This window comes from Oryctolagus cuniculus, chromosome 1 (assembly GCF_964237555.1).
Source record: "Oryctolagus cuniculus chromosome 1, mOryCun1.1, whole genome shotgun sequence".
In the NCBI taxonomy this organism is placed as follows: Eukaryota; Metazoa; Chordata; class Mammalia; order Lagomorpha; family Leporidae; genus Oryctolagus; species Oryctolagus cuniculus.
Window position 1 is genome coordinate 206,188,174 of NC_091432.1, and position 144,179 is coordinate 206,332,352.

Consider the following 144,179-nt stretch of genomic DNA (forward strand, 5'->3'; position numbering starts at 1 on the left):
CAAAATAACTAACTCAGTAAGGAGCAACAATGAAGTCACTGGAGAGGGCTTCATTTTACTGGTGAAGGTGACCATGTCCCACATCAAAGTGGTGAGTCCTGATTCCCATCTTTAGTTCCTGGCTCCAACAATGCAGACTCTGAGAAGCAGTGGTAACAGTTGAAGTAATTGGGTTCCTGCCACTCACATGGGAAACTGTGGCTCCCGGCTCCTGATCTGGCGCAACCCTAGCTGTAGACATTTGAGGAATGATTCAATGGATGGGAACTCTATTTAACAAGCTCTCTTTTTATCAGTCTCTCTGCTCTCAAATAAAAAAAGAAAGAAAAATCCAAGTGTGTCATAGCAAAAGGATAATAAATATCAATAAAGAAATGGAAAATATAGAACATACACATTTCAGAAATGAAAAATTCAGTGTCTGAGTGTTCTTAGTATTACCTGCCTCAAGGACAGGTAGATTTCCACAAATGACAACTGTTGTGGTCCAGAAGCTACAAATAAGGGAAATATCTGAACAACTCTGGCATCCCATGAAAAGGCAGGTTCCTGGGCAAGGTTAGACCAGTGAGGCGATGCCCGTGGGAAAAGCTGGAGACTGCAATTCCTAGTGTGGGGCTTGTGGCCAGAGACCAAGCAGGAATCTAGCACCTGCTAGAACTGAATTGACTTGGGAAATGGGCACTGTCTGTCTCACAGAGCAGACCCCAGAGGTATTTATTTACCCAAACAATGTAAGCCAGGCTGGCTCAGTCAGGTGTGGCTGATGTCTGCATAATTAGAAATGCAATAAATTGTATTTTATTTATTTTTTGTTAGAAAAATTTTTTAACTTTTATTTAATGAATATAGATTTCCAAAGTACAGCTTATGGATTACATTGGCTTTCACCCCCTTCCAATGACTTCCCTCCCACCCACAACCCTCCCCTTTCCCGCTGTCTCTCCCCTTCCATTCTTATCAAGATTCATTTTCAATTTTCTTAAATACAGAAGATCAGTTTAGTATACATTAAGTAAAGATTTCAACAGTTTGCACCCACATAGAAACACAAAGTGAAAAATACTGTTTGAGTACTCGTTGTAGCATTAAATCACAATGTACAGTACATTAAGGACAGAGATCCTACATGAGGAGTAAGTGCACAGTGACTCCTGTTATTGACTTTACAAATTGACACTCCTGTTTATGGCATCAGTAATCTCCCTATGCTCCAGTCATGAGTTTCTAAGGCTATGGAAGCCTTATGAGTTCACTGACTCTTATCTTATTTAGACAAGGTCGTAGTCAAAGTGGAAGTTCTCTCCTCCTTTCAGAGAAAGGTACCTCCTTCATTGAAGACCTGTTCTTTCCACTGGGATCTCACTCACAGAGATCCTTCATTTAGGTCCTTTTTTTTTTTGCCAGAGTGTCTTGGCTTTCCATGCCTGAAATACTCTCATGGGCTTTTCAGCCAGATCCAAATGCCTTTAGGGCTGTTTCTGAGGCCAGAGTGCTATTTAGGACATCTGCCATTCTATGGGTCTGCTGTGTATCTTGCTTCCCATGTTGGATCGTTCTCTCCCCTTTTTTATTCTATCGGTTAGTATTAGCAGGCACTAGACTTGTTTATGTGATCCCTTTGACTCTTAGTCCTTTCATTATGATCAATTGTGAACAGAAATTGATCACTGGGACTAGTGAGATGGCATTGGTACATGCCACCTTGTTGGGATTGAATTGGAATCCCCTGGCACGTGTCTAACTCTACCATTTGGGGCAAGAATACACAGTTATTATTAAGTGTTGAAATTTAACTGAAATGTGATCCCTGTTAAATATAAGAGTGGGAATAAGAGAGGGAAGAAATGTACAATCTGGGACATGCTCAAATTGTATTTTATATCCCTGTCCTGAATTCAGTCTGGCCCCTCCAAGGCATTCTGTGTTTTTATTTTTTAAGGTAATTTAGGCTGAAGGTAAATGATGCCAGAGAAATTCAGTTCAAGAATACAGAAAGGGCACCAGAAATGGTAAACATAAGCATTAATAAAATGGTTTTTTATCTTAATTCAAAAAATGTGGATGATTCTTGTGTCTAGTGGGGTTTATAATTTATGTAGATGTCATTATGTAACAAACATAAATTTCAAATAAGATGGGATTAAATATACCTATATATGTGCCAGATTTCCCTATTTTATAGAAAGGTTTCAATGTCAATTCTTATTAAACCATAAAATGCTGAAGATTCTATTTTATACCAAAATCAATGAATAAAAAATAATGCAAAGAGATTTTATCTAAAAAGTCAGTAGAAAAGTTAAGATTGGAACCTAAATACATTAATAATATAAAAGAATATAGGAAGATAGGAATAAATAAACCAAAAAACCAAAGTGACAAAACATATTATGAAGTGATGGAACTAAAGCCAATGATATGAATAAAAAGATTGGTGAAGGCAATAAACCCATAGCATGACTATGGCCAAAGTAAACTGCTGTATGACCCTAAGCTGCTTTTTAGGGGAACGTCCTTTGCATTTTGATGAATCATTTCAACCTTGGAAGAATTCTAAGCATGTTGCACAGATCCCCTTTGTGTGTATTTTTTTTTCTAGCTTTAACAGTAATGGAAGGTTTTTATATGAGATAATGTAAACGTCAAATATTTTATAAGAAAGTCATTTAGCTTGTTTATTTTTTAAATTTTATTTGAAAATCAGGCAGAGAGAGAGAGAGACAGAGACAGAGAAATATATCACGTTGCTTGTTAATTCCATAACAACTGGGGCTAGGCCAGGTCGAAGAACTCAATTCAGATCTCTCACATGGTGGCAAGGACTCAACTACTGGAGCCATCACCTGCTACTTCCCTGGGTGTGCATTAGCAGGAAGCTACTGGAGCAGAGCAGGGAATCCAACCTTGACACTTCAGAATGGAATGCAAGCCTCCCAAATGGTGTCTTTCCTGCTGCATCAGATGCTTGCCTCTGGTTTGCAGGGCTACTTATTCTGAAGCAGGAGTTCTGGTGGTAGCTGAGAAGTATTTTTCTCCCAAGAGAAGGCAGAAGCAAAGATTATTAGGAGGAGCAATCACTTGATGATTTTCCTAAACCTATCAAGGTGAATGCCAAGATAAATGTGATACTTCAGTGAAGTCCCTCAATCTATTATTACTGGGAAATGCTAAGAGGAAACAGGATACTCAGGTTGCACTAGAACATCACACACATTCTGTTTAGGGAGCTAATAGCCTATTATAATCTAAATTCTTTAAGGTTTCAATTGATCAATATAACTCTTAAATATGATAGTATAATTATATGTTATAAAATTAATCATTAAAATTATAGATTTATAGGAGAATTTGTTAGAAATTATCCATTTTATTCCCCTTCTGTGTTTCCTCACTCCACTTCTCTATCTCGGAGGAGCTGATCTGTATGAGAATATCAACTTTTATTCTATCTTCTAGTCAGATTTCGCTAACACAATGTGGGTTGGATGTAAAAAGGGGAAAAAAAAATTTTTTTCAGGCTGGGTGTTTCCCTCTGCAGTTTTTCCGCCAAGACAATTCCAAGAAACATACTGTTTTTAGTGCTAGCAGAGGGTTCCATCAGTATATCCTGTGCTTTACCTGTATCCTCCTTATGTCTTTGCAATTAGTATCTTAAACTCTCCCTGAATTTTCATAATTTAAATTTGTACAATCTTTTTTTCTGAGGGGACCATAACTAAGTGTGAAAAACAAAGCAAACTGTGGAAGTTCTCTGATATGTATTCTACATGTAGTATATTATCTATATTGTATTTATGTGGTCCATATGAAAGTTTATGAACCAAATACTTGGCTATAATATTATTATTTCTATCTATGTATCTATCTTTACAACTATCTACTTATCTATCCTTCCATCTATCCATTTATCATCTATTTACAATCTATCAAGAATATCTTGTAAGTATTTTAAGCAAGTTGACCCTTATTATTTTTAAACTTTTTTTCTTAAATAGATCTCCCCTATGTTTGGATGTAAAAATTTTTAAAATAAGATTCTTCACCACCAGAAATTACATTCACAATAGCTATCAGTGTTTGGAAAATATTGGTAATACTAGTTATTGATTGAGTTTGTGAATAGCTAAATATGAACAAATGAGTATGCAAATAAATGAAGACTCTAAATTAGTTTTAAGTAGTTTTTTTGTTGCCTCCCATTTTTATATTTAGAATTTCTCTCTAGGTTTCTCATCCTTTATTGATAATAAGAAGCAAAAAACTTTAAATACAACAACCATAAGCATTATTGCCTTGTCTGTGGAAGTCACAGAGGGTAATTAATCTTGCATGTAGAAAACTGGGGCTCTTACACATAGTCAACTAGATCAGAGGTCACTGGTCACTAGGGAATTGGAAAAATTGAGTGGAAAGTAGTAGGCAAACACTGTGGAAGGAAATACTAATAAAGTATCTGGTACAGTTCACAGGAGAAAGAAAAGTAAAAAGTGATATGATTTATACTATCTTTGGCTCACATATGTGATTATTATTTTAGAGACTTCAAACATTTCAATCACTTACATTCTTGAGTTAGATATTATTTGATTATTGTACATTATTTTTTAAGTTTCTTCAAAATCCAATTTGCTAGTTTGAATTTATATTCTTTGAATAAAACCTTCTTAAATATATAGCCCACATTCCACCATTTTTGTATTTTATTCTTTCAGTTTATTTTATGGCATCTTTATATGATATTTATATTATTTCACCTTGGATCAGTGTATATCCCAGAGAGGTCATATATTCACTACTGAGATGAAAATGTGTAGTTGCATCTTCTCCTGGTAAATCTTTTCTGTGGTAGTTGATAAAGTATTTCATTCTGTTGTGAAATGGGAAGCAAATCATAATTTTTTTTGGATTTCATGTTTATGGAGTAAATAGTGACGGAGTTAGTGAAATAAAGAAAAATTTAGAGGCCATTTTGGCATCATTCCTTTCCTTAATTCTTCATATAGAATCCAAAAAATGATGTTGATTCTACCATCGAAACATATCTTCAGATACATTCGATTCTCTCAACTTTTAATTGCTTCATAAAAGTCAAGATCATACCCAGCATGGGTTTGTGAAATAATCTATTTTCATTCTTCCATTCTTCTGTCCATACAATACATTCTTTGATATAAATAAGATTATTCTATTTCCTTGCATAAAGTAATTCACTGTTGTTCTCAAATATTTTCTGCTATTTCTTGGTGAAGGTACATTAAAATGCTTATTAATATGGAAAGAATATATTTCATGCATTTAATAGGTACAATTCTAAGAAGCTAACATATTTCCCTCCCTCCCTTCCTCCTAACCCCCTCCTTCTTTCCTTTCTTTTCTTTTCTTTAATATTTGCAATAGCATACTTTCGATTTACTTTATAGTCATAGATTTAATACACCATTAACCATAATGTTCAAAAAGTAAAAAGTAGAAAGACCACTGTTCCTCTAGAATATAGACAAGAACTCTAACTAATAGTCGATTCATAACATTTCCGTTTCACTCTTATACATTTTTGTATTCTTTATTTGCTACCATATACATTAAAAATGATATTTGTCTTTTGGGGGACTGGCTTACAATGGTTTCCAGTTACATCCATCTTGTTGCAAAAGACAAGATTTTGTTCTTTTTATGACTGAGTAGTATTCCAATACATATATTTACCACATTTTCTTAATCTGGTCATCAGTAGATGGAAATCTGGGTTGATTTCATATCTTATCTATTGTAAATTGAATTTCTATAAACATAGGGGTATAGATAACCTTTTCAATATACTGATTTTATTCCCTTTGGTTAAATTCCCAGGAGTGGGATTCCTGGGTCATATGGAAGATCTATTTTCAGGTTTCTGAGGAGTCTCATTGCTGTCTTCAACAATGGCTGTACTATTTTATATTTCCACCAATAGTATACATTTTTCTTTACATCCTTGCCAATGTTTCCAGTTTTTTTGTTTGTTTTTGGATGATAGCCATCTAATTAGGGTGACGTGACTTCTACCTTACACCTTTTACAAAACTCACAATGCAACAAGGATCTACACTTATGACCTGATAACATCAAATTAGTAGAGTAAAATATTGGGGAAACTCTGCAAGACATGGCCTAGGCAAAGACTTCTTGGATAAGACCCCAGAAGCACATTAAATAAAAGCAAAAATAGAAAAATGGGATTATGTTAAGCTAAGAAGCTGGTGCACAGCAAAGAAAACAACAAGGTAAAGAGGTAACTGACATAGAATTTGACATAGAATTTGCAAACTATGTAGATGATAAAGGATTAATAGCCATAATATATAAGGAGAACCAGAAACTCAACAACAACAAAACAAACAATCCAGTTAAGAAATGGTTAAAGACATGAAGAGGCATTTTTCAAAGGATGAAGTACAGATGAACAACTGATGTAAAAAGTGCTGAGGATCACTAGCCATTAGGGAAATTCAATTTTCTTTTTTTTTACTTTGGAACGCTGGGATAAAGAGAGACAGATACAGACAGAAAGGCACTTAGCCAGTGTCTTAACCACAGTGCCAAATTCCTGTCCTGAAAGGATACTTATGCAATTAATTAAGGCAAGGACTGTGACTTGTGGTCAATAAAATGTGGATTAACAAAAAGTAAGTGGAAGGAATATGTGCCTTTTTGTGAAAAACATTTAACAATCAACTCTTCTGACAGCTGTGTGCTCACCTAACTATGCACAGCATCTCAGATGATCATTTCTCTGGTAGATGTCAGACCACATATTAAATGAAGCCAAGAGCTTCATTCAGGTCTCCCGTATGGGTGAGTGGGGGTACAATCACTTGGGCCATCTTCTGCTGCTTTTCCCAGACCATTAGCAGGATGCTGTATCAGAACAGGAGAAGCAAGAACACTAACTGGCATCCATCTGGAGTACAAGCGTCATAGATAGCAACTTCACTACACCAGCATGCCAGTCCCCTGGAGCCATTCTTGAGTACCTTCCACATTTAGAGTCTAGATAGAATAAAATGAGCTGTGGAGCTGCAAAATTTACTTTGAGGTGAAGTAAAATGAATAAAAAATATTTTTTTACTCCCTGAGTTCAACCTATTGCCAGAATTATTTGTTCTTTATATTCTGAAACCAATCAATTATATCTCAGTTTAATAAAGAGGTTAAAACTCTACTTAAAGACCTTGCATCCATTATCGTTTATTTCCAACTGACATGATTGAAATATTACCCTCTAGCTTTATTTTTCTTTAAGGGTCAAATAAACACTTGCAACTGAAAATTCATTTAAAAATTACTTGCCAGAGCATTATAACTGCTAAGGATAGATATAACGGTATAAATAAGACTCTCTGGATTGTTTTTGTGGTATGGACTGTTTTCTTTTTTTATTACTTTTGAGCTTGGAGGAATTTCAAGAAGGAATTAGTATTCTGAATAATTGAATGCAGAGGCATTTTATTTTGTTTTACTTTATGTTCAGTGCTGTGATGCAAATATATAACTGTTTTTGATAACACTTTTGTTTTTTCCATTGAAAGACGAACTCTACAAAGACAACTTATTTATAGTGGTTTTTACTTATGTGGAAACTATACTGGCAAGCTTTCTCTTTGTTTTAAAAATTTGCTTATTTGAACATCAGAGTGAATAGAGATGGGGAGAGAGAGAGAGACAGGGAGATATTTTCCATCTGCTGGCTCATTCACTAAGTGGCCCCAAATCCGGGACTGGGCCAGTCTGAAACCAGGAGCCAGGGGCTTCATCTAGGTTTCCCACGTGGGTGGCAGGGTCTCAAGCACTAGGGCCATCCTCTGCTGCTTTCCCCAAGACATTAATATTAACCTGGATTAGAAGTGGAGTATCTGGGAGACATATTGGTGACCATATGGGATGCTGGCTCCACAATCTTTCTTTAGATTCAGAAAAGAAAGAATTTATAGCCAGGCTTCTGTGACAAATAGGATCAGATGAAGAAAAAACAACACATAAGTTAAGGAATTCACAATATTTTCCATTTTAATAACAATCCACTGTGGAGTTCAGCTATAAGCCATTAATTCAAACCCTAAGTTAGCTTACATTAAGTACATTTGGAATTAAGACTTAATGATACATAAAATGGGCTTCTTAGCCAGATATGAATGCTTTAAGGGCTGATTCTGAGGCCAGAGTGCTGTTTAAGGCAACTGCTATGCTGCTAGTCTGCTGTGTATCCCGCTTCCCATGTTGGATCATTCTCTCCTTTTTAATTCTATCAGTTAGTATTAGCAGACACTAGTCTTGTTTATGTGATCCCTTTGACTCTTAATCCTATCATTATGATTAATTATGAACTGAAACTGATCACTTTGACTAGTGAGATGCCATTGGCATATGCCACCTTGATGGGATTGAATTGGAATCCCCTGGCACATTTCTAACTCTACTGTTTAGGGCATGTGCCAAACTGTACATCTCCTCCTTCTTTTATTCTCACTTTTATATTTAACAGGGATCACTTTTCATTTAAATTTAAACACCTAAGAGTAATTGTATATTTATTAAAGAGTTCAACCAATAGTATTAAGTAGCACACACACACAAAAATATTAAAAGGGATAAAGTATTAAGTTGTTCATCGACAATCAGGACAAGGGCTGATCAAGTCATTGTTTCTCATAGTGTCCATTTCACTTCAAAAGGTTTCCTTTTTGGTGCTTGGTTAGTTGTCACCTATCTGGGTAAAAGGTCCAAGAGAGTGTTTCAGGCATGGAAAGCCAAGACACTCTGGCAAAAATTAAAAAAATCAAAATGACCTAAATGAAAGATCTCTGTGAGTGAGATCCCAGTGGAAAGAACGGGCCATCAAAGAAGGAGGTACCTTTCTCTGAAGGGAGGGGAGAACTTCCACTTTGACTATGGCCTTGTCTAAATAAGATCGGAGTAGGCGAACTCAAAAGGCTTCCATAGTCTTGGCAACTCATGACAAGAGCCTCTTTAGGATGTAAAATTAAATATTGTAGTAAAGCCTTAGAAAATATTTGTGCCATTTAACTAAATTACTAACATTACAGATTACTTTATCAACAATATTTATAAGAACGAAGCAAAAATTCCACTTATGTTATTAACTGCTTACTTAGAAAACACATTTATATATAACAAATAATACTATGCAAACATGATAGGACATATTTTGATAACTAGAAGGACTCAACATGAAACCATAGCAAAAACATGGCAGAGGGAGTCTGTTTTTCAGATAATACATGTGGGCTCTAGGAAGAAAGTTTTGGCAAACATGTTTCCTGCTTGCATACTAATATACTCAGAAAGTTTAGAAACCTGGGCCCCAGTAAAAATTCCACACACGAAAAAAGCATAAGTGAAAAGTTCATGCTGAGAATATTTATAATACTGCTGTTCTCATCACTACAGTAAAGAAGTTAAATAACCTAACGGATAATTGCCTTTACATCAAAGGGCTATTAATCTGAAACTCAGGGCAAAAGATACTAGTAGTAACTGGAAAGGCATTAGAAAAGAAAAATAAAAAATAACACTAGATAATTATGAACTGTTTATATAAACAGAGATTCATAAACTTAAATTATGCAAGATTTAATCAAAAGAAAATAAACAGTTTGTATAAAGACTCTGTAGGTTAATGACAGTGGGTTGTTGGCTGCATTTTCACAGGGGGAAAATAAAAGTAAAATCATGAAAGAAGGCCTATTTGAATTTCTAAGTGGCTACCAAACAACAGAATGGAGGCTGAAACTGGAGAGGACTCTACTATTCAGAGATGAAAAACAAAAGTGAGTGCTTTGTTTAGGACTTCTTGGCAGAAGGCACTCACTAACCAAGTGTGGCTCTAAGATCAAAAGCTCTGATCTGACTGGCTTTTGAGAATACTACAGGGATGAAAATAGGAAGCAATAGGTTTCAAAATCTGCCTTCATAGTTCCTTCAACTATGCTGTTCTATGAATGCAGGAGGGAATACAGGAAGTTATGCAAAACGTAGGGAATAAAGTTGAAAAAAATGGAGTAAAAAGTTGAACTCTAGCCTCACATAGATGGATATTAGAATATGGGCTCAATCAAGTTACCTGCTTGTTAGAACAAAATTCACACTTCATAGATCATAATGGAATGCAGAATGTTTACAAATACCAGTCAATATTCTCAATACTTAATTAGAAGTCATCAGACATTAAATAAAGAAAAAAATATGATTTATATCCAAGAACAAAAAGTAGTTAATAGAAATCAAAACAGTGAATACCCAGATATTGTTATGAACAAAGAACTCTAAATCTGTTATTATTAATATATTCAAGAAATTAAAATTTCTATGCATAATTCATGAATTGAAATGTCAGCAGGGCAAAGAATTTAAAAACAAAATGATAATTCTAACAATAAAATTCTAATAAGTGAATTAAAAAGTTGACCGGATAGCCTTACCAGGAATACATTAGACACAGAGACAGCAATACAAATGTGCTGACTTCTCACCAGAAACAATGTAGGCAGAAAGAGAAGGGAATCTTGGATCATCATTTTAAAGTACTAAAATGTTTTGAAACAGTCAACCAGAATTCTATGGGCAATGAAGCTATAATTCAAAAATAAAGGTAAAATAAGGCCATCTTTAATTAAACAAAAACAGAAAATTTTTGGCACTGTAAGGAATACTAGAGACAATTATTTCCATTAAAGAGAAAAATCACCAGATCTACAGAAAAAGATCAAAAGGATTAGGAATAGTAAATATTTTGGCAAATAAAGTTTAAAGAAAGTAATATTAGTACAACATTGTATGATGTATAACATTGTCATACACATATGACAACAATAGCATAAAAGACAGCTAGCAATGTTTTTATATTTTGTGAATTATAAGACAGTATTAACTCTTATCAGATTGTGACACATCAAAAAAGTATATTGTGAATCCTAGGGCAAACTTTGAGATTAACACCAAACAGAGAAGAGCTAAAAGAAAGAAAGAAAGAAAATAATCTTAAAATTTTTGATTAATTCAAAGAGGGAAAATTAATAGTCAAGATATAAAGAATTGCAGGAATATTAAAATACAGCAGGTACAAATGAAAATTAAAATATTTAGGTCAATCATAACTCAAAAAATTAAATGGATTGAATTCCACTTTAGAAGCAGAGAGCATGTTAGACTAAATAAAAAACAAGATCCAAATAGATACTATATTAACCTTAAAGAAATAGAATTTCAATAAAGATAAATATTTTATAATAATCAATACATACATATATGTCATATAATGTTGCTAATTTAAAAAGTAGACTTCTTAAGATAATATATGGAAAAACTGAAAAATAAGTAGTCAAAGAATAGTAAAGAAAAATATTCAACAATTTGGTAACCAATAGACTACCTAGACAAAAATCCAGTAAGGATATAAACTATCAGAATGGCACCATCAAAGAACACTGTATCCATTAACTAAAGAACATATTTTCTTTTTCCTGTGCTTGGGACATTCACCAAGATGGACCATGGATTGACTTAAACCATAATCTTAAAGGAGTGAAAGATGACATAGCATGTTTTCTAAGCATAAAAAAAAATAAATTAGGAACTAGTTATAATTCAGTAACTAGAAAACTGTTTAAAAATAAACAGCATATTTCTTTGTTTTTTTTTGTTTTGTTTTGTTTTTTTGTTTTTTTTTGTTTTTACAGGTAGAGTTAGACAGTGAGAGAGAGAGATAGAGAAAGGTCTTCCTTCCATTGGTTCACCCCCAGAATGGCCGCTACGGCTTGCGCGCTGCGCCGATCCGAAGCCAGGAGCCAGGTGCTTCACCTGGTCTCCCAAAAACAGCGTATTTCTAATAATTCATAGTCAAAGAAGAAATCATGAAGGAAATATATAATATTTTAAGCTGAATGATAAAATTAAAGCATAGCAAATTTATTAGGAGAAAAGTTAAACCAGAGATAAGACTTATAAATATTTTATAAATTAAATTCTATGAGAAAGAGAGAAAAGTTCAAAAGAAATTATAGAGATTTTAACTATGAGAGGCAGCAAAAATAAATTATACTCAAATTGGGTAGAATAAAGAATAAATATATTGAAATCATACAAAAAGAGGTAACATTAACAAAGACCAAACTTGAATATTTGAAAAACCTTAATTAGGAATAACAACCTAGTGATTTTCACTATCAAACATGAATTCAAAGTTCAAAAATCATAAAGTTTAACTCAAAATTCTAAATCAGGGACAAGTATTTGGCTCCACAGTAAGTCTCCAGTTAAGTACCTGGATTTTATCTGGCAATTCAATTTCCATTCCAGATTCCTGCTAATGTGTACCCTGGGATGTAGTATATAAAGGACTTGGATCCTTCCTGCCAATGTGGCCGGATAGAGTTCTGGGCTCCTGGCTTCAGACTAACCCAGCCCTTGCTACTGTGGGTGAAATGAACCAATGGATGGAAGATCTCTGTCTCTGTATCTCTTTCACATAAAATGAACAAAGGAAGTGAAATATGAAAATTCACCTATAAAAATCATCCAATTTAAATCACAATGATGTCTTTTCATCAAATAGCAGTATCTAAATATAAATAATAGTAAATATCTAAATATAAATAATAGTAAATATTTTGAGTGAGAATTCAACGAGAAACAAATATCTTTATCTTCACATATTGGTTATTTATGTAGAATTTTGAATATCCTCTCTTTAGGATGTAAAATTAAATATTGTAGTAAAGCCTTAGAAAATATTTGTGCCATTTAACTAAATTACTAACATTACAGATTACTCTATCAACAATATTTATAAGAACGAAGCAAAAATTCCACTTATGCTATTAACTGCTTACTTAGAAAACACATTTATATATAACAAATAATACTATGCAAACATGATAGGACATATTTTGATAACTAGAAGGACTCAACATGAAAATTTTTAAGTTAAAAGATAAGCACTGGGGCCAGTGCTGTGGTCTAGCAGGTAAAGCCACCACATGCAGTGCTGGCATCCCATATGGGCACCTGTTCAAGTCCTGGCTGCTCCACTTCTGATCCAGCTCTCTACTATGGCCTGGAAAGGTAGTGGAAGAAACCTGCACCTGTGTGGGAGAGCTGGAGGAAGCTCCTGGCTCCTGGCTCCTGGCTTCAGATCAGCAAGGCTCCAGCCTTTGTGGCCATCTCAGAGTGAACCACCTGATGGAAGACCTCTCTTTCTCTCTTTCTGTCTCTGTCTCTGTCTCTCTCTCTCTGCCTCTGCCTCTCTGTAACTCTGCCTTTCAAATAAAAGAAATAAATCTTAAAAATAAAAACAAAACAGATAAGCAGCAAGGCAATAAATATGTAAATATTCATATTCACATATAAAGGAACGTTGTATTTAGAACAATTTATGAAACACACCCACCTTCCCCAATTTTTTTAATCCAAATTTCTTTTCTATGCTTCCTTCTCCTAAGAAGGAAAATTTACAGTATTTGTCTTTCTGTGTCTGGCTTATCTAATTTTTAAAAATAAATCGAACCTGCTTATGTGTTGATTGTGGACTTGTAAACTCCAGAATGTGAAAAAATAGCTTTTTATTATGCTAGCTATTTGTTGTGTCAGCCCCAGAAATCTCATATGCTGGGTATCTAGATTAAGAATGTAGTATGTTTCTATGTATTCCTATCTTTATCAATGAAATAGTTAGAAAAATTTGAAAATGAAAAGTTCCTGCATAATAGATATCTGTCAAGAAAATGAGAAAGTTAAAAATAAAGTATTAAGTAAGATTCTGGTGTTCCACAGCACAATGAGTGACTATAGACCATATAGAGTACTGTGCATCTTGAGGAGAGGAGGTGGTAGGCTTCAAATATGGAGGAAATGTGGGACAATGGGGATGCTGAGTGTCTGACATTATCAGTTTATCCTGTATGCATATGTTGAAATATTACATGGTGCTCTGTAATGGTGTACAAATGCTGCATGTTAAATTAAAAATTGAAAGTACAATTTAAAAACTGTAGCCTTTGTACAAAAAGAATTTGCATGATCTTTAATTCCATTTTCAAGCCAACATTTCGAAGCCTCTTCTTGTAGAATGAAAATTATAACCTGACATACAAACATTTACTTATTGATCAAATGAGGAATCAATTTAACCTGTATAACATATTTAGAAAACAGTATAACGTGTTACCCATGAATACTTAACTTTGTCAATTACTGTATATATAATTTTAGTCAACAGACTTGCTTTCCTTGGTTATGGTTTCCTATGGATATTGATGAAAACTTACCTTAATTACTTCTAGATAATTAAAAAGGCAATATATGCAGAGTAACAGGATGCATATTATACAGCTATTGCTTAAGTTAGATGTTTGTGTCATTTATTCTTTTCATAAAGAGAGTATACCAGCAGTTATCGGTTGTCTGTTCATCAATAAAATTGAACCAAATAAAAGATATATGTGAAAAGTCATCAACACTTTTCCAAAGTGTACCCTATTACCTTTTCATCAGCAGGAAAAACATATTTATATTATGTTCTTCTTCAAAGAAACTCATTAGTCTTTTGAACTTGTACTGTGGAGTTGATTAGATCAACCTCAGATCCAGTTCATGTATTAATAACTGTAATTTGACATATAATATCTCACTTTTATCTTCAAAGATAAATTTAATTTTTCAAGCAAATTTCGGTGAGATGGAGACTTTTGAAGAGGTTTTTATAAAAGAAGCCAGTAGATTAATATTACACCAGTAGAAAGTTGAAATGCAATTTGAAAACATGTTATTGACACAATGGACCCAAGTATTCTGTTTTTTTTTGAAGGCATTAAGTCAACATTTGAAGAATCTATTGACATATAACTTTGTGTTTTTTAAATTAATTATATTTAATATTTCATATTTAACACTCACTTCTTTGTTCTCTAAGTTCTATATTTTTTAAAAAGCTTTTTTTGGAAAACTTGAGGACTCAGTAGCTTATAGACTTTCTAGGCTTACAACTTATGTGATATTCTAATAGGAATTTATGACATTTTTGGTAGGTGTCAAATATGGACAATTATATTAAAAGAAAATACATACAAGCATGTCACAAAATGAAAGTTCATTTTAATGAAACTTGATGAAATTAATGTGTTACTAAATATTAGAGGGTTTTGTTTTAGTTTTTGTTAATAGTGAATAGAAGGATAACAGAGATACCACACAAAAAGTTTCAAGGAATGAGAGAAAGGCCGGTAATTGAGCTTCAAATTCTTTGGAATCAAGAGACTACTTCTTGAGTTTTGCCCTCAAAAGCAAATTTAGAAAATGTACACAGCATCAAGTTTAGGCTATAGACTCTCTCTGTCTCTCCTACAAAAAGAGAGACTATGCTGTGCAGCTTTGACAAGTAAAACAAAAGTTACTATAATATAAAGTTGGGTACTATAAACTTTGAAAATGATTCTTGTATACAAAAGTAGATAAAAATATCTATAAAAAAACACCAACCAATATTTCTTTAGGCAACAGTTGATGCTGAAATTTGCCATTAATTTTCCGTGAATAATTTAATTTCAGAAATTTTACTCCTCATATTATATTTATTGTTCAGTCATAGTAAGATTTCCTAAGAAGAAAATTACTAGGTGCTTTAATATCTGAGACTCAATTTTAGCCTATACTTGTCTTTCCAGATTCAATTCATGAATCATTTACCCAAAGAAATCCTACTTTATGCCTTATATGAGTCAAGGACATCTCTTAAGTGGTCTAAAACTATTTTGTTCATGCCATCATTTTAGTATTTATCTTAGATGTTGCTTATTTGTTCATATAAAATGCACATTTTCTTTATTTGTCTCGTCCTCTATCACTGCAAGGACAAGGTCTGTGTATTATTCTTCCTTATAAATGTTTAAAATATCAGTACTTAGAATAGTATTGACAAAAGAAGGTACTCAAAGAAGTTTCAAATCATAAATTAACAATTTTGCCTAGATTAGTCCTTCCTAGAAGGTAAATGTATGCATTCCAGACTCACAATTCTACCTGATGGAAATACAAGAATTCCAGAAATTCTCTTACTTAGCAAAAAGGTATTCTTATGTGATTTTACTATTACATTGTTTACTTTTCATATTAATAAATATCCATGAAATATCAGGACAATCCCTGGATTTTGCTACTTGGCATTTTCTTGTTGAGATCATTGTAAGATTACATTCCCAGCCAGTTTCCTATACATGTGCAGCTGGAAACCATGGGCTTTTATAATTCAGTGGTCCTGTGTGAACAACTCCTCTCCTGGAGATACCCTTTGGATGTCTACCCTGAAGTCAGAGAAAACAACTAAGGATAAGGATATTTTATTTTCTTTCCAAAGTAATAGTGTGAGAATTGTGTGAAATCTGAAGGCTTTACTACAGACAAAAATGACTTTCTCTGTGAGGGTCACAAAAACAGCCAACACAGCAAATGTGGCACTTGCAAACTGCACCGAAAGGGTATGTCGCAATGTCAGGGATTCTCCACAGGTGGAAATTCTATACTCTAGAATGTAAGACAGTCAGATTTGAAAACGAAAGCAAATTATGAAAAACACAAAGGCCGGCGCTGTGGCATAGCAGGTAAAGCCATTGCCTGCAGTGCTGGCATCCCATATGGGCACCAGTTCAGGTCCCGGCTGCTCCACTTCCAATCCAGCTCTTGCTATGGCCTGGGAAAGGAGTAAAAGGTGGCCGAAGTCCTTGGGCCCTTGCACCCGCATGGGAGACCTGGAAGAAACTCCTGGCTCCTGGCTCTGGATTGGCACAGCTCCAGCCATTGAGGCCATTTGGGGAGTGAATCAGCGAATAGAAGACCTTTCTCTCTCTCTCTCCTCTTGCTCCCTTTCCCTCTCTCTCTCTCTGTCTTTCTGCCTCTGCCTCTCTGTAACTCTGCTTTTCAAATAAAATAAATAAATCATTTTTTTAAAAAAAGAAAAACACAAGGGGCTGACAATACCTGTGCTATGCATAACAAAACAAGTGATAATAAGAAATACAGCCAAAATTTCAGTTAACTCTTGTGTAAATTCCATTTTTAAGTTCTGATCTAACTGCCTCAAAAAGTTGATATGAGGATAAAATAAAATGACAAATGTCTCATCAGTATTTTAAAGTTCAAATGACTGCACAAATGCAACTTGGTCATGGTGAGACTAATAAGACTCATTAGATAGTTTTCTTCCTAACTGAAGAATGTAAAGGAATTAAGGGGGTGTATTAGCCTAATAAGAGCCTGGGGAAAAAAGAAGATGGGGTGCTCTGGGGAAACAATTTTTAATATGTTGTCATATTATCTCTCTCTTTCCATATATCTATCTTTCTACCTATCTAATACATACACATATAATATTTTGAAAAAAGATATTAATATGACAAAATATGGCATTCATGACAATGATCATAAAGTGAAGAAAAAAGTTGTATTGTCTGGTACATGGTATAATTTAGTGAAGACAATATTTATAACTATTTATATACCAAGAAATATGACATCATCACAGTTTTTGTACTCTTTATATTTATCAACTTCAAAATTTAAGAGAAACATGTGATATTTGTCTTTCTATGTCTGTCCTATCTCATTTAGCATGATAACCTCCAGTCCCATCTATTTTGTTGCAAATGTCAGGTTTCCATTATTCTCTATGGCTGAGTAATGTTTTATCATGTATATATCATGTTTTCTTTATTCAGACGTCAGCTGATGAACATCCAGGTTGATCCCATATCGTTGTTTTTGTCAGTTGGCCTGCTACAAATATAGACATACAGACATCTCTTTCATATGTAATTTCACTTATTTTGGGTATATTCCCAGGAATTGAGACATAGTGTAGGTCCATTTTTAGATTTCAGCTCATGAAGGAAATCTTCTCTGATCAAAATGTAAGAAGATAACCTTCCTTCTTACATATTTTAACTTCTGAAATTCTTATCCATTAACTGTTCCCTAATCCATCCCAACAGTGATATTGATTACAAGTAAATTTGGAGAGAGATCCAAAGTGGCTGAATAGGGAAAATACATGCCGATTCTGAGAACAAGAAGAAAACATAAGGAACATCATTCCCAGAGGACAATTTGCAGTGGAAACTCTACAAAAAGAAGAGTGACGCTGTGGAGCAGTGGAGACATTACAATCACACAGTGGTGAACAAGAAACTGCCAGTGATTTATACAACTATTGGATGGAGGGGCATGCTCTCTTCTTGGAGCAAGGCACCCTGCAACCAGCAGGGGAACATGCCCTTTCATAGGGTGAATAGAAGATGCTGCAGCCACATGCAACTGGGGGATTTATCAGAGGCATAAATCTGCAGTCTCTACTGACTTTGAGTATCCTGGAATGTTTGTGAGGGGCAGGATGCCCATTTAGACCCATGAAATGATCCCCTCCCTTCAGTCTATCCTGGTGGGGCCCAGACTTAAATTGAAAAGGCAACATTGACCAACCCCTATTGATTAGGCAGCTGACTATGAAAATGCCAAGGCTGTGTCTGAGGATGGAGGAGGATTGTAGGTCTGAGAGTGGATCGCTTGCTCCCTGTAACTTTGGGAATTCTGTGATTGTGCAATAAGACATACAATATAACGTGCTGGGTCTATGGGAAATCACTATGTCTGGCTTCAGAGGCTCCAGGTTCTGCACTCAGAATGAGAAGCACAAAGATCCTTTGTGTGGTAGAGATACCCTGGATGGTTGGTGCACCTTGGCATAGAGGAGAAAACCAATTGTTTCCACAAATGCCTAAAAATAAATGTAGAGATACAAGAAATATGAGCAAAGAAGATGACATAGCTCCCCAAAAGTAACACAAAACTTCCATATTAGAATGTGAAAGTGAACAGATTGATGATATGACTCTAAAGGAATTCAAAAGAATGATTATAGATTACTCAAGAACACAGAGAAGCAAGTACCTGAGTTAAAGAAGTCCATATGTGATATGAATGAAAAACTCTCCTAGGAGATTGAGATACTGAATAGAAATTAAACTGAACTATTACTTTCAGAGGATCTCCAATTAGACTCATAGCTGACTTTTCATCAGAAACTCTATATATCTCCTACATATTCCAAGTCTTAAGAAAAAAAAAAAACTGTCAAACCAGAATACTGTATCCTGCAAAGCTCTCATTTATGAATGAAGGTGGCGGCTTTTCCCTCTATGCCACAGCACAAGCCCCAGTTAATTTCTTAAATTATTCCAAATCCATGTTTTCTACTCTCTTAATAGGTTATTAGAACAAATTCAGCAAAAATATTAACTTTGAATTGTAGATTTAGGTATATGTGTGTTTGAAAGTAGTACGAAAATTTGTAAGTGATAAACATTTATCTGTTAAAATATAGTTATGATGCACATGGTCTGCAGATATTTAACAAATTTAGAATACTGTTATAAAACTGCAACAAATACATAATATTAAAATAACTCATGACACAATAGAGAAAAGTATATCAATAAAAATCAAATTTTATGGCATACAGAATTAATATTTTAGAAGGATAGCGATTGTTTTATTTCCTCTTTCTGCCTTATTCTCTTCTGCTGGTTGGTTGCTAAGTCTAACCATGGAAACACATTTAATGAACTGATATGAAATGGATTTTATTAGTTCAGCCCTCTGTAAGCATTCTCATGCATCATTAACATTATACATTGCAAAGAATTGCTTTCCTTAAATTGTAGGTCTTTGAATATAAATTCAAGACTGTAGTAAATAATTGTCTGACTCTTGAATGAACACATGTAGTATCTGCTCTGATGAGTTAGGTGAAGTGTATAATTAGGACACACATTTTAGTATGGCTTGTTAAGTCACAAAACAGAAAAGGCTGTTGGGATTTGAATGGTTTTAAGAAGTGGGAAAATTTGAGAGCGGTTACAATGACAGATATTTATGTTAAATATTTCAAGTCTTATAAAACTATATCTACATTGATAAGTCTGAATGGTCTATACATAGTTCAGATAATATTGAAAATAAAGTAAATACAACAAAGTTCAGTGAAACGAGAGTTTCTAGGGGGCCTGGAGTTATGGTGCAACAGATTCAGTTGACTGTGTAATGCTGACATCACTTGGGGGACATGAGTTTGAGTCTCAGCGCACCACTTCCAATCCAACTCATTTCCAATGTGTCTGCAAAGGCAGCAGAAGATGGCTCAAGTACTTGAGCCCCTGCCACCCTGTAAGAGACCAGGATGGAGCTCCAGGCTCTTGGATTCAGGCTGTACCAGCCCATTGCAGCAGTTTGGGGAATAAACAAACCCTCCCTCCTTCCCTCCTTCCCTCTCTCTGCCTTTCAAATAAATAAAATGATATTGAATTTTATATTACATGTAATTTAAAAAAGAATTTCTAAATTTTGACACCTTTTAAAGTAGCAAACTATGTGAATGACCAAGCTGAATGAACATTTCCATATTTTTGTATATGTGTACAGGTAGTATAAGAGATAAAAATTAATTTTGCTCATAATTTAGAATTTTTAAGAAAATGCTCTCAAAAAAAGAATCAAAGGGCATTGACTGTTCCCTTTTTCAACCTACTAAATTTTATTTATCCCAAGATTAGACTTATGTTATGTTTAACAGGATGTAGCTGATTGGGGCCAGTGCTGTGGCACAGCGGGTTAAAGCCCTGGCATGAAGGGTCAGCATCCCATATGGGCGCCGGTTCTAGTTCAGGCTGCTCCTCTTCTGATCCAGCTCTCTGCTATGGCCTGGGAGAGCAGTAGAAGATGGTTCAAGTCCTTGGGCCCCTACACCCACATGGGAGACCAGAAGAAGCTCCTGGCTCCTGGCTTCAGATTGGCGCAGCTCCAGCTGTTGCGGCCATCTGGAGAGTGAACCAGCAGATGGAAGACCTCTCTCTCTGTCTCTACCTCTCTCTGTAACTCTGTCTTTCAAATAAATAAAATAATTTTTTTGACAGGAAGAGTTAGACAGTGAGAGAGAGAGAGAGAAAGGTCTTCCTTTTCTGTTGATTCACCTCCCAAATGGCTGCTCCAGCCAGTGCACTGCGCTGATCTGAAGCCAGGAGCCAGGTGCTTCCTCCTGGTCTCCCATGCGGATTCAGGGGCCCAAGAACCTGGGCCACCCTCCACTACCTTCCCAGGCCACAGCAGAGAGCTGGACTGGAAGAGGAGCAACCGGGACAGAATCCGGCGCCCTGACCAGGACTAGAACCCCGGGGTGCCAGTGCCGCAGGTGGAGGATTAGCCTAGTGAGCCAATAAAATAAATCTTTAAAAAAAATCTATCTGATCTTCCTCTAATGACATTGCCACTTCCCTATGTCAAGGATTACCAAGGATACTTGAGTTACTATCATAAGCCCTTCGCATTGGTCTCAATGGTTCTATTATTGCCTTCCTCCATTCCTTTATTTAAATAGCATTCAGAATGGTAATTGTAAATGGCCTTTCCAAGATTTTCTTGTGTTAAGAACTTACATTTAGAAAATTTTGCACTCTTGTTGCAATTTTGTGAACAAATTGTGGAGCATATGTATAACTCCCTTAGGTCTAAAGTAAGTGGTCCCTCAGAACCAGGCAGAAAAACAAATCTTTGACTATTCTCCATTACTTAATTTAATTTGTACAGAAACACTCTGAGTTATTAGATGCATTTTTATGCAAGAAAAGTGAGATTTGGAAGAGCTAAGGATATTTTCATCCAAGTAGTGACAAAAGCTGTGATCTATGTATAGACAGCTGTGACCCTCAAAACCTGTGAACTTTCCATTACATCACTACAAACATGAGGTTCCCAGTAAATTAGGTGAAACTCCTTCTTAATTTATATTTCTTTCCAACTGCCAATATTCATGCGGTTTCTGCCTATATCATCTCTTTGTCAGGTAAGATTTTGCTAGATAATTGGTAGAAATTCACAAATGAGTTATTAATCTCACAACATAGTCTTTCCCCTTTTTTTCTTTCTGCCTACTATGCTGTGATGACTACATTATTGTATGATAAAGCATAAAGCTTGTCATGCCATTAATTCATTTTATTACTGACAGGTGTTGCTCAAAGGATAGAATATTCATTTATCTTTGTCATACCATGGCATGTCTCTGACATGCCTAGGAGGATGTCTTGCTCCAATATCTTTAACAATCCTACTATACTATGGGACTTTGAGAGCTCATATCAGGTGTCCAATAGCTACCTTAGGAACTGAAAGAAAAAGTGTGTTGTTTCCCCAACAGATCTTCTCTGTGTGTGTCTAAGCTACAAATGCTGTAGTTTCTAAGCTACAAATGATATCGTTTCTAAGATAAAAATGCTGTAGGATTACTGATGCATTAGTAACAGAGTTCTTGGATCATTCAGGGATAGACATCCAAAATATATCCAGACTTTCCCAAGTACTCAATGGTGTACAGAAACAAACAAACAAAGTGACTGTGACAGTTTCATCTCAAATAGTAGCCAATTTGAGATTATTAAGAACATGACATTTGTAATTCTCGATTTGGCTTGTGTCCTGAGTCTCTCTTTGTGAGCGCTACAGGCAACAGTATTGGATTACACTGCTCACTATGAAGTCTTGTCTCCTCTAGACTAGGAAAACGGTCACTTCACACACGATGCTGTGTGTGTCCATGTCATCTTTGTCAGTTGGTTTTCTGGGTTTTTATGTATATCTTTGTCAGTCATATCAAAGGTCAAAGATTTCCTAATATGCCCTGTGGATTGAATTTAGGGGTATTTATTCACAGGATAGTTTATATAGTGAAGGCTGGAGAAAGACATGAAGGCTTGAGTTTTCAATGGCACTTCTGCTATTTCAGAGGAGTTACACTGAGCTTTGGAAAGGTTTTAATGTCAAGTGTATATCTACTACAAAGAATATAATGGTCTAAGTCTTCATAACCCACATCTGGATCATGAACGAACTTCTAAGGACCCATTTCATGGATATATCCTACAGATTTACAGTTACTTTCTCCAAGAAAGCAATGTGTGAGTTCCTGTTGATGCTACCCGCCAAGTTATCCCAACTTAAAAAATTCTCCATGCCCTTTCATTCAGACATCCTTTCAGCTTTGGTCCTATGCCCTGAATTAAGGCTTCTTAACTTTACATAGGAGTGCAGTTTGGAAGACGATGGTACCCTTGCGTGAGTCTTAATATAATGCCATATCTAGTAGAATTAGCTTCTTGAATTTCTGTAAATGTTTGAAGAATGTATCTCTTTTAACAGGAGTCACTGTGCACTTACTCCTCCTGTAGGATCTCTGTCCTTAATGTGCTGTGTATTGAGATTTAATGCTATAACGAGTACTCAAACAATATATTTCACTTTGTGTTTCTATGGGGGTGCAAACTGTTGAAATCTTTACTTAATGTATACTAAACTGATCCTCTGTAAAAAAAAAAAAAAAAAAAGAAAGAAAGAAAGAAATTATCAACTCCCAACTTGACTCTCACTGGGATTAAACATGACAATAGGTCTGATCTGATTTCATCATCATTTAAAAAAATCATCTATTATTTTTCACTTTATGTTTCTGTGTGGGAGCAAACTGTTGAAATCCTTACTTAATGTATACTAAGCTGATCTTCTGTATATTAAGATAATCGAAAATGAATCTTGATGTGAATGGAAGGGGAGAGGGAGTGGGAAAGGGGAGGGTAGTGGGTGGGAGGGACGGTATGTGGGGGAAGCCATTGTAATCCATAAATCGTACTTTGGAAATTTATATTCATTAAATAAAAGTTAAAAAAAAAGCAATAAGAGAAATTCTGATACAGCTTTGGTACTTTATTCTAGTTTATAATTGTTCACTTCCTTCATCCAGTGTAATTATGAATAATCTCTTATTTCAATTTGAAAACAAAGGAAATGATGAGGCCAGCACCATGGCTCACTTGGCTAATCCTCCACCTGCGGCACCAGCATCCCATATGGGCACTGGGTTCTAGTCCCAGCTACTCTTCTTCCAGTCCAGCTCTCTGCTGTAGCCCAGGAGGGCAGTGGAGGATGGCCCAAGTTCTTGGGCACCTGCGGCTGCATGGGAGACCAGGAGGAGGCACCTGGCTCCTGGCTTCGGATTGGCATAGCGTCAGATGTAGTGGCCATTTGGGGGGGTGAACCAACAGAAGGAAGACCTTTCTCTCTGTCTCTCTCTCTCTCACTGTTTAACTCTACCTGTCACATGCTCAAGCTGACTTACCTCAAACCGTAGAGTTAGAAACATACCAGGGGATTCCAATTCAATCCCATCAAGGTGGCATGTACCAATGCCATCTCACTAGTCCCAGTGATCAATTTCTGTTCACAATTGATCATAATGATAGGACTAAGAACCAAAGGGATCACAGAAACAAGAATAGTGTCTGCAAATACTAGCTGATAGAATAAAAAAGGGAGAGAACGATCCAACATGGAAAGTGAGATACACAGCAGACCCATAGAATGGCAGATGTCCTAAACAGCACTCTGGCCTCAGAATCAGCCCTTAAGGCATGTGGATCTGGCTGAAAAGCCCATGAGAGTATTTCAGGCATGGAAAGCCAAAACACTCTGGGGGTAAAAAACAAACAAACAAACAAAAAAACAACAAACAAACAAACAAACAAAACCCTAAATGAAAGATCTCAATGAGTGAGATCCCAGTGGAAAGAACGGGTCATTAAAGAAGGAGTACCTTTCTCTGAAGGGAGGAGAGAACTTCCACTTTGACCATGGCCTTGTCTAAATATGATCAGAGTCAGTGAACTCAGGGGGCTTCCATAGCCTTGGCAGCTCATGACAAGAGCCTAGGGTGATTACTGAGGCCATAAACAATAGTGTCAATTTGTTAAGTCAACAACAGGAGTCACTGTGCACTTACTCCTCCTGTAGGATCTCTGTCCTTAATGTGCTGTACATTGAGATCTAATGCTATAACTAGTACTCAAACAGTATTTTTCACTTTGTGTTTCTGTGTGGGAGCAAACTGTTGAAATCTTTACTTAATGTATGCTAAACTGATCTTCTGTATATAAAGAGAATCAAAAATGAATCTTGATGTGAATGGAAAGGGAGAGGGAGTGGGAAAGGGGAGGGCTGTGGGTGGGAGGGACATTATGGGGGGGAAGCCATTGTAATCCATAAGCTGTACTTTGGAAATTTATATTCATTAAATAAAAGTTAAAAATAAAAAAATAAAAAAATAAGTAAAAAAAAAGAAAAGAAAACAAAGGAAATGATAAATTATGGTCACATTTTTTCAAACCATGATCTCTGCTTCAAGATTCTAGGCTATTTCTTAAAATAATCCAGGCTTGATGGATTCTTCAACATATTCCTAACACCCCATTATTCTCTTTTTATAGAGCTTTCTTCAGTCCTCTAATTATATTGACATATCTCATTCTCCTCCACACAGAAATTCAGAATCATTTGTTCTTTTTATTAGCAAAAAAATTCCAAACATACATACTTGTATATATGTCAAATATATTTGATATATATGTACGTGTAGCTTCATAACAGCTGTGTGGGAGACCCAGAAGTAGCTCCTGGCTCCTGGCTTCAGATCAGAGGAGCTCTGTTCATTGTGGCCATCTGGGGAGAGGACCAACAGGTGGAAGACTGCTCTCTCTCTCTCGCTCTGCCCCTTCCTCTCTGTAACTCTACCTTTCAAATAAGTAACTAAACCTTTAAAAAATGAATAAATAAATAATTCTAAAATGACAATTCTGCAATTGTTTTTTCTTTAAGAATTAAATGTTACAATTTTTTTTTAAAAGCAGGTAGTGCTAATAAATTACAGCGTCATGTAAACAAATAATCAATTTTTTTATTCTCATCTTTAAAGCAGGTGGCTCTAATAATGTTGATTTTGAGTGGTTGTTACAGTGTTAGTTTAAGATTGGGATGAATTTGCTGTGGCTTTGGACTGGCCCCATTCTGGCCATTGAGGACATTTGGTGTGTGAAGCAAAGAGTGGAAGATCTCTCTCATATTCTCTCTCTCTCTTCTGCAGTCTGTTAATGTGGTGTATCATTGATTGTCTTGCGCACATTAAACCATCCCTGCATACCAGGGATAAATCCCACTTGGTCTGGGTGGATGATCTTTCTGATGTGTTGTTGCATTCTATTGGCGAGAATTTTATTGAGGATTTTTGCATCTATGTTCATCAGGGATATTGGTCTGTAATTCTCTTTCAGTGCTGCATCTTTCTCTGGCTTAGGAATTAAGGTGATGCTGGCTTCATAGAAAGAATTTGGGAGGATTCCCTCTTCTTCGATTGTTCTGAATAGTTTGAGAAGAATTGGAGCTAGTTCTTCTTTAAACGTCTGGTAGAATTCAGCAGTGAATCCATCTGGTCCTGGGCTTTTCTTTGTTGGGAGGGCCTTTATTACTGTTTCAATTTCTGTCTCAGTTATGGGTCTGTTTAGGTTTTCGATGTCTTCCTGGTTCAATTTAGGCAGGTTGCATGTGTCCAGGAATCTATCCATTTCTGATAGGTTTCCCTGTTTGCTGGCATACAAGTCCTTGTAGTAATTTCTGATGATTCTTTTTATTTCTGTGGTGTCTGTTGTTACGTTTCCTTTTTCATCTCTGATTTTATTGATTTGGGTCTTTTCTCTTCTTTTTTTAGTTAGTTGGGCCAATGGGGTGTCAATTTTGTTGATTTTTTCAAAAAACCAGCTCTTCGTTTGGCTGATTTTTTGTAATGTTTTTCTTGATTCAATCCTGTTGATTTCTTCTTTGATTTTAATTATTTCTCTTCTCCTACTAGATTTGGGTCTGGTTTGCTGTAGGTTTTCTAGATCCTTGAGGTGAATTGAAAGCTCATCTATTTGGTGTCTTTCCAATTTCTTGATGTAGGCACCTATTGATATAAACTTTCCTCTTAATGCTGCTTTTGCTGCGTCCCATAAGTTTTGGTATGTTGTGCTGTTATCCTCATTTACTTCCAGAAAGTTTTTGATTTCTCTTTTGATTTCTTCTATGACCCATTGTTCATTCAGGAGCATGTTGTTCAATCTCCATGTGTTTGCGTATGCTCTAGGGGTTCCTGAGTTGCTAATTTCCAACTTCATTCCTTTATGGTCTGAGAAGCTGCATGGTATGATTCTAATTCTTTTGAATTTGCTGAGACTTGCTTTATGGCCTAGTATGTGGTCAATCCTAGAGAAGGTTCCATGTACTGCTGAGAAGAATGTAAAATCTTTAGCTGTAGGATTGAAAGTTCTGTATATATCTGTTAGATCCATTTGGGCTATAGTGTCGTTTAAATCTACTGTATCCTTGTTGATCTTCTGACTGGATGATCTGTCTATTTCTGAGAGTGGGGTATTGAAGTCCCCCAGTACTACTGTATTGGGGTTTAAGTCTCCCTTTAAGTCCGTTAATAAATCTTTTAGATAAACTGGTGCCCTGTAGTTAGGTGCATATACATTGATAATTGTTATATCTTCCTGTTGAATTGATCCCTTAATCATGATATAGTGTCCCTCTTTCTCTCTCTCTCTCTCTCTCTCTCTCTCTCTTTCTATCTAACTTTGCCTTTGAAATAAATAAATAAATCTTAAAAATAAATCTGGGATTTGGGGGGCTGGCATTGTGGTATGCCAGGTAAAGCTGCTGGCTGCAATGCCAGCAACTTATATTCCCACCAATTTGTATGCAGGCGATTCCATTTCTGATCCAGCTCCCTGCTAATGGACATAGAAAAGCAGCAGAAGATGGCCCAAATGTTTGAGCACCTGCTACCCATGCAGGAGACCCAGAAAAATCTCTTGGATTAAGCCTGGCCAAGTCCTGGCCATTGTAGCCATCTGCAGAGTGAACCAGGGAATGGATATTCTCTCTCTGCCACTACTTCTCTGTAATGCTTAAAAATAAATAAATAAATCTTTAAAAAACACTAAAGTTTCAGATTTGTTTGGCTTAAGAAGTGAAATAAGTATTTTGATGTATTGAAGCTGCTGTCTGTGATACTGGCATTGTTTATGGGCACCTGTCCAAGTTCTTGCTGCTCGACTTCAGATCCATCTCCCTGCTCATGGCCTGGGAAAAGCAGTGGAAGATGGCCCAAGTGTTTGGGCCCTACCACATGTATGAGGGGGCTGGAAGAAGATACTGGCTCCTGGCTTTGGCTTGGCTCAGCCCTGTGGCCACTTGGGAAGTGAACCAGCAGATGAAAGATCTCTCTTTCTCTCTCTCCTTCTCTCTCTGTAAGTCTGTTTTTTAAATGAATAAACAAATCTTAAAAAAAGTGAAATAAGCCGACTCCTAAGAGACAAATATCTCATTTTCTCTGATTTGTGTGGTAATTAATACATAGAGTAAAAGAAAATAATGTATATTTGACATCTTGGAATTTGATTTTTTTCAATTTATTCATTTGAAAGGCACAGTTACAGACAGAGAGAAGAAGACAGAGTGCGATGGGGGAGGCGGGGAGAGAAAGAGAGAGAGAGAAAGAGAATCTTCCATCTGCTGCTTCACTCCCCAGGTGGCCGCAAGGGCTGGAACTGAGCCTATAAGCAGCCAGGAGCAGGGAGCTTATTCCAAGTGTCCCACGTAGGTACAGGGTCCCAAGCACTTGGACCATCTTCCACTGCTTTCCTGGGCCAATAGCAGGGAGCTGGATCAGAAGAGGGGAAGACTGGACAAGAACCAGTGCCCATATGGGAATCTGGCACAGCAGCTAAACCTACTATGCCACAACACTGGCCCCTTGATTATTGTTTATTGCCCTTTTCTATATGCCTGTTGAACAGTGGTCTTTCTACTTTTTACTTGTTGAATGCTGTATGTAATGGAGTTTTTAACCTGTGATTATAAACAAAAATGTCATTGCAAAATTATAAAACAAAACAAAACAAAAAAAAAAGGAAGGAGGAGGAAGGGAAGTGGGAAAGGAGGGAAATATCATTATATTCTTAGAAGTGTGTCTATGATAGCCCAAATGTTTGGGCCCTTGCCACACACTTGGGAGACCTGGATGAAGTGCCAGGCTCCTGGCTTTGGCCTGGTCCAGTGCTAGCCATTATAGCTATCTGGGGAGTGAGCCAGCAGATGGAATATCTTTCTCTCTCTGTGTCTCTCTGTCCCCCTCCTCTGTAACTCTGACTTAAAATAAGTCATAAAAAATGGAGAATTATATCTATGAACTACATGAAATCTATTGTCTTTATATTTATAAAAGGCAAATAAATTAAAAAGAAGCTATTCTAGAAATATCAAGGAAAATTTAATTTTTCATATTTCTTCTCTGCATCCATTAATATAGCCACTTCTACTATTAAACAATTGTTTAACTGTTTCATTCTGTTATTCCTGAAATAAACTATATTTGATAAAAGTGCATTTATTATTCCTTGATAACTAAGTGCTAACACCTTATTTTTAATTACTTTAATTTATATTAATAAAGAAATGAGTTCTATTTTTTCTAATGATACCTGGTTGGAGAACAGGGTTATATAGTTTTGTAAAATGATTAGTGGAATTGTTGATTTTGCCACCATTTACTTTAAGAATCTTTATATGGAAATAGAATTCTTCGTTCATTTTACTATTTCAATGATTGACATACAATAAATTCATATATTACAGCCCAGCATAAGAGTTTTGACATATAGATATATATATACATTTGTAAAATCATTGCCACAATTAAGATAAAAACCATATATCATCTTATTCACTTGTAATCACTCACTCCCTCTCCTCCAGGCAATCATTGATCTAATTTCTGATGCTATGAATTGGTTTGCATTTTGTAGAGATTTATATAAATGGAATCATACATTATTAATTCTTTCCTCTTTTTTTTAGCACATCCTAGTTATCTTGAGATTTATCAATGTTGTTCATATTTTATTGTTCTCTATTGCTTAATAGTAGTGCTTTGTATTATACATATATTATACTACAATTTGTGCTACTGAAGGAATTTACATGGGTTTACTGTTTTTGTCTATTACAAATAAAATAACTATGAATATTTATCTGTAAGTCTCTGTATGAATATATGTTTTATTTTTTCAGACAAGACTTAAGAATAGAATGCTGAGTCATATTATACGTGTAGGTGGCTTAAGTTTTAAATAAACTTCTAAGTTTTTTTCCAAATAGGTTGTACTGGTTTACTTTCCATCCAGTAATATGTAAGAGTACCAACTGCTCCAGCCCTTGCTAACACTTGAAAGGTGCATGTAGTATGTGTGCAACAGCATCACACTGTGGTGTTATTTGCTTTGAACAAATACTGATGAAACCAAACATTTTTTTCCACAGGTGTTTGGCTATTTCAATACATTTTCTGATAATATATTTGCTAAATTATTTTCCAGCTTTTATTGTTTTTAAAAGTTTATTTATTGGCCGGTGCCACGGCTCACTAGGCTAATCCTCTGCCTGTGGTGCTGGCACCCAGGGTTCTACTCCCAGTTGTGGTGCCAGATTCTGTCCCGGTTGCTCATCTTGCAGTCCAGCTCTCTGCTGTGCCCGGGAAGGCAGTGGAGTGTGGCCCAAGTGCTTGGGCCCTGCACCTGCATGGGAGACCAGGAGGAAGCACCTGGCTCCTGTCTTCAGATCAGCGCAGAGCACCGGTCGTAGCGGCCTTTTGGGGGGTGAACCAACGGAAAAGGAAGACCTTTCTCTCTGTCTCTCTCTCTCACTGTCTAACTCTGCCTGTCAAAAAAATGTTTATTTATTTATTTGAGAGGCAGAGGGACAGTAAGAGATAGAGCTCATATATATGTATATATATATATATATACATATATATGTATATGGTACATTTAAGTTTATATTTACATTTAAATTTGACACATTTAAGTTTATATTTAAATATGACACATTTAAGTTTACTTCTGTGTTTGTATGGTAAGAATTGAGGCAACTCCTACATTTTTTATAACATATACCTATCCAGTTGTTACAATGTCATCTGTTGAAATGATTGCCCTTGCCCAGTTAGATGATCCCTACAGTATTCATTTCATTCCTCACAATGACATAGTCATCAGTGTTTAGCTGAAGACTTGTCGATACGTCTCCTGAGTTCTCTCCTTCCACGGCCTCCCAGAAAAACAAAGAGAGAACCACATTCCCAGGGACTGACTGAGAGACTTTATCAGTACAGAAGTGACAGACAGTGCAGAGGCTCCATGGGGCTGCAAGAAAAGAGGATAGGCATTCTACCATGACTGGCCACACCACCGGCCACCCCTGCATCTATGCAGATGGCTCTCAGCTGAGAAATACCATCTTGCCAAGACAAGGTAGGAAGAAGTGGCCCCAGAGCCCTAGTACTGGTAGATTTCAGTGAGGGAAAATCCCACAGTTCTCCACCAACTTCAAGTGCAGCCTGCAGAGCTGACAAGTCTGATCATCTACTTTGCTCCAACAAGGGAAGACACATTGCCTCCCTCCCCTCTCCCAGCATGGAAAGCACCACTCACTTCAGCCACAGCTGAACTCTGTTCTGACTCGGAGGACAGCAAGAAGCCATGCTGCTACCACAAGTGGCCAGAGCCAGAGTCCAGGCAATTTACAGGGCTGAGAATAGACCTCCTGCAGCCTTCAACTTTGGGAGTTTTGAGCCTAAACCCCGGAGCTGTACTCACTCACTTTGTGTGATCCAAGGGGCTTTCCCTCACCTTCTTCGGACTGGAGCCAGCGACAACCCACAGAACTGGAGGATAGCTGAGGAACTTCCCTCTGCACCTCCAGGTTCATGATACTGAGAGCCTAGGCACGGATCCCAGCATTACTCTTCCTGCTGCATGAGAACTAGGGGAAGTTCTATGTGCCCTACAGAGCCAGGACTGTTGATGTTTCTATTACAATCTTTGCAATGACTTGCACTCACTCGTATCTAGAGTGTCCAATCTGTATTTCTGTGCTTTATGCAGAGACTACCAGTATTCCCTTCAACTGGCTCCCCTCAGGGAGACCTAGGTAATGACCCCACTGTACCCTGAAATACCAGGAGTCTAACAAACAGTAATAATTTCCTCAAGCCCACGGGAATATATATCTATTGGGACCTAAGGAACAAGCTTTCTTCATTCCATGTCTCTAGTCTTAAAACTTTCAATACAAAATCTCTTGTACACCATATAGTCACCCTAAAGGACTTGGATCAGGGTTCAGGTCACATCAGCCAATCCAGGGACTAGAAATTTTGGTTGTATAAGAACCAGACTAATTTAACTCTCCTAGCAGGACTGTGGCAAGGTCCAATCCGAGTCGTATAGTCCTAGAGCAAAAGCCATTGGTGCTACAAGCCCCAGAGCCATTCAGGCTTGCCCCTTTGTGTCCATTGACACCAAGAACAAGGCCCAGGTTGTCAGAATTCCTAGTGTGACTAATGCCAAACTCTCTGGAGATTGAAGACAGAAATGCGAGGAAGGTTAAATTCATCTCAAAATCGTACTTGTCCTCCTATGATCTGTAGACTAGACAATTTGTCCCTTATAGAACAAACAACTGACATTGATTAAAGCAGAATAAATTAATCAGAGGTTACACTGCTGGGCTCACCTAGAACCAAAGACAAGCAACAAACCAATATACCCTGTGTTCCATCTAAACAACAATTTTTTTCTCCAATAAAACGTACTCCATAAAGATGAAGCGACTATGATACCAGATGTGCAGATGCAAATATACAGGCACAGGAAGCATGAAGTAAGGTAGCATGACACCTTTAAAAGAACACAGCAGTTTTACAGAAATAGATTCTGATCTGAAGGAAATTCATGAGCCAGAAATAGAATTCCATATAATGATTTTTAAGAAAACTCATGTGATGCAAGAGGATTCAGATAGACAGATTAAAGAGATTGGGAAAATAGGAGGTGATGCAAATGAAAACTTCCCTAAGGAGATAGAAATTGTTAAAAAAAAAAAAAAAACGGAAATTTTGGAGATGAAAACATCAGTCAATGAAATAAATGTTTGATTTAGATCTTCAGCAGAATAGATTGTGTGAAGAGAAGAATTTCTGGAGGACAAGATTTGTAATAATCAAATCAGCCAAGAATGAAAAGAAGTAAAAGAATGAACACCTACACAAATACTAGGTACAATTAAGCAACCAAATTTTTTTTTTTTTTTTTGACAGGCAGAATGGGCAGTGAGAGAGAGAGAGAGAGAGAGAGAGAAAGGTCTTCCTTTTCCGTTGGCTCACCCCAAATGGCTGGCATGCTGCGGCGGGCGCACCACTCTGATCCGAAGCCGGGATCCAGGTGCTTCTCCTGGTCTCCCATGCGGGTGCAGGGCCCAAGCACTTGGGCCATCCTCCACTGCACTCCCGGGCCACAGCAGAGAGCTGGACAGGAAGAGGAGCGACCAGAACAGAATCCAGCGCCCCGACCAGGACTATAACTCGGTGTGCTGGCGCCGCAGGTGGAGGATTAGCCTATTGAGCCGCAGCACCGGCCGTCAACCAAATATTTATAATATAAGGATTACTGAACAGGAAGAGAAGGGAAAAGGTGTTGAGAATCTATTAAATGAAATAATAGTTTAAAATGCCCAAAGTATTGAAAGAGACATGCTCAAAGGACACCAAGCTGGCTGAAACAAAAATCTACAATGCTTATTATATTCTAATTGTTCAAAGGGACAAGAAGAGAATCCTAAAGATAGTAAGAGAAAAGTAACAAAACACATACATAGGAAAACCAATTACTGTAGCCGAGACTTCTCATCAGAAACCCTACAGGCCAGGAGAATGGGATTATTCAAAGTCTTAAAAAACAAAAAAGAAAACTTTTAACCAACAATATTCTCTCCAGTAAACTATACTTTAAAAGTGAGGGAGAAATAAGGTATTTATTAGATAAGCAAAAACAGAGAATTCATCACCACCAGACAAGCCTTACAAGAAATTCTGAAGGGAGTCTACATTAGATGAAAACAAATGTCACTACCAACTTCACTAGCAGAGCATGAAAATCAGTAACCAATCAATAAAACGAAATGTTAGTTCTTATCTATCAATACTAGCTTTTATTATAAGTGGATTAAATTTCCCAGTGAAAAGATTTAATTTGGCTGAATGGATTAAAAACAAAGACCAAATAATATTCTCCCTAAAAGAAACTCATTTCCCAAATAAACATGCACACAAACAGAACACTCAAGGCTGAAAAAAGATAGAGCAGGCAAATGGAAATCAACAATAAGCAATAGTAGCTATACTCACATCAGATAAAACAGACTGTAAATCAAAAACTGTAGAAAGAGACAAAGAAGGACATTATATATTGATAAAAAGATCAGTTCAACAAGAAGATATAATAATCCTAAATATATACACATTCAACAGAAACCCCCCCAGATGTATATAACAAAATAATATTAGACCCAAATATTAATAGATATTAGTAATATCTAAATAAGAGATAATTTATTAATTAATTATAAATGAATAAATTATAAATTTAATATAATTAATTATAGATAGTAGATAATTAATTAATTGATTAATCTCTAAATAATAGCGATTCCAGCATACACTGTGGTCATCAGTGGGGACTTCAATACACTGTGGTCATCAGTGGGCAGATCCTCCAGAGACCTTTAAGGCTCTCTTCTTTTTTTCATTCTCTCACTCTCCTCCCCACCCCACCCCCTTTTCTCTCAAGTGCCTCCAAAAAACAATTCCATTTCTTTTATATTCAACTTTGCTAATTCTTCTGTTTGTTCAAGTTTGCTATTTGGACTTTCTGGTACAGCTTGGACTCTAACTGGCACCCATATGAGATGTTGGCATTGCAGGCTGTGGCTTAACCCACTACACCACAGTGCTGGCCCTTGGTGTATACAGTTTTAAAAGTATACTGATACTTGCCACCACACTGTCACTCCTTTCCTTGTTTCCACAACCTTCCTCCTTCCTTTATTAATTTTCTTTTAATTTTTTTACAACTATATACTTTAATTTTATCTTATAACCACAAGCTTAACCCTCAGTAAATGCAATAGTATTCAACAAGTAGTAAGTAGAAAAACCATCATTTCTCAGGAGTATAGACAAGGGTTTTAAATAGTAATCAAATCTTAAAATGTCATTTTTCCCATATACATTACATTCATTTTGTACTTTGTATATTAGTTAATATGAATTAGGGAAAACACATGAGATTTGTCTTTTTGGGACTGACTTATTTTACTAGTGTGATGGTCTCTAGTTGCATTCATTTTGTTGTGAAAGGATTTCATTATTTTATGACTGAGTATTATTCCATTGTGTTTATGTACCACAATTTCTTTGCCAGTCATCAACTGATAGACATCTGAATTGATTCCATATCTTAGCTATTGTAAATTGATCTTCTGTAAACACAGGGATACAGATAATTCTTTCATATGCTGATTTCATTTAGTTTGGGTAAATTCCCAGGAATTGAATGGCTGAGTTATATAGTAGATCTGTTTTCGGATTTCTGAGAAATTTGCATTCTGTCTTCCACAATGGCTGTACTTGTTTACATTCCTAATAACAGGGTAGTAGTGTACCTTTTTCCTTTTTCCGTACATTCTCACCAGCATTTGTTATATTTTGACTTTTGGAGGTAAGCCATTCTACCTGGGGTGAGGTTAAATGATTTTACAGAAGTTTTCTAAAATAACCTAACCAATGAGCTTTATATCTTTTGATGAAGTCCTATGTGTGTTTATACTGGGAGATGTATTCAATGCTTCATCAGTTTGAAACTCTCTCTGTTCACCTACTCTTTGTGTTGAGATTCAGCATCAACCACAGAGGAGAGTTTAGGGCCTTCTTAGCTCTTTGCAAGCTCTGTGTATTCATGAGGCTTCCAGATGCCCAGGAATACCTCCGAGCTTTTCAAAGTCTCCTATAATCATTTCACTCCTAAGTTTTTGGTAGCTTCTTCTTTAGCCCAGGCAGTAGTGATGTGGACCAGTTGCTGTTGTCTGGTGTTTTTAATCACATCCCTAGAGACTGCGCTTTTCTCACTGAGTCAACTGAGAGCTGGATAAAATAAAGACAAGCTCTGTAAATGAGGCTTTTCTAGGGAGCTGACAAATAAGTCAAATAATAACAACTCCCTGGAGACAGGACTTTGGAGGAAACTCCAGAATCATTTGCCCCCTCCTGTCACTGCCATTCTGCTGTTTTTCACAGATACTTTTTTTTGCTGTTGTTGTTAGGCTGTAAGTGTCTGAGGCCACTATGCTGCTGAGGGGAGAGGATGGGAATAGGACAATAAAAATCCTACAGACTTGCTCTTACTCGTGATTTTAGGTGGTCTTCTGAATAAAGACTCTGTAGATTATGGCAAGCCTTTGGATAATCTCCAGAACTCTGAAAATATTGTTTTTGATATTGTATCCCTAGTATTACTGCTATTATAGAACGGTGACTTTTTGAAGGTCATTGCTTCACTATTCCTGGAGTGTTTAAAATAAGCAATTAAGTCAAATTTTGCAATTACATCGAATAACTCAGTCCTTCTAAACACATTTCCACATATATTTCGAATGTTGAATAATAGGATTGTAAACTCACCCATAACTACATATACCATTAATATAAATTATTATTTTTCAGAAAACTACTTAGATCCTTTACTATTTAGCTTGAATTTCTCTCCAATGTGCATTTTCCAAAGTAGTTGCAAAAGTAGGTATAAGTAATTATAACCACCAAATATTCCTGCTGAATATTTTTAAAATATCTTAAGAAATACACATGGTGATCAAGAATACTTACCAAGCCATCATTTAAAAAAAAGACATGGTTCTAAAGTTCTCAACATTTCATCTCTATTGGGGTGGTTCAGAATACCAAAGTGAAAGGGACCGGAAATAAGAGTGAAAGACTTCTTATCAATGCTGTGCTGTTTGCTTGTTTTTTCCTTTGGTGTGTTTCAAATTTCCACTCTTGGGTACATACAGATTATCTTCTTTGTAAAGTGCTAATGCTTCCATTAAGGGAAAGTAGCAGCGGAGCCATGTAATATTTTAGGTGGTATATATTTTCTCTGGAGTCACTACACCTCTGCAACAGCCCATGCACTGTAGTTAGGCAGCCTTGATTGACACAGACTTGCATGCTTGGCTTCTGACTGGTCTACAGTTGCTTTGTTTTATTTCATAAAGATTTGCTTTTTTGGAGATACTTGATCTATCTTACTGATTTTTTTTAAATATGTATTTATTTATTTATTTGAAAAGCACCATGAGAGAGAGCGAGAGTGAGAGCAAGAGTGAGGGCGAGAGAGAGGAAGAATCTTCTTTCACCCTCTGGTTTACTCCCCACATGACCACCAACAACCAGGTCTGGGCCAGGCTAAAGCCAAGAGAAAGGAATTTCATCGGGTTCTCCCATGTGGATACAGGAGACCAAGTACAAGTTGACCCATCTTCTGTTGCTTTCCAAGCATATTAGCAGGGAGATGGATTGGAAGTGAAGTGGCTGGGACTTGAATCAGAGCTCAAATGAGATGCCAGCACTGTAGGCAGCAGCTTAACCCACAGCATTACGGCAGTGACCCCTATCTTACTGATCTCGATGCTTCCGAGATCCAGTGTCATGTTAAGCAGACAGAACTGGTTCTTCTATACTTAGATGACAGATCTTTTGATTCAAGGTTAAATGTGTGTGTACATGTGTGTTCACATATATATGCATGCTTATCCTTATGTAATGTGTTTCCTAGTGTAGTAAGTATTCTTTTTAAAAAAATTTTGTCTATTTATTTGAAAAGCAGAGAGAGAGAGAGAGAGAGAGAGCACGTGAGTGAGCTAGTTTTTAATCACTGGTTCATTCTTCAAATACAACAGCCAGAGTTGGCCGGCCCAGGGTTGGGTCAGGAGTTGGAAACTTAATCAGGTGTCCTATGCAGGTGTCAGGGACCCAAGCACTTGAGTCATCATTGCTACCTGACATGGCATACATTATCAGAATGCTGGAATAGTAAGTGGAGCCTGTTCTCAATCCCAGGCACTCTGACCTGGAATGCAGACATCCCAAGCAGCATCTAAACTGCTGCGCCAAACACTTTCCCTGTAGCAGTTATTTCCACCCTTCCTTGTTGGCAGCAATCTTGGAACACTGGAACAGAGCCTCCTGCACTCAGGAGAGATTTTAAAAAGAACCTAAAGTGATGCAAACAAGCCAGCATAATTGTCAGGCGGTAACAACCCCAGTAAAAAAGTGTTTCACATTGTCTTTAAAACCATCTGCATTTTTTGTTGTTTATTACTCATTCCATGGATTTTTTGCTCCATATCACATTAGAGTGGAACTGTGAACTGTGCTTATATAGTTACAAGGAAATGTTTTTGCATGCTCTAAAACAAAACCTGATTTTTGCAGTAGGCTTGTTTCAGTACACCTACAGTTTTGGTTTTTTTTTTACTACCTGGTAATTATACTGTGCTCAACTCAGTGCCTAATGTTACCAAAGTACAGCCTCACACAATTCATTATGCTTATATTATCTCCAATATTTTGCCTATTGAGAAAAATCTAGTGGTTTAACCTTGAGAGGACTGTGCTACAATCAGGGAGAAGGTACATCAGTTAAAAATCTCTGCAGGAGGCTGGCGCTGCGGCTCACTAGGCTAATCCTCCGCCTTGCGGCGCCAGCACACCAGGTTCTAGTCCCGGTCGGGGCGCCGGATTCTGTCCGGGTTGCCCCTCTTCCAGGCCATCTCTCTGCTGTGGCCAGGGAGTGCAGTGGAGGATGGCCCAAGTGCTTGGGCCCTGCACCCCATGGGAGACCAGGATAAGTACCTGGCTCCTGCCATCGGATCAGCATGGTGTGCCGGCCGCAGCGCGCCAGCAGCGGCAGCCATTGGAGGGTGAACCAACGGCAAAAGGAAGACCTTTCTCTCTGTCTCTCTCTCTCACTGTCCACTCTGCCTGCCTGACAAAAAATAAAAATAAATAAAAAAATCTCTGCAGGGGCTGGTGCTGTGGCGTATGGTTGAAGCCGCCGCCTGCAGTGCCAGCATCCCATATGGGTGCCAATTAGGGTCCTGGCTTCTCTGCTTCCAATCCAACTCTCTGCTATGGCTTGGGAAAGCAGTAGAAGATGGCCCAAGTACTTGGGCCCTTACACCCACATAGGAGACTCAGAAAAAGCTCCTGGCTCCTGGCCAATTAGGGAGTGAACCATGAGATGGAAGACCTCTCTCTCTCTCTCTCTCCCTCTCTCTCTCTTTCTTTGCCTCTCCTCTCTCTGTGTAACTCTGACTTTCAAATAAATAAATCTTTAAAAATAAGCACTCAAGAATTAAGGTGGTTCATGTCATCCTGTAAGTGGATAAATTTTGTTAGTAGGACTCACATGCTATTTATATTGTTAGAATTTTCTGGAAGAAAGAAATTAATGGTTTACTGAATTATTTAGTAGTAAAATGCTATTTCTGGAATTCTTTAAGATTTATTTTATTTATTTGAAAGACAGAGTTACAGAGAGAGGTAGGGACAGAGAGAGAGGTCTTCCATCCACTGGTTCACTCCCCAGATGGCCACAATGGCAGGAGTTGCACCGATCCAAAGCCAGGAGCCAGGAGCTTCTTCCCAGTCTCCCATGTGGGTGCAGGGGCCCAAGGACTTGGGCCATCTCCTACTGCTATCCCAGGCTATAGCAGACAGCTGGATCAGAAGAGGAGCAGCCAGGACTAGAACCAGCACCCATATGGGATGTCAGCATATCAGGCCAGAGCTTTAACCTGCTGGGCTACAGCAGCGCCCCCTGGGATTCTTTTTAGCTAAATCCTTAAATATTTTTTTATTTTAGCATAGAAGACCATTTTTAATATTTCTTGCAAAACTACCTTCATGACCAATATTTTAGGATCCAGAAATTGTAGGAATTCTTTGGCAACACTTATTATGTTTTACAGTGTTAAAAAGAAAGGCACCAATGGAACATTACTTAAAATGCTGTGAAGTGAGAAAAGCAACATTTATTGTACATGTTATGTGCCAGACACTGTTTAAGTTATTTGTATACACTAACTCATTTATTTCTCATAACAACCTTGTGAAATTAGTATATTTATTATAATCTTCCAAATGAGGAAGATTCCTGCATTAAGATATTTAAGTTTTACAAGAAACATTTTTTTTAATTTTATTTAATGAATATAAATTTCCAAAGTACAGCTTATGGATTACAATGGCTTACCCTCCATAACGTCCCTCCCACCCGAAACCCTCGCCTTTCCCACTCCCTCCCCCCTTCCATTCACATCAAGATTCATTTTCGATTCTCTTTATATACAGATCAGTTTAGCATACATTAAGTAAAGATTTCAACAGTTTGCTCCCACACAGAAACATAAAGTGAAAAATACTGTTTGAGTACTAGTTATAGCATTAAATCTCAATGTACAGCACACTAAGGACAAAGATCCTACATGAGGAGTAAGTGCACAGTGACTCCTGTTGTTGACCTAACAATTTGACACTCTTGTTTATGGCATCAGTAATCTCCCTAGGTTCTAGTCATGAGCTGCCAAGGCTATGGAAGCCCCCTGAGTTCACTGACTCTGATCATATTTAGACAAGGCCATGGTCAAAGTGGAAGTTCTCTCCTCCCTTCAGAGAAAGGTACTCCTTCTTTAATGACCCATTCTTTCCACTGGGATCTCACTCATTGAGATCTTTCATTTAGTTTTTTTTTTTTTTTTTTTTTCCCCCAGAGTGTCTTGGCTTTCCATGCCTGAAATAGTCTCATGGGCTTTTCAGCTGGATCCACATGCCTTAAGGGCTGATTCTGAGGCCAGAGTTTTGTTTAGGACATCTGCCATTCTATGGGTCTGCTGTGTATCTCACTTCCCATGTTGGATCATTCTCTCCCTTTTTGATTCTATCAGCCAGTATTTGCAGACACTATTCTTGTTTCTGTGATCCCTTTGGTTCTTAGTCCTATCATTATGATCAATTGTGAACAGAAATTGATCACTGGGACTAGTGAGATGGCATTGGTACATGCCACCTTGATGGGATTGAATTGGAATCCCCTGGTATGTTTCTAACTCTACGGTTTGAGGTAAGTCAGCTTGAGCATGTCCCGAATTGCACATCTCTTCCCTCTCTTATTCCCACTCTTATATTTAACAGTGATCACTTTTCAGTTAAGTTTCAGCACTTAAGAAGAATTGTGTATTGATTACAGTATTCAACCAAAAGTATTAAGTAGAACCAACAAAAAAAATACTAAGAGGGATAACATATCAAGTTGCTCATCAACAGTCAGGGTGAAGGCTGATCAAGTCACAGTTTCTCGTAGTGTTCTTTTCACTTTAACAGGTTTCCTTTTTGGTGCTCAGTTAGTTGTCACCTATCAGGGAGAACAAGTGGTATTTGTCCCTTTGGGATTGGCTTATTTCACTCAGCATAATGTTTTCCAAATTCCTAACAGGGATCACTTTTCAGTTAACATTTAAACACCTAAGAATAATTGTGTGTTAATTACAGAGTTCAATCAATGATACTGGAAAAACCCTGCAAGATATAGGTACCAGCAATGACTTCTTGGAAAACACCCCAGAAGCACAGGCAGTCAAAGCCAAAATTAACATTTGGGATTGCATCAAATTGAGAAGTTTCTGTACTGCAAAAGAAATAGTCAGGAAAGTGAAGAGACAACCGTCAGAATGGGAAATTATATTTGCAAACTATGCAACTGATAAAGGGTTGATGACCAGAATCTACAAAGAAATCAAGAAACTCCACAACATCAAAACAAACAACCCACTTAAGAGATGGGCCAAGGACCTCAATAGACATTTTTCAAAAGAGGAAATCCAAATGGCCAACAGGCACATGAAAAAATGTTCAAGGTCACTAGCAATCAGGGAAATGCAAATCAAAACCACAATGAGGTTCCACCTCACCCCAGTTAGAATGGCTCACATTCAGAAATCTACCAACAATAGATGCTGGAGAGGATGTGGGGAAAAAGGGACACTAACCCACTGTTGGTGGGAATGCAAACTGGTCAAGCCACTATGGAAGTCAGTTTGGAGATTCCTCAGAAACCTGAAGATAACCCTACCATTCAACCCAGCCATCCCACTCCTTGGAATTTACCCAAAGGAAATTAAATTGGCAAACAAACAAGCTGTCTGCACATTAATGTTTATTGCAGCTCAATTCACAATAGCTAAGACCTGGAACCAACCCAAATGCCCATCAACAATAGACTGGATAAAGAAATTATGGGACATGTACTCTATAGAATACTATACAGCAGTCAAAAACAATGAAACCTGGTCATTTGCAACAAGATGGAGGAATCTGGAAAAAATTATGCTGAGTGAATTAAGCCAGTCCCACAGGGACAAATATCATATATTCTCCCTGATAGGCGACAACTAACTGACCACCAAAGGGGAAACTTGTTGAAATGAAATGGACACTATGAGAAACAGTGACTTGATCAGCTCTTGTCCTGACGGTTGATGTATAATGTAATACTTTATCCATTTTAGTAAGAAACAATTTAAAAAGAGAAGAGAAAGCAGATAAAAATTAATTTAAGAAACAAAAGTTTTATTTCCCAACTATAGGATATTGGTTTTATTTTATTGTTTTCTTTTTTATAAAGATTTGTTTATTTTAAAGGCAGAGTTACAGAGAGGCAGAGGCAGAGAGAGAGGTCTTTCATACCCTGGTTTACTTCCCAAATGGCCGCAATGGCCAGATTTGCACCTCTCTGAAGCCAGGAGCAAGGAGCTTCTTCCTGATCTCCCAAGTGGGGGCAGAGGCCCAAAGACTTGGGCCATCTTCTACTGCTTTCCTAGGACATATAAAAGAGCTGGAGCATAACAAAGAAGTGGAGCAGCCAGGACTCAAATCGGCGCTCATGTGGGATGCCGGCACTGAATGGGGCGGCTTTACTTGCTATGCTACAGCGCCGGCCCCCTGTTTTATTCTAATCATTACTAGACCTTCATTCCCCCTTTCTTTAAGAGATATTCAACCTAAACCAAAAAAAAAAAATCCATATTTTGAATGGATTTCATACAGCATGAGCGCACATTCAAGACATATAAAGGATTCCTTTAAGATTCAAAAAACCCAAGCATTGAGCACATTTTTTTCTCTATTATCCTCCCTAGCAGCATGATGAGGGCCTAAGGTTATTGGTTCATAGGTGAACCATGATGTCTTCCCACTCAGCATGATAACCTGCTTACTCAGCTTGCAGTAAGATGCTGGTTCCTGACTGGCAAAGTAAAAATCAAGGATCTACATTCCATTTTAAAGTCCAACAGGGCCTATACAATGACAACTGTGTACCACTAGAAATAGATAATTTATTTCAGAAAGCACTTAGATTTAAACCTGTTATTGACTTGTACCAGATCTTGAGGAGCTCTGCTTTAGATGAGCTTTTGCAGTAAAGTTTTAATTATACAATTAAGTAGCAAATAGCTTTCACACTCCTGCCGAGCTACCTATTCTTATATGAGTTGTTGAATCTCATCCAACAGTGTGGAAAGTAGCACTAACTATAACCTTAATAGCTGTGAAAAGTTCATGTTTAATAGCTTTAAAAATACAAATCAAATTAGAAAGTCTATATAGATGCTTGGAATGTGGATAGATATTTCAAACATAAAGTGAAGGAAAATATTGATAATTATTGAATGAATTTACAATGGTAGAAAGGCAAAATTATTTAATGGAGAAAGCATCACATTATGAGTGACAGTAAAAAGCTGTCTATATTGATTAAATAAGTAAAAATATTTCAGTAGTTGGAACCTTATCATTATAAATTCTTTTGACAGATTTATAATTCTTTTAGCCCCAAATATTCTTTAGCCCAATGGTCTAAAAAGGTCTTAGTTAATATTGCTGTAATTTATGACTCAGATCTATACTTTAAAGCAATTCCTACTTTTATTAGTAGGAGGAGAACTGAATTACATTTAGAAAGTATTTAATTTAGGTGACGATCATAACTTTTCCACTGGGACCTCTCTTTGTCTAGCCTATGTGTTGGGCTGCTTTTAAGATGTCACATTATCTTCATGAAAAGTAGTGGCTGCATTTTCACAGAAGTCATTTTTCAAAGTTAAATCTCTTAGTTATTTCAACATTGCTTCTTAAGAGCTAAAAGAAATTAAAACACGTCTTTATTTTAGGTTCCTTATTAAAAGCCTCATTTTCTCAGGCAAATCAGATTGTGTTTGAGTCCCTGGCTCAATAGAAATGGTCTCTGTAGATACAGAATACATAATCTGAAAGACTGGTTAATGTGAGCTCCTGCAAAGAGATAGAGCAGTTCTTTAAAGAATTGTTGAGAAGTCTGAATGAACAATATTTTCATTAAAAGACTAGCATTCCTAAAATTATTTAGATCCAGTTTATAAAATATGCGTTTAGAGCCATGTCCAAACTAAAAAAAAGAGTTAAAATTCTCCATTCTACCAAATAAATTTGACTTGTAAATTTAGTACCAAACAATTTGTTTCATAAAGGAATATTATTTTAAAATATCTTAGAGGGATAAAAATGTCTATTATGCATAAAGGTGTTTATTATAGGATATCTGACTGCTTTTTTTCTTTTTTTTTTCTTTTTAGAGTCAAGATAGTTTATTTCCTGATATTAAAATTGCTACCATCACAGACCTTCCGTCTTCTCTTTAACCTTTTGTTCCAAAGGCTCGCGGGAGTAGCTCCACAGAGCCTGTACCCTCCATGTCTCTGGCCCTTTCTGTGCCCACCCGTCAGCCTAAGTGTGACAGATTAATTAGCTTTGGGCCTCCAACCTGTGGGAGCAGGGCGGGGTGCTTCTGCTGAGCGCCTCAGCAGCCCAGGTTCCACCCTAGGCCACCGCTCATTAGTTCCGCTTGCTCTTGGCTGTTGCGGCTTTGGCGTCCCGCGTGCTCGGAGCATGAGCAAGATGCTTCGCAGCATCAAGCACAAGGACTCCGGGCAGCACCAGCCACAGGGCATTCATGAAGACAAAGCAAAACCAGAAGTAGAGGGGGTGGCCCAGCTCCGCATGCTGGAATCTGTCCCGTTGCTCCGTCAGGAAGTACAGCACATCCCCGTAGATCTGGCCCATGGACACCACGAGCTAGAGAACAAAGCGGAGGGGGTGCTGGCAGACAAAGGTGATCACCACCCACAGGCTGAGTGGTCCCCACAGGAAAGCTGTGATGGTCTCCATGCACACTGTGAAGTTGTCATCCAGGATATATCGGATGTCTCCTTTGGTCCTTTGGCATATTCTTTAAACAATTGTGATAAGAAGGCTTGATCTCCAAGAAGGACCTCATGGTAGAGACTGAACCAGCCCTCAATCACCAGGTGAACGAAAGCACACACTGCAAACCAGCACAGGGACAGTCGCCGCCAAGTACCCAGTGGGACGATGGCACGTGGTCACACCCAGGACCCCAGAGAGGGAGAAGAGGCCAGCCAGGATATGCCAGGTGGGGCGGTCATTAGGTACAAAGTTGTCCAGCCTCAGGTGTCGAGGCCATTACGGATGCAAGGGGCCGGCGTTGTGGTCATCATGCTTTGGGGGCTGATGGCTGTGTGCAGATAATCAGGGAGGAGAAAAGCGGAATAGAAAAACCTGCACCGTAAGCACCGAAGTTTCCTGACTGCTGTTCTTTCACCCTTGTGTTACACATGACATGACAGTACAAATTAAGTATACTGAGGAAACACATAAAAATTGTATTTTCAATAAAATATATAAATGTTGCGGCAATATTGGAACATAAAATATACTAATGGAAAAGTTAAAAATGGTTTTGAATTTGTTTTCACATTAAATTATGACTTAAGGGGACAGCGCTGTGGCACAGCAGGTTAACACCCTGGCCTGAAGCGCCAGCATCCCATATGGGTGCTGGTTTGAGACCCAGCTGCTCCACTTCCAATCCAGCTCTTGCTATGGCCTGGGAAAGCAGTGGAAGATGGCCCAAGTCCTTGAGCCCCTGCACCCACTTGGGAGACCTGGAAGAAGCTCCTGGCTCCTGGCTCTGGATTGGCACTGCTCTGGCCTTTGTGGCCACTTGGGGAGTGAACCATTTGATGGAAGACCTCTCTTTCTCTCTGCCTCTCTTCTCTCTGTGTAGCTCTGACATTCAAATGAAAATAAATAAATCAAAATAAAATATGACTAAAACTTATGTATTCAGGTAGATAATAAGAAAATACATAAAATGAAAACTGTGAATGGCCCTAAGTTTTTTTTCCTTATAAAAGTTTTGCTATTATGACTGAAGTTTTGTTACATTCTATGATATAAAGAAAATATTAACAAATAATGGGAACCTTCCAATAGTGCTCCCTTCCCTTTATTATTTGCTATCTAATAGGCATGTTTTAGTAATGACTAAACAGACGAAAAGGAAGATCTTATTGAATTTATTGGCTTGCATATTCATATACTGATAAATACCTATCTAGAGATAGATGATAGAAAGAGGATAGATCAAGCTGAGAAGTAAAATACAAAACATCCCAAATATTCAATAAGTGAGTTAAATGAGTTATATAATTTCTTTCTCTGTCAAACTTTATCAGGGAAATATTGTTATATTTATACAAGTAACAGAAAAGCATTATTTTAAAACCAACCATTTAGTGAGATTCTTCCTAAGAAATTTAGAACCCCAATTTGTAGGGTAAATTCATTTGTTAGAGCAAAAACATCACAGGTGGCCCTGGAGCTAAGGGACAGCTTGAGTTTTGGTAAAGTCTTGGCATCTGCAACTTGCTGATCAACATTGTGCTGCCTTGTAATCTTGTACTTATCTTTACTGGTGTGGAAAATCTCACCTCCCTGGTATCAGTGCTTCTTCAGCTTCTTCTTCTTGAAATAATCATTACTAAGGTGTTTTGAGATTTTCACACTGCTGGTTTATTGGAGGCGTTGATGTCAAATTTCTGGTGTACAGGGTACCTGAATGAAGGAAAGAGGTCCAGTCACAACTAGTAAGCCACTACTCCGCTTCTGCAGTAAAAGCTCACTCTTGTCTCTGTGGCACCCAGTGGGGATGATCAAAATGGTCAGTGGATGATCCTGGCTCTCATACTGACCAAAGGGCTTTTTGCCAGGATTCAAAATCGTTTAATGTGCATTTCAGTAGATGGCTTCTAGGCATTTTGGGAGAATTAACCCTTCTTAACCATTCCTATCCAGGGGTGCCATCCTTCTTGTCACCAGCCACTTGTCTTCTGACAGCATCAAGAACCTTCTTGTTTTAAATCCTGGGTTTAGGAGCTGCTATTTCTCCTGCACACGGTCTTCTGGAATACACTGCAGATCGAGTGTCTGCCAGTTCCTCTTAGGAGGACAGGGGTTTTCTACAGTGGGATTTCCCCTCCTTGGGAATTTTGTCCTTGAGGTTACTCTTTTTAACCTTACTGCTGGCATTATTGGGCTTCTTGGCTAGAGATTTCTTCTGAGTGCCCAGTTTCAGAGTGGGAGCATTTCTACTCACCAGCTTGCAAGATTGAGAAAACAACTTTTAAACCTTAGCTTTTTATATTATGTTTCAGAAGTTGTCCTCATGAACCTAGAGATCCGGAGGCAGTATAATTTACCTCCTCTAAAATCAAAGTCTTATTATTGGTTTGGTGAATTAAACAAGGGAATGATCAAGTTTAGAAAAAGTTAGAAATATTCCCCAAATGCTCACTCAAGAATAACTCTGCAATACACATTAGTGGAAGAGCGTTGAAAACTCTTTGAGTCAGGACACAATGGCATGGCTTTGATTTAAAGCTCTCGGCTCTGGCAAAAATTAAATTTAAGTTCATTAAACTAAGCATAGTGTGTTAAATGCAGATCAGCTCATTACTGAGCATCAACTCAATCATTGATGAGAGCTCTTTGAAAGACCCATCATAATAACATTAAATGTCATTTTATTACCAGGCAGTAACTGCCTGATTAAAATCTTAAATGGATGGGGGTCATTGAGAAGCCATATTGAAGGTATCTTCCAGCTGATTATTAAAGTAAAGTCTGCAGTAAAGGGAAATATTAATGAAAATGACTAATTTCCTTGCCTCAAATGTCTTTCACATGTGTCCTCGCCTTTCCATTTCCACATGTATACCCATAATTAAAGGCCTGATCTTCTCTGTTAATTATTCCAAGAGCTGTCTTAAAAATCTGGGCTTTGTGCTATCTGACCACAATTCCCTTCAAGTAAATGCCAAATAAACTAAAACTTCCCCAATACCCATTTCATTCAAAATCATTGGTAGATTTACAATGGTAACAAAATAAAGTTCACTTTATCCTAACATTCAAAGACCCCTTTAATATGAATACCATTTTCTTTTTTAAATCTGCAGTTTTTTCAAGGAAATTAACCATATATACTCATTATAGACTATTTACCTTTTTATATTTCTGTCCTTTCTGTGCATTGCTAACATATTTCTTGCTGCCTAAGAATATTTTTCCCATTACTAAATATTGAAATATTTACTATATTTTGAGTATTTGACTACTGATTCTCCTTTCCAGAGTTAATAACTTCCTCTATTTGCCCCGTATCATTTTGCTCTCATCTCTTCTATCACAACTGTTATACTATAATTTCTGATAGACTAGAAATAGGCTTACAAATTATAATATGTAATATTGTGTACTTATTTCTTTACTAGGTAATAAGTGTTGAAGAGTAGATTCCATGTGCTATCTGTTTTGTATGGCCCCAAACCCTTTGAAGTGGTAAGACTCCAATTTCAGCTTATTGAATAAGTTAGAGAAGTACTGTTTTATTATGGGCCCCCTCAGTGCCTGTCAAGACAGTTTGTCAACTGACTGCCTTTGTGGTGGTTACAAAAAAATGGGTACAGGAATAAGCCAGATTAGTCAGAGGTGAGGTGGCATTTGTCCTAGTGGTCCAGACACAAACTATGATACCTGTATCCCACATCACAGTACCCAAATTCACTTGTTGGTTCCAACTTCCTGCTAAGGTTGGACCTGGGATGCAGCAAGAATGGCTCGTGATTGGGTTCCTGCATCCATATGAAAAGCCTGCATTAGGTCTCTGGCTTCCACGTTTGGTACCCCTGGTCTTTGTAGCTTTTGAAGAGTGAATCAGAATAAGAATTCCCTCTTATTTCTGTCTTATCCTATGCCTGTCTTTTTCTATGTCTCTCAAATAAATAAGTAAAATTTTTAGAAAAAGTTATTTAAACTACACTTAAACTCGTCTTTCAGTTATATTTCTTCATTTATAAGATTTGGGATATATTATTAATATCTTCAGCAATATTTTCTTTATCTTAAATATGAATATAATTGGAGGTTCAAGAAGATGAAATACATAAGATGCTTGCAACATTGAAGCTAATTAAAAGCTTGTAATCTCTTTTTTCTTTTCCCTTTCACTTTCACACATAGTCTGGTCATATTTCATGTTAAGTTGCCAAAATTCCTCTAGGATTTTGAAGTTAATTATTTTCTAGTTCATTGACATCACTGTGAGTCACAATATGCTCATAGCATCTTTACAGAACCACCAACGTGTCTCATGAAACAAACATGATCCTCCACTATTTCCAGTGAATGCCTTTCTAAAATTATTCAAGACTGGGCCATGTCTGTTAACATTAAGTGTGAGATTGCTTTATGCACTTCTCAAGCTAAATGCTTTTATCTTTTATATAATCACATCTTTAGAAAGAAACAAATTGATAATAAAGCTATTAGGGGGATATTTAAATCAGAATTATATTATTTAGTTAAAAGATATATTTATTTGAAAAACAGATTAACAGAGACATTGAAAGAGGCAGAGAGAGAGAGAGAGATCTTCCATCTGCTGGTTCACTCCCCAAATGGCTGCAATAGCCTGGGCTGGGTCAGGCCAAAGCCAGGAGCCTGGAAGTCCATCCAGGTCTCCCACCTGGGTGGCAGGGGCCTAAGTACGTGGGAGGTCTTTTGCTGCTTTCCTAGGCACATTAGCAGTGAGCTGGGTCAGAAGTAGAGCAGTTGAGACTTGTAGCATGAATCCATTATGGAATGCATGTGTCCCAGGCTATGGCTTAACCTTCGGTGCCACCACACCAGTTCTCAGAATTAAATTCTTGATGATGATCCAGAACTATTTTGTGATTATTTAGTAATTCCAGCACTTCCCCACCAATCAACTCACTGCATAAGGATGAAAGTATGTTCTGACTGCACACTATTTTCCTTGTCTCACTTCCTTGCTTCTACCATCATCATAGAGAGGCCAAAATTTCTAATAGTTCTGAGAGTAAATGATTGTTCATAGGATTATTCAAGCAGTTCTTAGCAGCAAAAGAGCAGAATTTTCTGAATCTCAAAACAGTTCCCCCTTTTATAAAAAGAAAATAAATGTCCCCTTTTTGTGGGATTCAATGATGAGCTGTTATTTCACAGGGAAAGGAACTGATATCCAACAAAAGCATGATTACTGAGGCTTGGAGGGAGGGCTGGACATTTCTGTCAGTGGGGGATATATGGAAACTATTTCTATCCAGATGTTCATGACTCATGGTTATGTGAACCTCTTTGAGTATTTGAGGACTATGTTCCCTGCCTTTGGGAGATTAAGCAAATATTCTAGCTCCCTATTCATTTAGGCTCCTATCTTAAAGCTAACTACTCACTGGCAGCTCGCTTACAATGGCAAGACTTACTTCTAAGACATTATTGCAGCTCCTAAGGAAAGCTGACATGTTAACCAGAAAAAAAAAAAGCCCTCTGACTATTTGTGGGGTTTCAAAGACTGGTTAAGAATGCAAATTTATAAAAGCTGTATGAATTGTGAAATGAATATTAATTTGTTAAATATTGATGAGCTCACCCATGCTATCGACAACAAGAAATATTAGCATTAGAAAATTAATTAATTTGAATTCAATATGAATACTTACCAGGGTTTAATTAACATGAACTTCTGGGATATACATTTGTGAGTATCAAATGAGAATTTCCAGGGCCGGCTTGGTGGCTCAGTAGGTTAATCCTCTGCCCTGTGGCTCCAGCATCCCATATGGACTCTGGTTGTAGTCCTAGCTGATCTTCTTCCCATCCAGCTCTCTGTTGTGGCCTGGGAAAGCAGTGGAAGATGGCTCAAGTCCTTGGGCCCCTGCATTCCCGGCTCCTGGGCTTCGGATTGGTGCAGCTTCAGCCGTTGTGGCCACTTGGGAGTGACCCAACATAAAGAAGACCTTTCTCTCTGTCTCCCTCTGGCTGTCTGTAACTCTACCTCTCAAATAAATAAATAAAATCTTAAAAAAATTAGAATTTTCAAGACTTATATTACATTTTGAGTTAATTTTATAGTGCTTTTTTCCTAATAACTAATAATTGACAATTAGGTAGCACTAAATATATCAGAGAAGAGTGAGGTTACTTCTTTTTACTATGAAATATAAATGTCTAATGTATGTAAAATATTGAACTGCTAAGATATTTAAAATTATACTCCATTTTCTTTGCCTAATTTATCTTGGGTTATCCATCTTTTGATTTGAGAGTAGGTATCATAAGATAAACAATATGAGGCAAAAACTGTAGAAGGGCAAACTATGTAGCTTCAGATATTTCCCCTCCTCTCCCACGTAGATTAACTAGGTCTGTGGACCAGACTAGAGTTCTATTTAAAGGGGGTTAATAGATGTAGAAAGAGGAGAAAGAGAAGGTAGAAAACGAAGAGGAGGAACCAGAAGCAGTGACATCAATGGGGAAGCACATTATTTTACGTTTCAAAGGAAGAAGGAGAAAAATGAATAGATACATGTCTTGTCCTTTCAATAAGCTGGGGTAATACCTAAAATAGAAGTATTCAGTCATATCTACCCCATACTTAGAAATGTGGAACATTCTATTTCCTCCAGTAACCTGTTATGGTTAAACCCATGATTTTAGAGGAATAGAGACTGAAATTACAGTTTTCTGAGAGTCTAATTAGACTATCTGTGGAAGATGAGGGAAGGAGGTAACACAAGTGAGATATCACAATGACTTTGTAGGAATAACTACCTAGAATTCTTGAAACAATACAGTTGGAACTCAAGGGATTTTATGACACCCATAATCAACAATTTTCCTTATGCATATTAGTTTCATGAATGCTTGAGACTAGGATTTAATAAATATTTTTGAGTGAAATAATTGTAGACAGAAACAAATCATTTTTACAAGATCACAATATATTTATATGTAACCTAAATCTCGATTGATTCCTAGAAATCACTTAAAACTATATGAAAATATTTTATATATTTTAATATGTATCTGTAGTTTTGACCAGTTTCAAAAGTATTCATATTTTTCATTGTCACACATTTTATTAATCTGTGTTGAATGCATGGAAAAATACAGATTTAAACACAAATTTTAGAAGGAAATATGAAATGAAAGTGAAACAAAGCCGGGGCCGCGGATCAATAGGCTAATCCTCCGCCTTGCGGCACTCGCACACCGGGTTCTAGTCCCGGTCGGGGTGCCGGATTCTGTCCCGGCTGCCCCTCTTCCAGGCCAGCTCTCTGCTGTGGCCAGGGAGTGCAGTGGAGGATGGCCCAAGTCCTTGGGCCCTGCACCCCATGGGAGACCAGGATAAGCACCTGGCTCCTGCCTTCGGATCAGCACAGTGCGCCGGCCGCAGCGCGCCGGCTGCGGCAGCTATTAGAGGGTGAACCAAGGGCAAAAGGAAGACCTTTCTCTCTGTCTCTCTGTCTCTCTCTCTCACTGTCCACTCTGCCTGTCAAAAAAAAAAAAAAAAAGTGAAACAAATACAGTAAAATTATTACAATTCAAAGACAATGGCACAGAAAGCTATAATTTAAATAAATATATGCACACAAATATGATGTTAGTTTTTGAATGAAATATTTTGCTCTTAGATGTTGAAAGATGAGACTAATTGTTAACTAATAGTAACATTACTGAGTAATGATTGTTAAATATAATTTGCTTGTTTATTTTGATGATAGGAAACTGTTCAATTAATTTTGATTTCCCAATGGTAATAATATTACTCAGTTGATTTGGTCATCACTAGACTATTGCATACAATTGATGAAATTATCTTCTAAGCAGAGGATACCCTTTAGCGGTCCTTGGTGTCTCCTTTCAGAACATGCTTCCTCTGATCAATCATTTGGCTTCTCTGATGTCCATCTTACGGTTCAGTTTTATCTCAGAATATATCTCTTGTGTTCTTATTCTTAGGTCCGCACACTGCAGCTGACTGGGCAAAATATGTATGGCCCATGCCTTGGATGATGGGAAATATATACAATTATGCCATGTATTTCTTCCTTTTTTAAAAAAAGGATTTTATTTATTTGAGATGTAGAGTTAAAGACAGAGAGAGAGAGAGAGAGAGAGAGAGAGAGAGAGAGAGAGAGAAAGGTCTTCCATCAGCTGTTTTATGCCCCAGATGGCCACAGCAACTGGAGCAGAGCAGATCCAAAGCAAGGAGCTTCTTCCTGATCTCCCATGTGGGGCAGGGGCCCAAGTGGGCCATCTTCCACTGCCTTTCCAGGCCAAAGCAGAGAGCTGGATTGGAAGAGGGGCAGCCAGGACTTGAACCAGCATCCATATGGGATTTCAGCACCGCAGGTGCAGGCTTGCAGGGCACTATGCCACAGTGTCAGTCTCATCACCTATTTCTTTCTTTCTTTTTTTTGACAGGCAGAGTTTTGACAGTGAGAGAGAGAGAGAGAGAGAAAGGTCTTCTTTCCATTGGTTCACCCCTCAAATGGCCAATATGGCCAGCACGCTGCGCTGATCCAAAGCCAGGAGCCAGGTGCTTCCTCCTGGTCTCCCATGCAGGTGCAGGAGCCCAAGCACTTGGGCCATCCTCCACTGCCTTCCTGGGCCACAGCAGAGAGCTGGCCTGGAAGAGGAGCAACCGGGACAGAATCCAGTGCCCCAACCGGGACTAGAACCCAGGGTACCGGCGCTGCAGGCAGAGGATTAGCCTAGTGAGCCACGGCGCCGGCGCCACCACCTATTTCTTTAAAATAATTTATATCTGTTTCCATGAAGTCCCTGATCAGATATGACACATGGTGAGTCTTATGATTTTCTAAATGATACATTGTCTTAAAATATGATTTCTGAATGTATTGCTCTTGCCTTGTTGCACAACTTCCAAAGACAATATCCTAAACTATCTGATTCATGGATACATTATAATACAAACTGAGTGAACACTGCCCCTGGATTATATAATCTGTCAGTCAAGATCTTTTGCACGGGAAACATGGATAGAACTCTGAAAATATGGGATATTCTGAACAAAGAAAGAGCCAAGAAATACGTATATGTTCCAATATAGGGAGAAGTATTGTATAGCTACCATGTGTCATATAGGAATACACAGTGTTAAGATTTGTTTTGCTCATATGACCTACAAATTATATACTAAAAGGTTTCAAATTGTGAGTTATAAAAGTTCTTAAAGTAAACTTTTATGAGTATAATTACACAATTACACTGATTTAATTTTCTATAAAAGATAGAATAATGGATGAACAGTGAGAGAAGGAATAGACATAAGGAATCCATTTAGGAAAATGATTGCAAATTTTCAGGTGAAATATTGTGAAGATTTGAATTATAACAGAGGAAGTGGAAATAGAAAATGAATTATCTCAAGAATCACTGCAGTACGCTACAACCTTGGTCACCACTGGTGGCACTAGGCAGATCCTGTCCCGGGACAGATCTTTACCAAAAGGCGAGGTGGAGAACACAAAGTGGGAGCTAGAAGTGGACCACGAGGCTGCGCTAGAAAAGACCGTGTTAGAGACCTGTGGGGTCTGACGGGGAAGTTCTCAGAGAGGGTCCAGTCCCTAGCTGGAGCCACTTTTTTTTTTTTTTTGACAGGCAGAGTGGACAGTGAGAGAGAGAGACAGAGAGAAAGGTCTTCCGTTGCCGTTGGTTCACCCTCCAATGGCCGCCGCGGCCGGCGCACCGTGCTGATCCGAAGGCAGGAGCCAGGTGCTTTTCCTGGTCTCCCATGGGGTGCAGGGCCCAAGGACTTGGGCCATCCTCCACTGCACTCCCTGGCCACAACAGAGAGCTGGCCTGGAAGAGGGGCAACCGGGACAGAATCCGGCGCCCCGACCAGGACTAGAACCCCAGGTGCCAGCGCCGCAAGGCGGAGGATTAGCCTACTGAGCCATGGCTCCGGCTGTGGAGCCACTTTTGATCTCTCCCTCTTTGTGAATCAAAATATTTACGGGTTTTTCAGGGCAGCCTAGTGGACTGGGAACACTTCCTTTATGATCCCGTTGCTTTATGTTGTCTTTGAGAAGTTGCAAATGGAGAAACAACAGCCATTGCAGCAGAGAAAGATACTTCCAGGGCCTACCACAGGGCTGTCAGGTGCAATGCCAAAGACTCAACCTTCGCTTCCTAGAAGGACCTCAGTTAATTGCTGCGGTTGAATTGTCTTAATGGATGAAGTTTGAAATTCAGGTGTTTGAACTGCTGATTTTCTTTTTTAAGTTTGCATTATCTAAACCTAGTGGAGAGAATTCCCCTCCTTGGTGTTTCTGGGAAATTCCTGACTTGCAACTGTGCCCTCCCTGCTGGCCTCACTACTCTTTCTGTGCACCCAATGGCTCCCAACCAGAAGTTGTCCTATGCTATTGTGGGGTAGGAAATGATGCCAGTGGGGTGGAAGGACCCTTTGCCCACTGATAATAATTTTGATGTTTTTAAAAATGGAGATGTCCAGGGAGGGACATGCCCACCACATGCTACTGACAAAACACTTTATGGCTACAAAGTGGCCACTGGGAAGCCTGTATGTGTGGGAGAAGAGGGAGGACAACTACAGCTTCAGCCATAAGTTAGGATAATGAGGACTGAGGAGGCCAGAAAAGGAGCTCACTTCCTCTGCACATTTTGCTGTTGGATTTGTATGTGTTTAAAAATGTCAGTGCTCTCTTTTAAATAGTAAAAAGAATCCCAGCTTGGTGGAAAAGAACCATTTCATCTCTAAAAGACTTCTGTGGAAGTCTAGGTAAAGCATTAAAGAGCTTCGTGAATGTGTGTGCACGAATGTGTGTGTACTAAAGTATATCATGATGCTGTCACTGTAAAAAGGAACAAAAGAGAAAGCCCATTTTCATAGATGAACATAAGAAATTCTGTTTTGTGAATATTGAGCTTGAAAATCCCAAATGTAGTTATCAGAAAGAGTTGAAAGTAAGTGATTTAGAATATATATTTCAGAGTCTCCAGTATGAATCATTTATTAAGAATCATAATCCCATAAAACTAAATAAATGTTTCAAGTAAGAGTTTATATCTTGCACTTAGAAATTTTATATTTATGTGCTTTAATATAAATATAGATATCTTTTACCTTTCCACTAGTTTTCACTCACAATTATATGCTGGGTCAGGAAAATGAATACTCACATTGTTTATAACCTGAAGTAATAAAATAGCCAATAACTCATTGAGGAAACAGAAAACATGTGTAAACTAAGCCGTATCCAAGCCCCTAAATATGTGTAGATGTACAAAAAAGTGAAACACATTGTAAGGGCTACTTTTGCTTTCTCTTTGATGAAGTTTCTGTTAGCTGAACTGTCCTTCTCAACGGAAGGACTATTTCAGTCCTGTTTTGGCAACATAGTGTTAATTTTTAATTTCTTCATACATGTGGGCATCGCTTGCAGTAGGAGTAGGGTCCATGGGATTGGGTGATATTACTCATAAAAGGGAAAAGTTCCAAACTTTGGTCAGTTAGCATCTTTATTTTTAAATCATTTTCCTGCTGCCAAAATTTTTGACATTTGAAATGTGTTCTAGGCATACAGGGTTGAGTAATACATTTAAAATGTGATGTTAGCAGATAACACATTTTGTTTACACAAAAATAACAGCTTGACACATACAAAGGAGAGAAGGGAAGGACAGCATTAAAGAGAATCTTTTTGGCTGTGAGCTCTGTGTTATCCATTAAATTGTGACAGCAATTTGGAAAACATATAAGATTACCTCTAATTGCAACAAAGAAGGGAGGTCACACAAGTAAATGAAGGTTTTGCTGTTGGAGTTCTGCTTCTATTTTTTTTTCTGAGTTCATGCCCATGCTACCATACTGCTCATAAGCACTTGTGTAGATCGAAGATAGGCATTTAGCACACACCACCCTAAAAACAATACCACTTTGACATATTGATTATTTTGAGCTAAAGGTACTTGAAAAATAGTAGACACAAGAATGAAGCTCTGACCTCCCCTTTTCTTCCTGAAAGCAGGAGATGAAATTCTCATGTGAAAGATGCCCTCCATCCCAGGAAACTAGACACCGTCTTTGACCAGACAGGGGTAGTCAAGCAGAGGAAACCTGTACAACAGACATTGTTAAATAGGTATTATATTTTCTTCACATATTTATATTTTGATTTTATATTATTGCCAGTCATTTTAATTATCTAAATATAAGGATTTTATGTATTTCACATATACAATTTTAAGCACATAATGATACTTTCCACTCATTCTCCCTCCCTCCTCCTTCCTTACTTTATTTTTCTTTTATTTTTTGTGATAACATACTTCTGGTTTACTTTATAGTCACAGACTTAATCCTCCACTAAATAAAGATTTCAACAAGTAGAAAGTAAAAAAGGCCATGATTCCACAGGAGTATAGACAAGGGCTATAAACAATTATTAAATCTCAAGGTGTCAATTTCACTCATCTATATTAATTTTTTGTTTGTTTTTGAGGGTTTTTTGTTACTCTATATATTAGCTGCCACAAGACAAAGAAAACATATATTTGCTTTTTGGGGTCTGGCTTATTTCACTAAGCATAATGGTCTCCAGTTGCATCCATTTTGTTGCAAAAGACAGACTTCATGTAACCTAATTTTTTAAAATTAGGTTAAACAACTGGCACACAGGAATTGTGCATATATGTCATACCATGGAATGTTTCAATACATGTATATACTGTGTAATGTCCAATAAATCTATCTCATCAAAATGTTACCAGTTGTTTAAGATGAAAACAACCAAATTCTTTATTATTTCTCCTACAGAAATATACAGTACATTATCAGTATTATAATTAGTTTAGTGTGTAATTGAACATCAGAATTTCCTACTCCTATCTAACCATAACTCAGAATGCAGAAATCAATCTTTCTCCACTCTTACCTCTGCTCTTCCTAGCCTTTTGTAGCCACCATTATACTGTCAATTTCTTGTTAAGTGGAATAAGTCAAGAACAGAAAGATAAATGCTGCACAATTGTATTCATATGTGAAATCTAAAAAGTTAAACCTAATTTATAAGCACTTAAATCTAACTGCCTCATTGAGTCTTCATTTTCCTATTGAGAGCTTCCATGTACATGTAAAGAATGCTAAATAAATTTGTGTGCTTTGTCCTGTTAATCTGTTTTATTTAAGTTTCCATCAGAAACCCTGAGATAGTAGAGGAGGAACTTTTATCACCTCTTCAAGAAAATGATAGCATATGTGGAAAATTTGGAATGTTGAATCTGTAAGTTTGCCTTTCTATATCTTAGAATAGTGGTTTATAAAATTAACTTATTATTACTAAACATAATTAATTTGAGTTATAATTTTAAAATTAATCCATAATCTGTTTTAACCTATCTCAATGTATTTTATAAACACAATGAATCCTGGAATTCAAATTAACTTAATGGGATTGAGTTTACTTCATGTGTTAGAAGTTATAAATTGTGAGGCACAGCTGGTTAAACTGCCACCTCTAATGCATGCATCTTATGTGAGTACTGTTTTGAGATCTGATCCAGATCCCTACTGATGCACCTGAAAAAGCAGCAGAGGATGATGTGAGTACTTGGGCCCCTGCCACCCTATGGGAGACCCAGATGGAGTGCCTGACTCCTGCCTTAGGCTTCTCCCAGGTCTGGCCATTGGTGGTTATTTGGGAAGTGAAGCAGTGGATGAAAGTGTACCTGCAGATCTCCTTTACTCTTCTTCCCTCTCTTTCTTTAACTCTGCCTTTCAAGTAAGTAAATGAATCTTCATAAAAATAAGTTATGAATTAATAAAAACACTACTTTCTAAATGGGAACTGATATTAGAAATAGAATTGCGTGCTCAATGGGACTTGCACTAAAAGGGAGATTTAGAAACGTGCCTGGGGATTCCAATTCAATCCCATCAAGGTGGCATGTACCAATGGCATCTCACTAGTCAAAGTGATCAGTTTCAGTTCACAATTGATCATAATGATAGGATTAAGAGTCAAAGGGAACACATAAACAGGACTAGTGTCTGCTAATACTAACTGATAGAATCAAAAAGGAGAAAATGATCCAACATGGGAATCAGGATACGCAACCGACTCATAGAATGGCAAATGTCCCTAAACAGCACTCTGGCCTCAGAATCAGCCCTTAAGGCATTCAGATCCAGCTAAAAAGCCCATGAGATTGGATTTTGTGAACTCAAAAGGCTTCCATAGCTTTGGCAACTCATGACAAGAGCCTTGGGTGATTACTGACACTATAAATAAGAGTGTCAGTTGTTAAATCAACAACAGGAGTCACTGTGCACTTACTCCCCATGTAGGATCTCTGTTCTTAATGAGTTCTTCAGTGTGAATCAATGATATAATTAGTAATCAAACAGTACTTTACACTTTATGTTTCTGTATGGGTGCAAACTGTTGAAATCTTTACTTAGTATATACTAAATTGATCTTCTGTATATAAAGATAATTGAAAACGAATCTTGATGTGAATAGGATGGGGAGGGATTGGAAGATGGGATGGTTGCAGATGGGAGGGAAGTTATGGGGGGGAAAAGCCACTGTAATCCAAAATCTGTACTTTGGAAATATTATATTTATTAAATAAAAGTTAAAAAAAATAAATAGAATTGCATTTCTAATTTGAAAATCTAGAAAATATGTTTTGATTAATATAGTTGTCTAAGTTCTAATTTTCATAGTTTTTTCCCACCAATTACTAAGTCATTTAGTTTTAGTATAAGAATATGCAAAAGTGATTGTTTTCTGCATCTCCCATTAAGGAATAATTGGCCCAACAGTCTTGCCAATTTGATTTCTTAGCTTAGGCACTAGTCATTCCTTCAGCAATCAATAAACAATGGTCAGGTGAAAGATATGTAGTTGTGATATTGCCTACTTGTTCAACAGATACTAGAAAACACTAGATTGAAGTACATTCCTTATAATTAATATAAATATTAATAAGATAGTGTATTTAATATTTATTAGGCTCTGATGAAAATCTATTTGAAAAGCTATAAAATCTGATGAATAACTTTCAATTTGCAAAACTAAAAATGTTACTTTCTCATTGTAATTTTATACTAGGTACACTATTTTTGAAACTGCTCAAAGCTACAGATGCACATTAAAAATATGAAAAATATTTTCATATAGTTTTGTGTAATTACTAGGGCACATTAGAGATTTAGGTTACAGATTAACACTTTCTAGTCTTATAAAATAATTTGTTTCTTCCTGAAATTATCACTAAAAATATTTATTTAACCCTAGTTCAAGTGTTAATGGAACTAACATGCATAGGCAAATTGCATGTTCTTGAAAAGCACATAATCTGATAAAATAAACAAACATGGAAATAATTTTAATGTGATGTAAAAAGTTCTATAAAAGAGAAAGAAAAATTGTTCTTTAGGGTCACATACACATAAGGTATTGATTCTTGGCAAAGAGCAAAGAAGAAGTTGCGTTTGACCTGATTCATAACCATGGCTTACATAGTGAAGGTGGAATAAATGACAAAAATTGACAGCATAGGGGACAGGTGGTGTGGCACGGCAGGTTAAGTTTCTGCCTGCCACACTGACATCCCATATGATTGCCAGCTTGAGTACAGCTTCTCCACTTCCAAACAAGCTCCCTGCTGATGCAACTGGAAAAGCAGTGGAAGAGATCCTAAGTACATGCAATCCTGCACCCATGTGGGAGACCCCAAAGGAGTTCCAGGCAACGGGCTTCAGCCTGGCCCAGCAACAGACATTGTGATCATTTGGGAAGTGAACCAGGGGATAAAAGATGTCTCTCTCTCTCTCTCTCTCTTTCTCTCTCTGTGTAAAACCATGGATGTGTGAAAGGAGAAAATACATTTAAGGCATGGTTTTTATGATAATAATTTTTATATAAAATAGATAAATCATTGTGTATGTGTATTAACACACATGAAGTTAACACACAAACACACACATACACAAGTACATAACCACACTGAATTCTGTCCTTGTGTCATTATGGGACATTTGAAGGCTACATGCCTTGATTATCTTTCACTTACTCTTTGCATTATTACTTTTAGTAAGATGTACTTTAATATTTTTCACTCAACTTTAAATTTTAGTATTTCAAAAACATCGAGGTAAAGTATTAATGCATTTGTTGCAGAAATATTATAGATTTTGCTCACTATATCATTTCCATTATGAAACTCCACGTTATGATTTAATTCTATGGACAATTATTGTTTGTTTTCTCTTTGGATATTTGTATTCTCTACCCAAAAATATACATCTATTGATTATGTTTTCATTTTCTTTGAGCATATAATTTATAGCATGTATATATAAGCTTCTGTCTTACTTATATTTTATATAATGAGTGTTCTTTGTGTTTCTGTCCTATCATCAGTTTTTTATATGTATTTTTCTTGTAAGCTGTCATGATCCTCTCAGGCTAGAGACAGACTAGCCAATGAGTTAATATATAGTATAAATATTATGAAAATAGAGTCCATGAGCCTCCTGAGTTCAAGTTTTTAACAATTTCTAAACTTGTAAATATTTTAAAAATTTACCTTTATCTATATTATTTTGAGATAGCAAGAATTGTACCTGATATAAAATTACCTTTTAAAAAGTTAGTGTTTGTTTGTATAGTATCCAAAGGTACTATAGAAAAATGAGATTAAATTTTTTCATACATATATTAATATTAATGATATATTTCTATTCAAATATATCTTTCTTTTTCAATTTTATGTGCTCCAAGTTAAATATCACTTTTCAATGATTTCTGAAGCATTCATTGCTATGAATTCAGGAACTCAACAAAAATAATCCTGGTGGGCCTCTGGTATCATTTTGCAAATAAGCTATTACCCACCGATGGGATAAAAACACATACCTCTGTCCCCTCCAGTCATAATAATAACTGCAGGAAAGATCACTTTGGGAGTTTGAATTATTCAGAATGGCAATGTGAGCATTATGTTTCGGCTTGGTTAATTAACAGAACTGAATGTACATCATGGTTTGTATTATATAACTCAAGTTAGAGAAATGGAGATGGAAATTAAGTTAGAAAAGAAAAGCAGCAATGAGTTCATAAGCTATCATTTGTGATTGTGCCATATTAAAATAAGAATGCCAAAGAAAACCTGTCAACCATTAAATATATACATATATAAATATCTTCAAATATGTTTTCTTCTTTCACTTGGCATCTGGGACTTTCACTTCTCATTGTTTTGGGCAGCTTTCTCATCCTACTACATGTAAGACTCTTGGTATAACTTTTTCTAGAGAATGTTCTTATAGCTTAGTGCCTGTGATAAACAGATGTCTTTCACTATGTTACTTTTGAAAAATTGAGATATTTATTCTGAAACTCTTCTGTAAGTTAATTCTGCCAAGTCTATGGGAATTAAAAAAATCTTTGATTTCTCCTAAAGTTAGAGATTCCCAGATGGCAGGAAAATGATTCACAAAATTCATGACTTGTTATAATGGTGTGATAGATGCTTCTGTGGATAAAAGCCACATTAATGCTTGCTCAACCTAAAAAGAAACAACATCACCATTATTTGTAACTTAACATTTGTCCTTTGGGAAACCATCATCTGCTTTAGAAAAAGAATGGGCTGCTCCAGGGACCATCTGTTCATTTTCCAATTTTATTATGTTAATTTATTGGCATAAAAAGACTGGAGGGGAAATCACAGTTTTGGATTTATTCACCAAAAAATAAAAGACTGTGTATTTGTTTCTTTTTGCGGTTTGTATTTATCTTGTTTGTAAAATTGTATGCTACCATCCAGCACCCCCTTTCTATGTCTCCTTGGTATCATCTTGACTTTTATTCCCATTACACCAAAATGGCTTATCCTATTGTCCTGTTCCTATTCCTGCTTGGTGAAACCCAAATACTGGCCAGTGCAACTTTCTATCTTTGACATCACTACATGATAGACATTGAACCATGTTAATGAGCAACTACATCAATATTTAGAGCTTGATATTATTATATATTATCTGACCTCATCATTCTCACATGACTATGCCACATCCCTTTTGTTCAGTCAGCCACTCTGAAGAGGCAGTCATACTTTTTATGAGGATAATCCTTCTAGATTTGCTTGTGATCCCATGATTTTCTACACTCTTGGAGAAATTGCTTTTTAAAAAAAAATCCTTTATTCTCTATATATTCTATTTCCCCCTTTCCAACATGTTTTCCTCTCAACCTCTAAATATGCATAAAACTTTCATATTCATTTTAAAACAAACTCAGTTCCTTGATTCCAGATCTCTTTTCAAATGTCTTCCTATTGCTTTCCTCACCTATAGGGATAAAATGCTTAAAATGAGTCTGCACTTGCTTCATCCATTTCTCAATATACTCAATCTTTAACTGGTCTCTGTTAATTCCTACTCATTGTCCTTATGGGAACTCTAGCAACCTTCATATTGCTAAAGTTAATGGATATTTCTCAGGCCTTATGATGATTATGATGGCTACTTTAGTGTTAGTAGCAATTTCCCATAGAATCTGTTTGCTGGTAGGTTTTAATTCCTATGATAGTATTGATTCTAATTTTTCTCCCAGTGTATCCACATTTACAGTACACAGCACTGAAAAGTGTTTATTAATAACAAATATATGAACTATGCAGGGAAATGTATTTTTAGAAAGATATAATTCAATGCTAAAAAGTTTTATTTTGTAGAAAGGAATTTCAAAGGGCTGCTGACTCAACATGTGCTATGCATTTGGAGACAACAACACAATCAAATAATATAACATGGATAAAATAAAATTCCCAATAGATAACATAAGGAGGATTATATTAAGGAATTCATATACAACAAGTATAATTAATGCTTAATGATATTGTTCTGAAATTGTTTTAATAATAATTTTATAGAGGTATAATTTACTTATGGTAGAATCTAGAATTCTATGAGCTTTGAAAACTAAATGTGCTCATGTAAACAACATCACAATTATGATGCAGAATATTTCTATCGCCTCAGAAGGTTTCTTCATGCCCCATTAAAATCAATGCCCCTGTAGCAGAGGCAATTACTGTTCTGGTTTTTATCGCCCTAGCACAGTTTTTCCTGTTCTTGAAATTCTTAAAGTTGGACTCACACAGCATGCATGTATTTGTGTCTGACTTCTTCATTAAGAATACACTTAAAGATATACACCCTGCTCCTCAGTGTTTCAAAATATGATTCTATTTATTGCATTCTGAAAATATGTCATTCACCTCTTTATGGGCATTTAGATTATGCTCAACATTTGATAATTATAAATATAGCTACTGTAAACATTCTTAAGGGAAGTCTTTTTGCATTTGTATGTTTCTTTTCTCTTGTGTTAATATCCATGGATGAAATTGGTAGGTCATCTTGTGCTATTTCAAAATATAGAATAAACACTTGCAAAAAGAATTTCCAAATATATTTTGTCATTTAAGTTTTCAGAGAAGCACATTCCCACATCCCCATAATTATTTAATATTATCAAATTTTGAAATTTTGATCATTCTAGTAATAACCCACTCTAATTTTTACTTACCTTTCCTGGATGACTAATACGGTTTACCATTTTGTGATTATTGAATATTTTTACCTCATTTTGTTCTAAGTGTTTTTCAGACTTCATTGAATCTGTTGCCTTTCATTTTTTTAAATTACAGATAAATGTAATCTCTATTCTGTTTAGAACTCTCCAATCGGTTCATGCTGAATTGCTAGTCGTTTGTTGATTCCAGTTTAAAGTGTTCCCACAGATACAGGCTCCATCTGTGAGCTTCTGTTCCTGGAAAGCTGTAGTTCTCTGTTAGATTTTCAGTTTGTTCAGATTTTTCTTCCTGGGAGGAGGAGAGTGATGACACCCAACTCTTATATGTTATACCAGAAACTTGGACTCTGTAAATGATATTTTCGAGTTTTATTTTTCAAATGTTTTTGATAGTGTTCTCAGTGGTATTAGTTTTATTTGTATTGACTTCTTAACTTAAAATTATAAGTACTTATTATTTCCTAGAAATTGCTTTGCACATTCCTCAGTATTTTCTCTATATAAAATATGATCAAAGATCATTTCAGTTTGTTCTTTCCAATAATTTGATCATTCCCCATTTCCCAATTGATGTGTATTACTGGAGCTTGGATCTCCAGTATGTATTGAAAAGAGTAAAAAGACAATTTATCTGTGCCTTCTTCATCATCTTAGATGGGAACTATTCAATATTCTACTAATATACCAGCTGACGCGTGTCTTAAATGTGCCTTATTCTAGATTGAAAGAATTCCATTCTTATTCACAATTTTCTGAAAATTTTTTTTATTGCTTGTCCTGTTTTGTGTTCTTATCATTAGGATATTGAATTATGTGAAAATACTTTTCTATATCCTTTGAGATCACATAATTTTCCTCTTTAATTGGGTTAATGTAGTAGATAGTAATTATTGGTTATATTTAAGTGTCTAGCTTAATTTAACATTCAAGTATTTGCTAGAATGATTGTTTTCTGTGTTAATTCTGTTGTGGTGAGAGAATATATTCTTCATGTAAAAATATTCAAAATCCATTGCTAAATTTGTTTTTTGTCCATAATATGATCTTTATTTACTTGAAAAGAATAGGTATTGTTCTGTAGTTGATATAGAATTTTGAAATGTAAATTAAATCTAGCTAGATAAAATAATTTTTTCTGTTATCTATCCTTTTAATGTTTATTTTTATTTAAAAGGCAGAATGAGAGACTCAAGCATACACACAAAGAGGGGAGAAGGAAAGTGGAAGGGGGGAGAGAGAGAGAGAGAGAGAGAGAGAAACCATCTATCTACTGGTTCATCCCCAAATGCCCACAATAACCAGGGCTGGGCCAGACTGGAGACAGGATTCAGGAACTCCATCTAAATCCCACACATGGGTGGCAAGGACTGAAGTATTAGGGCCATCATCTGTTGCCTTCCCAGGCACATTTTTAAAGATTATTTGTTTGACAGATATAGATGGAGAAGAGAGTTTCCACTTACTGATTCACTTCCCAATTGCCTATAAACAGCCAGGGCTGGGACAAACTAAAACCAGAAACCTGGAACTCCCTGCAGTTCTCCCAATAGGAGCACTTGAGTCATTACCCGCTCCCTTCCCAGCGTGTTAGCAGAAGCAGAGGCTCTTGGACTGGAACCAGCACTCTGATACGCGGGTTTCCTGAGTAGCAACTTAACCCACTGCACCACCATACTCACCTCCCGTATTTGTCATTCTAATGCTATTTTATTTACATTTTTGCTAATTACCAAGAGATAAGTGCTCAAAACTCCAACCGTAGATTGTATATTAATTCCTTTAGATTTATTTTTTGCTTCATAAAATTTGAATTAGGTGCCATATATTTTAAATTTATTTTTTGCCAAAATATCCCTTATTTATGAGAATTCCATTTATTGAAGTCTTTTTGTCAGATATTAACATAGTCATTCCACTTTCATATAGTTAGTGTTTGCAAGACTTTATATAATTAAAATTCATGCCCTGTAAAAGCTAAATATTTGAGTCCTGATTTATAATGAAGCTTGACAAGCTCTGTCTTTTAATTGAGTTTTTTACTCCCCTTAACATTTAATCTTGTCTATCCTTTGAGTTTTATTTTCTCTTTGTTCTTTTTGCTCTTTTTCTGTCATTTATTTCTTACCTTGTCTGGTTCAATAATTTATCAACGTGTTACAGTATAACATTTGTAATGTATTTTAGCTACAACTCTCATTTATTTACTATTTGTTCAAGGATTAAAATAAATTTAGGGCACTCTTTTTTTATTAACATTATAATTCCCCATATAATAATGTAAGAATCTTATTACACTATATTTACACTTATACCTCCTCCAGTAGAATTAAAAATTAAAAATTTGAGAGAAGGAAACTAATCCTGTGTTTACTCACATTATTGTGTTCCTCATTCTGTTCTGTAGACTCACATTTCCAGCTTACATAAGTTTCCCTCTTTACAGAGATCTGGTTATCATGTGGTGTTAAGTGAATGTGTTAGAGAAATTATCTCAGCATTTAAAAATATTAAAATACATGCATATTGCTATTTTGGGATTGTTATGCTCTTGTTAGATCTAAAATTCTAGTTCTGCAGAGTTTCTATTTCTCTAAGACTCTTGAAAATTCACTCCATTATTTTCTTGGTTGATTTATTTTTGCAAGAGGCAAAGCACCTAGATGTGTTTTGGATTCATCTTGTGTAGAGCACATGGGGGATCATGGATCTGTAAAGTTTGTAGTTTTCTAAAACTTGGAGACATTTCAAATGTTATACAGACAGATCTTTTTTTTCCTGTTCCTTCCCTTTCATCTTTTTTACAAAACCAGTGGCATTTTGTTGTTATTTTCATTATTTATTCTTTGCGGGCTTCTCTCTAAATATTTGCAAATGTTTTGTTTTCAGATTTAATTATCTGTTCTAAAAATATTAAGATTTATTTGGGAGTAAAGAGATAGACACACACATATAGAGAGAGAGAAAGAGAGAGAGGGAGAAAGAGAGGGGAGAGAGAGAGAGAGAGAGAGATCTTCCACCTGAAGGTTCACTCCCTAGATGGCCGCAACAGCCAGCTCTAGGCCAGGCCAAAGCCAGGAGCCAGGAGTTTCATCTGAGTCTCCTATGAGGGTGGCAGGAGCCCAGACACTTGGGGCATCTTCTGCTGCTTTCCCCAGGCCATATAGCACTGAGCTGGATTGGAAGTGGAGCAGATGAGACATGAACTGTTGCCCATAGGGATGCTGGCATTAAATGTGGCCGCTTTACCCGCTACTCCACAATGCTAGTCCCATAACAGGATCTATTTTAAGAAATGCATAATTAAGAAATTTTGTTTTTGTATTAACATTATAGAGTATATTTACGGAAACCTTATATGTATATCCCTTGACATAGCAAACATGAGATATGCAGTTTCTTCTGGTGTAACGTGGCATACTATTTAGCAATAAAATTTCTTATACAAGTAAAATGAATATGCTCTAAAATAATGAAATAAAAATAGTTTAAACACAGATTGATAGCATAATTGTTTATGACCATTTTCAGGTATTATGTACTGCACATATGGTAGGTGCTATGTTTTGTTTACACCAGTGTCAGCACAAATGCATTGCGTAATGCATTATGTTACAATATTACAATAGCTATGACTATCAGTAGACAACACAAGCATTTGTCATCTCCTATATAATCTTATGGGACCACCACCATTAATTGCAGACTCTTATAAAATGAAAAGTCATTATATGGCTCATTATATGGCTCAAAAATACATTATATTTTTCAGTTTGAGAACTGATATTTTTATCTTCCTTCATTAATTTTCATGAATTTGTACTTCAGTCTCTTTTTTTATGGCACTTAAACCTAAATCTGCTCAGTTGTTAAACCTAGCATATGTGTTTTAGTTTCCTGAAGAGGAATTTAAGTCGAATTTTAAAGTACATAATTTTAGTCACTTTTTCCCAAAACAAAGGAGAAGGAGGGAAGGACAGGGGGAGAGAGAGAGAGAAGGACAGAAGTAGAGAGAGAGAGAGAGAGAGAGATGAAGATGCTATCTGCTGTTTCACTCTACAAACGCCCATAGTGGCTGGGATTTGGTTGGACCAAGGCCATGAACTGGAAACTCAATCCAGGTCTCTTATGGGTGGCAGGGAACCAACTACCTGAGCCATCATCTGCTGCCTCCAGAGTCCATATTAGCAAAAAGCTAGAATCAGGATCCAGAGTCAGATAGCAAACCCAGGGACTCTTATATGTTACATGGGTATCCAAAATGACATCTGAACCACAATGACAAAGGCCTACCTCTACATGCAAGTTTAGATATCATCTCTTGTATTCCCTCCTTTCTTGATATACCTTCTTTGAACTTAGAAATGTTCTAATAGCTCCAGATTCTGGCCTGGGGCTCCCAATTCCAGGAAAATGACCATAATAGACTTGATCTCGCTCCATGGTATGCCAAGAACATAAAAGAAACCATGAAGAAAGAACTAATGGGGGTTGGCCCTGTGGTGCAGCAGGTTAACACCCTGGCCTGGAGCGCCAACATCCCATATGGGTGCCGGTTTGAGTCCCGCCTGCTCCTCTTATGATCCAGCTCTCTGTTATAGCCTGGGAAAGCAGTAGAAGATGGCCCAAGTCCTTGGGCCCCCACACCTGTGTGGGAGACCTGGAAGAAGCTCCTGGCTCCAGGCTTCAGAGCTGTACAGCATCGGCCATTGCAGCCAATTGGGGAGTGAACCAGTGGATGAAAGACCTCTCTTACTCTCTCTCTCTCTCTCTCTCTTTCTCTCTCTCCCCCTCTCTCTACCTCTCCTTCTCTAACTCTGACTTTAAAAATAAATAAATCTTAAAAAAGAACTAAAGAGTCATGTTTCACCAAGTAATCAATCAAAAGATGGAAATGATTATAAGCTATAAACAGAACTACCTACCTTCCATGTATGACAGAACTGATTTTAAGATTTTCATTTATTTACTTCAGAGACAAAGCTACGAACAGAGATAGGGAGACAGAGAAAAAAGTCTTCCCTCTGCTGGTTCACTCCTCAAATGGCCACAATGTTCAGAGCTGGGCCCATCCGAAGCCAGGAGCTTCTTCCTGGTTTCCCACATGGGTGCAGGGGCCCAAGCACTTGGGGCATCTTCTACTGCTTTCCCAGGCCATAGCAGAGAGCTGGATAGGAAATGGAGCAGCTGGGACACGACCTGGTCCCCGTATGGGATGCCGGCACTACAGTGTTGGATTAGCATACTAAGCTACAGCACCAGCCCAAACAGAAAGGATTTTAAAAGTAGAAGGAACATAGTTCCACAGGAGTGTAAACAAGGATCAAAAACAACAATCAAATCACAAGTGAGATAATTTTAAAAGGAATGGTGGGCCAGCGCTGCGGCTCAATAGGCTAAGCCTCTGCCTGCGGCTCCGGCACCCCAGGTTCTAGTCCTGGTCAGGGCGCTGGATTTTGTACCAGTTGCTCCTCTTCCAGTCCAGCTCTCTGCTGTGGCCCGGGAAGGCAGTGGAGGATGGCCCATTGCTTGGGCCCTGCACCTGCATGGGAGACCAGGAGGAAGCACCTGGCTCCTGGCTTCAGATAGGCGCATTGCACCAGCCATTGTGGCCACTTGGGGGGGGGGGGTGAACCAATGGAAAAAGGAAGACCTTTCTCTCTGTCTCTCTCTCTTTCACTAACTCTGCCTGTTAAAAATAAATAAATAAATAAAAGGAATGGTGGACGAAGGAGGAGGAACAGGATGAGGACAGGGAAGGGGTTTGGGAAAGAAAAAGGGGGTGGAAAATGCCTAGGGGCAGGCGCAGTGGCATAGCTGGTGAAGCCGCCGCCTACAGTGCTGGCATCCACATAGGACACCGGTTTGAGTCCTGGCTGCTCCACTTCTGATCCAGCTCTCTGCTATGGCCTGGGAAAACAGTGGAAGATGGCCCAAGTCCTTGGGCCCCTGCACCCATGTGGGAAACCCAGAAGAAGCTCCTGGCTCCTGGCTATGGATCTGCGCAGCTTGGGCTGTTGAGACCATCTGGGGAATGAACTAGCGATGGAAGACACTTCTCTCTCTCATTCTCTCTCTCTCTCTCTGTCTTCCTGCCTGTGCCTCTCTGTAACTCTGCCTTTCAAATAAATATATAAATAAGTATTTAAAAAAATAGAAAATGCCTAGAACTAGAATTTAATACAATGTAATATAATTTAAATATATTTGTATAAATTATTATGGTGTAAGTGTTCTCCTCCCTAACACAGTGGATCTACTTCTTGAAACTAAGATTTCTCCCTCCCATAGAGGAAGAGAACTCACTCCCTGTATCTGAATCTAGGGTCCTAGACGGATATGCGTTTTCCTCAGTCTACTTGGATAGCTGAATTTCCAGCTGTGTGACTGTGAACCAGTTTTCTTTACCCTAGTTTTGTTTTCAGAGAGTATCCCTTCTCCTTAGTTTTTCTTTGGCATCACGGAAGACTCTCTGCTTTCCTCTTATACTTCAGGCTATTATTTTTATCTGATAAGGTTTCAAGGATCTTGTTTGCTGGCACATTCTTTGGAACTATTCCTTAAAACCTGGATATGAGACATTTCGCACTTTTAAATTCCAAGATCTAGTGACCAAACCTAAAGTAGTAGTTCAGTTATCCATGGTCTTTCAACAGAAGGTCTCAGGCCTTCTGTTTTAGTAGTGCATCTGTGGTGTCTGCTTATCCTCAGACCTGTGAAACCGCTTCTATTAATGTTTTACCTCATAAACAGCAGGTTATCATTCTGAGACCCAGATAATCTGATTCTGATCTCCCACTGCCTCTCAGGAAAATAAATATCATCTTTGTTATTACAGAAAGCAAACTGTTTAGACAGAGTTGAGTGTTCGGCTGTACCCTGACTCTTCACTCTGGCTGTAAATTTTGTTGTGATGTTATATTCCCCTATTGTCTCCTGTTCCTTATCTTCTCAGTTATTCATGTTAATTTTGGTATAGACTGGACTTTTACACATGAAACAAGCTACATAATTATTGGAATCTCAACCATTTGTATTGCTGACTCTCAGAGACAGCACTATTCAAACAAAGCTGTATCTTCTTCCCATTTCTACATGAGCAGCCTGAATAAAAGCTGGCCTTTCCCTATTATAATCTTATTGAAGAGTGCATAAAAACAAATATCACTCATATATTAACTTTTTTCTATCCGATCCTCCGAAATAAGAGAGTATAATTTCATCCTGAAAGTATCAGCTAAGAAAAGGAAAACTTATAGATAAAATAGCCAAAGTGTGTCAAGGAGCTTCTTCGTAATTTAACATTATCACACTTGAAGATAGGAAAATTGTCACTGTTTGATACTTCTTTATTATCTTTTGACAATTTAAGGACTGTGAAATGCATGGATTACTTTCATACTTTTGGTCTTTTTTCCTATTCTAAACTTAGGAAATTCAAAATAGCTTAAGCATAAAAGCAAATTCATTGGTTTCTTATTTAGATAGTGAGAATGTGAGATTTTCATTATATCTAAAAGGATAATATTATATTATGCTGTAGAAAATATGCAAGCCAATTATAAATGAACCTAAAAGATCAAAATATAGAGATCGATCGTTAATCACAGCTAGACAGGATTAAAATACTACAGCAGAAAGATCAAGATTTTAAAGCTTGTATTCCTATCCAGACACACTTTCTACAAGAAGGTGTCCTCACAGGACTATATCTACCTATGAAGAAGTGCATAGCATGGTGAATAATATTAAAGAAATATTAAAAGGTTGCTGAGTAAACAATCCTATCTATGCATATGGGAAAAAAGGTGAGCTGTGGATAAAGATTAATTGTTAGGCAATCATGGTGGAGGATAATAACAAAAATAGATCCCGTTGTTATGGAGAAAACCCAATGGCAGAATTTAACTGACATTGGGTCTATAGGTGAAGAATTTCTGAATAAATCTATTTATGATAATTGACTTTGAGTTCTCCTAAATACTCTATAACAATCTCAATGGAAGGCTTAGTGGTATCATTTTTAAATAGTATAAAAGCTTATAGAGTTTTCAGGGTTTCATTTAGCCCAGCACTTTAATTTACAGATGATTAAATAGACTAAAAGGAAATTTCATAGCTTTCTTTTTAAAATGATGGTGATTTGTTTTGTTAGATTTAAAAAAAAAGCAAACATGCATACAACAAAAACAGATTTGCTTTATGGGTCAAGCAAAGAAAGAGTAATTGTGGTGACTATAAAATTGCTCATAAGTCTTTGCACATCTGACAGTACTATGTGTGTTTTATCCTCCATGTGACCTTGAGACAAAATTATATATATATATTATATATATATATTTTATATATATATAATTCCTAGGAAACTGTAATTTTATCTTGAGACAAGCATCACTTAGGAAAAGGAATACTAGCAATAAATCTGATTCCTAAATAAAGATTAGATCATTACTTTTAAAGTAATTGGGTTAACAAAAGTAATCTAACTAAACTGGAATATATACTGATAAGAAATAAGTAATTACAATTGATTGCATTTAAATATACTTATTGTCCATATTACTTCATAAGAATATGAAAATCTCAAAATCATGGAATCAATGACAATTTTTGTCACCATTTTTCAGAGTGCTGTAATAAAGCAAGTAATAAAGTCAGAGTGTGAAGAAATAACTTCACACCATTTATGAGAAATAAAGAATCTTTTGTATTAAAAATTGCAAAGATTACTTTAAAGCTTCAGCTTTGCTGGAAAAGTGCTTTATATAAAAAATTGATGACCATTTGATTAATTCAGTATGTTTTACTGCTTTACACTTGGTTTAATTTAAGTTAAATTATCTACTATTAAAAAAATTTTGCCCTCAGAGCATCTTATTCATCATCTAGAAGTCAGTTTAGCACAAGTAAAGTCCCTTCATCTATACTTTCTTCTTTTTAAACTTTGCTGCTATAGTTGTATAAAAAATATCACTGGTTACTATATGTATATATATATATGTGTGTATGTATATATACTCAGTGTGGTTTTTTTGAAGCTAAAGCTTTTCAAAAATTTGTAAAGATTTATTTATTTGCTATTCACTTGAAAGGAAGAACATCAGATAGAAGGGAGAGAGATAGAGAGATATAGAAAAGAGAGAGAACTCTACCCACTGGTTCACTTGCCAAATGACCACAACAATCAGGGCTGGACCATACTGAAACCAGGAACTAGGAACTCTGTCCCGATCTTCCACAAGGGTGGCAGGGAACCAAGCACTTTAGCCATCATCTGCTGCTTTGCCAGGTGAATTAGCAAGGAGCGGAACTGGAGTCACAGCAGCCAGGCCTTGAAATGTCGCTAGTGACAGGTTAAACCACTGTGCCATAATGCTAGCCCTTCAGTGTTTGTTTTTTATGTCAGAATAAACATAATTGAACGCTAATTATCATCAGTATTGAAAAGTTTCATTATCTTCTGGTCAATACACAAATATTATATGGATTTGTCTTCCTAACAGTCCATGATTTTGTGAAATCAGCCCTTTAAGAAAACTCAAGGATGTCAATTGAATAGCATTTTAAACTATTTTGTTTTACTCAGAGAAAACTATGTGAAGGGAGGTAATCTTTGACCATATGCCTTATTCTGACAAAAAAAAACCACTTTTATCAGCTCAAAGTTCAATGTCCCACAATATCAAGTGACACAATTAGTTGTTAAGAGAGTGGGTACTCTGGAGTCAAACTAAAGTGTTCAAATATCGGCTCTGACTTCTATTACGTCTTTGACCTCAAGTAGGTTATTTCACTCCCTGGAGGGCTCAGAAACCTCATATATAAAATGGGGAAGTCAAACCTACTATATTATATAAAGTACTGCTATATTGCCTCTCAAAAATGCTTCCTATGTGTTTGATGTGATCAAAAGGGAAAACCATTGGGAACAGATTAATATAAGTAAATGTATCAACATAAGTTAATTCAAGAAGTATAATCATACATTTCTATGTGTCCTGGAATGTTTTGTTCATTTTCTCAGAAACAGAATATACTAAATTATTAAAAATAAGAACACAGTAAGACCAGTAGAGACACATGCAATAAGGGAACAAGAAGGCTCTAAAGTTCTCTATAAATTTTAGTTTTAAAGTTATTATTCAATTGCACTTACTTATTGCACTTATGACAGATAAATCACTATATAAAGTTTGAAGATAAAATCAGGTTAGTTAACATTTTCATGTCTCTAAATGCTTTTAAAAACATATTTTGATTAGTGATATAGGGATTAATGTGATGTTTTAATAAAGATATAGAATGTGTATTGATCAAATCAGAATGATTAACATTTTCTTCTACTTGTCATTACTTTATGACTTGAGCCTTCAAGCTCTTCTCTTCTGTTTGCTCATAAAATAGGTTATTATGAACTGCAATCACCTTTCTATGCTATGTTACACTGGGAATTTTTTCCTATCAAACTGTGATTGGTATCCATTAGCTAACCTCCTCCTAATGTTCTTCCCACCACCATTCCAAGTCTCTGGTAATGGCTCTTCTCTGTATGTCAGATCAGCTTTGTTTAGCTTTTACAGATGAGGGGATACATGCAGTTTTGATTTTCTGTATCTGGTTTATTTCACATAACATAATGTGCTCATTGGAGATGACAAAATTGACTAGGCAATGATGTTGCTGAATGTGACCAAGTGAATTTAGGTGACCTAAGACATTAGTGTCCATAACTAATGTCTTCCCTAGTATGGAACTCTTCCTCATATAGTGGGAGTGTCTGCACATAACAAAAACCATGGATCTTGTAAAAAATCTGGAAAAAGTATTTAATGCACGGTTTGACTTACAATTTTATTTACTGAAATGTTGGTTTCAGTCATATTTGCAACCCTCCCTAAACTTCCCTCCCTAAACACCTTCCCATAAAGATTTCCCAAAATTTCACATCTCCTCTTCTTGACATGGATAACATACTATTATTTAAATATTTAATTTATTTGAAAGAGAGAGTGACAGAGAGAGAGGGAAAGAGAGTAAATCTGCTCGTTTACTCTCCAAATGTCCACAAAAGTCAGTGCTGAACAGGCTGAAGCTGAGCCAGGAACTCCATCTTGGTCTCCCATGAGGGTGGCAAGGGTGCTTGGGTCATCTTCAGCTACTTTCCCAGACACATAAGCAGGAAGCAACTAGGACTTGAATGCTGGAAGCTGTGGCATTATCTGGCATACCACAACACTGGTCCCAGAAAATATATTATCTGCAAAGAAAATAATTATTTCATTAGAGAATCAAGATAAATCATTGAGTATTAATATATATTCTTCATAGTTATTTTTCTATTCCTTCCTTTCAAATAGACAACCATACTATGGGACTTGCTTTTTCAACTATGTTTTATAGCAGTGTTTAAGAACATAAAATGGGCTGATCTTGAGTGTAATTTTATTTACTCTTATCTGATTCTCTGTTATTCTGAACTGAAGAAAAATCACCATTTCCATCATTCAATGGTACAATGGTTATTTTGTTACAATATTATATTGTATAATGCTTTATAGGAAGTCAGATTCCTGTAAATTCATTGCATAGCAAGAATTTTATTCCATTTCCTTCTCAATTATATTCTAGGATTTAAATGCGTTGGAGCCACATAAACTTAAATGTCAGGTCTGGATATTTCACTTACTATTAAATTGAGCTATATTAAATTCATGTCATTGTAGGTAAAAATTGTTAGAAATAGGTAATTATACATGGTTCAACATAAATAGATGTGTTTCTCTTAACTATAAACAGAGTAAATATATTTCTTACAAGAATTTAACAGAATAATTTATTTAAAGGTATAGCATTTGACAAAAAGTATTCAATTTATGCTACCTTTTTTGTTAATATTTGGGGTACATTACATTCTATGTTTCCAACAAAGAAAAACTTGAATTGACAAAATTTATTAAAGGGAAACCTAATCTGCTTTTTTCATATATCAATCTTAGTGTACAAAGGGCTGCTTGATTGATAAAGGTGCCATGCCTCCCAATTATGGAATGGACTGTGGTTTAGGCATAAGAAACATTTTTGGACACCCTTATATATGGAATAAGACAGTATGTATAAGAAATTGGAGCCTATTTGTCTTTCTCTGACTCTTGCTTCAGCTGGTTTCTGATATTAGATTGTCTTTTCCTCTTAGTTTTATTGTTAGAGAATTTTCATATTGCTATATAAACCCATAGATGTTTTAATTTAAAAAATGGAAGAGATTGCATTGGGGGCCACCAGACATACAGTACTTGAAAACCCAACATGACGTGGTAGTATCTTTAAAATTAAATTTAAGGGAATAGTTTGAAATGCTTTTCAAGAATTATTTTAAAAATACAAGTCGAAGTCATTCAATGAATTTATAAAATTGTAAATACAAAGATCTCAATTTTGATGGTTTTCCTAAATTTGTTTTTGTCAGTACTCTGGATAGTTACTATTAATTACAATTATATGGTAAGCATTTGACCTACTAGTTAAGTCCCTGTTAGGATTCCCACAACATATATTGGAGTGCCTATTTTCCACTCCTAGCTTCTGTTCCTGACTCCACTTCCTGCTAATGTTGACCCTATTAGGTGGTGGTGATGACCCAAATAGCTGAATTTCTGTCACCCATGTGGTAAATGTGGATTGTATCCTCAGCTTCTAGCTTCAGTACCCTGCATGTTGCAGGCAATTGGGGAATGATCCAGCAGATAAGAGGTATCTGTTTCTATTTTTACCTCTGCCTCTATTTGTTTCTTAAATAAATAAAACTTTAAGAAAATTATATGTCCTATGACATGTTCATATCATAGGTTACATTTGTATCACATATCTCTGTTAATGTTTAATCTTCTAATTTTTGATGTATTAATATTAATGGTTCACTTTTAGCGAATGTTTTATTACTTGTTTTATCTATTTTCAGTTGTACGAAAAAGAGTTATGTTGAGGCAGGCACTGTGGCCTGCTGGGTGACACTGCTGCCTGAGATGCTGGCATACAATATGTGTGCTAATTTGAGTCCTGGCTGCTCTACTTCTGATCCAGCTCCCTGCTAACGTGCCTAGAAAAGTAACAGAAGATGGTCCATGTCCTTGGGTGCCCGCCTCAAACGGTAGAGTTAGAAACATACCAGGGGATTCCAATTCAATCCCATCAAGGTGGCATGTACCAATGCATCTCACTAGTCCCAGTGATCAATTTCTGTTCACAATTGATCATAATGATAGGACTAAGAACCAAAGGGATCACAGAAACAAGAATAGTGTCTGCAAATACTAGCTGATAGAATCAAAAAGGGAGAGAATGATCCAACATGGGAAGTGAGATACACAGCAGACCCGTAGAATGGCAAATGTCCTAAACAGCACTCTGGCCTCATAATCAGCCCTTAAGGCATGTGGATCCGGCTGAAATGCCCATGAGAGTATTTCAGGCATGGAAAGCCAAGACACTCTGGGGGAAAAAAAAAAAAAAAAAACAACTAAATGAAAGATCTCCACGAGTGAGATCCCAGTGGAAAGAACAGGTCATCAAAGAAGGAGGTACCTTTCTCTGAAGGGAGGAGAGAACTTCCACTTTGACTACGACCTTGTCTAAATATGATCAGAGTCAGTGAACTCAGGGGGCTTTCATAGCCTTGGCAGCTCATGACAAGAGCCTAGGGTGATTACTGAGGCCATAAACAAGAGTGTCAATTTGTTAAATCCACAACAGGAGTCACTGTGCACTTACTCCTCATGTAGGATTTTTGTCCTTAGTGTGCTGTACATTGAGATTTAATGCTATAACTAGTACTCAAACAGTATTTTTCACTTTATGTTTCTGTGTGGCAGCAAACTGTTGAACTCTTTACTTAATGTATGCTAAACTGATCTTCTGTATATAAAGAGAATCGAAATTGAATCTTGATGTGAATGGAAGGGGAGAGGGAGTGGGAAAGGGGAGGGTTGCAGGTGGGAGGGACGTTATGGGGGGGAAGCCATTGTAATCCATAAGCTGTACTTTGGAAATTTATATTCATTAAATAAAAGTTAAAAAAGAAGAGAGAGACAGGAAAAAGATTTATTTAAATAAATAAATCTTTAAAAAAAGATATGTTTCAAAAAACAAATTAGAAAAAAATCTAACTTATTTTATGATGTTTTAGCAAGATGTGAATCATAACATATAGGAAATACAAAATATTGCTACACTGCCATTACTTGGTATCCATGTATGATAATGAGATATATTTGTGAAGGAGAACCAATAGCTAAAATGAAAGCAATAATATCTATAAATATCTTTTTTAAACTTTTATTTAGTAAATATAAATTTCCAAAGTACAGTTTATGGATTACAATGGCTTTCCCCCCATAACTTCCCTCTCACTTGCACCCCTCCCATCTCCCGCTCCCTCTCCCATTCCATTCACATCAAGATTCATTTTCAATTGTCTTATATACAGAAGATCGATTTAGTCTATATTAAGTAAAGATTTTATCAGTTTGCACCCACACAGAAACACAAAGTGTAAAATACTGTTTCAGTACTAGTTATAGCATTACTTCACATTGGATAACACATTAAGGACAGATCCCACATGAGGAGTAAGTACACAGTGACTCCTGTTGTTGACTAAACAAATTGACACTCTTGTTTATGGCATCAGTAATCTCCCTAGGTTCTAGTCATGAGATGCCAAGGCTATGGAAGCCTTTTGAGTTTGCCGATTTTGATCTTATGCAGACGGAGTCATAGTCAAAGTGGAAGTTCTCTCCTCCCTTCAGAGAAAGGTACCTCCTTCTTTGATGGCCCTGTTCTTTCCACTGGGATCTCACTCACAGAGATCTTTCATTTAGGTATTCTTCTTTTTTTTTTTTTTTTCAGAGTGTCTTGGCTTTCCATGCCTATAATACTCTCATGGGCTCTTCAGCCATATCCGAATGCCTTAAGGGCTGTTTCTGAGGCCAGAGTGCTATTTAGGATATCTGCCATTCTATGAGTCTGCTGTGTACCCCGCTTCCCATGTTGGATCATTCTCTCCTTTTTAATTCTATCAGTTAGTATTAGCAGACACTAGTCTTGTTTGTGTGATCCCTTATAATAATATCTTATAAGCAAGAACATTTTTATATTTTTTATTTTAATTTTTTCTTCAGAATAGCTTTTATTTATGCATTGCCATATTTTCAGATTCCTTTGGAATGAAAAAGGATTGCATATTCCATTGCATGCTCATTAGAGGATGTAGTAGACCTTATGGAACTTTAAATATGTTTTTGTGGCATTTTTAAAATATCAAGTAAAGGTAAATAACGAATGTGCCATCTAAAGTCTTAACTTTTTTTTTTTTTTTGACAGGCAGAATGGACAGTGAGAGAGAGAGACAGAGAGAAAGGTCTTCCTTTGCCGTTGGTTCACCCTCCAATGGCCCCCGCGGCCAGCGCGCTGCGGCCGACGCACCGCGCTGATCCAATGGCAGGAGCCAGGAGCCAGGTGCTTTTCCTGGTCTCCCATGGGGTGCAGGGCCCAAGCACCTGGGCCATCCTCCACTGCACTCCCTGGCCACAGCAGAGAGCTGGCCTGGAAGAGGGGCAACCGGGACAGAATCCGGCGCTCCAACCGGGACTAGAACCCGGTGTGCCGGCGCCGCTAGGTGGAGGATTAGCCTAGTCAGCCGCAGCGCCGGCCTAAAGTCTTAACTTTTAAAAGGCTATATATTTGGCCAAATTCATTCAGTTTTAAAACTAGGTTTGGTGAACTCCATAGTCTTTGCCAGTTTATATCCCTTACAATCTTGATGACATATCTTTAAAATATATATGGATTCTCCAGAAATGAGAGAAGAATTAACCTACAGTGAGTTGAAAAGATCAAAGCAAATTACAAAATTTACAATGTTCATTGCATTTTTATTTGTGTGACTGATACAGAATTAAAGTTATACATGACATATTAATGTCAATTTAAAATCAGAGAAGAACTTTTTAAAAACTCAATGATTCCAAATATATGTTCAAGGAATTAAAATACAATATACTCAGTAAACAGCAACATATTTAACTAATGTTTTTGAGAAAGTAGAATAAACTAGTTATTTGGTTCATTATTTGCTCACCATACAAGAGTGATAAGAAGACTGGGAAGTACTTCTCTCAGGAGGTACACACAGCACTCTAATCTTATTAGAAAAAATTCTTGGCATCATTTGGGGCATCACAGTGAAGTATGAAATGGAGTTATTTCAGATGAAAACAATCAGATTTGATGAAAAGTTTGGGCAACAGCCCCTATGAGATAAAGCAAATGAAACTGTGCTCCTTTGACCTAGAGGAAGAAAGAATGATTTGGGATTTACTAAGAGACTTCAGTGTATGAAATGGCCCTACACAATAAATGAGGAGCAGGTCTCTTTTTCCTAGACACAAGAAGAAAAGAGTTCTAATTGGATTATAAATCTGAGAGACAGTCTATCCTACAACCGTTATAAGATCCTGGAAAGAATTATTTTAAGAGTAAGACTACAATCCACTTCTCTGAATGAGAAGAGTCAGTATTAATGGTACTTTGGATAGCTCAGGCTGAGAGATGACTTAGCTGACTTCTCTGAACACTTTAGCTCTGTGATTTGGTAACAGAAGGCTTCAGTGCCATATTTCAAAGACAAATTTAAAATAGTGCTCTATATTTCTGAATAGAAATGGAATCTGTAAAGCAGATTGCAAATCAGCATCCCAACTAATGATTAAATTATTATGATACAATGGGAAAAATAGACATAAAAGAAAAAAGTCATCACTGACTGCCTGAATACCAAGGGATGAAATGCTAACATCTTACAATGATTTAAATCCTAACATCTCACAATAACTTTAAAAAGTCAAAAACCGAAGGGCATAAAGGAACACAGGCTGTCAGCAATTTCTTATATTCTGGGAGGTTAAAACATGAATAATAATTTGCCATATATAAGGAGAAAACTGCTAGAAATTCATGTAGGAATAGTAGTTCTTAAAATATTCTGTTCCAAATATACAAGAAATAAGGACATCACAATTTAGATGTCTTTGTTAGAAATTGGCAATGTTACCACTCAAACATAAGCCTCAAGCTACTCTACATGAAGTACTTCAAAAGTTCATGGAAAATGGAATTAAATAATGTTTATTTTTGGTACAAAAATAATATCTATGCAAGTTCTTTATTTTATGTATATTATTTTAAAATTAATAGACAAATATTTGCATATTTTGGAGTGCTATGTTGTGCTTTGTTACCAGTATATATTGTATAATATCTAGTCAGGGTAAATATATTTAACCTTTCAAGAATTTAGCATTCTTTATGTTCAAAGCACCCAAAATCCTATCATCTAGATGTGTTTTGTAAGAGAGAAATATTCTCTATATTAACAATATCTATAGTCACCCTACTGTGTAATGGAACTCCAGAAATTCTTATTCTTATCTAGCTATAGCCTAATGTCCATCAACCAACCTTTCCTCATCCCTGTCTGTGCATTTATCTCATCAGCTCTAAGCAACCACCATTATATTTTTAACTTTTATGAGGTCACTTATTTTTCAAACTTTATATATGAATATGTGCATGTGATACTTGTTTTTTCTGTATCTGGCTTTTTTAATTAACATAATGACTTCCAGTTCCATCTATGTTGTTGCAAAGATATGATTTTCTCTTTTTTATGACTAAGCAACCTTCCATGATGTATCTGTATCATAGGTCTTCATTTATTCCTCAGTGGATGGACACTTAAGTTGTTTACATTTCTTGGCTTTTGTGACCAGGGCTGCAAAGATCACAACAACAGACCTCTCCAACATATGAACTTCAGTCTCCTTGTTTATATTCAGTAATGCAATTGCTGGATTATTTGGTAGATAGATCTCTTTGCAGCTTTCAAGAAACATACATACAGTTTCCATAATGGCTATACTAATTTACATTCCCGCAAACAGTGCGAAAAGCTTACCTTTAATCCACAACTTCACCAATATTTGTTCCCTTTTGTCTTTTTAACACTAACAAAACTTGCTGGATTCAGATTATGTCTCATTGTGGTTTTGATTTGCATCTCTATGATTAGTGACATTGAACTTTTTTTTTTTCTGGTATCTGTTGACCTTTTGTATTTCTTTCTTTGAGAAATGTCTGCTTAAATTCACTTTGTTTATTTGATTGTTTCATTTTTGCTATTGAATTGTTTGAGTTCCTTATATATTCTGGAAATTAGCTGCTTGTTAGATATATTGCTTGCAAGAACTTTCTCTAATTCTGTATGTTGTTTCTTCACTGTGTTGATTGTTTCCTTTTTTTGTGCAAAAGCGCTTTAGCTTGATGAAATCTCATTTGTCTATTTTTGCTGTTAATTATTCTGCCTTAGGTCTGATATAGAAAATTCTTGACCAATCCAATCTCCTGATGTGTTCTCCATATGTTTTGTTCAAATAGTTCCAAAATTTTCAGATCTCACACTTAAGTCTTTTTATTGATTATTATTACAAAATAATTAAGCATATTTTATTGACTCAAGTCTACTTTTAAGTCCTGTAGTAACTTTTTTGCATCTTTTTAATTTTAATTTTTTATTCAAGGTAAACAAATTTCATGTATTTCATATACACGGATTTAGAAACAAAGTGATTTGTCCCATCCTACCCTCCCCCCAGCCCATGCTCCCACTCTTCCTCCTTCTTTCTCCATATTTCCCAATCTTAATTTTTAAAATGATCTACTTTCAGCTTACTTTATACTCATAAGATTAACCCTACACTAAATTCAACAAATAGTAAGATTAAAAAACAGTGTTCCTCAACAGTAGAGACAAAGGCTGTAAACAATCATTGAATCTCAAAATGTGAATTTCACTCCTATATATTACTTTTTTTGTACTCTATTAGTTACCACAGATCAGGGAACACATAATATTTGTCTTTTCAGGACTGGGTTATTTCACTAAATATAATGATTTACAGTTGCATCCATTTTGTTTCAGAAGACAAGATTTCACTATTTCTTATGAGTAAGTAGGTCTTTAGTCCATTTTGAGTCAATTTTTTTTTACATGGAGACAGATAAGAAACTAGTTTTATTATTCTGTGTGCGCATGTCCACTTAAATAGAAAAATAACAAAAAATTCATCAGAAAATGGAAATTCAGCAGGAATAGATTTTGTAAAAATGGTAACCATCAAAATTCTAGACAGAAAGCACTAAATGGTAAATCGTGACACTAATTTCATTGCAGCTCAATTCATAATATCTAAGATATGGAATCAACACAGATGTCCCTCAACTGATGACAGGATCAGGAAAATGTGGTAAATATACACAATGGAATAGAGTCAACCATAATAAAGAATGAAATCCTGACTTTTGTGACAAAATGGTTGAAAGTGGAACTCCTTATGCTTAGTGAAATAACCTGGCCCAAAAAGACAAATTTCATATGTTTTTTCTTTTTATTGTCAGTTAAAATAGGATATGAAAATAGTATAGGAATAAAATGGAAATGTTGTGCTATGATTACTGTTTTTAGCCCTTGTTTATACTCCTGTGAAACTGTGGCTTTCCTACGTTTCATTTGCTGAATATTTTGATTGGTAGTGAATTAAGCCTGTAATTATAGAGATTAAAATTATATTTTTGCAAAGATTAAAGGAAAAAAGAAAGGAGAGAGGGAGATTAAGCAAGGGGGAGAGTAATATGGTTATTATCTTAGATCTGAACATATGAAATATATGAAATCTGTTCTCATCACAGTAATAAAAATTTGAAAAATAAAAGGATAAAAATTGAGTAAAACAAATTGTATGTTTGATTATGTTATGTTGAACTAAAGTGCTTAGAATAGATATCATTAATAAAATAAGAAGAATTGAAAAACACACAGTAATCACATGATAATGAAATATCTAGTTATTATTTATTTATTTTTTTTTGGACAAGCAGAGTTAGACAGTGAGAGAGTCATAGACAGAAAGGTCTTCCTTCCGTTGGTTCACCCCCTCAAATGGCTGCTACCGCCAGCGTGCTGCGCCGATCCGAAGCTAGGAGCCAAGCGCTTCCTCCTGGTCTCCCATGCGGGTGCAGAAGCCCAAGCACTTGGGCCATCCTCCACCACCTTCCCGGGCCACAGCAGAGAGCTGGACTGGAAGAGGAGCAACCGGGACAGAATCTGGTGCCCCAACCGGGACTAGAACCCTGAATACAGGTGCTGCAGGTAGAGAATTAGCCTAGTGAGCAGCAGTGCTGGCCCCTAGCTCAGTTTTAAACAGATGAATTTTAAAAACAGCATGTATGAAACTCATTAGATGGCTATGGTTTTATATTAGCTATTTCTGGAAATATCACATCAACAGTGTGTCTGTAGGATAATTATTCATTCTACAACAATATCAGCAAGTTTTCAAAAATCAGATTAATTTTTATCAATGAGAAACATGGGGAATAATTTAAATGTGCAAACTTTGAAATTAATTGAATCAGCTTTTGTACACCTGCAACACGAATGTTTTACCAGTATAAACATATGAAATAAATTTTTATAACCTAATAGTATAATGTTAAGTGGGGGAGGATGGGAGACATAACATGAGCATATGTAGCATGCTGTCTTTCTGAGATGGATGAAGAAAGAGGTGATGAAATTATCGTGTGTGTGTGTGTGTGTGTGTGTACATAAATATACATAGGAATGAAAACCAGAAATTTATGAGATTGGTGGGTAAGAATTGGGCAAAAGGATGGAAAGAGATAAAGGCACTTTCAAACTTTTCTTGTATTTTAATTTTGAGCCATGTTTATATATATATCAATACAGTTGGTTATGATTTAGAGTGAAAAATGTGAAGATGTATTGGATGTTTATAAGAGGGTTTTATGTTGATTATGGTATCTGTATAATAATTCCCAAACGCTGTGTTGTGTGTTAATATTAAGCAAATGAATTGGCATATATCTTGTTATAAACAAAGTTTTTCATTGTGAAAGAAGTGAAAATCAATTTGTAAACACAGAAATGAAAGAAAGAATCCTGTGTTACTGGACAGAAATTAAGGGAACCATTGTGAACTCAAAGCACAGACTGTTTGCTGAAATAGATTAGAAGTGACGCCCCCAATACAAGCTACACATGTAACACCAGATCTAATTTTAAAAGTACCATTTCCCCATCCAAGGAGTCAGAAGGATGTGGAATATTTCTTTGTAACAAAAATTAAGGAAGCTACTGTTTCCATCAGAAAAAAAAAAACTTTTAAGAATTTGACTGAAACCTGTTAAAAAGACACCAGAGCTGCTTGAGGAGCCCTCAGTGCCATATTTGGGAAGATTTGAACATAAGCATGAATAATAGCATTATTGGATTTTACTACATTGACTAAATGAATATGAAACAATTAAATTGCGAGAGGGGAACACAAAAGTTCTATCTAAAACATTGCAGGTAAAAACATGAAAAAAGAAATCAACATTTAACAATGAAACCAGTAACTGTGTCAAGCAAGAGTCATCAATGAATGTTGAAACCGAGGAAAAGACAGTTAAAGGGCATATTACTCACACAGTCCCATAGCATCACCCAGGGAAAATGTACATTTATCATGGAGAAATCTGGTAGATACCACCTTAAGCAAATGATCACACATCAGAAGCCAGAGAGCTTGACCTTGAGTTCGAAATCCTGTACACTTTGTTATGTTGTGCAGAAGGGAAACACATAGCTGTGCATACTTATAAATTTTAGCTATTATCCGCTCTCAACTGTTAGCTCTCATCTTGACTCTCTGTAACAATAGGCTTCCTCTAAGGCCCTCAGATCCTAAATCCACATGTACAGTTCAGACCTCTTACAAAGTTGATTCATGGCTGGCCCTTGCCAATAAGTGAATCCTTCTTTCACATATCTCTGCCCTCATCACCTGCATCATGTCATTTGTCACCTAGCAAGAAAACTATAATTTCAGTTGTTTATACAAACACTTCCTCTTTGTCAATTGGATATGCTTCTCTTTACTGATATTTTTACTGGCAATTCCATCTTTCGGGCTGAGAATCACAGCTTGCTCTATCTTGTTTTTAACTGATCATAAAAATCTTACATATTTATGGGATATCATGTGATTTTTGCTACATGCATATATTGTGTAGTGTTTAATGTTTAAACATAAATAGGTCCTCAAATATTTATCGTTTCTTAATAGTGAAAACATCAAAATCACTTAATTCAGCTGTACATATTACATTATTGTTATCTGTATCCCCATACTATGTCATAGAACACCAGAACATCCTTCTCCTCTCACCATAGCCTAGTGTTACTTCATCAGGCTTTCTTCATTTCACCCTAGTCCTGCTGTCCCCAACCTTAGGAAATCACCACTTTATTGTCCCACACATCCCTTATGACTTCTTTCTTTTCAGGGACATGATCTGTAAACATGTAACATTTTCAAACTTTCCCCCTCAGCCCTGGTATAATAGCACAACCAGTAGAATTCCAATCTACCTAGGCTACATGGGTAGAAAATCTCCCATATCCTTTGTGATGTTTATACTTACATATTTTCAGCAGTAACTATGTAATCATAAATAAATATGATCAAGCATCCAGATAAAAAAGATTTTCTGTCAAATAGTAGGAGCATTTTAGGACTCTTTCTACATATTGTTTCTCACAGGGCACTAATAACTTTCACTGCTTCTGGTAATATAAGAAAGAAATCATTTTACTGTGCCCAGGTAGGCGATGTAAATTAATTCTTAAACATTTCTGTATTCCAACTGTATTTACATCCTGACTCAGAAACTGTTCTGTGTTTCTCTTCCTCAAACTTGTTCACACTTTACACTCACTTGCTTATTAATCTCCTTGAAAATAATCTGTTAATTCATGGCATAATGTTCTGCCAGGAAATATGGGAATGTATTGAATGATGGGAGGATTGTTTCATGGAGATGCCAAATACTTGTGAGATATTCATTTGGCCATCATAATTTGGTAGCTGAGCTAAATCTGGTCTCATTCCTCACAATTGGCTGTCATTCATTAATGTATATGACTAAGCCATGACAATCAATGAATTCTTATATTTGTTTACTTACATGTTATTTGTGCTGTGGAAACACTTTTGACACTTGAAATACAAAGTGTCTTTTGAGTTTATATCTATTTAACTAGATCTGAAGGGTTAGCATCTAATTTTAACTCAATAGAGCAGAACTACTAAAGAATAGCAGTTTTTTTAGGGGTAAACACATAATAAAGATTATTCACTTGACAAGTAGAGTTTATTCCTGGTTTGCAGGGATGATTCAACAAATAGAAATAAATATTATACATCACATTAACAAACTGATGAGCCAAAACCATGTGATGACTTCAATAAGTGCAGAGAAAGCATTTGACAAAATACAACAGCCTTAATCAAAATACCAAAGATAATATTCTCTGATCTGGAAACCCTGACCCAAAATTCCAATGGAATCCCAAGAGACCCCAAAATACCTAAAGCAATCTTAAACAGTATCAAAGCAGGAGGTATCACATTACCTAATTCCAAAACATATTACAGGGCAGTTATAATCAAAACAGCTTAGTACCAACACAAAAATAGACAGACCAATGGAACAGACTAGAAACTGACCCCAGAAACTAATCCACATGTCTGCAATCAACTAATCTTTGGAAAATGAGCTAAAACTACTCCTTGTAGAAAGGATCTCTAAATGAAACAAGACCCATACTGCATACCCTATACAAAAATCAACCCACAATGCCTCAGGGATCTAAATCTAAGACTTATACCCATCAAATTTTTGGAGGAAAACCTAGCTAATCACAAGACATTGGCATAGACAAAAACTTCTTGGATAAATCTCTAGCAGCACAGCAATAAAAGGAAGAATTTTCAAATGGGATTACATCAAGGTAAGGTAAGAATTTTCTTTTTTTTTTTTTTTTTTTTTTTTTTTTTTTTTTTGACAGGCAGAGTGGACAGTGAGAGAGAGAGACAGAGAGAGAAAGGTCTTCCTTTGCCGTTGGTTCACCCTCCAATGGCCGCCGCTGCAGCCGGCGCACCGCGCTGATCCGATGGCAGGAGCCAGGATCCAGGTGCTTTTCCTGGTCTCCCATGGGGTGCAGGGCCCAAGCACCTGGGCCATCCTCCACTGCACTCCCTGGCCATAGCAGAGAGCTGGCCTGGAAGAGGGGCAACCGGGACAGAATCCGGCGCCCCGACCGGGACTAGAACCCGGTGTGCCGGCGCTGCAAGGTGGAGGATTAGCCTATTGAGCCACGGCGCCGGCCTAAGGTAAGAATTTTCTGCACTGCAAATTAAATACTCAGTAAAGTAAAGGGGTAACCGATACAATGAGAGAAAATTTGCAAATTATGTGACTGTTAAAGATTAATCTAGAATACAAAAGGAGCTCAAGAAACTCAACAAAAGCAAAACAAGCATTCCAATTAAGAAATGGGTATTAGCAACATTTTTCAAAAAATGTGATACAAATGGGAAACAGACATGATAAGATGCTCAAAGTCACACTAGTCATTAAGGAAATGCAAAAAAAAAAAAAAAAGAAAAAAGAAAAAAGAAAAGAAAAAACACCTCACCGCCAATAGAATAGCTATCATCAGAAATCAAACAATAAAAATACTGATGAGAATGTGTGGAAAAAGTTACCCTAATCCACTGTTGGTGGGAATGTAAACTAGCACAGACTATGGAAGACAGTATGATGATTCCTCAGATCTAAAAATAGATCTACCATATGATCCAGCCATTCCACTCCTGAGAATTTATCCAAAAGAAAATAAATCAGCATATGAGAAAGTTATCTATGCCCTCCCGTTTATAGCAGCTCAACTCACAATAGCTAAGATATGGAATCCACCCAGATGTCCATTGACTGTTAACTGGATAAAGAAATTTATTTATATATATATATATATATATATATATATATATATATATATATATATACAAAAACACAAAGGAATACTACTAAGCCATAAGAAAAGAGTGAAATCTTGTTTTTTGTAGCAAAATGGATGCAACTTTAAAACATTATACTCAGTATAATAAGCCAGTCCCCCAAAGACAAATATACATTTTCCTGATTTGTGATAATTAATACAGAGTACAACAAATGCAACATATATAAGCAAAATTGACATTTTGAGATTTGATTATTGTCCTTAACCCTTTTCTATACTCTTGAGGAACTGTGGATTTTCTACATACTACTTGTTCAATTCTGTAGTTAGTGGAGAGTTAATCTTGTGACTATGAAGAAAATTAAAAGTGTGTCATTGATTATTAATAGAGGGGCCAGCGCTGTGGAGGAGCAGATAAAGTCACCACCTGCAGCGCCGCCATCCCAAATGAGTGCTGGGTGGAGTCCTGGCTTCTCCATTTCCGATCTGGCTCTATGCTATGGCCTGGGAAAGCAGTAGAAAATGACCCAAGTACTTTGGCTCCTGCACTCAGGAGACACCAAAGAAGCACCTGTATCCTGACTTTGGATAGGAGCAGCTCTGGCCATTGCGGCCATCTGGGGAGGGATCAGCAAATTGAAGACGTTTCTCTCTGTCTCTCCATCTCTCTCTCTGTAACTCTGCCTCTCAAACAAATATTTTTTTAAAAAGACATAACTTCACATATTTGCCAGGAAAACAGGCTTTCTCAAAATCAAGTAGTAAAGAATCAAGCCTGGTTAGACTACATAGAAACAATTTGACAATACATATCAAAATTATTAAAACTGTACCTCTTGACAAAACTTCATCTCTAAGAAATTATCCTAGGGCAATGATCATAGAAATACACAAAGGTTTATGATAAAATTATTACTATAAACATCAGATATCTGGGAAATATCAATTAATAGCATTTGGAATATATTATAATGGCATTTCAATGGGGTCATGGAAAATAGAGTTACAGGATAAGTTTATATTGGTATCAAAAATTTTTGAAATCCATGCATATGAGGAATCTTCAATAAACTCATGGAAATGCATATTGTATAAAAACTCTTAATGGAGTTTTCCACAAACTTTTAAAGTGACAAATACAACTATGTCATTAAATTGTTTTTAAAGTTATTTATAGACTTCCATTTTGACATATGAAATACAAATATCTTGAAATTGTCATGATCAGGAATATAAGAATGCAATGAAAACAAACACATTGTCTTTGTTGGGCCCATCAGAACACTGAGGTCCCACCAATCCACCCCCAAAACCTAGGAGGACGAAAGAGTCCAGGGAATTACAGTCAAGATCAATTTACCTGGAATAGACAGGTAAATAACTGTCTGGTAAGAACACTTTTCTGGTCGATTTAAATGAATTTTTGCAATGTGAAATTGTATAGCTCAGTGTGAGGAAGTTTTAGAAGGTACAGCTTAGAGAGTCCCCCTTCTTTCCTGAATTTTATTTCAGGAACCCACCAAGATCCATTCTTTTACAAGTGGATAAGGAAACAATGATTCATAGGTCTAATCCTAGAATAGAAAAAATACATCAGTTGGGCATATGTAATGCTTTAGAAATCATTTGCCTCATTCATACTCAAGATGAATTTCTACAGACTAGATATTTTCTGAAGATCAGCGTATCAGTTAGACACTTGGAAAATTATTTGAAATGTTTTCCTAAATAATTTCAGAAAACCAGTTTATTTTGTAGTGTTAGCCAAAAAGTGCCCTTTTTGTCAATAAATTCACCTTGCATTCATAATTTTCATACAATGAATGAAAAATTGCTAAAAAAAAATCATGGACTTGCTTACTGGTTGGATTTCAGAGGAGATGTTGAAGTCCAGAGCTGTTCCTCAACATTTGATTTTTCCAATATTTGATTTTTTTTTTTAAATACAGATAGGTGCTGGTTTAAATTCTGTCATGTTTCACTTCTAGTCTTTTAGTGTGGCAAATCATTTTATTTTCACTTAAGCATTGGTAATTTGGAGTATGTGGTACTAGCTAAGAAGTAATTCTGTGATTATTTTGTACTCACTGTACATGGATCATTTCTCATCTATAATGTGCCCCAAACGCAGCTTCATTTTCCAGATACCTTGATGCAGAATAAAGTTTTTCATCATTAGGTGCAAAAAAAAAAAATACATGAGTTAATAATAATGTTATATAATTTGTCCATCAATTATAATAAATATACCATAATGTGATGTTAATAATAATGCTAGGTTTATGAGAACTGCATATTACTTTTGTAATTTGGGGGAAATCTAAAAGTTTTACATTAACATCTTTTAAAATTATGCTGAAGTATTTTATTTATATTCATAAATAGCATTTGTTATGGAGAAAAGACTATATTAGTATAATAATATGGCCCATCTGCATATTTAGACTTTTTCAAGGCAATAACCAGTATTAGTTTTTCAATTCTAATTGCAAGTATATATGAAATTAGTTGATGAGCACTACAACATTAGCAATAATTATTTCTAGGTGGTTGAATTAGCAATAATTATTTCTAGGTGATTGAATTGCAAGAAACAAAGGTGCATTAAAGTTTTTCTTGTCTCATAAAATTAGCATAAATTTATCAGCATAAGGAGTAAACAACACACAAAAGGTTATCATAAGGAATAGAAACGACAATATGTCTGTCAAAAAATCAACTTTCCCTGAGGATTATTTTGTGTCTAGACATAGCATGGTAGTTATTCAGATTAACCTTGCTTCCCTCCAAACTTCAGTTGATCTGGCTTTACCCATTACATTTTAATTTCTCTAGGGATAAACTTCCATTTCACAGAAATAGCAATTACATAGTAGTCTTGGTAATTTCTCTGAGGATAAGTTTTCCTAAGGAATTGAACACAGATTTTTCACCATGCCTCATAAGATTCTAAGGCATGTTGATCTTCTGTGTCCTCTCTTAAACTAAACACTCATAAAGGTGCATACAATGGTGTGCATACACATGTGTGTGTGCCCACACACTTATAGATACATGCACAATGCTTACACTATATGGTTTATAACAATGCCTGGAAATCATATGGTTTTTTTTCAATGATTCTAATATAGGTCAATCAAAGGACGTGTAAGATGAAAGTAGGGTAACACATACATCCTACTCAACAATTGACTGGTCAGCAACAGCCAGGTGGAAGTCTGAAAGCATCATTAAAACCACACGTCCGGGTCTGCCAATCCCAATGGAAAGAAAATACTAACATAACAAAGTTAAGTGTTAGGCATTATTATTCATAATAATCTGTAATATATTATCTATAAAATCAGACAAAAACAGAGGAAAACTATTTCGGGAGCTCATAGAAGAATTATTATTTACTTTTAGGTAACATTTATTGAGTGGTCACTATATTCTCAGTGCTGTGCTAAGTGGTTTGTGTAGATCATCTCATTTTACAAACACCCTATTAAGAATTGTTTCCATTTCACAAGCAAGTAAACTGTAGAAGATAGAGGATGGTATTTTGACTTGAGTCATACATAATACAAATGAAAAACCAGAATTTCAGTCTGAAAACTTCTTAACTTAATTTTTAGTTACTATTTAGATAATATATTTTCAAGTCACATTACAATCAAAGACTTCAAGGTTTTATTGAATAAAGAATTCAACAAATAAAAAGAACAAAGACCATAGTCCAGCAGGAAAATAGGCAAGGGCTATAAACAATAATAAAATAAAAAGATGTTCAATTTCACTCACATAAAATAAATTTTAAAATAGCCTTAAAATCATTAAAACTACAGTAGTATATTATTTTCTTAATTTGTTTGCCAAAAATTTAAAACAAAGTTTGACAAAACATTTTATTTGATCACCATTTATTATACTTTATTGAAGCATTATTGGCATACAAAGATCTATATGTATTTAACATATATGACTTCAAGTTTGGAGATAAATCTACACCTTTGAAAGCAACATTATAATGCACGCTATTGCCATATCTTTTACTTCAAAAAGTTTCCTCTTGCCTTCTTAATTTAAAAAAAAATTAATTTTATTGATGAGAGATACACACACACACACAGAGAGAGAGAGAGAGAGAGAGAGAGAGAGAGAAAGTGAGATAGAGAGATCTTCCAACTGCTAATTCACTCTCCAAATGCCCACAAAAACCATTTCTGGGTAAGGCTGAAGCCGGGAGCCCAGAATCCAACTTGGGTCTCACATGTAAATGACAAGGAGCCAACTAGTAGGACCATTACCTGCTGCCTCCCAGGATGCACATTAAGGCAGAAGCTGAAAATAGCACCAGACCCAATACTCAAACCCAGGTATTCAGATATGGGATGCAGGCATACCAAGCACCATCTTAACTGCTGTGTCAAATGTCCACCCTGTACATTCTTCTTTTTAAAATATTTATTTTTTGTGTGAAAAGAGCACTGAACATAACTTTGTATCTTATAAAATCTCCCCCAAATTCCCCAAACCACACCAGCCCTTAGTAATTACCATTGTACTCTATACTTCTATGTGATGAACTTTTTTTAGATTCCACATATGCATAAGTGAGAGATCACATGGTATGTGTCTGTGCTTGCTTTACTAAGGTGTTTTCCAGTTTCATCTATGTTGTCAAAAGTTACAGGAATTTCTTCTTTTATAACTGGACAGCTAGAAGTAAATACATTATCTGTAAATAGGTAAACATTCTTTATTATGCATCTGTGGATGGATGCTTCAGGTGATTCTGTATCTTGGCTGTTATGAATAATGCTACAATAAAGCAGGCAGTATAGATAGTTCTTTGACACATTGATTTCATTTTTGTTGAACATACACCCAATAGTGGGACTGATGGAGCAAAGGAGGAATTCTAAGAAAGTATTCACAGCACAATGACAAGTTAACAATGTATTGTATTCTTGAAAAATGCTGAGAGTAGATGAATTTTTTCACTTTTTATTTTATAATTTTTAGCATTATGCCATATTTGCTGCAACTGAAGACAATTTATACATTAACATATATACAACTTTTTCTTAAAAACTGAGATACTAATATCAGAATGAGAGATTCATGGCAATGATTATAACATGGAAAAAAGAGTGTCTTGTCATTTATATGATTCAGTGAAACAATATTTGTGAGTAAATAACCAATGATCTGGCAGCCATACAATTTTTATACACTCTTAATGGATGTATTTGTCTTTCTGAGTTTGGCTTCTTTCACTTAGCATAATGATCTCTAGTTCCATCCATTTTCTTGCAAAGGTTATGATTTCATTCTTTTTTAAATGACTGAATAATAGTAAGTTCATTTCCTAGAAGTACAGAGTACAGTGATGATTAGCAAGGGCTTCGGTGGCTTGGGGAATTTGAGGGAGATGTTATAAAATATAAAATTATGTACAAAGATTTTATCACAAAAAATAAATATTTTAAAAAGAAGAAGAATGTATATGGAGGGCATTCATGTAAATATACCACATTTCAAATCCAATCAGCAGTTGATGGATATCCAGATTGAATCCGTATTGTTGCTATTGTGAATTGAACTGCTATAAACATGGGAGTGCATATATCTCTTTCATTTTTGCTGACTTCATTTCCATTGGATATATATTCCTCAGAGTGGGATAGTTGGGTCACATCATAGATCTATTTTTTAATTTCATACTGATTTCCATAATGGGTGTACTAATTTGCGTGCCCACCAGGGATATATGATACAAACTGTTCTCACCCAAAAATGATAACTATGTGAAGTAATGGTACATTGGTTACCTATGTTAACCATTTCATTTCAAACATCATATTGGACATGGTAAACACAATAGCTAATTTTTATGTTAATTACAAAATGAAAATTGTCGCTCCCCCATTCGCGGAGGAACGACACTAGACCCTGCGCTGTTCTTTTGTCTGCTCGGCCCTTCCCGGGTTAGCTGCCATTCCCTCACTCGCGGAGGGACAACGCCGTACCGGGTTAGCTGTCGCCCCTCCACGGGGGAGCGACATAATGGTGCCGTGACTCGGATATGAAACCTAGGAGGGAAGAAGCGGGAAAAAGCGGGAAAATACCAGAGAGAGAGAGAATAGCAAAGAGCCTAGGGGAAAGCCAGACAGAAAAAGTGCCGGAAGAAACTAGTGAAAGCCTAAGCATAGACTTGGATATGGACTGCGGGGAGAAACTAGGAGAAATCTAAGGTTGAAAGTGAAAGTGAAAGCTAGAAGAAACATGGACTCGGATACGGACTGCGGGGAGAAGCTAGGAGAAAGCTAAGGTTGAAAGCGAAAGTGAAAGCTAGAAGAAACAGACTTGGATACGGACTGTGGAGAGAAGCTAGGAGAAATGAGAGAGAAATATTGTTGGAAGAAAGTTGGGAAAAGTACCGGGTAGAGAAAAATATAAGCTAGGGAAAATGAAGCTGCGGGGGTAGGCCGAAGCGGAGACGTTGGAATTCGTCAAGTCAGCCTGGGGAGCAAAAGACGGGAAGCCAAACCGAAAAGCAGAGACGTAAGCTAGGTTGGAATTCGTCAGGTTAGCCCGGGGAACTTAGACTGAAAACTAAACCAGTAGCAGAAACGTGAGCTAGGCCGTGATTCGCGGAAGCCACCGTGTGCAGAGAGAGTGCACGGGGCGCGAGTAGATAGAAAGCGCGGGGCTAGTGCGAAAGGCGTGGAGACCGCGGAGAGCGCGCGAAGCCGGGAAGCCGCGCAGATGAGAGAAGTGCAGGCTGAAGCCGCGCAGAGCCGGGAAGCTGCCACGGGGCGGGGTGCCGGGAAGCCGCCGTGGGGCGGGCACCGGGAAACCGCAGGTATAAGAGAAACAGAAGTATAGAAGTAAAATGAGAAATAGGAATGCTGGCAGATAGAAGTAAAGTAAGAGAAATAGGAATGCCCGGAGATAGAGAAATAGAGAAAAATAAGGCCTCCCCACAACACGGCGATGCGGTCTGCCTGATTAGTAAGGCGGTAAGCACCTGTGGGCAGGCAGAGCAGAGCATGCGCCACAGGGCACCGAACACAAGCACGCATCAGCACCTAAAAACCTCCCCACAACATGGCTAAGAGAGGACCCGGATTTGGTTTGCCTGATTGGTAGGGCTGTAAGCACCTGCAGGCAACTTGAGCAGAGCAGAGCAGAGTGTGTGCTGTGGGGCACAGAAGACAGGCGCGTATCAATGCCAAAGAATAAAAAGAAAGGGGGAACTGTGGGGAGCAACTGAGACTAGACTAAGTACTGGAATTAAGACTTATTCTATGCATCTGCTCTCCCACAATATGGCGCTGAGAGAGAGAGACCAAACAACCTCTACGCAGCTGCCTCATCAGTTTGATAAGCTGCAGGAGCTGATCCTGCTCCTGATTGGAGGAGAGCAGCATGCTCGGCGTGTGGGTAGCAGAGTTGGGATTGGTGGAAGAGGACTATAAAGGAGGAGAGAGACAACATGCACCAGGAACATCTGAAGGAACACCTGAGGAACATCTGAGCAGCCCCCGAAAGAGCCGGCCGGCGGTGTGCCGCTCCTCCATGGAAGCGGGGAATGCGGCGGGGGGTGCTGCCCCTCCACGGAGGTGGAGGGGCCGGCAGCTAACCCGGGATGGCGTCGTTCCTCCGCGAGTGAGGGAGCAACAGCTAACCCGGGAAGGGCCGAGCAGACAAAAGAACAGCACAGGGATTAGTGTCGTTCCTCCACGAATGGGGGAGCGACAAAAATAGCTATGAAAAACAACATAATATCTACCTTTTAAGAATTTTTGTGTATAATACAGTATTGATAACTATAGGTGGCATGCTATAGAATAGATCTCTTAGTCATTTTGTGTAAATGAAGCTATATACTCTGTGATTAATATGTCTCCATCTCCTTTCTCCCTAGTTCCTGATAATCACCATCCTACTACTGTCTCGAGTATTTCATTTATACTAGATCACACACTTAAGTGGGATCACATAGTGTTTTTGTCCTCCTAACAGGCTTATTTTATTTAGCATGATGTCCCCAAAGTTTATTCATGTTGCAAATGTCAGTGTTTCCTTTCTAAAATTAATAATTATGTTTTCATAACAAGATACAGATTTTACAGAAGGTTCATAGCAATATTTGGAGGAAGTTACAATATTATTTTATTACCACCTGTCCTCATGGATTTTGACAGATAATTTATTGAATATGTAGATCACTTTAGGAAGTACAGACTTTTTTCATTTTTTAAAAATCTTATTTAAGGTGTAGAAATTTTATATATACAGATTCAGAAACAAGGGGATGACTTTCCAGACCTATGTGCATTCTTTAACTTCTGTGATTAATATTTTATTAGTTTAAGTTTATAATCTTTCTCCTCCTTTGTTAAGTTTATTACAAAGTATTTTATTCTTTTTTGTTATTGTTGAGGTTTTGCTTAATTTCCTTTGTTTATAATTTTAAATGCTGATTTTACATGGTGAAATTTTCTGAATTTGCCTATTATTTCTAATATTTTGTGTAGTGTCCAAGGTTTCCTACATATAATATCATGACATCTATAATTGGACAAAAATTTAATTCTTACTTTTATATTTGGAGGCTTTTTATTTCTTTCTCTTGCCTAATTCCCCTGACTGGAACTTCTAACACTATATTGAATAAATATTTCAGGAGTGAGAGTTCTTGCATTGCTTAAAATATTCCACTTTTTTACTATTAACTACGGTGTCAGCTGCTTGTTTTTCATGCACAACTCTATTATGTTCAGATAAGTTCCTTCCATATATAATTTGGTCAGTTTTTATCATGAAATGATGAAGTGTTATTTCAAATACTTTTTCTGCACCTATTAAAAATTGTGTAATTTAAACCCTTAATTTTATTTTTGTATTGTGTTTTATTGATTTATTTGTATTTATTAAATAATCCCTGCATCCCAGGTATAAATATCAATTGTTTGTGAAATAATATTTCTTTAATCTTTTTAAGTGAAATTGATTTTTTAATAATATTTTCTTAATAAATTTTAAATGTGTAGTCGTATCAGATTTGTGATCTACAATTTCTTTTTCAATCGAGTTTTAATATCAAGGCAATGCTGCCTTCATAAAATACGCTTGAATGCGTTTTTTTCATTTTCTTTCAAAGAGTTTAAGAAGAATTTATACTAAATATCCTTTAAAAATTTGGTAGAATTCACCTATGAAGTCATGTAGTTCTGGACTTGTCTATTGAGAAGTTCTTATTATTGATTCAATCAATTGTTAGCACTTAATCAGAAAATTGAGTTCCTGTGGTATGGGATGAGTCACTTTTTGTTTCTTCAAAAATCATTTCTTTGTCTTTGACTTTCAGCAATTTAATTAATATGTCTCAGTGTAGACCTCTTTAGATTCAACCTCTTGGGTATAAACGGATTTTTATAAATCTGGATTTTCTTCTCAGTTTCAAGATTTGGGATGTTTTTAGCAATTTTTTCTTTAAAAACACCTTATTTCAATTTTTCATCCTCTTCACCTTTTGGAACTTTCATTATGTGGAATCTTAGTTAATTTAATGATATTCAATTAGTGCCGTAGGCATCATTCTTTTTTATTCTTTTGCTCTGACAAAATATTTCAGAAGACATGTGTTCAACGTTGTTTCTTCTGCCTCGTTTTTTTTACTGAATTTGAAACTCTATATTTAACTTTTCAATCAAGTTATTGTATTCCTCAGTTCCAGAATATCTGTTTTCTTTATAGGTAACTATATCTTTGTTGAACTTCATGTTTGTTCATGAATGTTTTCTTGATTTTGTTAAGTTGTCTATGCGTGTTCTTTTGTTAACTGATAATCTTTTCTATTTTTGTTAATTTCTTGACAGATAATAAATCCCCATTTCATTAGAGTTTGTTACTAGAACTTTAGTTTTTTGTCTTTAGTGATGTGCTGTTATTCAATTCTTCATGATTCTTGCAGCTTTGCATTGTTGTCTGCACATCTGAAGAAGGAGTCACCTCTGATTCTCCGATAGGAAATTCTTTCAATTATTGAGCTCACTGAGAATCTCTGGAATGAGTAGTTTGTGGGGGCTTTGTGAAGGCTTGCCAGCAAGGCAAGGAAGTTTGCAGGTAAGGCAGCTAGAAGTGTCCCTGGGTAAGTCTTCTTTTGGAGTCCACAGGTGGACATTCTGCTGAATTCTGTTTTGAAGGGCAGGCTATACTGGTGGTCACAGAAAAGGTAGATATCAGAGTGCATGAGCCAGCTTTTGAGATTCATGCACTGGTTGTTGAGAGCATCCTATTCTTTTATTTGTTCTTTGCTAAACCCAGAAAATCTAGTTGACTACATTCTGGATGAGATGAAATACAATCAGGTCTCTCGAGTTTGAAAGTTTACTAACTGTACTCTTTCTATCATAGGAGAAAATTGTGGATCAGTGCTTGGGCAGGATAATATGAGTGAAGTAAATCTGTTCTTACCTTTTCAATGTCACTTTTCTTGTTTCTGTCCTCCATGGGGCTGTTGTATCCTCTCATCTGGATTTAAAGCTCTCACTGAAATATTTGTATCCATGGGTGGTTGTTAAAGTGATGTTTCTGAGGGGGAATGAAGGTGGGAATTTATTCTCTCCTCTTGCTGGCATCACTCTTCAAGAGCTGGACACTTTTACTTTATAAATTAAACTTGTAGACATGATTTGATAGCTAAAATATTGGTAACATAAACAAAAACATAAAATAATAAATTCAGAGCTGACTTATTGAAACGAATAGTTCTTTGAAAATTCAAAAACGCTATTTGAAAGTTGCTCAGGACTGAGACCAAAGGAAATGATGTTTCGCTACTTTTATGAATGTCTGGTCAATGTTCTAAATAATGATAAAGATGAGTAAAAACTAAGATCTTTAATAACATTATTTCATTTAGTTTCATGATGACTCTGTGAGAATGTTGCATTTTTAACATACACTTTATGATAGAGACAACGAAGGGTATGCATAGTTACACATTTTGCCAAAGTAAGTGGCATAGATGACAATTAAATTCTGTATAAATAGATAGGAGATTGTGTCTGTAATAACTATACTACATTTCAATGTTTCAAAATATTCTATTATTTAGGGGTAGAGGGTTTCTATTATATTTATAAAACTACCTGATCAAACTCTACATTTAGTGGAAAGCTAATGAACTTTCTTATAGAGAAACTTATAAAGTAGTACTTCTAGAACACTGCTTTTAAAAAATAACTTACTCCAGCAAATAATGTAGCAAAGTAGAAATTAATCACAAAGAATTAGTTGCCTTTTCTAGAAACTTTCATTATATCAGATACATATTTTTGTGAAAATTCCAGTTATAGGAAAAATTTCCATTTCAAGTCAAACATTTAGTCTGTTTTTATCAATATATATAATGGTCTATTGAAATTTGGAAAGCATCTTTCATTTTCTATTTCTGTATTGGCATTTACTTGATAATAACAGTCATAAAAGGAAAAAAAAAGTAGAGCAAACTGTGGTTTGTTGGTAAATTCCATAGGCATTCTATAGAGAAAGTCATAGCTAATTATAATTATAATGATTATTTCACTACATCAGTTTTTAAAAGTACCTTTAGACATATGAGTTATCCTAATTGCCTCTTCTTGCAATGTTTGAACCAGGGTCCAAGGATCAAGGTATATAAGAGGAACTGTAATAATATCCATTTCAATGCAATGAAGAATATTTACAAAATGTTATCAGGGATGTTATATATTCAACAAGCCTTGAAAAATGACTCTGTTCTAGTCACCTCGCCAAGCAGTGGCACATAATGAGAAACAAAATATGGTCCCTGCATTCAGGAAATGGAAGACATGAAAACAAATTATTTCATTTGCTCCACTTTAAGTACTTGAACAACAATGAGGGTTAGAAATCATGTAAAACTGCATCAAAATGATGAAAAGAAATAGGTCAGTGTCCCACATGGAAAGGCTTTTGCCGAGTCCACTAAATATTTCTGATTCTGCTAGCTTAGAACTTTTGTTCAGATGATATACTAGAGGAATATTTGCAATTCCCCAGCAGTTTTAGCTTATTAAAATGAATTTTATAAAACTTATTATTTATTTGTAAGTACTGAGATAAAAGTTATTTACTTAAATTAACCATGAGTACAGCATGTTTTATGGAACTGTTTGTTCAGAAACCTCAGTCTAATTTTTAGCTGTGCTGTGGAGACAATATCTATTTATTTCACAACTACTGAAGTCAAGAGTGCTCAGTGGGGTCATATTCCAAATATGAGATGTCAGGAACTCATTCACTCCAAAAATGTAAGTTACTTTTCCATCATGTTTAGCTTTCCTCACAAAAGCATATACAGGATTTATGTGATTCCTGATAATAAAGAAGCAATCTCCTTCTCTCTTTATCTTCCAAGTTTTAGCTTCACTATTAACAATCAACTTAACTTCAGATATTAAGGGGATAAGGAAAAGATGGTGCACATTTTGATTTATTCGTATCACAAATGGATTTTTGTTATTTTTCTTATTGAAATATGTCATAAAAGTCAATCTAAGTCTCATGCTATCATACTTAAGTAAAAAGTAATAGCTTTCCTTTTCAAAGCTTGGTAGCTTTGCTCTGGGGAGCTTCAAAATTGTTTTACATTAGGCCTTTAAAAAGTTATTTTCTGAAAATATAGCCAATTTAGTGATATAGAAAATAATATTTTTAAATATATTAAATATTTTTATTAAGTGGAATGGAAAACCGAGCAAAAGTATAAGTATACCGAGAGATGCAGGGGGAGAGAAGAATCCACATGTACATGATTTAGGAAGATTGAGAATTCTATCTGTGCATGAGCAGATGTTCTGGCATATAAATAGAATATGAAAGCTTATTCTCTATTACTTCCTATTTCTGGGAACTTGCTTCTGACTCTATCCTGAAGAGTTACTATGATGTATACTGCTGTAGTCTATGTAGACCAGATAATTAGAAAATATGCCATATCCATATAGCACTTATCATGAATGGTAATGAAAGTTAGCTCATCTTTAAGAATATCCTTGCTGCTCATCTAACTTCAATAATTTAATGGTCAAGTCCCACCCAAAGACAAGGTAATTTTTTAAATAAACCTTTAGTATTAAAATACATTAATACAGCTCACTGTTTGAATTAACTATAGAGGAAGCAGTCATGATTATTAGTAGATTAATGGAAAGCATTCAATGTAATTAAAGACCAATATCTCATTAGCAAAACTGTTAATAACTTTATAGTAGAAAGAAACTGTTGTATATATTAGTCAGAGTTCCATGGAAACAGAATCAAGAAAGGATAGGAAGAGAGAGTGAGAGTAATTTTAATAGTTTCACTCAGGCAATTGTGGAGGCTGTCAAGTGTAAACTTAGCCAAGAGGACCAACATGTTGTAAATTCACAGGAGTTGGTTTCAGTCTTGAGCTCAAATGCCACAGTGCAGCAAGCTGGAAACTCAAATAGAATTTCTATGTTGCAGTCTTGAGGAGAACTTCTTTCTCTTTATGAATCCTGATATATTTTGTACTTAAGGTTCTATTTATTTGCTGTGGCCCACCTATATTATGGAGGATAATCTGTTTACTAAATTCAACTGACTTAAACGTTGTGTATATCTAAAATTATGATCATAGCAATAGCTTGACCTGTATTTTACAAATAACTGGATGCCATAGCCTAGCCAAGTGATCTGTAATATTTTCCATCTCAGTGACATTGTAAATTTGAAAATGCCTGTGAGCCAAAACTGAAGCAAATCATATTATACTTACAAAAATCTTTAGAAAAATTTCCTACAAAAATATTATTATTTTATATTTTTCTGATTAATGATAAGCAATCTAAGTATTTAAGATCATATATTAACTTGGTTCCCAAAAGTATATTTTTTTCTTCTAAATTCAAATGCAATTTTCTCCCTCTCATGCATTCTTATAAACCTGGTACCAGTGTCACTGCAGAAATTGACAGAAGAAATATTACTAATATTTCCCTCTTCAGTGTAGTGCTGTCTGGTCTTGTCCAATCATTTCAGTCTAAATAATGGACATGCACCTCCAATTTCCATTTATTTCCTTCCTAATTGCCATTTGCTTGCCAACAGTATGTGCATGTCCCTAAAGGAGGCTGGGTAGACTGGCAATGGTTGTCTGGCTGGCATATATGTGAGTATGTACACTGCTATGAAAACATAAAAGTTAATTTTGCCAATGTGTCAAATTTCTGCCCATATCCAGGAAATAGAGGCTGGAGGAAGTTATACAGGTTTCCTTCCTCAATCTCATTACAGGTTAGCATATTACATTAAAGGAAGTTTTATTCCAATTCTGTCAAAAAAACAGGATAAGTATTTCCAAAATTTGTTCACACAAGTTCAGGGAAGAATCCATTTTTGGGGATGAGGGTGGGGGAAAGGGTATATTTTTATTTAAAAAATAGTAGACACATACAATATGCATATTTCTGGGGTATTTAGTGATGTTTCAGTACATGTATATGTTGTATAATGTTCAGTCACAGTAACTATGGTTACCTCTTCAAATGTTAAACATTTCTTCAGAGTGAAAAAGATCCAATTTCCTGTTTTTTAGAATTTTTTTAAAAATAGAGAATTATGCAATAGATTATTAGGCATTATAACAAGTTCCTTGTGAAAAGGGTCACTCTGCAGTAGATATAATAGTGTTAGGTTAAGGAAAATGTTCTCTATGGATTGCAGAGAGAAGAGGAAGGCCATCAAAACTGACCTAGAAACTGCTTTTTAAGGGCTGGTGGACTGTCAGACCAAGGTAGTGGTGCCTATGTTACAGCAAAGAATGTATCTTCAGCAATGTTAATTTTACTACTAAATTACTTCTGATGGATATTTCTAAAATGATATTTATGGTGATTAGTATTAGCCACTTTTTATATGTGAAATTTTGCTTTGAATATTGCAAATGATATCTAAATGCCACCCTGATTGACTAAATATTAACCATCAACATAAAAGACACTATTTATATTAAAATATTTTAGGAGCAGGAGTTTTCTGCAGCAATTAAGATACCCATTGAGAACCTTGGGAAGTGACCCAGTGCATGAAAGCTTTTTCTCTCTTTGCCTCTCCTTTTTTTTTTACCCAACTCTTTCCAATAAATATATAAATAACAAAATAAAATATGTCAAAAGCATATTTCCATAGCATAAAATATGGATGATACATATTACAATAAGAATGACCTTAAAAGCATATGGTAAGTCAAATATGTCTGATACATAAGAAAATGTTGAGTGATTCCACTTAGATAAATCACCTAGAATAGCCAAATTTATAGACAAAAAGAAGAATGATGGTTGCAAGGCAATGGGGAAGGAGGAGTAGACAGCTATTATGTAACAGGTACAAAGTTTCAGCTTGTAAACATGGAAATGTTCTGAAAGTGGGTGTGGTGATGCTTGTAGAACAGTGAGAATATAGTTAGTGTCACAAACAATTGTACACTTACAAATGATAAAAATGACAAACTTTATGTGGTGTAATTTTGCCACAATAAAAACAATGTTTATTAGCAAAAATAATAATAAACAGTAAAAATAACAATATAAAACAATATAAAATACAATTATAAACTAAGGGTAGGATTCAGCACTGTCCAGTACTGACTGTCACTCTTACACACACACACACACACACACACATACACACACACACAGTGACTTACACAGCATCACCAATCTTCCAGATGGCAAGGACATCATTTTTTCTTTGGAGGAAACTTTATCAGAGGCTCTGGTCAAGTGAAAGGGTACAATTGCCCCTAGGAGGACAAGCCAAAAACTGTTGCAGACCTTCAAATAACAGAAATCATTGAATGGGACAACCAGAACCTTCAGAATGAGCAATTTTCTTCAGTCCCTCCACTGGAAAATGCTGGTGTTCTATCCTACACATGGTTTTATGATAATGCTTTGTTCTGTCTATAGCTGCCCAGGACTCCTCCTCACTTCAAGACCATATCTTTTTCCAGTACCTCTCTCCTAGCTTTGGAAAACCTCACCTAGGGCATAATTTTAAAAAGGAGCTAAATTAATATAGCATTGGTAACAATGCTACTCTACAATATACACCTAATTTGGGACCTGAGCTAGGAGTGGCAGGTAAATTTGCTGCCTGCGACATTGGCATCCCATATGGGCACCAGTTCCAGGCCTGGCAGCTCCACTTCCAATCCAGCTCCTGCAATGTGTCTGGGAAAGCAACAGAGGGTGACCCAAGTCTTTGGGCCCTTCTGCTTCCAAGTGATAGACCCAGTGGTAGCTCCTAGTTCCTGAATTTATACTAGCCCAGCTCCAGCCATTGTGGCCATTTGGAAAGTCAACCAGCAGATGGAAGACCTCTGTGTGTGTGTGTGTGTGTGTGTGTCTCCCTATAAAAGCTCAGCCTTTCAAATAAATAAGTCTTTGATTAAAAAAGGAATACACACAAAATTTAAGAATTACAGATCCAAAGATGGGGTTTGTGCTACATATGAAAGAGAGAAAGTTTTTTAGAAAAATTTGACTGGGTAACAGTAAATATTCCCTGATTTACCAAATCACATGGAGAAAATAAACTTGGAATTAATTACATAATAAATGGAATGCTGATGAAATTTAGTGAGAGAAATGCAAACTTCATCTCCAGATCCTTGCTGAGAATATCAACCATTAAAATGAGCAATCTGTGGGTTTTTTTTTTTCTGTTATTATGGTTTTTCAACTGCTAGTTTTATTTTACTTTAACTTGCCTTACTAAATAGTTCATCTGTAGACAGGGCAAGGAGCAACAGAATTCTTTTTGAAAGCACATTCTTTTTAAGCAGAAAGAAACTATCAACAGGATACAAATCATTGGGGTTTAGTTTCTAGTACATACCCCATTGGTTCTCATCCTGTTTGTTTAACAGACATCTTGCTTTTAAATATGTCTCATTTATTCCCATCTTACTTCATCCACTACTTTAAATTTCATACACAACTCTCCAATTACCTACTTGACATATTAAAGTTTTCTATCTTCGTAGAATCCATTGTTACACACCATGCAATATTTGAGTGTCTAGATAGCTAAAATGTTTTATTTCTTCTTAAATATTTTACAGTCAAGAGGAAAAGGCCATTCTTAATTCATTTATACAACAAGTATTTACTTAGCGTCTACTTTGAGATGCTATTCTGGAATCTGAGGAGACAAAGTTTCTGGAGCTTACAAATTAGTGTGGACAGAGGAGATAGATAAAAATGAATAAAGAAAGATCTTTATAATATGGTGATACAGTCTATGAAGAAAAATAAGTCAGGATAAAATGTAGAGAATTCTGGGTTGATGTGATGAAGAATCAGCTTAAAGTGGATTTTTTGTTGTTGTTTTCTGATTTTTTCTGATGGGATCTAAAGGAGGATTTCCAAGTTTTTGCTTTTAAATCCAATACTTTATTTTTCACAGATTTTTTTTTTGACAGGCAAAGTTAGTCATTGAGAGAGAGAGATAGACAGAAAGGTCTTCCTTCCGTTGGTTCACCCCCCCCCCCCAATGGCCACTGCGGCCGGCATGCTGAGCCAATCTGAAGCCAGGAGCCAGGTGATTCCTCCTGGTCTCCCACATGGGTGCAGTGCCCAACCATCTGGGCCATCCTCCACTGCCTTCCCAGGCCACAGCAGAGAGCTGGACTGGAAGAGGAGCAACCGGGACAGAATCCACCACCCCGACTGGGACTAGAACCCGGGGTGCTGGCGCCACAGGTGGAGGATTAGCCTAGTGAGCCTCGGCGCCTGCCCACAGATTATTTACTTAGTTGGACATTTTGGAAAATGTATCCTTCCACTTTAATAGGCCTTTCATATTATATCAAGATCAAAGTAAATTAATTAACCATAATCACATTAATTTCATCTTTAAAATAAAGAGACAGTAAAAAGCATTTGAGTGTGCATAAATTTGCGTAGTAAATGTTATGATGCTTGAGTAGCTCTTTGTTCTTCTTGTCAAACTGGTCTGGAGGTGAAATTAGGATCACAACATCAATAATAACAATAACAGTAAAAACTCAGCATTAATTATGTACACATATTGAGAACAAAAATTATTTGGTATCATGAAATTGACTCTATATTCATCATTCTTTATTATACCTATAAATTTTTCCCAAGAAAATAAAAGATCTAAATATCTTTATTATTACTTCAAGGAACTTTCCAGAAAATACTATTTTAATAAACAAACAGATTGTTCAATTGATGGTATTAAGCAAATGTTTACCATTTCTAAGATTCTTCTGAATCCTCACCTCCACTTATTCTGGATTAAGGGTAAGAACTCACCAGGTGAGATAGCCAGAATAAAAAAAAAAAAAATGGAAGCAAAAATGAACAGATTCAGAAATACACACACACAAACACCCCACTGCTCAAGACAGAGCTCAGAGTGGTTAGTTAATGACAAGAGAAACATAGATTAGACCAATTCATGAAGTCATTGTCTCATAAATACATATTGGTTTTATTTAGTTACAGATGATGAAGATCAAGTGATGCATTCAAATTGGGATTTTGCTATAGGCTATGTAAAAATTGATTTGTGAGCTGAGTTGCAGAGGGAAAGAAACTAAAATAAAAGACTAGCTCAGAATACAAGAAACTCTTGGAAGGTATGCAAAAAAAGGATGAAGTTTAAACTTAGATATTGAGAAATGGAAAATATGCATCTGAGAAATACTCAAGTGTTTTCTGATCAAGCTGGATGAGAGTTCAGGGGAGATAAGATACCCTTTTGAGTGTACCAACCATTTCAATTTTCAGGATTTCTAGAGTGTGGTCTCTATATTTAGTATTAGAAGCACAGGAGGAAAATTAATTTATGAAAAAGCAGCTTAATTTTTGAGATGTTATATTTCAGTTGTCTGTAAGACGTAAGACTGTAAATGAGGAAAGGAATTGCGCTGTGTGTGGGACAGGGAATAACTGAGGCACAGATATATTCAAAGTCTGGATCTGATATATTCATCTAGGGAGCATGTCAGTGATGAGAACGTAAAAACACGTAAGCTAGTGACGATGAGCTGCAGAAGACACTGAGCAGAATCTTCCAAAGCAAGGAAATCCTCACTGAAAAATCTTAAACACTTGAACTGATAATACTCTTAGTGCCTCTTTAATGTCTCTGAAAAGCATCTCTTAGAAGCTACATAAAAAGTCCAAAGCATGTAGATAGTCTAGCATGATTCTTTGGATACTTTACCTAACTCAGAAATATCTACGTCCCTGTGGTATCTGTTATTAGGCAGCTCATAAGTGTCACACTCTTTTTATTGTATTTGAAAGGAAACCAACAAAAATTCTTTTTTTAAAGATTTATTTATTTTATTTGAAAGTCAGAGTTACACAGAGAGAGAAGAGGCAGAGAGAGAGAGAGAGAGAAGTCTTCCATCTGCTGGTTAACTCCCCAATTTACTGCAAGCCAGAGCTGCACCGATCCAAAGCCAGGCACCAGGAGCTTCTTCCAGGTCTCCCACATGTGTGCACAGGCCCAAGGACTTGGGCCATCTTCTACTGCTTTCCCAGGCCATAGCAGAGAGCTGGATCATAAGTGGAGCAGCTGGGACACCACTAATTGGCACCCATATGGGGTGCTGTTACTGCAAGTAGTGGCTTTGCCAGCTAAGCCACAGCACCAGCACCAAACCATCAAAAATTCTAAGGTTAGACAAGGACAGAATCAGTATGAATTAATTGTGTGTGTGTGTGTGTGTGTGTGTGTGTGTGAGAGAGAGAGAGAGAGAGAGAGAGAGAGAGAGAGAATATCCATTTCAAAATCAAACATAACTGGTTAAGCAAGTTCCAAGTTTCCATTCAGAGGACGAATGAATTTCCTGGGCTTAAAAATAAGGCTGAAGTTGAAATATTCATATAATAAAAGATACATAGAAACAGAGAGCTATTTTGATCTGAAAACATTCAACTTCACTGGAACTTTAATCTGCATCTCAAAGTAACTAATTTGGGGGAATATGTTTACTGTTGAGTCTTTAGCTTGATAGTTCCTTTTCCTTTGGTCTGAAATCTTCATGATCCCCATAATGTTCTTATTTTTTCCATAATTACTTTCTAATGAGATATCCAGATTTATACATTATCAAATACCTGGGGCTAAAGCTGGGAGCCAGGAACTCTAAACAAATTTCTCATATGAATGGAAGGAACTAAATCACTCGAGCCAACTTCTGATGCCTCCCAGAGTGTACATTAACAGGAAGTTGGAATCGGGAACAGAAACATTTCACTCAGTCACGTTGATGGGTGATGTAGGTACCTCAACCAGTCTCTTGGCTGCCTAGACAGGCATCCACCCTTATATTTCCATTTGTATTGAATTTTTATTTGAAAGTTAATAATGGGGCCATTGCCGCTCTCAATAAGCTACTCCTCCACCTGCGGTGCTGGCACCCCAGGTTCTAGTCCCGGTTGGGGTGCCGGATTCTGTCCTGGTTGCTCCTCTTCCAGGCCAGCTCTCCGCTGTGGCCCGGGAGTGCAGGGGAGGATGGCCCGAGTGCTTGGGCCCTGCACCCGCATGGGAGACCAGGAGAAGCACCTGGCTCCTGGCTTCGGATCAGTGTGCTGCGCCAGCTGCAGCAGCCATTGTGGGGTGAACCAACAGAAAAGGAAGACCTTTTTGTCTCTCTCACTGTCCACTCTGTCTGTCAAAAAAAAAAAAAGTTTATAGTGGCAGCATTATACACTTGAAGGAATAGCAACAGCTTATCAAAGGCACGTGTATACTCATGCATGTTTTGTATATGTATACATGTATGTGAGTGTGTCATACGTGTGAAAATGTGTGAACAATGGGAATACATTTGCTTTTGTGTCTACCCTCTGATTTAATATTATAAGAACAAAACCCAACTGACCAAGTGGAATAGACCACCATTGCTCTATATGCCTACAGTTAGTTGTTTTTTTATCACACAAGTCCTAGAATATAAGGAACTCAGTAAATACTTACTAAGTGGCACATTAAACACTTGGTATGTTATCTGAGGATGTCTTCCTCTAGCAGGGTACATGTGAAGATAAAGAGTATAATAGTAGAGGGAAAAGAGGAGCTGAACTGCTAAACTTTCTTTATTCATGACTGATTTCTTCTAGAACACCCTACTGAGAGCTGCAATTAGCAGTCAAACTGCTGAAGCATTTTGTAGGTGTGTCACAAACATGTGTTTATTTAACAAAGAAAAGCCATATTCGGATCTTTAGAAAAATTTCCATGTACTCCTTCTCTCCTCCCATCGTCCAATCTGTAGTCAGAGGACAGGATATAAAAAAAAAGTGCCAAGTAACTCTAGACAGACTGTTAGTGGTGGAGCATTAAAAATAATGAGAATAAGAATTAAATTATATGCTATGACCCAGAACAGTGTTGTAATTAAATTTGCTGAAGCAGATACTTTACTTTGGGGATTAATATTATGTTTTTTTAATTTAATATATTTTATTGGTCTACACACCCATATTATCTTTCCATCTGTTTTTGTTTTTACTTGTTTAATTACTATTTATTTGAAAGGCAGGAAGAGAGAAAGAGAGATGAGAGAGAGAGAGAGAGAGAGGGAAGGAGGGAGAGAAAGAGGGAGGGAGAGAGAGAGAGAGAGAGAGAGAGAGAGAGAGAGAGAATGCTTTCATATGCTGTGTTTGTTGTTTTACAAAAGATTCCTGCAACACTGCAATAGCCAGGGCTGGGTGAGGACTGGGGCCAGGATTCAGGAATTCAACATTACTTTCCTTTGTGACATGAACACATGTTTGCGGCACACCTATAAAATGCTTCAGTAGTTTGAGTGCAATTTGCAATCCTTGTTCAGATGTTCCTGCAGGAGGCAAAATGAGGATGTAGAGAGAAGTCACGTTAGTCTAAGTTACAATCTGCCTTTTAGGACAGGGATAATAAAGAATTTCCCTTAAGATGTTGCCCACTTTCTATATTTTAGGTTTGGAATCATACTGCTTATACCATTTTATAATGTTTTAATATGATAGAACATATTTATAATTATTTTTATTGGGAAACAGTGTTTGAAAATGTTATTGTACATTTGCCTAATACTGCATGTGTAGGTAAATAATATCTGAACCATTTTATTATTTTAGGTGGTTTAGTTATTCTCAATTATTTAAAATTACAACAACGCTATTACCATGACAAAGTATATGAAGTCATTTTAATGTACACAAGTTTTTACAATGAATTTTAGAGTCCAAATTAAGATTTGTAAATTTTGTCAAGTGTACCCAGTTGTCTAATTTTGTCATCCTGTATATTTATTGCTTCATTTAATGCAAAGATGTTATATATGCCATGTTATATGAAATATTAATAAAATTGTGTTTTGATAACTAAAGGAATTGCTAGTACTCTAATAATTTGAATTGTCCTAATTTTTTAACACATTTCTATTCTCCCAGTTGAAACTTAGATGAGCTAACTCTAAGTGAATATTAATACATGCAATTATTTCCTAATCCGTATCCACATCTAAGTAGCTGCTGAATGATGATTTTTACTAAAGTATGGTAATTGATATGCACAACAATTTGTCTATTAAATGGTGAAATTGCTTTAGTTTAGTTTATATTAAGTTATGGATTATTTCAAAGCTGATTTCTTATATAGGCAAGCCATTAATACTTGCCGAGACTTTACAAAAGATTATTCTTACTCAAGAAAGTTTTCAGTTATCTCCGTGATATTTTTCTGACCTGGTGAGTATGTGGTATACTTTTCTGAATATATATATTCAGAACTCATGAGAATCAGAGTTTTTAAAGTCTTCAAAAGGACACAGCAGGTGTGAATGGGAGAAACAGAATGACAATGTAGCTCTCACTTCTGGAATGTTACCTGAAGTTATTGAAAGATGTTAGCTTTCATCTTTTTACTCATAGGAGAATAAAGCAACCTTATTTCCTACCTGACTTACACTGCCATTTCAGATCAGATCAGTAGTAAATGTAAGTGGAACATTTTCTATATAGTTCCTTCTTTGAATAGTTTCTAGTTGTCCAGAACTTTGACTAGTAAACTATGTGATTAACAAAAAGTGATATTAGTAAGTCTTAGTTCTATAAATGATCTAAATTCTTTAAAAAAAATGCTCATTCTATTTAGTAATTGAAAATTTGAACAGTTTGCTAATGGTTGCCTCAAGAATGATAATTCTTCTTTGAGAATAATTATAGACTTATAAATTCAGAAAAATAACCCCAAATTAAGAAAATTATGGAATTGATCCTAATTTTTTGTGTATGTATAAAAATTAGTCCCAAATATTAATCACACTATTCAAATATGTGTGAAGTGCTTTTCATCACATATTTAAACTCATACATTCTTTAGCTTACGTTTATTTTTCTTATAAACTAAAACCATTTTTAATTAGATGGTAATTATCCTTGTACTTTTAATATTACTGGATACTTAAGAAATTCATTGGTCATTACACATTTCATTTTGTAAGGATAAGCTGCTATCTGGGTAATTAGATGAATAATTGATTTAATGGATTTCTACACTAAGAAAATCAAGGAAATTTTGTGCTCTTAATTTCATTAAGGTTCACACACACACACACACACACACAATCAGGAGCTAGCACACAGGTATGAAAAATTCATAACAATTCTCAATTACTTCTGATAGTAATTCTTGAGTGCTTATATCTATCAGACACTATTTCTATTTTATTTATATCAAAAGTACAAATTTATCTTTCCTCTCAGGGAAGTACAAATGTGTCTCCAGAGTGTGGAAAAAAAACTCAACATTTAAATTTACATAATTTGTCTAACTTCTTACATCTTGTAAGTGGTACATTCAGGATTCAAATGCAGACAATTAGACTTACCAACCTATTCTATTAAACATCATGCTACACAGTATATTGTCATAAAAAATATGTACTGCACATCAAAAAGGCATTCTTAAAAGACAATTTGGGCTCAAATTGAAATCCTCCTGACAAAAACGGAGCTTCATCTAACATGCAGTGTATATTAACCAGATATGGAACAAGTTTGAATTAATTGTCTCATCTAAGCCCCAAATAATCTTATGATAATTTCTCCAAAATTAATAAATATGAAATTAGAGTTTGAATCTAGGCTCCTGTTGGAAAACTGGAAATTCTTTATGTCCGAATGTCACTCCTTACTAAAAAGAAAAGAAAGTACCCGAGACTATGAATTTTTTTCCATATAATATCTTTTTTTTTTTTTGACAGGCAGATTTAGACAGTGAGAGAGAGAGACAGAGAGAGAAAGGTCTTCCTTTTCCATTGGTTCACCCCCTAAATGGCCACTACAGCTGGCACGCTGTGCCAATCCAAAGCCAGGAGCCAGGTGCCTCCTCCTGGTCTCCCATGGGGTGCAGGGCCCAAGCAATGGGCCATCCTCCACTGCCCTCCCTGGCCACAGCAGAGAGCTGGCCTGGAAGAGGAGCAACCGGGACAGAATCCGGTGCCCCGACCGGGACTAGAACCCGGTGTGCCGGCGCCGCTAGGTGGAGGATTAGCCTAGTGAACCGCAGCGCCAGCCTCCATATAATATCTTTTAAAGCTATCCCCTAAATGCTTATAAAACCTCAAAGAAAATCACTGTGAGTTACGTATTCAGGAAATTAGTTTCCGTTTTCCTAGGAGCTTATTAAGAAAGCCAAAAAGAAAAAAATTCTCCCTCTCATATTCCTAATAACTTATTTAATCCAGAAGAAATATAAATTCATTAACATACTTTTATCAGAATTAATATGAAAGTATCAGTAGAAATAATTGAGAGAAAACCCAAGAAACACCACAGGAACAATCTGCACCATGTCAGAAACTATGTTGAAACAATCTTTATTTTGAGAGATACAGTTAAATTTCAATACAATAGGTGCCTTGGCACGATGCAAGAAGAAACAGCACAAAATCACTACTGATGAACAGTTCCTTCCCCTTGAAGGAAGCAGCAGTAAAATGCTTTTGAAACATGAAATAACTTCAGAGAAGACAAGTTAGAGAGGATACTGAGAAGAAAATTGTAGCGCAAGTCATTGGAAGTTGATTTGAAACTCTACTGTTTGATGTTTGATATAATATACAACTAAGCATGACTGCTCTAACATGACCAGAGAGATGAATAGTGAAAATGACAAAATAGTCATGTGATATATATATATAAGATGTGATATAATGTATATTTATGATATATAATATTTTATATAATGATGTGTGTTTGTAACACATGAGTTCTGACAGATCTCCAAATGTTAAAACCTGCTGTAACAGCTTTGGTTCTTCTTTCTAGAGCATCAGTAAATCAGTGTGATGCCTGTATTGTTGATGTACAGAATAATGAAGAACATTTCTGCCTTTAGTTATAAATTAAGCTTAGTATTTGTGATTGAATATAGCAAAATATCATAGGATTAATGATTAACATTTTCAATAACTGTTTATCTAATCATCACAAATGCTAAAGGAAATGTTTGGTGAAAGTTGAACTCCTAAAGGCGGCTTCAAATTGAGATTCTATGGGACTATAGTTTGAGTGTATTGTATTCATTCACAAAATAATGATTGGGCAGTTTTGCAAAGTCATCAATTATGTGAAGACAAACTTTAAACATAATAATTTTTTAAAGATGAATTTATTTATATAAAGGCAGAGTTACAGAGAGGCAGAGAGAGAGAGAGAGAGAGAGAATTCCATGCGCTGGTTCACCCCCCAACCCAAAGGGCTGCAATGGCTGGGCCCTTCCGAAGCAAAGAGCCAGGGGCTTCTTCCAGGTCTCTCATGTGTGTGCAGGTGCCCAAGGAGTTGGACCGTCTTCCACTGCTTTCCCAGGCCATAGCAGAGAGCTGTGTTGGAAGTGAAGCAGCCAGGACTCGAGTCAGAACCCCTATGGGATGCCAGCACTGCAGGCAACAGCATCATCCGCTAAGCCACAGAACTGACTCCTAAAAATAATGATTTACTAAGTCAAAAACCATGCTTATTCTGTGAAAACATGTACATGGACTGAAAATACAATGACACACAGCTGTATTAATGGTTACTGTGAGTGAATTATGAATATTGTACAGTTATATATAGCATATATTATTTATAGTAATACAATATTACAATTATTTATGTTAATTTTGTTAATAATTATTTGTAATAATATAAGTGAATAGCTAATGTAATTATTTAGATTTAGGGTGACCTTGATGTTCAACACTGCACAGCATGGATTCTATAATAATCAATTAAAGCCAGAACAATGTATCTTCTATAGAAATAAAGTGGACAAGGAATCAGGATATTTTGTGCTTCAGAGTTCTTGCCATCAAAAATGTTTAAAGTTTTGTTAGATTGAGCAAAACTCACCAATAGTTGAGAAATCACACTTATATTCACAGAACATAAAAATGTGGCTGTATAGCTGACACTGAAGTTATTACTTGCTCTCAAAAGTATGTCAAACTTTTGTCATCTTTTGCTTAAAATGAAGAAAATGAGTCAACATTTCCTCTTATCAATCTGATCCTTGCAACAAGAAAAATCTGGATTATTTACAAGTCCTAATTTACTGAACCTAACAGAGGACTGAAGTCATGGAGTATCCAACTTGTTTGAAATACACAGAAGGGTAGGTACCTTCAAGTTGAAACAAGAAGTAAGATTTAGTTCACCTGAAGTGGAGCTCTATGCAAAGATGTTTGTCATACTAGTTAAAGAGAATAATAAATGCTAAAATTTGTAATAAAATGCTAAAGGGAGAGTTGGAGCCCCTGTGATAGAATGGAACCCTAGGGAGCTACAGACAGAAGGATAAATTCACAGTTACAACCGCAGATAGTGTTCAGAAAAGGGGCACAGTCACCCAGGGTTTATGCAACCCAATGGAATGGAAACCACTGGTGAAAGACAGAAAAGCCTGTGAAGATGTGAAGATGATAGAAAATTAAAGAGAAAGGAGGGAAGGGGAGGGGAGGGAAGAGGGGAGGGGAGGAGAAAGAAACTGTAATGGTCTCCACACTTCAGGAGTGTAGGATTTGGACATTAAATCCTTGAAAGTCTCCTAACACTGGAGGAACATTTCTTGTTTTCTGATCATAGTGTTGGTTGCATGACTGCATGCATTTGTCAAATCTCATAGAAAATATGAGCAAAATATACTGTGGGCAAAATAAGTGAACTTTACTGTGTGTAAAATACACCTTGATGTTGTTTTCAAAATAGCTGGTAATATTTTAAATTTATTTAGTGTATGACTTTTTCCTAAAATGATTTTTAAAGGCAAATGTATAATAATGTCATTGAACAAATTCAAGACTGCAGAAAATTCCTCCTGGTTAATTTCAAAACTATCAGCATATTTTTGTAGTACATGAGTGAAAAGGAACATGTAAATGGAATTTATAAATGCAATTAGGTTTAATTTAAGAAAAAGTTGACTTGACATTCATTATTGAGGTAGACAATAACTGTGCATATAGTTATTTTATACATGGAATCAATCTCATAATGCATGTAATTATATTTCTTTTATATGATCAAATCAATTATCTCTTTCAATATGAGTTTTGGTTAAATTTTCCTCTCTCTCTCCCTCTCTCTGTGTGTGTGCACGCATGCGCGTGTGTCTCTGTGTGTGTGTCTGATCTATATCTCTCAGTATCATACACAATTATACCTAACTCGTGCAAACAAACTACATGGCAAGTAATTATATAAAGTAAAAGGAATGATAGTGAAAATGTGGGATTGCTATAACAACAGTAAAACTGACCAACTTGTAATAAAAGCCTTCCTTGAATAAAAATTTTTACAAACATGAGGTCATTAGAAAAGTGTGTTTTAAATATAGGTATTCCTGCTTTCTTTCGAGTTCCAGTTATAACTATATAGGAGTAAGAAGTTTTGCTATTCTATTGCACAGTAGGTAACTATAGATAATGATATTCTGTTGGGGGAATATTGTTCAAAGGATACAGAGTTTCATTTACATAGGAAGAATAAGTTTAAGAAAACTATTTACAAAATAGTTGTATAGTTAATGATGAAGTATAGGGAGGGTGAGATTGAGGGAGGGAGAGAAGTTAGAGAGGGAAGTATAATTATGCTATTATAACTGAATATATGAAATGCATGAATTTTATTCCCTTTTTATTAATAAAAAAGTTAAAGTATTGACTACTTGAAAATTGTCAGTGTTTTCTTGCATCTATTAATGAGCTTGGTTTACTCATTCTACAATTTATACACATTATCAAAACATTATAATGTATATCATAAATACATATAGTGTTAAATTAATAAATCGATGTTTTAAAAAGACTTGTGAAAAAGATGTAACTAGAAAAGTTAGAGTCAAATCAAACAGGATGTTGATTTTAATTTATGTTACTATTTTCCATAGAAATGCAGCATCAGAATTCCAGGATTCACTTATTTTAAAAGGTCTTAAATACCATATTTGACTGCTTATTGAATTATTGAATTCAATGAAGTTATACTTATTAATACATTAAATTATTAAATTTATTTTATTTTAAAAAATATTTAAATTATTAAATTTATTAAATTATCAAATTAATTATGAATTTACATTTATTAAATTCAAATAAAGTTAAATTTGCACAGTAAATTTGAATTTATAGAGTGCATTGTAGAAGATTTTGGGTTTTACAGATGTGTAAGTGTTGAATTTATTATATTTACTTCTTCATAAAGTGGAACGACACACACACACATACAGTGACAGAGAGATCTTCTATTTGCTGTTTCATTTTCCTTATGCATGCAAACAGCTGAGGCTGGGCCTGGTTGAAGCCAGGAGCCAGGAGCGCTATCCAGGTTTCCTATGTGGGTGGCAAGGGCCCAAGTAATTGAGCCGTCATCTGCTGGTTCCCAGGTACAAAGTAGGCAGCTGGATCCGATGCAGGAATAGGACACAAAACTAGGCCATCTGATATGTGTACAGGACTACCGAACAGTGGCATCACTCGTACCACAATGCCCATCCCCATATATGGGTTTTTGAAGTGGCTTCAGTGTCAGTATTTGGCTATTTCTTTACACTTTTCTATATGACTTTATTCTGTCCAAATCTTGTCCGTAAGTGCTCTCTTTTTCTTTTTCAGTCTCTTTCTCTCTCTTGTGTACTCCCTCTTGCTCTTTTTCTCTCAATCCTAAGTTTTTTCTGTGTCATTAAACAGAAAAGTGTTCTATTTAATCTTAATGATTTCCTATTATGTCTTAAGGTAAAATTTAGCTTTTCCAAGTAGTCTTCAACATATTTGCAGAAACATCAATTTATCTATAATAAGACTTAGAGCAATATGAAATTTAAATCAATATATTTGAAGGTATTTTTCATGAAAATCTTAGTGTAAAGTTTCTAATTAATAACAATAGCCAGTTTCTGCTACAGAAACCGTATGAGTATTTCAGAAATAAGTCCTCAACAGGCTTCCCTTAAAAAGAGAGGCCAAGACCAAAGCTTCTAACAATGATATTTACTTGGGAAGAGATCCAATAGATAGAAATGGACAGGAAAGGAGGAAAACCGAAAAAAAAAAAAAAATGTTTCCAAGTTTTCCACTGTTATGGATGATCAACTTAATTAGATTAATTAACTCCAATGTCATAATATACCACAATATAGGTAAAAAGGAATTTAATATTAAGTCAGACAGATTTGATTGTTACTATTCATGTATATATAAATGAAGGAGTTACTTGGTTTCTTTTAATAGTATCTTTCTCATTTCTAAAATAACTAACAAGAGTTTACAGGATAATAAATCATACTAACTGTTTAATCCCATGTAGGTACAAAAAAGGTCACTATTCTTACTCCACCTTTGTTAAAAGCAGATAACAATAGTCATATATTGCATTTCTGTTGTGCTTTTAGTTTACAAAATTTAAACATTATTCCATTTTATAAGTATAATGATTCTGTGATGTTTTCAGAGAAAAGATCATGTTTTATAAATGAAGATAAAAGGAAGCTGATGAATGAATAATGTGTGACTCAAATGTGTTTTTTTTTCTTTTCAAATACTGTGTTCTTTGTCCTACAAGATTTTCCTTAGAATATCTCTTACTTAGCTTTATATTATTTTTATTAAAGTACCTCTGGGATTGCTAATGTACGTATCTGCACAAGTCAATGACCTAATTCTCAAAATGCTAAAGACTTAAACTTGATACCAGGGGCCCAGAATTTTTTTCTTCCAGATGGAATTGTGCTTAACTGGGTGACAATGTAAAAGCCAACTGCTATAATGTTTATATTCTCCAAGTGAACAAACTTACACACTCTTCCCTTTGAGTTATTATTGAATTTCTATAGTATCTGCCAAGTATATAGTGCCTGACTCTTTAAAAAGCTAGAAAATGCAATTCTTTCTAAGATCAATGACAAAACCCATCTCATATTCTGTCTCCCTATCTCATAAAGACAACACCATGTTTCGCAAGGATTTGGGAATTACTTTTTTTAAAACATCACATCATCTTCAAAGATGAGGGATGGGAAAAGATCGTCTCCCTACTCCATTTATAACCTATTACAAGGTGGATTCTGCTTTCCTTTGTTCCCTTTCCCTTTTCATCTTGGTGGAAATGGACTGCACTTTGAGGCTTTCTTCAAAGAAGATTCTCTTCCACTTCCCTATCAGTTACAACAATTGCCTTTACTTCTGATTTTCTTAAAAATTACATTCTTGAAAATCGTTGTCAAATAAGTTTTGATTGAGACAAGAAATACCTCATCTTTCTCTCTTTGAAAAAATTCCTGTGAAATGGTCTCATGTTCTCCATTAATTGTTAAACAGATTTCCACATATGTAGTCACACTGCTAAGTCTGTCTATTCTAGAGTGTACATGAAGATGAAAAAATAGTTTTTATTTTATTTTTCTTATTTAAAAAAATTCATGACACTATATTTTTATATGTTGAAAGCTTTATTTAATATATGCTAAATTGATCTTCTGTATATAAAGATAATTGAAAATGAATCTTGATGTGAATGGAAGAGGAGAGGGAGCGGGAGAAGGGAGGTTTGTGGGTGGGAGGGAAGTTATGGGGGGGAAAAGCCATTGTAATCCATAAGCTGTACTTTGGAAATTTATATTCATTAAAGAAAAGTTAAAAAAAAAAAGAATATAGCATTACCTGCACTGGAAATACTTATATTTTTTGGAAAACTTAAGTTCTTTAAATATCAATTAATTTCTGAAGTAAATTTAAATTTTAGCACATGCTAATGTCAACAGTTAAAAGCTAGGCAAAACAAGCTTATGTATTACCCACAAGTTGTTTAATAATAGAATGTAGTTAACCAAATATTTAAGTTAATTATTCCCTTGATATTATCTAGAAACGTAGAATATGGCATACCTTAAAGAATAGTGTTACAGTGTCAGAAATAGTTTATATAAAGCATATAAACAACATTTTTGTTAAAACAGTAATTTGGGTGCTGGCATTGTGGCATAGCAGGTAGAGCTGCTGCCAGTGATGTGGGCACAGTTCAAGTCCTGGCTACTTCACTTCTGATCCAGTACCCTTGTAACATGAGTGAGAAAATAGCAAAAAATAGCACAGCTCCTTGGTCCCCTATACCTCCTTGGGAGACCCATATGAAGCTTCCAGCTCCTGGCTTGGCCTTGCCTAGCGCTAGCCATGTAGCCATTGAGGAAGTAAATCAGCAGGTAGAAGATCTCTCTCAGTCTCTCCCTCTCTCTGTGTGTAACTCTTACTTAAAAAAAAAAAAAAAAAAAGTCATTTGAAAAACGTGTTGTAATGTAATTCCTATGATTCCTATAAATAATTATCGGGAATTCTTAAAGAAAATGTAGATTTTTATGTGCTTAATATTAATAATTTATTGTATACCTTGACTCCAGTTACACTACAGTGAGCTTAGTAGTTTTGGTTTTGAAAAGCATTGTGATGGTATAATATTCTCTGTTTTTGAAATTAAAAGTTCTTCTTTCCCTATCTCTTTTGCTCTTTTCACCTTCCTGTTCTTCCAGCTACTCCTTTGTGAAGTAAAATTCTTCTCACTTAAATTTAGGTAAAAATCCTAGAGTGTCCATTGTTATTCCTATCCTACTCTTTCCTTTTGTTATTATCTGTTTAATGGGTTTTCCATTTGCCAGAATGGTTGGATTGATCTATGTTGATATGAGTATTGTTTTTCCAGTGAAATAGAAAAACCATGTGGCAAAAAATTGTACTGTTTTGAAACAGTTTGAATACAGGCTTATATAAGCTTTAATACATGTAGAGAGGAAAAGCCTAGATGTTTGGCAGGAAATTGAGGGTCAGAACATTTGGTGGAAGATATAATAAGACTAAAGAAATGCTTTGGTTAGAATGAGAGATAAATCTGGAAGAATCAGAAGTTGTAGAAAAAGCATGTAATTGTTTTAATTATAGTGTTTATAAATCGAGTGGTTCTGGCTAATTGGGGCACTATGGGTTGAGGTGGTGTCAGAGTGACCTTTCCTTGAAAGATATAAATCTTGAGTCTCCTTGACTGCTGAATCACCCGTGTTCCTGATTATAGAATCAATCAGAAAGAAGTGGAAAGGGAAATCAACAGAAGCTGCAGTAATTAATAAATGATTGAAGATGAACATAAGGACAGAAAGTGTTGAGCAGACAGAGAGGAAACAAAGGATTGTTGTTTGGCTTTATTGTATGAAATTGATATGAAAGGGAGAATGCTGTGGTTTCAGTTTGGAGTGAAACGGACAATTGCATCCTGGAGAACTGCTCCTATATCTGCAGGGGTGACCCTGTTAAAATGCACTGACCTAAGGGCACTGGTGGTTTAAGATATTCTATCACAGTTGAATCCATGGTAACTGTCATCCCAGAAGTGCTGTGTGTCAGGGGAGTTCCCACAAGGGAGTTCCCCAAAATATTCTGAGAGGAGGCCAGTTAAGATTCCAAATACAGAAGCACAGAATGCCTGTGTGATCTGTCCAAAGCATTTAGTAAGGGGACCTAGGCTCAAAATTATCTGCAGCATGTTCTCACAGCAGACAGGGAGACAATGCATGTTCTACTTAGGCATACACAATAAGGACTTCCAGTGAAAGAATTTATATGAAAGTTGAAAGAATTTGGTTCAGAGCCATAGCTAATTTCTTTCAGGGTCTTTGAGAACAACTAAACTACTTTCACAAGTGCCTGGAAAGGGGGCCAGCACTGTGGCGCAGCGAGTTAAAGCCCTGGCCTAAAGCACCGGCATCCCATAGGGGTGCAGGGTTCTAGTCCCGGCTGCTCCTCTTCTAATCCAGCATCCCTGCTATGGCCTGGGATAGCAGTAGAAGATGGCCCAGGTCCTTGGGCCCCTGCACCTGTGTGCGAGACCCGGAAAGAAGCTCCTGGCTTCAGATCAGTGCAGTTCTGAGTGAACCAGTGGATGAAAGACCTCTTTCTCTGGCTCCACCTGTCTCTGTATTTCTGCCTTTCAAATAAAATAAATCTTTAAAAAAATAAGTGCTCGGAAAGATTTGACGCCCTTAGTTTGGTTCAAGACCATGGAGAAAAGTATGATGTAGCTGGTCACGTCATGTAGTGGTCAAAGCACTTGATATTTTAATTAATAAAGTGCAATAAGTGGACAAAGTAGAGGTTCCAAGTGGAGGGAGCCAGGACTCAGATATGGTACAATTGGCAGTGTCTATGGAAAATTTGAAAATGTTGTAGTTCTAGAGTATACAATAGAAATGTTTATAAACCAATCATAAGTTTTTCTAAGAGGAGAATGGAGGAGTAATAAGATGTAAATTTGGGATAGGAGACCTGAAGACAAAATCATATACTACAGTTATATACAATAAATGCAAAACAGGGATTGTGGAATTAACTGAATTCAAATACTGTATATCTGCTTTGAATGTGAGTTGATCTTGATTATTTAGGCCTGAGTGTTCAAGCCTCCATCCTGCTCTATGTGACAATGAAATTTCTCTTGATGGAAGAGCTGCATGATAAAAATAGGTGTTTATAATGAATTGTGTCAATGATACTAATTCCAAGAATGATAACAAACACAGAAATACTTGTAGGTAATAGTCACAGGTTGTCTATTATGATACAACATATATTTTATATATATATATATATAATTCTTTGAGATAATACACAAGATAGTAAAATTATCATATCTGATAGGAAAGGAACTGAAACCAAAAATTTATATGGCATTCCAAAGGTACACACCTGAAAAAACCATGGTTTTTATAAACTGTCTTCTTCAATTCTCTTCAGTTAGATTGTTTGGGTTGTTTGGGTCATTTTTTATAATTGTCCCATGTATTTTTGGCATGTAGATTTCAGGGATGTAACTTTCAGGACCTGTTGCCATGTCTTTTTTGGGGTTGCCAAAGCAAAAATACTGTAGATTCAGTGGATAGAGGGAAGGAGGATGGGAAGGAGAGAGGAAGGAAATATCATTATGTTCTTAGAATTGTATCTTCACGTCAAATTGATAGTGTTAAAATCTATTTAAAAATTAAAATTAAAAAAAAAATTTAAAAGAAAACCACAAAAATGCATTTCTCATATTTCTCAACACTGGGAAATCCAAGATCAAGATCAAAGCACTTAGAGATTTGGTGTCTAGTGAAGCTTGATTCTTTATAATCTTATCAATCTAATCTCACTTGGAATAAATGCAGGAGAACATCTCTGGCTTCCTTCATAAGACACTAATTCTCTTCATGAGGGCTCTTCCCCATCATGTGATCACCTTACAAAAATCCTACTTTTATTAACACCATTTGGATGTGAGAATTTCACATATGAATTTGGGGAGAGAGAGTCTTAGACACTGATACCGTGACACTCCATTTGGAATGTACCTGATATTATTTCTGTCTGACAATTCAGAGTATCTAACTTGAATGGTGCAAGATGGTGAAGGCACCAGTAGACAATGTAAGCATGGAGGATTAAGGTGTAAATCACTTTGATGCTGCACTCCACAAATCTGAGCTCACCAACATAATCTTGGTATTGCTTATTATTTTAATTTTTACTCTGTAGTGACAATAAATCAGAGGTGAACAAACCCCACATATTGTTTTCATAGTCCCTGTGAAAATCAACATTCACAAGCATGTGGGCTGGTGAAAAAATTCTGATATTAGAGAAACTAAACAGAGCAAAGGAGGTCAAGCCAATATTTTATTGAACTAACTTACTTGACAATTGCACTCTCAGCTCATTTTAGCCACGGGTTTATAAAAATGTTTGTAACATAGATTTTGAGTACATGAAGAAATTATTTTATGGTTATGTCTTTTTAGAAGACACAAATGTTCTTTGATTTAGTCGTGCTAAGAGTAGTGATATTACTATTCCTTTGCTCCTCCCTGAAAAATAAGATAGAGATTTTTATTTCCTTATTTTCTTTGTGGAGATCATCTGTGTTTACAAGACTGGCAATATTTCATAGATGAAAAAAATGATGTTTCTGATTCAATTAACATTATATTGGGTGTTAGTGTCAAATTCCCTGCCACTTTAATCAATAGCTTGTTTTTTTGTTTTGAACACATAAGTAATTTAGGTGAGTTGACAAGTATTTTATATATTCAATACCTTTCTTTCTTCAAATGTTGCATTTCTGTTGGTCAATAGAATTAACTACTTTCACCATATTTATATACTGACTCAAATGGAATTTCATAATAAAACAAGAGATCCACAAATCAAATTGTAAAGGAGTGAAGTAGGGGAATTTTGATTTAAAGAAAAAACAATATTGTAACAAGGCCATCCACATTTATTATTCCTAGGGGAAATAGTCTATGACTGACAGAATGTTAAGTCAAAATGGCTAGGACAAAATGTCATAAAGGAGTTGCTTGGCATTGTCAGAAGCAGTGATTTTTATTGATGACCTGCCACCTCTCAGCAACACCAATGAGTTTGATTAAGTTTACATTGCTATAATGGATTGCTGCCCTTAAACCTTGGCCTGTCTAGCATAAGTTACAAGGTGACATTAAAAACACTCCAAAAGAGAAGTAACATTGCAGCTACATGCATGAAGATAGACCCAGATACATGCTAGGTCACTTTAACAATGTCAAATGAAATGAAATCATAAATCTGAACACATAGTAGGGAATGGCTTATTACAGAGTCATATAGAGGATTCCCAAATGACTGATGCTTTATTTTTTTATTTTTATTTTTATTTTTTTATTTGACAGGTAGAGTCATAGACGGTGAGAGAGAGAGACAGAGAGAAAGATCTTCCTTCCTTGGTTCACTCCCCAAATGGCCACTACGGCTGGCGCTGTGCCAATCCGAAGCCAGGAGCCAGGTGTTTCCTCCCGGTATTCCATGCGAGTGCAGAGTCCAAGCACCTGGGCCAGCCTCCATTGCCTTCCCAGTCTACAGCAGTGAGCTGGACTGGAAGAGGAGCAACCAGGACTAGAACCCAGCGCCCATATGGGATGCTGGTGCCGCAGGTGGAGGATTAGCCAAGTGAGCCACGGCACCAGACCAATGCTTTTTTTTTTATTTTTTTTTTAAGATTTTTTTATTTGAAAGTTGGAGAGAGGACTTCCATCTGCTGGTTCACTCCCTAATTGGCCGCAAAAGCCAGAGCTGCACTGATCTGAAGCCAAGAGCCTGGAGTTTCTCCCTGGTCTCCCAAGCAGGTGCAGGAACCTAAGGACTTGGGCCATGTTATACTGATTTCCCAGCCTATAGCAGAGAGCTGGATGGGAAGTGAAGCAGCTGGGACTCGAATCAGTGCCCATATGGGATACCGGCACTGCAGGCGACGGCTTTACCTACTATGTCACAGCACCGGCCCCTGACTGATGCTTCTTCATATATTTTCTTTTAAAGTTAGATCTAGGGATATTAACTGGGGAATAGTTTTTTTGGAATGTGCACAGAAAATTAAATTAAAGTAGACTACTGTCAAACTAACTAAAAAAAAAAAATAAAATGGTTAAAAACTCTCAGGGATCAAAAACTGACATAAATATAATGAATTAATAATGGGAATTAAAAACAACCACATTGTTGAGCAACACAATGTTATGATTCTTGGGGTAAGGAAAGTGATCTACTGAAGAAATGCATGCAGCCATGCGAAAATTCGATTTTGATGGGTCTAATCACTTAAAAAGTGATGCTTACTTAGGAATAGACTACCACTTAGCCAGTTGGCACAGATGTAAGCTGGAAAATCATTATTTTTGCTTTTACTAAAAAATACTGAAATAAACCAGACATATGAATTTCTTTCAAAAGTAGTTACATATTAAAAATTGCTTTGTGAAATAACAGAGACATAATACATAAACTGTACTGTAAGTTTTATAAGATTGGTCCTTGGGGAAACAGCTGTTGATTAATAACCTTTTAAAATGTGTCAATTTTCTCTCATTAATGTGTGATCATTAGTTCATAAAGGTTCTAATTCACTAAATTTATTGAAGCAAAAACACAAAGTCAAAGCCAAATGTTAAGCTATTTATTTCCACGTTGGGTCTGGATTTGTCTTTAGTTCTGTTGTAATTCTCAGAGATAGAATCATAGTGAAAGAAAATTTAAATATGGATTAACTAGTGATTTCTGTCCTTACATAAATCATATTAACTTTTGTATAACATGCTACACACAAATTATGATTTGTAGTAATATATAGATACATACTATATATATACACACACATACAAAGGAATATAAATTATAATAATTATTGTATCTTCAGAAAGGCATTCATTCCTCAGATGTCCACTGTTACTCACTAGTTGAATCCTTATAAATGTGCTAAAAATAATAAAAGCATATCTAAAAACACTATGATGAACCCTTGAAAGATGACTATTGTCATGCTATTCCCTTTGTTTCTAAAGCTTTGTGTGATTTTTTCTATTGTCACCTGTTAACGGGAAAAAGAGAGAATAACGTATATTTTAATGACATGTAAATTGCAAATGAAACTCAAAGGAAGTCATGATGCACTATCCATACAAAAATCATTGCAGTTCAAATTGAAAATAAAGTCATTGAACGCTACTCAAGATATGTGAAGAAATGCTAACTGAACAAAATGCAGACCAAAAACAATCTAAAAGAAAAAGAAACAACAAACAGAAGACCTGTGTTCAGTTATCAGCATATCGTATAGATCAGTGTTTCGCGGAATATGCCTCATGTACCAAATCTGGCCCTCAGCTTATTTTTTAATGGCCTATGAACTAAGAATGCCTCTTCTCCCATTTATTTATTTATTCTTTTTTTTTATTTGAAAGGCAGAGGGATGGGGAGAAGAGACCAATGGATGTGGTTCATTAATTGTGACAAAGCCACTTATATGAGCTGTTTATAGAGAAAATGAGGTGAGAGGCACATGGAACTCTTTGTATACCTCACATTTCTTTTGATAAATTTAAAAATATTCTGAAATGCAAATACTTAAAAAATTGTAAATGGCCAAAAAACAAATAGCACCGACTGAGAAAAAGTTATTTATCTGTTGTTGTCACCATTGTTATTACTGCTTTAAGTTTATTCAAATTTAGGGGCTCTCTATTCTCTCTCAGCCAGACTTTATCTATATTTTGTTGCTCTTTAAAATAAGCTATAATCTAATAGAAAATAAAGAACAAAGGACTATGATTTTCATTTACTTTCAATCAACGTCAATGTTAAGTATCCCAACTATTATCCACGTTCATTTTCTCCCCTCTGTCAAAAACAGAATTCTTTAAAAACTATTTATTTATCTATTTTCACTTATGTGAAAGTGAAAAGAAAGAGACAACGACAGAAAGATGTTCCTTCTGTTAGTTCATTCCCCAAATGTCCACAACAGCTGGGGCTGGCCAGGCTAAAGCCAGGAAGTTGGCAGGGACTCAAGTACTTAAGCCATCACCTGCTGCTTCCCAGAGTGTTCATCAGCAGGAAACTTAAATAGGAAGCAAAGCCAGAAGTCAAACGCAAGAACTGTGACATGAGATGTGGGAAAATTAAGTGGCAAATGTTCAACCCAAGCAGAATTCTTTAATGCTAAATGCCATTCAAGGCCCAGAGATGAACTGGGTCTAGACTGAGTCTCTAGGAAATGGCTAGGAGAGGGAAGATGAAGAGTTTTATCATCAAAATGAACCCCATATATAAATTCAGTTTCTACTGTTCAATTAAAAATAAAGAAGCCAGTGTTATGGTACAACAAGTAAAGCTACCGCTTGCAGTGCTGTCATCCCATATGGGCGCTGGTTCAAGTCCTGGCTGCTCCACTTCTGATCCAGCTCTCTGCAAATGCACCTGGAAAAGCCGCAGAAGATGACCTACATCTTTGGGCCCCTGCACCCACATGGCAGACCTGGATGAAGCTCCTGGCTCGTGGCTTCTGCCTGGCCCAACCCTGGTCATTTTGGTCATTTGGGGTACAAACCAGTAGATAGAAGATATCTCTCTATGCTTCTGCCTTTTTTCTCTGTTACTCTAACTTTCAAATAAATTAATATATATTTAAAAATAAATACATAAATAAAACATACAAAAAGATAAACACCTTTGTAGAAATAGCTTGGCATATTCTCCTATATGGATGGCCAGACATATGATTAATATCATTGCTTTCTCCAGGAGAGTAATATGGATCTCTGATACACCCAATTAGTTTTATTTAAAAATTTTATACACAAAGGTGTAAGTTTCTCCCTATGTCTGCTTTTATTTGGAAGCAAATTTATATAGTAAAAAACCCACACATAATTTTAAAACAAAGCTTTAGTCAGAGGCTACAAAGTAGCAGTTGAATGAACAAGTCTGGCGATCTAAGGTATGCCATCATGAATACTATAGGTAGCAAAATTGTACTGTATTTGGGATTCATGCTAAGTAAGTTTTAAGTGCTCTGGCTAAGGAAAAAGTGGGTAAATATGTGAGATGATGGATGCTAATTTGCCTCACTACAGGAACCTTTTAACTATGTGTCTCATAAAGTCATACTGTATATCTTATATGTACATAATAAAATTCACTTAAAAAGCTAGTGTACAGATATAACATGTTTTTCTAATTTTTACAAAGCAAATCAAATAATTTGTTTAATAACAATAGATAATAATCCTATCAATTCCATTTGCTTTGTCTATGACAAAAATAGCTACATTAAGTCCAAGTATCTGAAGATTTTTTTTAAGATTGGTTTTTGTATTTAAAAGACATCTTTATGGAGAGACAAGGAAAGAGAGAGAGAAAGAGATCTTTCATGTGTTGGTTCATGCCCCAAATTACTGCAGCAGCTGGGGCTGGGCCAGGACAAAGCCTAGGGTCTTAAGAGCTAACCGGGTCTCTCAAGTAAGAGACAGAGATCCAACCACTTAGATTATCTTCCACTGCTTTCGCCACACATTAGTGGGAGACTGGATCAGAAGCAGAGCAGCTGAGACTCAAACCAGGCCTATACAGGATGTCTGCATTGCAAGCAGTGACTTACCCTGCCGAGCCATAACACTGGCCCCCACTGATGTTTTAAATCTCTAGGTAGAGATTTTATTTTTGAATATATCAAAACAATACTATCAAATTAACTTTGATAAATCAAAATGTATTTTAAATTTGGATTCAATTTATTTATTTTCTTTTTTTTTTTTTTTTTTTTTTTTTGGACAGGCAGAGTTAGACAGTGAGAAAGAGAGACAGAGTGAAAGGTCTTCCTTTGGTTAGTTCACCCCCCAGATGGCTGCCACGGCCCACATGCTGCGCCTATCTGAAGCCAGGAGCCAGGTGCTTCCTCCTGGTCTCCCATGCGGGTGCAGGGCCCAAGCACTTGGGCCATCCTCCACTGCCTTCCCGGGCCACAGCAGAGAGCTGGACTGGAAGAGGAGCAACCGGGACAGAATCCGGTGCCCCAACCAGGACTAGAACCCGGGGTACCGGCCCCACAGTTGGAGGATTAGCCTAGTGAGCCGTGGCGCTGACCCTCAATTCATTTATTTTCAATTGCATTTATTTCTCATTTGAGAGGCAAAGAGAGAAACAGAGAATGTGTGTTTCCAGCTACTGGTTAACCACTACAAATGATTGCAAATGACTGGAACTGGGCTGGGCCTAAGCTGGGAACTGGGAAGTGGGAACTCAATGCAGTCTTCCATATGAGTGGCAAGAACACAATTAGTTGTGGCATCAATGCTGTCTCCCGGGGATCTTAAACAAGAAGATGGAAACAGGATATAGAGCTGTGAATTAAACCCAGGTATTCTGATATGTGGTGTGAAATCTTAACTGGCATCTTAGTCAATAGCCCAAATGCCTTCTACCAACCACCATCAAGTCCCATTCTTAAAAATATTCATGAATGTATTATTTGAGAGAAAAAGAGAGTTGTTTGCATTTAACGTATTAAACTTTGTACTCATTGTTTAAGAGCTGCTAAGGGTTGACATATGTCCCTCAGAATTTGCGTGTTGAAGTTTTAGACTCCAGTAACTTAGAATATACACAACTATTTTGGAGATAAGATCTTTAAAGAAATAAAAAAAATTAAAATGAGGCCCTAAGGGTGGGCGGCAATGCAGTATAGGCAGTCCTTACAATAAAAAGGGAGAACAGAGCACAAACAACAAAGACAGAGAGGAAGGGCCATGGGAAGACAAAGAGGGGAGACCTGCATCTATGTACCAAAGAGAAAGGCCGCAAAAGAAGCTAAAGCTGCTGGCATCTCCATCTTGGATTCCAGACGCCAGAGCCGTGAGGAAATCAACTTCTATTATTAAAGCCCACAGTCTATGACATTTTGTTACAGCAACACTGGCAAACTGCTACTAGAGCTATATGCCAAAGGTGACAATAAATAGCCTTATGATGGTGCTTGAGGAATAAAATTCAGAGAATTATACTCTTTGATACCTCATAGTAAATATATCTTGGATATATTTCTCAAAACAAATGAACATTTTTTAAAGATTTGAAATTCCTGAAAAGCAAGCATCAAGCCCCTCAATCATGGGAGTTTCTTTCATCTAGGATTAAATATATCAAAAGCTTTCTCCTACTGTCGGTCATGTGAGTTGACAAGTCAAGAAAACTCTTTTTATTGACCTTTTGTGTGAACAAGGATATAACATTTTAGAACTATTCTAAATTTTAATTGCTATATGGTGAATTCTTAGTATTCCTTGATAAATTTTACTTAATCTTAAAATTAAACTTTTCAAGTAATAAATATTGAATGCTAAAAATTTTAAATATTTGGCTGACCTGCTGATTAATCATTTAACATTAATAATACCTGAATTAATTTGTTCAACTTTAACTTTGTAGGTCTCTTTTTTATTTTTTATATAATCACTATCAAGAATTGTGAATGATCTGTATTCTTACTCTTCTTGCCACCTCAGATGTTAGCCTGTCACTGTTTTAAGGGATATTGGCAGAAAACATGAGATCCTTGAGAAAAGGGACCAGTTATGACTCACAGCATTTAAAAAAGCCAATTCTTCAAATCCCTATTCCTACAATGTGTTGACAGGAGAGTGAGCTAGTTGATGCCAACACACTCTGTAGCGTGCATTACAAGAAAACCAATAAGCCTAGAAAACCAAATCTTAATGGGCAGGGAACAGCTCTGCCCTTGCTCCAGAAAGAGCTTTTATTTTTATAACATTTGACTGAAAGCATCCCTGATCTTTGTTCTAGCAGTTGCCAGTATCTCGAGCTGTTTGCTATACAAATAACTTCCAAAAGTTTGTTTAGAACAGATGCTAACCTTTGCTTCTTCTTGCAAGACACTCAGAAACACAAGAGATCCACATGAATTGCCTTATAATAATATAACCCTCTTTTCCACAACATCTTAATTTCAGACAGATTTTACAAAGAATATACCACTCCTTTTGCCACTTATCAAATTGGCTGACAGAAACCGTGGCCAAGTGAACTCCTATTATCTCACACAGCACTTACTTAGGGATACAGTCAAAAAGAATCCAGTTAATAAGATGAAACTAACCTGTGATCATGACCTCCACCTTATGCCTTCCAATTCTCCCCACCCCCAATCCCCAATCCTAGCAGCTGAACAAATCTTCCACCACCATAAATAATTAGGGTATACCATGGGAAATCAAATGACTTTCTCTCTAAGACTCTGCTCTGACCTTGTTTTGAGTGCTTAATCCTTGCACAATGAAGCATCTTAGCAATCACACACCTGCTGCAAAAAAGAAGTCTAGGGAAATTCTATTTTACAGAACAAGTCTGGTCAGTGAGTTGAGGTTAGCTTGAATGTCTTCAAAGTGATGCCATTGACTACTTCAGTCAAAGTCAGGAATAAATTAAATGCCACCTTTCTTAATTAGATAACTTCAATATAGTACACATAAATAGTCAGTCATCCATCTAGAAAGCTCATTTTTAACAGTATTCCTCTGTTATTTTAGAGAGGAACCATCAACTATCAATGTTTAGTTAAGCATTTGACGATTTCCCATGGTTTTACTTAAGGTGCACATCACTATTTTTTTCTGCAGAAAAGTTAGCTAATGCTTGGTTCTACACAAAAGGTACACTTCTGGGTGCACAAGGCATTACTGTAAATTAATCATTTCTTGAACTTATCAGGACCCACAAATGGGGCCTAAATAAATTGCACCATCACAGATTGGCAATGACTCCAATAGGACCTTGTGGACAAATAATAAGCTGAACAGAATTTCCGGTTCAGTTTAAATAATTGAATCTTGCCCTTGTTTTGGGAGAGAATTCTGGAGAATGGTAGATCCAATCTGTCCTGTTTTTGTACCCTGAGAGTTTTGTGACATTTCTCAATCCCACTAAAGATGTTGACATGGTTTGGCAGAAGATACAGACCCAGACATTGTTAACAATGATTTTGGAGTGCTCCATCAGGATGCTGTTCTTCATGAGGAAATCTGAAAGATAAAGATAATTAATATCCCATGTAGCTAGCATTGTGACTTAGCAGGTAACCCCATCACTTGTGACAAGACATGCCATATGGGTGTCAGTTCATCTCCAGGCTGCTCCACTTCTGATGCAACTCCTTGCTAATGACCTGTGAAAAACAGCAGAAAAATGGCCAAATTGTCTGGATCCCTGCCACCCATATGGAAGACTCAGATGAAGCTCTTAGCTCTAGCTTGGCCCAGCCCTAGCCATTGCTGTCATTTGGTCAGTGAATCAGTAGATGGAAAAGTGTTTCTCTCTCTCTCTCTCTCTCTCTCTCTCTCTCTCACTATCTCTTACTCTTTCTCTCTCTCTGTGACTTTGACTTTCAAAGAAAGAAAGAAATTAAAAAAAAAGCCCTTGCTCTCCTGTGTCTTTAGAATCTAAGATATCTTCTTTCTGAATACCAAAAATACTTTAATTCCCCCATTACTAGAAGTACTGGTGTGTCTCATTCCATTACCTATAACTTCACCTTTTCTCCAATTATCCCAACCTGATGGCACCCAGTCCTTTCATCCATATGGGTCAATTAAATCAAGGACATTTCTATAAAGTGATTAGATGTCTTCCATGGCTCATATGAACTGCTATAGGAGAAACTCACTAAGTAGCATACTAACCAAGTGGTTATTATTAACCAAGTGGTTATTATCTTGAGTGACTATAGGACAATACCAATCAAACAAGAATAACCATTGACTGAACCACACTTAAGTCTGAATTTCTATTCTCTTCTTTGGTTAAACTGTCACCTAGATGAGCATTTTCTGGGAGCAACAATATTTGGTGACCAAATTACCTTACTAAGGTGTATGAACCAGGAATAGGTAAATGAGGTGAAGTTGTTACTCCTGATGGAGGGATAGGGGGTGAAAGGGGTTTGAGGTAGCAATTACAATGCTGAAAAATGATACACCTAACAAGTAGTAAGGAACCGGGAAGACACGTTGACTAACTTGACAGTCCATTATTTCAGGGATGTTTTTAACCAGCATTATTTGACCACAAATGGTCTTGAAAGCAAAACAAGAGGCACAGATCAGTGGTCAGTTGATCAAATTAGAGTGTGTCATATATTTACTGGAAAAACTTTCAAATAGTACTACCAAAGCAAAAATTTCAATAGACAAAGTTCAACAGATAAAGTATACTCTATTCCAAGCTATTGGAACAAGAAAGAGAGACACAGAACAGTATAAATCAAAATCCAGGGGCCAGAATTGTGGCATGGTGGGTAGAGCTGCCAACTACAATCCTGGCATCCCATGTGTGCGTCAGTTCATGTCCCAGTTGCTCCACTTTTGATCCAGCTGCTTGTTAATTTGCCTGAGAAAGCTGTAGAAAATTTCCCAAGTCTTTGAGCCCCTGCACCATCGTAGTAGACCCAGAAGAAATTCCTGGCTCTTGGCTTCAGTCTGGCCCAGCGCTGGCCATTATGGTCATTTGAGGAGTTAATCAGTGGATATAAGATAGATCTTTCTTGCTCTCTCGCTCTCCTTCTTTCTCTCTTTTTCTTTCTCTGTAACTCTGCCTGTCAAATAATTAAATGCATCTTTAAAAATAAGTAAACAAATCAAAATCCACTGAAATCAAGAAGAATATTTGTGAAAGCTACTAGTAGATTGAAGGAATCCTAGTCTGCTCATGTTTTCTAGTTGTTCCTACCAAAAGGAAAATAATTTTTTAATTTTTGCATTGGGGCAAGGTGCACACCAAATTTGGGCTGCTACTTTTCCAAAGAGATTGTGAGGTAGGGAGTTATTTCTTGAATGGGAATATTAGAAAATGATGGCTCCTATATATGTGGAATAGACATTCTTGCATTATAAAACTAAAAATTATGTATCAAAGGGGCAGAAAAAGAATTTACAGTGACATATATCTAAAGCAAACAATCTGAGGAAAACAAGGTGGAGGGCTTCTGAAATTAAGACACCTGAATTCAGAAAGGTCGGGGTGAATGGGAGGTCAGGGTAGGCAAGAAGAACCCTAAAATTTAGTCATGCCCTCTTGCCCTCTTGTTCAATGGTGAATGGGTCCAAGTTATAATGTAATCAGTCTAACAGGAAGGATCCAGGACAATAGCTATGCCATGTCTTCTCCCTCAAATGCTATGGATGGCTCCACTTTTGCTACAAGACATAAGCCTAGAAATGCAGCTGTAGCACATGCAGGAGGAACTCAGAGTTGTTTTGGTGATACTGTTGTAATTTATGTCTGGTCTGTGATGGAGTGTATGGTTCTATGTCTGGGATGATGATGAATTCATGAAGTAATAGAGACAATCTGAGTGGTGTGACTTTATCAGCAACTTAATTCTACTGGATCTCATCAAAGAATGCTGCCTTAATGTGGACATGCACATAAGTGACACTAAAAGTTCAATCAGAATCGTGATTTTTTTTCAACCATTCATGGCCAGAAAAAGATTACATTATTCTATCAGTCAGTAGTTTTTAAGTGGTAGACCAAATATCTAAGCCATTGCCAACAGTCCAAGAGTCACTAAAAATATAAAAAAGATCATTGATGTAACTATTAGATTGTTCCATAAAAAAATAAAAAACCTTGAGTTATTCCTACTGAGCAGAACAAGCATGTACACTTTTATTTCTTAATAGCTGTGTTAAGTTGAATTCGAGCAGCTTAGTAGACACCACTGGGTTTCAGCTTTGCTGAAATATTAACAAACCAGTATGGGCATTCAGAGGAACCTCTGTGAATTGGGTGTCCTGCTGAGCCAGTGTCTGCTTCAGGGAGTAGAACAGGGAATAAAGTTTCCCCAGTCTGTGAACTGCTCTTAAGTTTTTGATGCAAAGCCCAGGTCCTGCCAGGGCCAGGCAGGCTGTGATCTAGTTTATTATGTCCACTTGACAATTGAGTCTTGTTAGTCATTTGGTGTGAGCTGTCCCACCACATGGAATGTCAGGTGAGACAGTCGCACATCTCAGTGGATCAGGCGTACAGTTCCCACTAGAACCTTGTAGCAAGCAGAAAGCTGTGTTTGAAAATGGATTTAACTGATACCTATGTCTGGGAGGCAACAAATCCAAAATCCTAAGGGGTACCTCTTGATAGAGATTGTTTCTGTGTACCACAGACTCCATTCAGTAAAATTATCAATCTTAGACACTGGTAATTTAAAGGAGTCTTTGGAATTTTTGGACCCCAACGGTAGAGGTTCACTGGACAGGTTTGGTTGAAGCCATGACCAAGGGACACAGATTTTAATGAATGTTACCTGACATAAAGAGCCAAGTAAAATGACTAAGGGGAGCACATGATGTCTCTAACAGAAGATTCCAGCAAGATGCTGGACCTACATTTAATGACTATGGCTGAAGAAATATTAATTTTTCTTTAACTACAGAGTATTATGAATCTAGTCATGTTGTTCCAAGAAAGTATTTTTGGCTACAGCTCTCAGCATTTTTTTGGCTTTATCAGTCACTCTTCCTGGCAGGTGTTTGGTAACAGTGTTGTTATGGCTGTTAAGACTCATGCTTCCGACTTGTCCATCAACAGGATACCATCTATATTGTGAAAGTTTTGAGTGTCTGAATATAGATGAATTTCCACTAAACTCTGATCTGTACTTGATGGCACTGGCAGAAAGCTTTGTTACACTGACACTTCTTTACATTTAGCTCTTTCTGAAGGGAAGAATTCCCCCTGAAACCCGTGACATGAGGAAATACAAACATAAAACACATCAGTGCCTTGGATATATTCAGAAAAGAAAGAAAGATTTTACCTTCAGGGCTCCATCTATACGACTATTTTAATGTCCCTTTTCCACTATAAACTTTGCTCAAAACATATGAGGGTACCACAAAAAGTTTGTGGGAAAATGGAATTAAAAAAATGAATTGATTTGGCTGTGAAATTTATTTCAGACTATGTGGAAATGCTTATTATGAACAAAGCAGTGCATATATTTCAAAACTATTTTGGATCAAAAGAAACTCTTATTTTTAATTGAAGTTTTCTGCAAATTGTTGAGGTCTCCTCACATAGTTGAAATTGGCACATTTTTCTTCCATGATTAGGATGCTGACTGGATACCTGATCCAACAGGATCAAACAGTTTTAAATACCACACCTCCCTGAAGTTACCCATCATACTTCAATGGGTATATATAAGGAATCTTCAAGAAGTTTTTTGGAAAACTCATGTTATAAAAAAAAGCATGAATTTTAAAAAATTCATTAAATTTTCCGTGAACCGCTTTTTTGCAGTACCTTTGTATGACCATTGCATCTTCCTGATATCAAGGCAACCATTGCTCCATCCCAAACACTTTTTTCCTTAAGGAAGCTAAGGTTTAAGGTTAAGGAAAGGGGCCAGCATTGTGGCAATAACTGGTAAAGCTACCTCCTTCGGTGCTGGTATCCCATATGGAAAACAGTTCAAAAGTCCTGGCTGCTTCACTTCTAATCCAGCTCCCTGCTAATGTGCCTGGGAAAGCAGAGGAGGATGACCCAAATGTTTGGGTTCCTGCATCAGTGGGAGACCTAGAAGAAAGTATTGGCTCCTGGCTTCAGTCTGGCCCAACCCTGGCAGTTGTGGTTATTTGGGGAGTGAACCAGCAGATGGAAGATCTCTCTCTCTCTCTCTCTCTCTCTCTCTCTCTCTGTAACCCTGCCTTTCAAATAAACTTAAAAACAAATCTAAAAAAAAAAAAAAAAGTAAGGGAAACATGGTGGCCAGGGAAAGCAGTGTAGAAAGTGCTTAGACATGGTATGCTTCTGTTCCAGCAATCATCTAGTCACTCTAAAACATGATGATGTTTATCTATTCACAGCTCTGTATTGTATAGCAAGGTCCTAATATCTGACTTCATCCATTACAGGCAAGAGGATTCCTTGCCCCCTAACCAAAATTCCATTGCTGTTGGTACTAACCATGGTGCCTACTGCCTGGTGTCATGGTGCCTGTCCTACCAACAACACTTTTTCTCTTTGCGCGGAGGAAAGGAAGCAGCAATCAAAGCACCATTTTAGCAGCTTACTTTAATTATACTCATCCTCTTACTGCAGCCAGACATGAGAGTAAATGGTTCTTATTCCCGGTTCTCTCAAATGCCCACCATTTGAGTGAGTACATACCAGATATCAGCAAGTCTTCTCTTACCCCTAGCATAGAGCCCTATTATATCCTCTTCCAAAAGCCACATCTCTGTCAAGATCTTATCCTTATTACCAAAACTATTGAGAACTGTGAAGCATTTGAAATTTTACCCCATTTACAAACCAAGGAGTTAGCCTGCCAATTTCACAGATGCTAGTACAAGACACAAGACTGCTGGGTCAGAGATAAAGGATTCAGAGATGATACAAATGAGTCCAGATGGATGCTTGTATGGATGACATAATGGTTGTGTTATATAAGAAAAAAAATCTGATCTTAGGAAACTTGAATCTGTGAATCTATTACATTAAATGGCAAACATTCCTGCCTTTACTCTGAAAGGTCACACTACTTCCTTATTGTTATTATTATTATTATTATTAACATTTATATTTGTTTATTTGAAAGATAGGGCAATAGACAGCTCCCATCTATTGGTTCACCACCAAATAGCTGAAACATCTGGTGAGGAGGTGAAGGAACCAAGAACTCAAACCAGGGCTCCCATGTGGCTGAGACTGACTACTTGAGCTACCACCGCTGCTTCCCAGGGTGCAGGAAGCTGAAATAGAGGTCCATATGGCACCCAAGCACTCCGGTATGGTACAAAGAAGTCTTGACTGAGTGCTTAACCACCAGATTAATTACTCACACTGAACATATTATCTCTATTTTTTCAAAAACCTTTGACTAACAAACACCCTTGAAAAGATAGTGTGGAACAAGGAGAACCAGAGCTTATGCTTGTAACATGTGCAGAAATGTAGGCGGCCTGGGGATGCTTTCCCAGCGATACTGTAATGATTTTAACACATATATTGTGGTATTTTGAAATAACCTTAAAAACGGAAACTGTCAACTTTCTTGCAGTCCTCATTTTCAGATTATGGTAGTTTCTTTATTGTAAACTTAGGATTCACCTTTATTTAACCATTATGACCATTATTTTTGTAATGTAGAAATATTACAAAATGCCAAGATATTTCAAAAATTTTATGTTTATTAAATTTTGATGTTATTCAAATTATACTGTTGAATAGTAACATTTATTCTAAGTTACTATAGGAATTTTTTTCTTTTATATATTGGATAATTCTCCACATGCATTCCATAAATATTCATTGGTGGCTTTACTATCCTTTAATCTCCATTGTCTTCCCTTGAGATAATTATTGCTTTTGTCTGAGTCTTTAGCCAGCTATGACATGACTGGTTCCCATTCTCATTAATTTACAGTTTGAGGTTAATGTGATTACAACATAAAAGGGAATAGCTATCTGTATTTCAGTCTTCATTATTAAACAGGGTCTCTACACTGTCTATGATTACTCTAAAAAGCCTTGGGAATAGTAATAACATGCAATAATGTTGTTGATGTTGGCCACTCATTATTTTTTAGAGATGAAGATAACATAATTCCCTTGGGAAATTAAACACTTTTATCATTTTCCCCAGTTTAGAAATGGATTCTTAGGGACAACTCAACTAGATACCATGGCAGGCTGGATAGCCAGAGTTAGAGCTTCAACGAATAAAAGAAATAGAGCACAGGAAAGAATTAAGCTAACTGGCCTAGTGGTGGAGCTCACCAGCTAAACATAAAGCATTTCAGAGGGAGAAAGAAGCCATTCCTGTGACACATAGCAATACCCCCAATGAAATTTTATTATATTAAAAAAACCTACAAATTACACTAAAAATGTGTCATTCAGATAAGGAGGGAGGATATGACAATTACTTTTCTTTTTGTAAAGTTGACCCAAGTGCTTTTGAAAAAATAACTTCTGTTCTCTATTGTCACTTCATTGTATCTGTTAATGCCTGGATATCCGTGCAGGTAGAAAACTGGCAAAGAGCTATTCAGTCAGAAGGAAATAGTGCTGTAGATGATTAACAAAGTGTGTTTCTTAGAATGCAAGTTAGGAAGAAGAATCTTTTGAGTCCTACTGGTTTAACCAGACAGCAAATCAACTGAATGTCCAGGGCTGGCATTGTGGCACAGTGGGTGAAGCCACTGCCTACAATGCCAGCATAGCTTATAGGTGCTGATCTGAGTCCTAGCTGTTCCAATCTAGTTCCTGGTAGTGTGCCTGGGAAAGCAATAGAGGATGATCCAAGTTTGTGGCCATTTGGAGAGTGAACCAGAGGATGGAAGATTCTCTCTCTCTCTCTCTCTCTCTCTCTCTCTCTGGGTCTCTCTGCAACTCTATCTTTAAAACAAATAAATATATATTTTTAAAAAAGAACTGTATGTTCATCTCATAGTCTCAATACCCTACGAAGCAATTTGATAGTAATATATGGTATTTTCTGTGGGTAGTGTTTAAAGATATTCTTTCAAAGACCAGGATAGGGACTGGCACTGTGGCACAGTGGGTAAAGTCACTGCCTGCAGTGCCAGCATCCCATATGGATGCCGGTTTGAGTCCCAGCTGTTCCACTTCCGATCCAGCTATCTGCTATGGCCTGGGAAAGCAGAAGAGGATGGCCCAAGTCTGTAGGAGACCCAGATGAAGCTCCTGGGTCCTGGCTTCGGCACGGCCCAGCTCTGGCCATTGCAGCTATTTGGGGAATAAACCAGCAGATGGAAGACCTCTCTCTCTCTCTCTTTCTCTCTCTGCCTCTGGCACTCTGTAACTTTTCCTTTCAAATAAATTTAAAAAATATTGAAAAAATTAAAAGGACCAGAACAGATGCTGGAAGTCAAAACAGGACTGAATCTATGGTTGGAAGAGCTAACTCTCCAAAACAACTGGGAAAGATGAAAAATGTCAGGCAGAGCATGAAACTGATATGTGCCATGCTCAGAAGATAGCTTGGTTAGTGTCGCTCAGAACAGAGAGACTTATTGAGTTATGTATGGAAAGCTCAGATGTAGAAAACAATTGATCATGACTGGGTACTCTGAGTCAACTTGCTAAGACAATCTGTAGTCCTCCTCCCTACCCTCTCTATCTGAGAAACACTTTGAATATTTTACTATTTTTATAAAAAAAAACCTCTATGTCTTACCCTATATATTTATGTTAAAAATTTGGATAAATGTTTTCTTTAAAATCTCATAATGAAATTTTTTTACCAGGTTGACAAACCTTGGACTGAAAACTGTTCATCTAGAAAGACAGATTAGGCACATCAAAGAGACCATGAAAAAGTTGATTGATTGTAAGTTTACCAAAAACATACAACAGGCTATTTATCATTTTAGAATGGTAAAAGAAGTTCCTGTCTTTATTCTAGCCAGTGTTTTTGCTATACTTGCTATAAATGTCTTACTTTCCATCATTTTTATCATAGCTTTTAAAATTTTACTTCACTGAAAATACAAAACACAAAATTTAATTTTTTACTATAATAAGTTTTTCTTTTCAGTGAAAATAGTCCTTCTAAATTAAAAAAAAATCACTTTTATTTATTTAAATTATATGAAGTGGGTAGGGCTTTTGGTGCAGTGGTTTAGAGACTTCTAGGGATGTCCGTGCCTTGTATCAAGGTGCCTGTGTTCTTCTGCCAGCTCCACTTCCTATTCCAACTTCTACCTATTAAGTAGACTGGAAAGAAGCAAGGGATGGTACAAGTAGTTGGGTCCCTGCAGCTCAAATGGTAAACCTGGATTGAATTCTAGGCTCATGGCTTCAGCCTGGCCCAGCCCTGCAAGTTGTAAGCATTTGGGGCGTGAATGGAAGATATCTCTCTCTCTCCCTTTCTCTCTCTCTGTCTCTTACTTCCTTGTTCTCTCTCTCTCTCCCCCTCTCTCCCTCTCTCCCTCTCTTTTTGTCTTTTGTTCTTGTAAATCCAAAATAAATAAATTTTAAATTATAAAATGTTATCAATGCCTAGTTATAAAATAGATATTGTGCTTACCTGTTAGAATAGAGGAAATCTACTACTATTTACCCATTTATTGATAAAACATTCTTACATAGTTTTTTCTTATAAAACCTCCTTATGGTACTGGGACTAATTTTTATATTCCTTATCACACTGATGTAGCTGTTGATCTAACTCATTCAAACATGTATTCACCAGATATTTAATTAATACATCCTATGGGCTAGATAGTATGGTATGAGGTGGGATTGAACAAGTGAGCAATTCTGGCAGTCCTCACGGAATTTGCAGTCTAACAATTGTATATTTTGAATGATTCATCAAGGCTTGCAATCTCATTAACATGATCATTGGCACTGGAAGACTCTGTGTCTAATGAGGACCTCTACATTGCTCTATAGATGGCAACTTCAGCTGTGTCCTCACAGCTCCCTGACTTCTTTTATAAGACACTAGCCTCATTCATAAGGAATCTACCTTCCTGACCTCATCACCTCCCAAATGCACCACCTTCTAGCTCCATCACATTGATAACGAGATTTCACTCAGAGGAATTTGAGGGGACACAAACATCCAGACCATTGCATGTACTGATAAAGAACAGAAAGTGGAAGTAGAAGTCCCAAGTCACCTGCCTACTAGTGGTAGAAGCAGGATTTGAGACTAGGCAGTCTGGCTCCACAGCTTTAGTCTTAACCACTAGGCTACACTGCTCATCAAGTGAACACTAATAGTCATTTTCACTTAACATATAAAGAAAAAGGACAGAAAAGGTTTGCATAACTTCCTGATGATTACACAGCTTATAAATTGTGTTTGTCTAAATTTCAGTCTATCTTTCAAATGGAACTCTGAACCAGAAAATTCTCTGGTTTATCTATCACAAAAAAATGAAACAATTTTGAAATATTCTTTTATTAAGAGTCAGAGGGACTTTTTTTTACACTGGCAAAGGATCTGTATCCTGTGTTAGGTGTATATAATGTAAGTAGGAATGCAAACCTTCCTCATTCCCTCCCTCTGCAGGGATCCCCCTTGGCATTTTGGTTCTTCAAGATTCTTTCAGAATAATCCCAGTTATTGAGCAATATTTATGGCTTCCTTATGGCTGATGCATTTATTTTATTTATTCTTTTAATATTTTGATGAGAAATTAAAATGACTCAAGTAAGTATACTAATTTTCCAACATACTCACAACTCCACAATTCTATATTTTCAGTTAAATTAACATGACTATCGTTTTGATTTATTTAGAAGAATTTTAAGTGGCATTTGAGAATGCCTTTTCCTGATGTA

General features: G+C 36.4%; 1 pseudogene; it reads right to left on the minus strand.

Moving 5' to 3' along the window:
- Positions 1–44,646: 44,646 nt before the first annotated feature.
- On the minus strand, positions 44,647–99,639 carry LOC100340457 (3-beta-hydroxysteroid-Delta(8),Delta(7)-isomerase pseudogene; annotated as a pseudogene).
- Between the last annotated feature and the right edge of the window lie 44,540 nt (positions 99,640–144,179).